Below are 144,179 nucleotides of genomic sequence, written 5' to 3'. Positions count from 1 at the left end.
AAAGGATTTTGATTGTTGTTTTAACCATTAAGAAGTGCTTGTGTAGCTATCCTAATATCTAACAAATTAGACTTCAAACTAAAATCAACCAAAAGAGGTGAAAAAGGTCATTTCATATTCACCACAGGAAAAAATCCATTAGGATGAATTCTCAGTTCTGAACATCTATGACCCAAATACAAATGCACCCATGTTTGTAAAAAGACATTACTAAAACTGAAATCTCACAGAAAACCTCATACACTTACAGTGGGAGACTTCAACAGCCCACTCTCACCACTGGGCAGGACCATCAGACAGAAACTTAACAAAGAAACAAAAGAACTAACAGAAGTTATGACCCAGTTGGGTTAACAGACATCTACAGAACATTTCATACAAACACAAAAGAATATACCTTCTTCAACTCCACAGGGAACCTTCTCTAAAATCGACCATATACTCAGCAACATATCAAACCTCAACAGATTAAAAAGAAAAGAAAAGAAAAGAAAGAAAAAAGAAAAAATATTTGGAATAACCTCCTGTGTCTTTTCAGGTCACCATGCTTTAAAGATAAAATTCAACAACATAAATTGCAGAAACCCTACAAACTCATGAAAACTAAACAAAGTGCAACTGTATCATTCCTGGGTCAAGGAAGAAATAAAGAAAGAAATTAAAGACTTCCTAGAATTCAATGAGAATAAAGATACAACATACCCAAACTTATGGGACACTTTGAAGTGATGCTGAGAGGAAAGTTCGTAGCACTAAGTGCACACATGAAGGAACTGGAGAATAATCACACTAGAGAATTAACAGCACAACTCAAAGCTCTAGAACAAAAAGAAGCAAACTCACCCTGGAAGAGAAGATGCCAGGAAATAATCAAATTGAGTGCTGAAATCAATAAAGTAGAAAAAAAAGAATACAAACAATCAATGTAATGAAGAGTTGGTTCTTCAAAAAACTCAACAAGCTAGACAAAACTTTATCCAAACTAATCGAAAAGCAGAGAGAGAGCATGCAAATAAGCAACATCAGAAATGAAAAGGGGGACATAGCAACAAATACTGAGGAAATCCAGAGACTCTTTAGGTCATACTTTTAAAACCTGTACTCGACAAAATTTGAAAAGTCAAAGGAAATGAACAACTTTCTGGATAGATATCACTTACCAAAATTAAATCAAGCACAGATAAGCAATTTAAACAGACCCAATAACTCCCAGTTATCAAAAGTCTGCCACCCAGAAAAAGCCCAGGGCCAGATGCTTTCAGTGAAGAATTCTACCAGAAATCAAAGAGCAGCTAATACCAATACTCCTCAGATTGTTCCACACAATAGAAGCATCAGGTTCATTGCCAAACTCTTTCTACAAGGCTATAATTACCTTGGAATGTAAGCCACATAAAGACTAAGAAAGAGAAATACAGACCAATATTTGATTTGTGCTTGTGATCATTTCAGAGTGTGTCACCCTTTTCTTATTTGATTCAGAGTCTTCCTTACGCCAAACTGCCTCCATTCACTGACAGGAGAATACAAGAATTATCAGATCATCTGCACTTATTCACCAATGGACATTAAGCTACACTGGTGCAGAAACCTGCATGGTGTCATTTTCTCACTTTGCTTTTAATAAATGCTACACATGATAGCCTGGCAGCTGATAATCTTGGGGTCCAAGGACAAATACTAGATGCTGTCATGGACTCACCCAATAAGAAACCTTGACCATATGAACCTCTGGATTGTTCTTGCTTTGGGAATCAATTAAAGTAAGCTCTAAGTAGACCCCAAAGCATGTAGCAAATGGATTTTGATCATAAAAACTTTGGGAGGAAGCACTTACTATATTTAGAAATAATCTAGATAATGTGATGCTGGGGGCAACTTTTAAAAGGAAGGGCTAATTGATGTTCCTACTAGAACACACCTTGTCAGCTAATTCTATTCACCATTTTAGTTTAAATATAGGGGCACATGGCTATATCCACTTTCAGTGATCTCCTTTTAATTTCTTCCATGTGTATGTGGTTACATGTGCATATGTGTGTTTGTGTGGATTTGGGTAGCTGCGCATGCACATACGTGTGTACATCCATAATAGTTTTCCACTGCTCTACTACATTATTCCTTGAGGGGAGATCTCTCAGTCCAAACCAGAGCTCATTGATATAGCTAGTGAATGTGGCCAGTTTTCTCTGGAGAGATCTTGTATGCAGTTTCTGAGGCTCACATTACATAGAAGCCAATGCAGCAACCAGGTTCATGGGTTCTGGGATCCAACTACTCCTTGTCCTGGTGTTGCAAGAGCTTTGACTACAGAACTGCCTTCCAGGACTCTCCAATGAATTCTTGGGCAGACTTTGGTTTCACATAATTTGACAAGGGATGAGTTAAAAATAAACATCAATTAGCCAATATACTAAGTAAAACTTTCAACCAGAAAGAACATAATTTTTCTATTGAAGAGATGATTCAGCAGCTATGAATGCTCATTGCTCCTCCAAAGGTCCTGAATTCTGTCCCTAGCTTTCCGGCAAGGTGGATCACAAGCCTCTGTAATGCTAGCCCCTGTGATTGGACACCTGCTTCTGTCTCCCTGGAGGGCTTGCATGCATGTGCTGGGTCATGAGCACAACAGCAACAACCGTAACAACACACACAATGCTGAGAGAGGAATGAAAATAAATCTTTAAAATGGAGTCTGTTCAAATATTCTGTAAACGAAAAACCATTATTTGACATTTAACTCCTACGGGGTAACAAGTTACACCAGCAACTGACCTTCTGGTTCTGGCGCACAGCCCCCCAGACTCTTACCTCAGGAAAAGAAATACTCTTGGGGGTGGTATTGTCATCAATGTACTGTCCCGGAATTATTAGAAAAACATTTCTCTGCGTTAGCACTCCTGGAAAAAAGTAATAAAATGTAAAGGTCTGTGCGGAAGGAAGTCATAACATCATGATCTTTCTGCTTTTGCTCCCAGGCCTTCACTCAGAAGGTCTCAGGGAAGAACACAGAGTAGAACAAAAAACAAACAAACAAAAAAACCCCAAAAAACAATTACAGGAGCATCCCAAGGAAGAGCAGCAAGCAGACCCCTATTATTCGGTATGTGTGGATCAGGACGAGGTAAACACATCCATTCTATTCAGTTAATTCACATTAGACCCTGGCACAGATGGACATGCATAAATAAACAACCAAGGGAGCACCTTTCCCTCTCTTAAAGCAAGAATACAGCATGGGAATGAAGGAAGAACACGAGGCCAGTGTGAAGAGAAGTGTGAAGGTGTGTGATGGTGTTTCTGCTACCTACCCTCCCCCCTCCCCCGCTAACACTGTCCTCACATCCTTACTCACCTCTCTCTAAGGGGAAAGGTCAGTTTAGTCATTGCTTCATCACACTTCACAGGGTTTGAACTTTACCACTAACGAATGAACTAATGTAGTGAGAATAAGAAACAGATCACAGTGAAAAGGTCAAGCCTACAAAGTGTCTGGCATTGCCTAGGAACGAAAGCGGTGTCCATGGTGACACATTTCCATTCTGTTGTGCAAGCCCAGTTAAAAGAACATTTCAAATCACATACTATCCTGACTGCTACATGGACATGAAGCTGGAGGAGTGATTGGGGGTGAGAGTAAGTGCGAAATTTGTGATCACTATGTCACATATGAATCCCTGCAGAATTATCATAGGTGTAGGTAAGTGCCAGTGCTTAATTTGATAATGACAAGTGACGCTGAAGACATCGATCACCCAAAAACTAATTCTCTTCCAGCATCAGCACATTGAATAATAGTATAAATGAAATCTGTCAATTTTGTTTAGTCACAATAGGTTTGTGCACTCATATATAAATATAGATGAATAACTATTCCCACAGAAATAAATTTAGAAAATGTGTCAGTGATTATATTCACTATGTAACATGTGCATATAGTAAATATGCAAAACATGAAAAGCAAAATGTAAGAACATGAATCCATGTATACTTAGTGGAATGGAAAAGACCATTCCAGTGTATTTGTTTCTAAATAATAAGTGTTTTAACTACATCTACAAAATATCCTAAACAGAGGGGTGACCCACTAATAATGAACCATTCATTTTGAACAGAACACTAAATGTCATTCACATAGAAAAGAATCAAGGATATGTTGAACTATACATAATATTAGTTCTGGATTAAGAGTGTTGCAAAGCAAGGTTTCTTATCATAATAAAGAATGTCAGTGATTACTATAGTTATATCTAAAGATATAAGAACCAACTTGAGTGGGCCTTCACTGTCCAAATCTGAGACTATATTATAAACTATAAAGATAAGAACTTGAACTAAACCAAATCAAATATACTTCAACCTATAATTTCATGATTCTACTCAAAAAGGAAAAGAAAATAAAAACTTTGACCACCATCAGTTTCATTATCTTAAACATGAGAGGTCAATAAAATAAATACTTACATGCAATTTATATCTCAAGGGGATGAAATAGCTTGAACTTTTATTTATAATTCAAGATGAAATATGATCACTTTGTATCCCATATTTAATTAATGGACTTCAAAATAATGGTTAGTGTCTGCTAATATTAAAAATGAAAGACAAATAGCTATTATGAAGCTGCTAATAGAAATGGTCATCACCATTTCTAAATAAGTTTTTAAACAATATTAACTTGTAACTGGAATCAACTCAGGGAAAACCATTTCATAAGAAAAGGCAGATCCACTAATAGTACATGATAATAAAAATCCATGATGTAGGAAACGCTACCTGTTTCCCTCAACAACTATCTAAAATAATCAAATAAAGAAATTTCTAGGACAAAAATACAAAGTGTTAGCTTAGAACAAAAGTCTCCAGGGATAATGATTTGATGATTCAAAATGAGGAATTACTTGGGATTTGACTCTTTAAAATTGTTAACAGTGTTTATGGAACTGATGTTTGAAGCTTGGCTACTCATTGGTAGTATTAAAACAATCACTATTGTTTTTTGTATAGCTCAAGGTTGCATGTAATAATGCCCCTATAGTTATATTGTAAACAAGTTCCTGCCATTTAAAGCTCAACACTGTGATACCAACATCTGTAATCACATCATTTCATTTTGCTTTTCATGTTTAGAATTTACTTTTAAAATTACCTTTTGTTTTATAATTATAAACATGTACATAATTCTCGAGTCAAATGAACAAATCACCTGCTATTCATAGACATTTTGTTTTTGTTTTCTCATCATTATACTATTTCTTCCAACATTAAGTGTGTTTTATTATTATAAATGTTTTGGGATTCAGTACACAATGTATATGGGCCAAGTTCACAGGCAGCATCCTATATACCTTTTTATTTGTGTTGTTTTTTTTTATATGAATACACATAGATTTCTGTTACATTGATATGTTGCAGCTTATCAAATTGTATAAACACACATAAAGGATGCATTCAAGTCTTGGTCCCTATTTGGAAACAGGATATTTGCTGGTGTAATTTGCAGATGTAAAATGAGGCCGTATTCTTACATGAGGCAGGGCCAAATCCAGTATTGCTGGTGGTGTTAGAAGAAATATGCAGAGGAAGAAGAGGATGATGTGAAACAGAAATGGAGACTATAGTTAGTAATGAAGGGACAAGCTAGACGGAGAACACGCTGAGGGTGACCGGCATGTGCAGTTCTGCCAGGGGGTAGGGTAGAGTGTGATTTCTTGGTGGAGTGTTGGGAAGGCCGCCCACATTTCCACACAGTTAGGAGCCTTTTGTACTTGCTTTGTCTTGAAGAATTCTCTGTTCATATTCTTAGCCCATTTTGCTTTGAAATTAAATCCTTTATTCTTTCTATTCACAAATTATTTTTATATTAGAGCTTTTAATCATTTGAGGTACCTGGCATATTTTCCTAATTTGTTCTCCTGTGTGCTTATAGCAGGATACTTATTTATTGCCAGTCTTATGTATGGTTTTGAGCTCTTTATTGGATTACGGAATTATGATATGTAGTCAGTTTATGGATAATACACCTTCTGTTATAGATAAAAAGCTAGTATAGAGCATTATATAGACAGACATCTACATGGCTCATTATCTTACTGTATGTTATTGATTCATGTTTAAGGCTGATTTTGCAGAAATCTGACATAGGACTAATTTCTCTGGCCTATAGCACTTAGATTAGATAAGTAAATTGACCTTTGCTTGAATTTAGATTTTTCTCATCTTTAAATTAACCATGAATGACTTTTAACAAATGTGCTTCATTTTCAAGATTAAATTGGCATTTAATGATACCATACAGACACTGTAACAATTCAACCATTATCAAAATTAAGCTTTTATTTAATTTGCAGTATATAAATGTATATATTCTTCCAAACAAATATGTCATCTAAAGCAGATCCAGATCCCTTTTACCTAGACCCTGCAAGTAATTACTTCTATAACTTTGAGCAAATGTACTTCATTTTTACCAGAATAAAATATTTTAGGCTCTAAAATGCATCAATTGCCTTTTGTGAGCAGGGTCTCATATTTATTTCTTAGACAGTCAATCCTACTTCTTTCTGTTTGCACAGACATAGATTTACACACCTCTCAGCCGATAGGCTGCTAACAGAACTGCACACTCCTCCATGAGCTTCCTGTGCTGCCTAAGGAACTGTAGGGTTAGCGGCCCCTGTGCATGTGTATAACCACAGAGCAGTACAGGGACAGAAGACAAGGACAGGGGGAGCACAGGCTAGCTCATGGGGCTTTCTGGAGGCTTGTGTGTTCTTTCTGAAAGAGCTGAGGGGTGTTTCTATCCTTCCTCCAGGCACTAAAGGAGGAGAAGCAGGGACAGGATAGAAATGTCCAATGTTCTTGGCTTGCCATTATCTTGCTGATTTTCTCACTCCTGTTTTGAGCTGAAACTCCAAACAATTTCACATCATGTTGCCCCACACTCTTAGTATTTGTTTATGTTTACATTGTTTACACTGGGAGCTGCAGTATAGGATCCCTAAAACAGGACCAGATTTTGTTTTGCTCTCATTTTAAACGAGTAAATATGTAATGAATTTGTACTTTTGACTTGACTCTACTGATGGCCGAACCTGATTATTTTGTGGATTCTTCTAGATCAACAATAAAGGTGTGTTAGTGGACACTTCTGGAAACACACAGGTTCACTTGCAATTAATTTGGTGCAACTTCTTCCCATTTTCTCTGTTGGTTCTATGGCTTTGTTGTTGATTATGTATGCCACTTTGTGTCAAAACACTACACAGTGTATCTCGTGTTTTTAGAAACAAAATAAAAACATATGGTGAGTCTTAAGATGAAAATACCTGTGTTGTATACAATTCCTTCTAGTATATATTATATACTGTCGGCCATGAGTTCAAGTTTAATGGCACATAATGTATGTTAACTGCAGCACGTTAAAACAGAAACACATAAAACCAGGCTATGCATTGGGAGTTTGGTGAAAATGACTAGAAGTTTATAGGAATGTTATGCTGTATTTCTCCAGAGAGCAGTGATTTACTATTTGCTGATGCTGAAATTACAGAAACTCTATAGAATATAAATACTTTCAATAATGAGCCTCAACTGTATTTAATTTTACTTTCATTTCCTTTAAACTGATGAGATCTAAACTAACGAATATTTGTACTTGGCAAATAAATGGACAGTAACAATTACAGGATGAATGATCACTTATGATCAGAACTATGATAAAAAAAATTGTATATTTACTTGTATGTACATGTGTTTAAGATTGATAACTTGGGATTTTGATAACCTATTAGGGAGCTCCCCAAGTAGACTCTGTAGAAAAATATACCACAATATGAAATTCATATATATGTGAAATTTTAACATATACAATTATTAAAACAATAACTATTAAACAGGAAGAGGTCATGAATTTCAGAAGGAGAAGGGACATGTGTAGAGTTAGAGGTAGGACAGAGACAGGAAGAAATGATGTAAATATAGTCCTCATGTATAAAATATTCAAAACAATAAAAGGTTGTAATTAAACATAGTCACATTTATTTATTAAGTGTATGGAAACCAAAGGACAACTTGCAGGAGCTTATTCTCTCCTTCTACCATGTGGGTCCCAGGGACTGAACTCATGAGGCTGAGCTTGCAGCAAGCACATTTGTCAGCTGAGCCATCTCAGGGTCTCAGAATGAAGAATTTTAATAACAGAACTTGGTTAAGCTAATGTTATTATGGCCAACAGTAATCAGTTGGTAAGTTACCTATGTCATATGGTAAGAACACTTGCCATAGCTTTTACCTTTTCTTAGATGACACACTTCAGTTAAATCTTTTAAGAGTCAAGCCTCTGTTATTTTCCCATAAGAAATAATGACAGACTTTGCACGATCATCACAGAGTCAGAATAACGTTCTTCATACGAAAACAAACATGAGATCTGAAGGGAAATGCCAGGGGTTGATGAACCTGCCACATCTGCTTGAGTTCTTTCACCCTTCAAGATAAGCAAGCTTTTTAATACCAATAACCTTGTACAGGATATGTTAGAGGTTTAAGCCCTGGTTGTATTTCCAAGGCACTATGGGTAAATAATGGATTAATCAATATGCACAGGACAAGGAGACACCACCATCATGGGTGCAGCTTCAACAATAATCTTATGTCTTTTCAGACCGTTGCAAATGGTTGTCTCTGAGAAAGCCTTCTGCTGAAACAGTGTGATGGTAACATCTCCTCCCCTAGAAGCCAAAGGCAGAGTGCTAAGACTTGAGGTCATCCCTGGAGGTTTATGATGACCTTGAGGCTTCAGAGATGAGTCTGATGCTTAGGAAGGTCACACAATTCAGTGACTCAAAAGAAAAACCCAGAATGGAACTGGCACTGACTTGACTTATTGGGTTTGTGTTAATAGAGTAACACAGATGAAGACCAGAGTTTCCACGGATGTAAGTCACAGTGGTGCTGTGTGTGAATGCTTAGCGAAAACTGAGAAACTGCCACATAAAAACCCAGTGCATCCAGTGTCAAAGGGAAAGCACTTGAAGTTTCATTTCAATTTTTGATTAAATGTGCTCCAGAGAAGCAACAGTTTTAAAAACACATTGTATGAGGGGACAATAAATTAGCAGCTACCCTCCTTTGCATGATAGTAAAGCATTGTGTCCCTTTCAACACCCCAGGGATGCTGGTGGAACAAAGAACATCTAATGTGTATGGATTTGAACACAGATATTCCTAACAAAACAACAAAGCAAGTTATTCAACGATGTAATGGCTAAAAAAACAACTATTACCCATGAACATCCATGCCTGAAGTGTACTTTTAGTCTGGAATACTAAATGCATGTCAATCGCTATAGATGTTTGTATTTAAATATGACATCTGCCTCATTAAGGTTGCAGATGTCCAAATAGCTGAGACACTGGTGGCTACAGGGATGCTCACATTATTTTTGAAAAGTCTATTATCTTTAGGAACCAAATACTATCAAGAAACAATTGTATAATCAAGATAAGCAGGTTCATTTTCCAATGGCCTGGCTCATTTCTTTGGATTCAAGGCTATTTTGTCTGATTTCATAACTGTCACAAAGAGAAACCAGGCTCCAATTTCCGTATGGCTTATTCTCGAAGTTATTTTCCAGCAGCAGCATGATGAGTCATCTGTATGCAATGACCTTGTAAAGTCATCTCAAGAGAGCTGGAGGACTTCCACTGACATTGATAAAAGCATTGAGAAGCCTATGCATCACCCAATGCAAAATTGGCTTTTCTGTTTGTTCCCACAATTACTTGAGCTTTCAGAATTTTTTTTTGAGAACAATACTGGCTAAAATTAAAAACTAATATAAACAGAAGGTATCATCAAATGTCCATTCAAAGAAAACCACCATTTTCTATGAACAGCTAGAGCTCCAAATGACACAAACTGTATTTCTTTGTTTATTCTTTAGTGAAGGGTCATTCATGCAAGGCCATTTTTACCAGAGGCTTAATAAAGAAAAATAATCTCTAGCATATTCTTGGCCTTTTGTTCACCAAGTGTTATATTTTTAAGTTGATATATGACACTGGCTGAGGTATAGTGGCCAAGTACTATTACCCCAGCATTACAGAGGGGATGACTACAGAGGATCAGAAGTTCAATGTCGTCTTCAGCCAAATAGTAAGTGTTTGACTATCCTAGGCCCTGTGCGAACTTGTCTCAAAATAAAGGAAGAAGTTAAAGAAAGACAGGAGAGGAAGGAAGGGGAGGGAGAGACAGGCAGAGTGGGGGAGGAAGGGAGGGAGAGAGACAGAGCATCCAATCCAGTGTTCACACTTCTAAAGCCCTTTCTAGTTTTAAATACATAATTCCTGAAGCACCTAACCTTTATAGTCACGTGCAATTCCAGATGTTAAGGAGTTTGGGGGAGTGTAGGAAAGCACTTAACGAGAAACTGTCAAAAGGTTTTAAGAGTGTAAGTTTGTTCCCTAAACACTCAGGTTAGTGGTGAGATTTTAGTGACAAGCCTGCACTGTGCCAGTGTTTTAGTGATTGCTTGTGTGCTCCCCAGTGTTCTGCATCACAATTCCCTCTGCCTCTGGTGCAGATAAGCAAATACTTCAGCCCCGGGACATCTTGGTGATCTTGGTGATGTGCAGAACATCTGGATTCTTGCCTAGTGTCTCTGTGTGACTACCGTATTCTACTATCATATAGTCACATTCTGTGACTGTCAGCTCAAGGTGGTCAGAGCTTAACAAGCCATGACTACACCCTCATGGCATTCAACTGCATATTAACCTCAGAAAGTTAACTTTGTTCTGGGTATAGGGAATGGCACTGCTAAAAAGAAGCTGTAGGGCTGGAAATGTGGCTCAGTGGCGGAGCATTTGCCTAGTACATGCTAAGTTGTGGGTTCAAACCCCCACTACCATACACACAAATCAAAACACAAACACAAAACAAAGAAGCTGCCTGCATGTGCTCTATGCATAGGCTCACCTCTCTTACAGCTGCTTTTGAATTCTGGCCACTCTGAAGAGAAAGGCTGGCTGACAGTGCCATCATCTGTGTCCTCATAACTGTGACTGCCCCTGGAGCTCCGGGACCCAGATTTCACTTGACCCAGTTCCAGAGCTTGTATTACTTTCTGCTGATTTGAGATCCAGATGGTGCCCATAATTCCACAGCAAGAGTGAAATTTGACTTTGCAAATTAATTGCCATGAGATAATATATGGTCTGTTGGAGACTAGACATAGTACATTTTCTTTCCTTTCTGTCGTTGTTGCGTTATTAGAAGATCCATTGCCACGATACCACTTTACTGGTCAGAGTCTACAGAGTCTTTGGACCAAGCACAACATGTAGTCTGTTTTTATACTCCACTTCATTTATCTCCACGCTCAATACACAACAAGAAATATTTGTTAGCTACGCGATCAAAGAATGTGATGATTTCCTTTCCTTATTTAGAATATGATAGTGTGATTGGATCAAAGGTGTGCATATAATGAGATTGTGATGTAATCCTTTTATCCTCCCAAATTCATGACATGTGATTCGCTGGAACACAAAATGGACTCAAAGCAAGTGAGACATGAGGAATCCAACCTACTGTCCTTCTTTCCTGACTGTGGCAGACTCTGTTTTAAGGGAAGTAAAATGCACTCCAAATGAAGACATTCTAAATGACTAAAAGCCATTCCATCCCCCCACTCCATTTACTTCTTACTCTTGGATTAAACAAAATGTATCCTTTACCACCGACTCCACCAGCCCCTGGCCCTTTTACTTTTGGCATGAAGATGTCGGTCCCTCCGTGTGTCATCTTAGAATGATGGCTATGCATTTTCCAGTCGGCCACACCCACCGAGAGTGCTCAGAATCAGGCGTCAACGCTCACCACCTCTCCTGGTCATCATCATCGTCTCCTCCAAGACTTGGTGGCCACCCCCCTCTTTCTCAACAATGTTGTCACTAGTTTGGTGGGGGAGTTGAGAAGCAAATATTCCTCAGTCCTTTGGCATTGAGGCCGAACCATGTCACGTGTGCTGTACATTTCCATTCCATGCCAGCACCCCACACTCACGTCTCAGTCCTTATTTTACTAATAATGGAGCCTCTGATCAATACCCTTTGCTACTCACTGAAAGATCCTTTATCTTCCCAACTTATACTCTGCCAAAGGAAAGAATTCATCCTAGCATTGACCACTCAACACGTACGTTCGCTATTAGTTCCTGTTCTGAGATCAAATCCCTTTCTTTCTTATGTAACTTAAGTCCCATAGACTCTGATCGAGTCCTTACTATCTTTACTATATTTTCCTACAAATGTTTCAACTCTTCTCATATTTAATCCTTCACTTACTCTCCTATTTATACTGCGTGGACGATCATGGCTACAAAATCATGCACAAACATAGTCACAAATTTGACATTTTTTTAAAATTGCAACTAAATGTGGGGTGTGATAGTACATCTCTATAATATAAGTTTCTTGGAGGTGGAGGTATAGGATCAGAAGTTCAAAGATATCCTTGGCTACATAGAAAAAAGGGCTAGCCTGAGATACATGAGTCTCTATGTCAGAAAGAGAAAAGCAAACAAGACAAAACCCACCACAAAACACAATAAAACAAACAACAGCAAAAACAAAACAAAACAAACAAAGTCCCCAACTTTTGGAGTAAGCCTCAACAAGGCCAAGCTATCTTACTTTGGCACTGCGTTCCATTTCACACCGTCTGCCTCAACTTAAGTTTTTCAGAAGAAAAGTTGACTCTTTTCAAAATCCCAAAATGTTAGTTATTACTTTTTCTCAAGGCAAATTTACAGTTTCAAAGAAAAAAATTATTAGAGTATTTCAAGATTGTGGCAGGAGGATATTATACTGTGTGTCAGTTTGTTCCAAACAGAGGGTCCTGTGTATCTGAATTGGCTCCAGGGTATGAACTTGGCCCTGCTGAGTGGCTCCACACGGGAGAGAGGCAGGGAAATCCAGCTGCATTGCAGGGCTGGCACCACCGAAGGGGGAATCTACTCCTTTGTTTTACCTAGTGGAACACAGTACAGGTAACTGGAGCCCAGGCCCATGTGTTACATGTAACATTACCTAGCTGTGACTGGATCAATCGTTAAAAGCAGACCACTGGGAAGACATGGTGTAAGCCTAGGAGAAGAGAGAGCGGAAAACAGTAGGCCTGACAAAGAAAGAGTTGGGAATTAATGAAATCCCAGAGCAGTTGCCAACACTGCAGAAATAGTAGGAACAGTAAAACACGTATTTACAACATGTTTACTATATAAATTATTTGCTTTAGAATGTGTCTCACTACACATTCTCCTGAGTGGCCTGGGGTTTGTGATGCAGACCAGGCTGACCTTTGACCAAAGCAGGATGAAAACCAGCTGGTCAAACTCCAAACATTGCATCTCCATGTTTGATGCTCGACATGCTCTTCAGAACTCCAACCGCTTTCATCTCTCTTGACCACAGCGCGCTTCTCTCTTTCTCTTGGGCTGGCTCTACTCTCTGTTAGCAGCTCTCCTCAGCATGTATCCCATGGCTCCGGCATCTCCAACATCTGGGTTTCTCTCAGGCAATGTAGGCTTCAAATACACAGCTTCATGCAATGGCCTTTCTACTAGGCCCCCATTAAGGGACACCCATGACTCATGCCTGGTCTCAGTGGCTTTATTTCTTCTTATCTCTAAACTCACTATTGTGTGACCAAAGCTGCCATGTTGTGATGCTTACTGATGCTGGGACATGGCCTCCTTGTTCAATTACATCTGTACGACCTTTCTGTCTTTCACTGCTGAAGTTTGGCAGTCTTGAAAGTTGCTCTGTAGAGCACGTTGGCCTAAAACTCAGAGATCTAACAGCCTCTGCCTACCCGTGCCAGGTTAAAGTTGCACTCCACCACCTTAGGTTCTAAGATTTTCTTTAGTTTCTTCCCACAAGTTGGAAACTTAGCTGGGTGGGATCTTACCCTGAGGTCACCATTCCCTCTATTCCATTTCTTAATCCATGTATCTCCTTGAACACAGGACTTAGCTCATTTCTACTTCCTGGTATTCTTTTTCTCCTCACAATTTTCTTTTGTAAGTTTCCCTGCTCAGACTGCTCCTTTTCACCACAAATCTTCATTAGTGTTTCCACTAATAACCATATGACAGAGTCTATACTAGGTTGTTCTGAGATTTCTTCTCCCAACAGAACTAATTAAAAAATCTTCACTTTAACCTCAAGCAGTCTCTTTGGACAATGGCAAAAGACAGCCACTTATCACAAGAGTGATCTTAGGTAACTACAAAATTTTTCTCCTCTGGAGCCTCTTGAGAGAGCCCCCAACAATTCAAATATCTCTTAGCTCTTCTGCCTTCCATATTCCCATTAAGATGGTCCATTACATGGTGATTAAAGCATTTTCTCTGCCTTCATAGTGCCAAGTACCAAAGTTCCAAGTCTTTCAAGCAAACACATGGGCTGCCCTATCACAACAGTACCCTAGTCCCTTCGGTCTTGTTAGATTTGGGTTGCTGTGAAAAGGTTTGTATGACTATGGACATGTTTCCTTGTAAAGGGACATTTAATTGGGCTGGCTTGCTTACAGTTTGAGAAATTCAGTCCATTATCATCATGATAGAAGCATGATGGCATGCCAACAGACACAGGCTGGAGCAGACAGAGTCCTACATCTTGGAGGCCACAAGAAATTGATTGCAATCATTTTGTAATATCTGGGAGATATTACTTTGTAACAATGTTTGTTTTTAGATTTGCTTTCCTTTCCAAGAGCAAGGGATTAAATTTAGTTATCACAGAGATTCAAATCCAGGTAGTGATTTATTTTCTTTATCTCTTTTCCATTCCTGGAAGGTGGGATACTTTTCCTACATCCTATATGTTTCCTTCATGTTTCTTTCCAAGAGTAAAAAAATACAAGTCTTTTCACGTCTGTGAGGAAAGGTCTTAGAAGAGGCAATGAATGAATACAAAAGCAACAGTTGGTGACTTCTAGAAGGAACAGAGCTCTTAGCACAGCCCTACCTGAAGGCAGTGTCTTTCACATAAACTCTCCTCGGTATACCTCCTTTCACCATCAAACTGTGAGAACTAAGGAGTTGAGATTTAGTGAAAGATGACAGTGGAGTTTTCACAAGGCACCTGGCAAATACATCTTGGCTCCAAGATGTTTTTCAAAGCATAGAACTCCTTGATGCCTAAAAAGTACTTTCGAATTCAAGTAGTGGTTGATTGATTTCCTCACAGGATTTTCCTGACAATTGTGTGAGTTGATTCACATGAAGTAGTCAGTCAATGAGGGAACAATTGCATCTCTAAGCCATGGAACAGATTCACAGATGTGGCAATGGTTGAATCGTCTGAATGGTATTTCAAATACTAGTATTTCAAGTCTTCACAGTAGGAATGAAACTCATCCATCCCTTTCCCAATAACCTTCAGGTGAAAGGCAACTTCTGCCTAGGGTATAAACAAAACCTTTCACCTGTGTATTAACCTGCACTTTGTCATGGGGAAGCTTTGAGTAGACAAAATGGGATGTTCAGACAAATGGAAAATCACAGTGTTTGCAACTATTGGACATCACATGTCCCAGGGATACTGATGCAGCCATCTAGAAGACAGTGTGAACTTCAAAGCAATTCCCGAGTTTAAACCTTGTCTTTCCCATTTCCTAACTCTGTTCATCTGAGCCTTAGCTTCTGTTTCTTCAGAGCAAAGTATAATTCTGCTCTGTATTAAATGTTTATGCCACTCCTGAGTTCCAGTGTAAAATCCCATTCTAGTGGGAGGGGATTAAGTATGGATCTTTGAGAGTTTCATTAGGTCATGAAAATGGGATTCTCAGGATTGGGATGAATGCCTTTAAAACAAGGCACAAGTCCAGGTGTGATATTCTTACCTTTAATCCCAGTATTTAGGAGGCTGAGGTAGGATGACCTCCATAAAGTCCAAGCTGGCCACAGTTATTCAGTGAGACCCTTCATAAACAAACAAACAGACAGACAGACAAATGAGGTACAAATTAGCCTTCCTTTTCTCTGATAAGAGAATCTACAATCAAAAGATATAAGAATCAGGAAACATGTCTTTGTCAAACACGAGTTCTGCCAGTGCCTTGCCCACGAATTTTCAAGCTTGTAAAAGAGATGTAAATTCCTGCTCCTTGGTGGTGGCACGCTCCTTTAATCCCAGCATTCAGGAAGCAGAGGCAGGTGGATCTCTTCGAGTTTGAGGCCAGCAGACTTGTTCTGAGAACAGAACAAGTGCCAGGACACACTCCAAAGCTACACAGAGAAACCTTGTCTCAAAAAAAGAAAGAAAGAAAGAAAGAAATAAAGAAAGAAAGAAAGAAAAAGAAAACCAAAACCAAAAGAGTGATGCAACCTCATAGTTGTTGTTCAACCAATAGGCGATGGTACTTTTGTTATTACACATTAAGATGGGATCACAAGGTTTAATTTACAGAATTTTATTAATTCCCCCATTAATAATTCAGTTTCTCACCAGTTTATCTCCCCAGTGCCCAAAGGCTTCCCTCTGTCATCAGGGTATGAAAATGTTGGTACATAAGTTGTAGTAGCTTTTGGTCATAGCTCTTACAACCTCAGGAAATTACCCAAGCTGCACTGCTGCCTAGAGGCTGGTTGAAAACTCGTGGTTTGTTGAAATTATTCATAATTTAGTATGTTTTATTCCCATTTGAATTTTTCCTTTATTATTATTATTTTTCTTATTTTACATATTGATTCCAGTTCTCTCTCCTCCCATCCCATTTCCCCCCCACAAGTCCCCACCCCATTTGAATTTTTCAGTCTATCTCTACACACACAAAAAAAAGAAGAGAAAAAGCCCTTATAGCAAATGCACTGTGTTTGCATTTATAGCTGCTGCTAAAGTACTTGCCATTTATTTTTTATAAGTTAATTATTTTTATCCCAGTGACTAGGTAAATGTCTTTCAAACAGTGTTCAAGGAATACCGCTCAGCTTCCTACAGACTTCCTGTAATCATGAGGCTTTGGACTCATTAAGTCTTATCTGTGACAAAAGATGACTCCCTGACATTTCCTCTCCAGCTGGGGCTTGGGCCCAAGACTGCCCAAAGAAATAACACGTTTGTGTTGGGGCCAAGCTAAAGGATCCACTGCAATCACAGCCATAGCAAGGACAGAGAGTTGATGAGCAGGCAGGTCACAGGGGCTTTCTCTGGCAGGAAGCTGTGGCTTCTGCAATGACAAGGAGGGAGGATTTATAAGGAGGAGACTGAGCCAGAACTGACTGAGAGATACAGACAGGCCCGCAAGCTCCTATAGAGCTGGGTTCACCGCCGGCAGCCTGTGCTTAGATACATGTGTCTTGGAAATTGTCAGCCTTCAAGACATCAGTAAATTGAAATGAGAGAATGCTTGCCAGCGCTCTAACCCATTCATCTCTCTTCATTCACATTGCTGCACTTCCTTTCCAATTTGTTCCCGACACACGCTGGAAATGAGTGAATAGATAAAATGGACTCATGTGTTAAGGACCGGTGTTGTCCTACTTAGGAAGATTTAGTGTTTTCTTTGACCTTGTATCCACCCTGTACTCCTCATGCCTCTGGGACCTGCTCTATGCTGTGTGGAACGTGACTGCCACGTAGCTGCAGTGGCTGAAGACATCTTTGTTCAATAAAGGTCCTGTTTGTTCGGGGCCACACCATGTGTGATGTGTGAAGGCAGGACAGCGATTGTCTAGTATTTGGCTCCAGTGACCACCATCTGTCCTGGATGGTAACTAAATTCTGGGAGATTTGCGATGACACTGGCAGAATTTACTATGTAGCTCTTTGAGGAAGAGAGAAAAATACACAGGGATGAAGCAAAAGAGTCCCCTCTGCTGCTTTGTAGAAGGGTTTCATATGAAGATATATGATGACAGTTCTGAACCCTCTTACAGTCTTCCCTCTGAACCACTGCACAAAGCCGTGTCTTCCTGCTGGAGAAAGCTCTAGTGACCCGCGAACTCACCTGCATGGGAGCAGCTCCTGGAAATAATTCTCTAGAATGATCTATACCTTAGGAAATTATAAAAATCCAACTGAGAAGCACACACTATTAGGTTATTTGATACCATTTGCTTTCAGTATAGGCCATTAAGCAGCCCCACGTTTAGAATGATGGTAAAGATACTTGTTATGGTCTGAACACTCTGGCTCAATGAATTCATGTGGAAATCTAGTTCCCAAGGTGATGATATTGAAGGTGAGGTTTCAGGGAGGCATTTGGCCCCCAAAAATGAAACCAGATGCCTTCTCAAAGAGGCTCCAGAAGACTTTTCTCCTCTCCCTCATGAAGACACTGGGCAGGCCAAGAAGCCAGGCCCTTCTGCAGACACTGTGTGTACCAACAGCTTCATCTTTATGGCACTAACTACCCCAACATTCTATGAAATAAAGATGGTTGTTTATAAGCACTAGATTCTACATAGCATTTTGCTGTGTAACAAGCTGAATGAACGTAACTAAGCATTATTTTCTCTCAAACAAAGAAATATTACAAATAAAACAAATATGCCATTTAATAGTCCATAAATCTTAGATAGATATGTATTTGCCAATTAAAATTTTCGGGTCAGAACCAAGTGTTCAAGGTAATAAGTGGTAGAGACATGCTGCTTCTTGATGGAAACCTCTTACTGGAGAACATGGGGGGTCAGGGAAGAAATGTGTGTCATTGCTGATAGCTTCTTCAGTGGAATCAAATAGGGGTCTTCCCACTAAAGGTGGAGTGTCAGAAACGAAATGGCGAGCAGGTGCTGTTGGACGCCACAGTTGCCAGGACTTTGCCAGTGTTGTTTGCGCACAGTGGATCTTGGCAGCACCTTCCTCTTTCCCTTGGCCCCTGAAATATGAGTCTCTCCAGTGTCTGAGGGAAGTAGTCTGTATATCTGTTCCAGAAAATACCTTCCAACTCAGGAAGCCTGAATATTCTTTCCTGTAGTTCAGTGTGACTGGGTCAATACTCCTCAGATGTTGTCAATGACCTCAGAAGTTTTCTTTTGATTCAAAGATGGTATTTTTTTTTTCAAAATCTTCTAGAAACAGATGATGGAGATGTAGCTCAAGGAACTGCTGGCAGCTTTCTCAGGAACATAAGATGATGTTCTCAAAGTCAGGCAAGATGGAAGAATTGATGGGTGTAGGACAGAGTGAAGAATGCTGATCCCTTATTTCAAGTGTTTATATTATGTATCACTTGAAAATTAACTGCCTTTTAAATTTTGGGGGTCATTACTCAATTATGCCCTTTGCTTATTCCAGTTTTAATCAACTTTCCCAATTTGATTTTCTTTTTGATTGAAAGTATACTAGAAAAATTGATTGGCTATGTGTAATAGCCATGAACTCTGCCCCACATCTCTGATCCTGGCTTTTCTCTTCATTCCCATATTGAACTCACACAGCTGCCAGCTGGCAGAACTCAGCAAAATCTCCCAGAAGTCAACCGTTCTTAGAAAACATTGTGCCTATTTAGAGATCATATTGACTCTGTTCAGAATCTGTTACAAGACAAACAGAAGAAAACCTACAAAATTGAAGTCAAGTTCAGGGGGTTGGGCAGTGCAAAAACATCCAGGAAAGGAATTCAAATAGAAACTCATGAACAGTCGGAGGAGTACCAGGGAACAGAATACTTAAAAATGGAACTGCTTTGAAAAAGCAGATGAGGTCTAATCACTCGATAGGAAAGTTTAATGTACTTGAGACTTGGTGAAGAGTAGCCAAGCTTCGGAAACAAAATGTCAAGCCAGCTGTTGCACCTGTCAACATGGACTCTTCCTCATGAACTGTTCGTACAGCTGTTTTGTTTTGTTGGGCTGTCTTGGAACTAACTCTGTAGACTAGGCTGGCCTCAAACTCACAGAGCTCTGTCTGCTTCTGCCTTCTGAGGATTAAAGGAGTGTGCCACCACTGCCCAGCTCATAAGGCTTTAAATGCATGGGTTTTTATATGGTCAGTGTATGGAGTTACTCATGCCTAATTTGTTTTCATCTTAGCACGAGATGAGCAGACAATACAACAGAAGTGATATGTGTGGTAATAATTGATCTTAAGAGACCCTCTTAATGTATTTGCTAAAGCAATGTACCTGGTACATTCCTCCCTCCTGAGAAGCCCCTATAACCGTGGTTATCAAGCTGTGGGGTCAGACTACCCCTAGGGCAGCATATCAGATATCCTGCCTATCAGATATTTACATTATATTTCACAATAGTAGCAAACTTACAGTTATGAAGTAGCAATGAAATAATTTTTTTGGTTGGGGGTCACCACAAACGAGAAATTGTATTAGAAGGCCTCAGCATTAAGAAGGGCCGAGAACTACTAAACTAGATTTTCCTTTTTCTCTTCTCCATTCCTGCAAAATGAAGATGCATGATCCATTCATTCCAAGTTACTGATGTCTATTGTGTGAGAATAAGCCATGCCCAATGCAGCTCCATCCCTAATGCAGTAGCTTTCATAGTAGCCAGATTATGAAATTAGCCCAGGTGCCCATCAGGAGATGAATGGATAAGGAAAATGTAGGATAGATGCATAATGGAATTTTATTCAGTCATAAAGAACACAGAAATCATGTCATTTGCTGAAATTGAGCCAGACACAGAAAGATTGTTTTTTTTTTCACAAAATTTAGAAAATAGGAGAAAGAGCATGAGATAGAGATAGATAGATAGATAGATAGAGAGAGAGAGAGAGAGAGAGAGAGAGAGAGAGAGAGAGAGAGCTGCATGATGAAGGTAAAGGGGAAACTACATGAAGATGATTGGAACAGCCAAAACACAACTCTCTGTAACGATGAGAGATTTTAGACTCAATTGTCAGCAGTGATAGATTCAACCAACAAGAAGTTACTAAAGTTATAGAGGACTGAAAAAAATCCAATCAACAAAATTGTCTTACGGATTGTCCTAGTTAGTGTTGCTATTGCTGTGACAAAACACCATGCCCAAAGAAAGTTGGGGAGGAAAGGGTTTATTTGGCTTACACTTTCACATTGCTGTTCATCAGTAAAGGGAGTCAGGACAGGAACTCAAACAGGGCAGGAACCTGGCAGCAGGAGCTGATGCAGAGGCTGTGGAGGGGAGGGGCTTCTCACTGGCTTGTTTATCATGCTCCACTCAGCCTGCTTTCTTATAGAACCCAGGGCCACCGGCCCAGGGGTGGCAGCACCCACAATGGGCTGAGCCTTCCTTCATTAACCACCAATTAAGAAAAGGCCCTACAGACCTCTACAGCCAGATCTTATGGAGGCTCCCTCAACTGAGGCCCCCTCCTCCCTGGTGACTCCAGCTTGTGTCAAGTTGACATAAAACTAACACATGGGTGTATGCATCTGACAATCAGCATATTTAAGAATGTTCAAGCTTCCATTGCACATTGTGGCTGAAGTCTTCCCCATTTCACAACTATTACTACCCTGCCATGGTGGGCGAATCTGAAGGAAAATGGTAGAATACAGGAATCGACACCAATGTCATTTCAAGCATGAAACGCTGGGTATGAGAGCTGAAGGGTGGAGCTGTGGGCAGGCAATAAGTTCTGCAAGGTATTGTTTTTGCACAAGGAACTCTTGCTTAGGATGCAGGCTTTCGTGGATTAGTGGAAATTATTAGGGATTGTGTAACTTCCTTACCCAAGGAAGACCCTTCTCGGTACTATTAGTTGAGACGTTCTCTCTACTCTACCTTTCTTATCTGCTGTCTTCCTAAAGCCATCGATCCCTGGCATGTAAGTGACACAGTGTACTGTCATAAGGTTCATGAGCAGAACATGGTAAACTTTGCCTACTGAATTCTGAAATCTATGGTCAGAAGCATTAAAAAAAAATATCTCTAAACACCAGAGTGTTCTCTTAGGGTTAGCTATAATGACTTGAATATTACAGGCTTCTTAACATCTGATTTTGACACAGAGGCTTGGCTAACTATGGTGTAACAATTTGTTTAGTCTTCCAGTATGTTTCCTAACCTGTGGTACATTATCTAAATTTGGAAATGGGAGTATAATTATACCTGTAGGTCACCTACCTTCCCGACTGAAGCTTTTGATGATGAGTGGGTTAACCACAAAACCAAAGTAAACCACAAAAATATTTTTCCAAGAAAAAAAAAATCTTGTCTCCTTCCCAAACCATTTTGGTTATTTTGGAATTGTGAAATATAGTAATAAGCAATCCACAGTTGGTTTTAGATCAAGGCTTAACCCCCCACTGTCTATTTAAAGAAGAAATTACGAGGCTCCTAGAATAAAATGTTTGTTACAGAAGACAAAAAGTATCTACATACTAAAATTATATTCATCCACTATATAGAATATTTATGTCTTAAATACATACATTCAGAGAATAAATATGTATCTTGAAAGCTTGTTGGCAGGTGCTGGTTATAACATGTCTGCTATGTAGAAAAAGAAATCTCAGGTTTAGTCGTTTGCATAAAGATTTGACAACATGATAAAATTAGATGTGTCTTTTATGTAAGATGTCACTTGGAGCAATCTCTTTTCAAACCTTAACCTTTCAGGCAGAAAAACGGTACAATTCTTGAGATAGACTAGCATGATCTCTCACTTGTTAGTGTTAGCCTCATTTAACTTTCCTCATAGTTATGCTTGGGAAAGAGTAGACTGAGAAAATAAAATACAGAACACAAAGGAAAACATAGGTGTGAGGTACTATGAAACAAATCTGAGGACAGCCCAATATCAAGGAGGAAACGGGTTGTGCTGATCTGAGGTGCTATGCAGGTAACTGCCAGTATAAATACAATAGCTACTAGAGAATGATTTGGTCCAAACAACAAAGGGTTGTGGGGTTTTAGCTTAGAGTCCTTAGACATGTCAGCAGACAGCAGAATGTTTCAGAGTGACAGTCGTTACAAAGGTGATAGTCGGGTGCACTGAGAGAGCCCAGGTGTAAAGGTCAGAACGAAAAGTAGATGATGGAGTGCAGAGAGAGCCCAGATGAGGAGCCCAGATGGAGCTCCGAGCACAAGCATACAGCTTTGCCATTTATAAACGGAGCCGTCAGATGTGAATAAGTTCTAAATGTTGCTTTCTTTCCAAGTAAAGCTCAAGACTTGAGAACTTGCTCTGCCGTCTTTGCTTTGAAAACGAAAAACTACAGATTGCAAAGGCTGCCTGGTGGCTTCTCTGTACTTCCTTCTTCATATTCTTATATAACAGCAAGCTTTTTCCAAAAATAGATAATACAATTTTCACATCAAAGGGACACAGTGAAATTCCTACAGATTTAAAGACTTTTCTTCTTTTGAGGAGAAACAACATTGCCAGTGGGCATTCTCCAACAATAAAATTTGCCCAGGAGTCCTGGGTGATAAAGCAGATGAAATGAGTAAAGGAGTGTGTTTAGAGGCATCAGATGCTCAAGAAAAGCCTGGTTCAGGACTGTCCTGCAAAGGCGCAGTCCAGTTTCTTAGAAAAGTAAGAGAAGTAGTCATCTATTCAGGCATTAATTTGTTTCGCCAGTTTTTGTTGCAGGGAAGACCGTGTCAAGCAAATGCTAAGACTTGAGAGTGTAAACATAGATCAAACCCCCTACTTCCAAAATGCTCACCTCTAGTTGCTGCATGAGAAGATATGTATTGCTACTATACTGGAATACAACAAATGCTCTATTGGACATATATAGGATTCTACTAGAGAGGAAGCACAGTGGGGGACCTGAGCTACAAAGGCAAGGGCAACTGGCAGGCCTAAAACCCTTAAGGCTGCCTAATGGCAATACAACTTTTTTGTGAGCTCATACTATGCATATGTCTTAAACTCACAGGGCAGAAAATGCAGAGCGTCATTGCCATTCTCCTTACAGCTTAACCAGCCTGCTCAGCGTCTTCTAAAACCCACCAGTAGGCAGAACATCGAAAAATATGGAGTAAGATGTTGGTCTATTTCCCACTTTAATTTACTTCTCATATGACTGGACTTCAGTTTTACTAATTTTTTTTTATTATTGCATTCATGTGTGTGTGTGTGTGTGTGTGTGTGTGTGTGTGTGTGTGTGTGTGTAGGATGTGGACCTGTTGACCTCTGTGTACTTCAAGCTTCATGGCAAACATCTATATCCATTAGCCCACCTGTTTGGCTCTGTAACACATTGTGTTGAAAAGATTTTAATGTGTTGAAAAGATTTTAAAAGAAAATTTTCATACTTACTTAGCTCAGATTTGAAAGAGGAGTATATTACAAGGGAGGGTCTAAAGGGAGGAAAGGGAAGGGAGAATAACGTAATTATATTAATATCTCAAAAATGAAATAAAATTTTAACCAAGAAAAAAATACCCCTACACACACACACACACACACACACACACAAAAAAAAAAAAAAAAAAAAGCAACAATAGAGGAGGCTGACAGTTATCCTAACTTACAGTGCCCTTCCTGAGGCTTTAAAACATTATGCTTTATATATATATATATATATATTTGGTTGTTCTTTTATGTGCATTGGTGTTTTGCCTACATGTATGTATGTGTGAGGGTGTCAAATCCCCTGGAACCTAAGTTATAGACAGTTATGAGCTACCATGTGAGTGCTGGGAATTGAACCTGGGTCCTTTGGAAGATCAGTCAGTGCTCTTAACCACTGAACCATCTCTCCAGTCCCTACACTTTGTTTTGAAGAAATATATAAAACTGCTCTCATCACTACAGCTTATAAGGGAAAGAAGAAATTAGGAAAATGCTTGAATTATTCACATGTCAGAGGAGTTAAAGGAACTTTGGTAAAATAGAAATGAGATTATTTCATTCAGGCTTCCTAAAACATACTGGAAGCTTCACTTGAGTAGTATTCTTATCTCATCATAATGTCATGTTTTCAAATATTATTGGGGTTGAAAACAGCTGGAAGATAACCACATGTCAACTTAGAAGTTGCTGAGTTAAGGTTTCCCTAAAATAAGTTGAAAATAAACTCTGCAGTCAACTGTTATTATTATTTAATAACACATAATAAAAAGTGGCAAATATATGCACTAACCTGAGAACAGCTCCACAGAGTAAGTCAGAGTGATATAAGTAGTTTAGTCTCTGCGTTTCTTGTTTTACTACTTTTGTGTGTTTTCTGTTTTGCTTGGCTATTTTACACACTAGATAGTGACTTGTTGGAATTCACATTTAATATACCCACCCCCCCCATAGGCACAGATCTTATGTTAGCAACATTTATTCACCAAGGATCATCATTTTGAGTAGAAAGAGTTCTGGACTCTATGTGTCTAAGACCAAGACAGTTTCTGCTTTCAGAACACCAGACATTTGTGCTCTTCAGTGCTGAATGGATGAGTCTCTCCCTGGATGAGTCTCCTTCTCTCCCCGCTTTACATTCTCTTTTAAAAGTGGAAACTTCAGTAACACAAACAACAGTGTTTGCTACAAGGCTTCCCTAGAACAAAAGAAACAAATAGGTGCAGATGGCAAGAACAGCTCCTTGGTAGCTTACGAAAGAACAACAAAATGAACAGCAACAACAAACACAGCACCAAGACCGTCTTGAAACTTACTGCAGAATTTCTTAAGCTACTTTAAAACCATTAAGGCAACAAGGTACAAATCATTCCCAAGGAGTCAACCTCAAGGAAGGAAAGTGGGGGAACAGGACAAAGAGAAGCAGATATACGCTTAAGATTTGACTTAGTGGTCCATTCTCCCTGTTATGGCCATCGAAAGCACTTGATTCCTCTAGTGCATAAAAGCCCACCTGCTACAGTGCTGGATCGCAGTGAGTGTTGTTAACTGGCCAAGAGATGGCTTTATTTTTCCCCTGGAGATTCTTAGGCATAGGAGTGAGAGAAACATATTCCTTCTAGGCTTCCATTCAGGAATTTGAGCTAAACTAAAGTCAGAAGTAGAGGGGGTAGGGGTAGGCAATTTGTCTCTAATCTTTCCTAACTCTTGAATTTTGAAAACACAGTCAAACTCCATCCATTCAACAAATATCATCCCCACTAAAGAATGTTTTCCTACAGAGATTACAAAATCTTACTAGGATATTTAGAGGAATCTGGATAATGGAATCTATACAAATATCTTAAAGGAATTATTATTTTCTCAAATTAATTCAAATATGTATCATATTGGATTGAGAATATTTCTCTGATGTCCAATTTCTAAGAAGCAAATCAGGCAAAGTCCTGATTCATGGAGATATTTAATAATGTTGAGCAAATGGAAGTCTCTTAAGGTCTTGGAATCGGTATTATGATCGTGAATTATCATTGTTCTCAAAATATAAAGAAATGCTAGTGTATTAAACAATGTTATTTTATAAAATGAGAGAAAGCTGGCTTTTATTACGGCAGTTTATCAATGTGTAGGAACTATTCACAGAACTTTATATCATTTTCTTGTACTATCAGGCATCATGGTAGCCACCTCTAGAATTGAGAGTCTCTGATAAGAAAAGTAAATTAGAAGCAGTGTGGTTTGTTTGTTTGTTTGTTTTAGTTATTCTGAAATACTAGAGCGTTTCTGAAAAGTCCCCAGAAGACAGCATTAAGGGCCTGAGTACCGTATGGTTTAACTGAGGTTGGCTGTCTCCTCAGCAGAGTTTGATCCCTTGTACTGTTGCCATTGTAGATGAAGAGAACATGGATGTGGCTGGTGAGGACACATCATACAGAAAGTAGTGGATGTGGATTCTTGAACTACATTTTTGTTTCTGTTTTACTTTTGGAGGCTGTTGTAACATGTTTTCTTCTTTCTAAAGAAACCAGATACTTGGTTCTTAATTGCTTGAAGTTAAAAAAAAAAATGAATTTCCATTCCAAATGAATAAGAATAATAAACTGATGTTTCCTGTTGTCTCAGTTAGGGTTTCTATTGCTGTGAAGAGTCACAGTAATTGGAAGGGAGATGCCATTCTGTAAATATGTTTCTTGTATTGGTTAATGAATAAAGCGTTGTTGGCCCAATAGGAAAGCAAGATAGGCAGGACTAGGAGATAAGGAAGATTTGGGGATAGGTAGTAGGAGATTCAACATGTAAGGCCAAGAGAGCAGAGATCCGGGCCCTCTCTTTGGTAAGATAAGACCACGTAGAAATACTTAGATTGATAGAAATGGGTTAATATTTAAGACAGAGCTAGCCAATAAGAAACACTAGTAACAGGCCAACAACTTTATATCTAATACAGCTTCTCTGTGTGTTATTTGGGGCTGGTGCGGCTGTGGGACCAGGATGGCAGGAAAACCTGCTCGTAACAGTAATTCTTATAAAGGGAACCATCTAATTGGAGCTGGCTTGCAGTTTCAGAGTTTCAGTACATTATAATCACGGGACATGGTGGCATACAGACAGACATGTGCTAGAGAAGGAGCTGAGAGTCATATATCTTGATCTGCAGGCAATGGGAAACACTGTATCTCTGCATGTGGCTTGAGCATATATGAGACCCCAAGGCCCACCTCCACAGTGACACACTTTGCCCAACAAAGCCACAGGTACACCAGCAAGGCTACACTTCCTCATAGTGCCATTCCTTATGGCCAAGCATTCAAATGCATGACTCTATGACGCCATAACTATCCAAAGCACCACACCTGTCCATTGCAATTGAGGAAGGTTATTTAGGAGTCTAAGGAAGGAGGATCATAAGAGCAAGGCTTGGCTGAACTATACAGGCAGTTCAAGATCAGCCTGGAAAACATAGTGAAATTGTTGAGTGTTGGTGACACTCGGCTTTAATCCCAGCACTTGGGAGCACAGGCAGGCCGATCTCTGAGAATTCGAGGACAGCCTGGTCTACAGAGCGAGTGCCAGTACAGGCTCCAAAGCAATACAGAGAAACCCTATCTCAAAAACCAAAACCAACCAAACAAACTAAAAAGCAAAAACAAGAACATACTGAAACCCTGTCCCTAAAATGTAGTGAGATATTCACTTTGTTTGCACCTGTGGCACAGACCACACCCATTGGGGGTGGGGACAGGGGCGGATGTTACCTGGGGGAACTAAGTGTGAGGAGGGGGCTCCGGGGAGTCCTCTTGCTTATATCAAGGGGACAGGAGAACATCCGTTGCCATCCTTGGGACCAGGAACCTGCTGGTGTTCATCTGTCTATATTGTAAGTTATTTCTCCCTGAATAAACACCTATTCTGTCTATTTGTTTCTCCTGATCCTTATTAAACCACAATATCTGGTGTCAGAAGCGGGATCTGGATTTTTACTGGACCTGGGACCTGGGTTTCACCCAGGCAGCAGACGCTGCTCCTTTCCCCCACCATCCCGGAAAAGGCAGGGTCCCTGCCTCACCAGGGGGACATGCCACAGCTTGTGGGACATTTGCCTCTGCTCTACAACACCTTTATCTCCACAGCGGCTGCGGCACTCACCGCTGCTCACCTTCTGCCCATCCCCCCACTTTGCATTAGAGCAGAGCCCTACAGCGCCCACCCTGCTTGTGTGTTCCCATGGCCTGGTCCCAAGGAAGCCTCAGGATGCTCTTCTGTCCCCATGCTGTAAGCAAGAGAGCCCCTTCCTCAGACTTAGTTCCCCCAGGTAATGTCCGCCCCTGTCCCCATCCCCAGTGGGCGTGGTCTGTGCCACAGGTGCGGACAAAGTGAATATATTACTACCCTAAATAAGAAGTAAAAAGTTTATTCTCCCTCTGAGAAGGCTCAAGGATCCTTATAGAGAAGAGCACAGAAAGATTGTGGAGGCAGAGGTAGGTCTGCAGCAAAGCAGTATTTGCCAGCTGTGACTGGGCACTGCCAGATAACACTGAGGGCACGCGTGCCCACATGTGACCAAATGCAGTATAGCTGCACAAAGTCTATGCCTGAATAGGGGAGGGGACTCTGGAGTTCCTACCCCTAGCTGAGGAACTATTGTCAATTGATGGGTCCCAGGGAGAGGCATCAGTTTTCTTCGGTGATACAGCCCCTCATGAGGCTATCCATGTTCCAGTAAATGGGCCTATGCCTGTACATACACAGCAATAAATGGACCCAGTAGACTTAAACAAACAAACAAACAAAAGAGTGTGTAGATATAGTTGGAGTTTTCTTGTCTGGCCAGCCAGTTCCTAAATAACCACTCTAAGACTTAACATTATTTACAATTGTTTAGCCAATGGCTCAGGTATATTACTAACTAGCTCTCACAATTAAACTAATGCATTTCCATCATTTTATATTTTACCGTGAAGCTTGTTACTTCACATCTTGTTTTCCTGGCATTGCGTCTTCCTGACTCTGTATCCTTTCTTTCTCTACCTCTGTTTGGATTTCCCACCTAGATATATAATTCTTCCCTGTCATAGGCCAAAGCAGCTTTATTCATCAACCAATAAAAGCAACATTCACAGCATAGAGAATTACATCCCACATCACATGGAATTGGAAAGGAAATACGGAACAGAGGGAAAGGGTATGGACTTGATCAAAATTCATTGTATGTATGTACGGAATTCTCAAATAAAATATAGAAGACTCAGGCTATAGCTTAGCAGTACAGTACTTGCCTAGCATGCTCTGGGTTTTAATCTGTATTACTGAAATTAAAAAGTGAAATGCTAAGTGGTAGACTGAGAGAGAACATTTTCACATACATATGTAAGAAAAGTCTCTTGTTCAGGGTAAATGACTCCATGAAAGAGGAAGGCAGCCACAAGGGAACAAATTGAAAAGAGGCCTGAACAAATATTTCACAAAAGAAATTGCCGGACAGTCATATAGAAAAGTGTTTTCACATTATTGAATGCCAGGAAGACACTAATTCAACCCATGGTGAGCAAGCACAGCCAATTGCTTTTGTTAGACACAGAAAACATTTCAATGAAGAAAAAGGATAATCTTTTAACAACTGGTTCCTGAGCCTGTGAATCCCTGGGGCTACTTGACAATGGGAAATGGTGGTGCCAACAGAATTAGCATGGATACATAGCTGACATGATTAGGAAGGGTATGCATTGCATTTCGCAGATGTACCCAGTAAAATCCCATGGGTCAGGAAAAGCAGAAGAGAGAAACAGAGGGAGAGGCAGAGAGAACTGTGAAGACTTGATGGGATCAATATCCCTGGCCTTGAAGACAAGGAAGAAGGATACCAAATGTCCAGGAATACAGGTAAGCCCATGGCTGGAAAAGTTAAGCAAACAGATTACCCTGGCAACCATAGGTTCACATTCTTTTCATCTCTTGGAACCTCATTGGGATTTCTGATCTCAAGAACTATAAAAATAATGCATCTGTATCAATTTAAGCCATCTTGTTTATCCATTGAGCCATCTCCAAGCACTGACTTTAACAGTCCTGAGAAAAAAGAAAATCTTACTTTGGCTTCTAATTTTTACCCTGCTAAACTATACGAAATGCCATTCATTCTATTTGTAACAATGACTATCTTACCACCTTGAAGAAGGCATGTGTCTAGGAAGTAGAGAGAGAAATAGGTGGCAGAAATTGGTTCATGTTTCTGGGTAAAGTATACATTGGCAGTGGAAAGGAAGTCAAAGGAAGCAACACAGAGTCCTATAGGATGTGCTATGAATTCTACCATTGGCTTTCCTTTTCTAGCCAAAAAAACAAAAACCCAAAAAACAAACAAACAAACAAAAAACTTTGTCCTGTGTAGGTAAGACCTTTCAATATCCAAGTCCTCTGTGCCCTCATAAGTAAAACAGGAAAGGTTTCACTCAAGCATGTCTACCTTAAAGAAAAGGTGCAAAAGATATGGTTTCAGTATATTTTAAGTAGAAATTTAGAAAAAAGTCAGATCTCTAATTGATTTACAGATATATACAAGCACATATACATGTATATGCATATATAATACATATGCTTGTGTATACATCTTATATATGTCTCGTATAAATATATGTAATTATATCATCAAATATATGTATTTTTGTCATATATATGATACATCCTTTTACCTCTGATATATATGGGATATATCTATGTCCATGTCTACATCTACATATAGATGTGTGTGTGTGTGTGTGTGTGTGAGAGAGAGAGAGAGAGAGAGAGAGAGAGAGAGAGAGAGAGAGAGAGAGGACAGGGACAGGAGAGGGAGGGAGAGAGGGAGAGACCGGGAAGAAATCAGAAATCTTTGAGGCTTAGTCTTGGTCTCTCAGAGCGAAGGCTCCGCACATCTCTACGCTTTATCCGTCACTCACCATACACAGAGACACTCTATTACAGTCCCCACCTATTCTCATTCCCGAAAGCACCAAAGCACATCATCCTCATGCTTTGTTTGAAGATCACAGGCCAAAGGACTGAGAGTGGGAGAGCATGACAGCTGGTGAGGGAACATCATAGTGAATATCAGAAGCTGGCAAAGGTCTCTGTGCATTAATCTTACACTTGGAGACAGCACAGAGGTCCTTGCTGTGTCTGCATTAATTGGCATAATAAGAAATCAACATAAAACTAATGTTTGCCTCACTTTGTGTTCTCTCTGAGGGAACAATCAAGTCCAGACCATACAAATAACACTGAATGAGCGTGAACTCTTTTCTGGGAGCTCGAGGGGACCTAATTTGATGGCTTAGCTATTAAATCCTATGAAACCAAGTACAAAAGGGATGCACTGGTGTGGTAAAACAGCGAGAGGCTGAGTTTCCTGGTGACCCAGTTTCTCTCACTCTCCCAGATGACTCCAGGGTTCAGTTTCCTGTGCCTCTCAGGAGAAGGGGACCCACAGCGTGGTAGTGAATTCTTCAATCGGCCACCTGCTCTCCCTGGTTACTTGTGATATGGGCTTGAAACCTGTGAGGCTGATGGATTGTGCCAGCCCTCTGTGGTGCGTGGACAGTTTGCAGACAAGGAAGAGAAGGAAAGAGAACACCCATCCCTCTTCTTACTCCAGGAAAGTGCGAGCTGTCTGAAGAACAAGGCTCACCTTTGGAGGTGTTTGCTAGGGGGAGTGGGCATGGCAGAGAGAACAGGCTGCCAACCCCAGACAGGAAAATCGGGTGGGGATGGGTAAGATTCCCAGATGCCAAGTCATCAGGCCACACAACACCCATACGCCCCACTAGGCCATGCATTTTTATCTAGAAGCCTATTGCAGGCCTTTTAACACAACATATATTCCATGTAACCTGAAAGCAAAACCAAGCCAGGTTAGAATACTTCTAGAATCTTTTCTAGGCACACTTCCTGTAGATGAGGTAGGCAGTGGTGATGTAAGACACAGTTAGTTCCTTCTGAGACTCTTTTCACACAGATAGAAACAGAGAAAGAGTAGGCACAGACAAAAGCCACTCAACCTCTGGGAACCTTTGTCTACAAAAAAGAAGGAAGCCACACCTGAACCTTCCTGAAAGTTCTTGTGACATTGCCCTAAATACTGATCATTTTGTGAAACATTAAAATAGGAGATACATTAAAAATGAAGCCCAAGCCTTTGTCTCTCAGAACTCCGGGATTTGGTTGTTTTTGGTAGGGAATTTCATTTGCTTGCCTCACAGCATGGCCTTAGTGGACAGAATGTACACCCTAAAGCTTTCATCTTCATGTGGCCAGCATTTGGGAATAAGGAATTTTGTGAGTTGCAAAACCTGACTTTGTATTTCCAAGGCTTTTGGGATGCATACACCACACTTTAGAAGTTGATTTGTTCATCAGTAGCAGAGAGATGACAAATTATGCTAAAAAGAATACATTAAAGACAGTGTCCCCGGAAGTTCTCCCTAGTCTATGCACCCACCCAAGGTTTTGGAAAACTGAACTTTTCATAGTTTTGTCCTCCATCATTCAGTATTTTCCTAAAGCCGACATGATGAAACTTGGTGCACAGTGGGTGAGGAAGGAATGTAGACCCCTAGTACAGATTGCTAGCATAGTAGCTAGCATTGTAGTACTAGCTTCCGTTTGCTGGTTGAACAAGTTCAGACTTGTAATTTAACATTTCTATGCCTGCTTCGGGTCTGAAGAAAGGCAGCTTGTGGGTAATTACAACTCCATGGGATGCTTTAAAGATTGTGTGAATTAATGCTCATTAAATCCTTCAGAGAATGTGCAACACAGAGCAAGCACCCTCAAATGTGAGCTCAAGCTTCCAGTCATCTCCTTTGCAGCCCTTGCCAGCTGAGCCTTCAGCACTCTTACTCAGCCTGCCTCTCTCCGTGACGTGGGTTTTGCTCTAATTTTGATGTCACTACTCTGCTGTCCCTTCAACTACCACACTCCACAGATTTCAAGTGGAGTCTACCCAAGAGATGTGGAGTTCTGGGCACAAAGTAGTGCATGCTACTTTTGAGGCACGTGCTCTAAGAGGACTTGGATCTGGTAACCACTACTCCTGCCCGGTCAACAGGCTCATGTTTCAAATACTCTGTTGAGTTTGTGGCTCTAAAAAGAATATGTAAGACCTTTGTTGGAGGGGAAGGCGCTTGGCTGGTGGAAGTCTGTCACTAGGGAGGCCTCTGAAGAGTATGTCCATTGCTTGTTCCCGTCTGCTTTCTCTGCTCCGTGGTCAGCCATGTTGTGAATAAGTTGCAGCCATTGCATGTCCCCACTCCCGTGGACTGAGCCGTCCTTACTGCCCACAGTCCCTGCTGTTATGGACTAGTCTATAGGAAACCGTGAGACAAAATGAACCAGAAGGTATTCCTGTCCGGTGTCTGGTCACAGAGTTGCAAAAATAACCAATGCATTTCATTTACTGTCAAATGATTAATGATGATTTGTCTATTTATTCTTCAAACTTCTTTAATTTGGCGACCCGATATTCTCGAACAAGTTGCCATTAGGAGACAAGAGTTGGTCTGATAAGATGGCTTGGGAAGTAAAGGAGCTTGAGGCCAAACGTAAAGACCTGAGGTCAGGCCCTATAATCCACACAGTACAATGACAAAGCCAACTCGCCCAAGTTGTTCCTTGGTGTCCGAATGCATACTATGGCATGTACACACATGCACACACACATACACACAGTAAATAAATAAATTTATGCAAATTTTCAAAGAGAACTATGAGATGTTTGAAATTCATCCAACTGATTGGTAGCTGGAGGGATGAATTAAGAACAGAGGATAGATTAATCAGGCTAAGCATTATACAGCACTTGTTATCAGGCTCCCCTTTGCTTATCCAAGCCTTGGAGTTATTCTGAATTCCCTAAGTTTGGAATAAGAGAAAAAAAATCCTTTTTTTTTTTTCTAAAAAGCTTGTCACATTAGGGCTGCTGAATCTCTTTTGCATTGATTACAATGCAGAGAATAAGTTAGATGAGCAGTTAGATCCCTCAAAGTTGAAGTTGATTTATGTCTAGATCAGTTCAAGAATCTGGTCTCTACAACTTGGCTCTGATGCCTCATTTTAGTTTTCAAGTTTAAGTTTAGAAATCTTGCCACTGTGCAGGGAAGTCACAGGACTCAGTGAAACATATATCTCACATTATAAAAAAGCCACTGACATGCTAAACCAGCCTGGCAGAGAAGTTCTTCTTGATGTGCTCAAGAACAGCTCTGAGAGATGAGTGGCCCCAGCTCTCCAAGTGCACACCAAGTTTTTGAGTTTCAATTTCAAATTAAACTAGAACTTTCTCGGTATTCAAAGGGGAACAAAAAAAAAAAAAAAAAAAAAAAAAAAAAAAAAAAGAAAAAAAAAGAAAAAAAAAAAAAAGGAAAAATTAACATTCCCCCCATCAAAGCTTAAAGCCTTCTGGAACTTCTAATAATTCACATTAAACATCACAGCAACAAGATGTAAATGAATAAGAAACACATGCATCACTGAGCTCTGGACACACTTTGTGAATTTTAATTTTGGGAGTGCTTGGAGAGAAAGAGCTGGTGATATAATAAATTGATCGTGGCTGTATTACATTACCTTATAATCCAAACCATCTTTGCCACTTGAACATGAAAGTCTGTTTCCAATGAGTTCTAAAGTTTGCATTATTTCCAGTATCCTTAATGTTACCACACTGTTAACTTATTTATGAAATGAAACCTTTTGTACTATTTTCTAAGGAAGCATGTGTTTCTAGGACAATTTTCTTGTTTTTCTAATTGATTACACACCCAGTATTGTTCTCCTTTAATCCATCTAATTATTTACACATGATCACCTCAATGATGCATGGCACACAGCCACACCGGACATACATGCCTAATTTTCTTCCACTGAATCCGAAGGAATGGGGAGAGGAATGGCTCTCTTTGTTTTCATTTTGTTTTGTTTGTTTGTTTGTTTTCAAACTGGTTCCTTTTGTTATTGTTTTAACCTTTTTTGATAATTTTTTTTAATTTAAATTTGAAACAAGTTTGTTTTACCTGTCAATCCCAGTTCCCTTACCCACCCCCATGCTCCCCAGGCTCCCCTCACCAACCTCCACCCCATCCCCTTTCTGCTCCCCAGGAAGGGTGAGGCTTCCATGGGGATCTTCAAAGTCTGTCATATCATTTGGAGCAGGGCCCAGGCCCTCCCCCATGTGTCTAGGCTGAGAGAGTGTCCCTCTATGTGGAATGGGCTCCCAAAGTCCATTCATACACTGATCCACTACCAGAGGCCCCATAGACTGCCCAGTCCTCCTAACTAACACCCATGTTCAGGGGATCTGGGTGGGTCCTATGCTGGTTTCCAAGCTATCAGTCTGAGGTCCATGAGCTCCCCTTGTTCAGGTCAGCTGTCTCTGTGGGTTTCTCCAGCCTGGTCTTGACCCCTTTGCTCCTCACTCCTCCCTCTCTGCAACTGGATTCCAGGAATTCGGCTCAGCGTTTCAGCTCTCTTTGTTTATATCAACTATTTTATAATTGATTGATTTTTTTATGAAAAATATCTAAGATCAGAATCCGGTTATGTAGTTGTAAAGCTAAAGGGTTTAAGGGGATGCTTGTTGACTTTGCCACTGTCCAGACAGAAGTTGGGAGAGAGAATTGGACTTTCAGATTCCCCGTGCTTGCTCAGATCTGGATGAGCATAGGAAATAGAGACTGTGCTCCTGAGACTGAAGCTTCTATGCTGTAGTGATTCATGAGATCAACTGCTGCTCCGTCATGAATGTGTAGAACAAGGCGATATATTCAAGACACCAGAAATGCAGACATGCTTCGTGTCTTTTGAACACCAAAGGCAGGTTCAAATTTCAGAGCTTAACTCTCATTATAGTTAGTTGCATGGTCCTGCAAGGACCCCTTCTTTGGAACCCAGATGACACATCTGAATCAGCTAGAACTAAAGAAGACTATATGGGCATCAGGCATGGAAGAGCCAAAGCACTACAGTTTACAGAGACAACAGTTCTCTCGACAATAGCTCTCCATTTTAAAGTGTATTTTTCTAATTTTATGTGTAGGAGTGTTTTGTCTGCATGGATGTCTGTGCGCCACACATATGCAGTGCCCATGGAGGCCAGAGGAGGCATGGATTCCCATAGTTAGCCACCATGTAAGTGCTGGGGATTAAACTCGAGTCCTCTGGAAGTACAGCCGGTTCTCTCAACTGCTGAGATTTCTTTCCGGTTCCTAGTTAATGGTTCTTGATAATTTGTGTATATACTCTATCCATTTCTACTCCTTTGAAGGCCCACACCATACAGTCACCATATTTAGGTCTCTGAGCCTCACTCTCTAGTCGTAAGACATTCAACAAGGAACACAGTACTGCATTACGTTCCAAATCCTTCCTAACTTTTTATCCTTTGGCTCCAGATGCCTGGGCTTTGAAAACACTTCCCCAGTATTCAACCCATTATGAGACTAGCCACACTTCATTAGCTCTGCAAGGCACTAATGGATGGCAGAATATGTTCCTTCTGCCCTAAAAGTACGTGATAGCATAAAGACTATCTGAGCCAGGTGTTTTAGCACAACAGGGGCCTTGCTGAAACCCTGAGCTCCCCGAGCCTTCCAAAGCAAGAGGCTGAACCACCATATGACAAGTGTAGGAGGAAAATGGAATTCTTGTACCTAGACATGAAGAGTTAAAGCTGAGAAAATTACAACTAACTTTTATCTGCCTGGTGACTTTCCTACTATTAATCGCCTTACCCCTTTTTTTTAACTTACCGTGTTTGCATTATTGAATGCACGTTGTCCACTCAGTGTTTAAGTGTCTCACTTGAGCTGTTCCTTTGGGTTTTTATTTTCTCAGGGTGCCGCCCATGCCATTTAAACTTAGTATGTATACTTTTCTTTTATGAATTTGTACCAGGCCAGATTAATTCTTAGGTCCCACTAGTAACCCTTGAAGGGTACAGGCAAGTTGTTTCTTTCTCTATAGTTTTAAGAGGAGTTCTTTCTCTATAGTTTTAAGAAGAGTTCTTTCCCTTGTGTTATCTGGTCACTAGCCAGGGATCTGTCAAATCAAACTGACAAAAGAAAGATTAATATATAGTTTATTGACTTACATGGTGCACATCACTCAGGAAGAACACGATGATGATTAACTGAAGAGAGTACTTGTAATGTGATGTTCTTTGTCTGCTCCTCGCTTGTCTCTCCAAATAAGCACACAAAGATTTATATTAATTATAAAACTGTTGGCTGATGATTAGAGTTTCTTATTGGCTAGCTCTGTTTTAATTATTAACCCATTTCTATTAATCTAAATACTTCCACGTGGTCTTATCTTACCAGAGAAGGGTCTGGACCTCTACCTCCTTTGGTGGCTCACATAGAGACTATTCTGGCAGAGGCTCTCTCTGCCTACATTTCCCAGAATTCTCCTTGTCTCCTAGTCCTGCCTATCTTCCTGCCTCATTGGCCGAACAGTGCTTTGTTCACTAACCAATAAGAGAAACATATACACAGAAGGACTTCCCGCATTAAGAACTATTCTTTACTTCTACTTCCAAAGCGTCGTCACCAAATAATAACTTTTCAGAGACAGGACAAGACAATGGAAAAGAGTTTAGGCTTTTCAGAGCAGTAAGCTGTAGGAGAGTTTGATGGCTTGAGGTTTGAAGTGAAAGTTCTTCTCTGTGCTGACGCCATCCTTCTCATGGCTTCTGTAAAATTTCATCAATTGGGATTCTTGGAAGACCTAATTTTCCAAAAGATTTTGCTTTCAGTTAAATAAGGAGAGCTAATTGTGGGCCTCTTTGGCCATCTGTTGATTTCTATTTACATCCAGCTCAAAATGATCTTTATGTCAAGGTAACATATTTGGTGAACCATAGTTGAGGATAACATATGATGATCTACATAGTCAATTGTCTATTATTGTTCTATTGTAAATCTGTTGAGAGATGATCTATGATACAGTTTATATCTCTGTTTTGTCCATCCTTCATGCTTAGTTTTACTTTCAGACAACTTGCCAACTCCAAAAATTTAAATATAGTTATCTTACATTGCAAGGCATTTTTTAGTGTCAATATACTTGTAATACTTCACAAAAATCCTTCCTACTGAGTATGTCTGTAACTTAGCCACCATTTTGTTTTTTATTTCTGCCACGTTCAATCTAGTCTTCAGTTTGTGTTCTTATCAACAGAGTCAAACTACATGGGTTTAAAGTTATTATATTGAACAATATTTGAACCAAAAATCCCACTGGAAGAATTACAAAGAAAAATATTTCTGTTTTATTGAGGTGGTCTGGCCCCATTCAGAAGTGCGTCGTTAAGCGGGTATATGGTCACTGTGCCTTTGTTGAGAACTGTCACATAGCCTTCCAAGTATTCCCGCCTAGTCTGATTAGAATTGCATTGTAACAGTTTCTCCATCTGTTGTTTCCTTTTGGCAGATGGATTTTTTTTTAAGTGCTCTCAATCTTGCCTGTCAACATGTGTTTGTACATACAGCAGAACTTTTACTGTAATTTCACTTGGCAGCAACCTGTTTGCAAAGAAGACCTATGCTCAACTCAGCCTCCAATCATTGAAGAAACTGCTAGAAAGAAGCAAAATAACCTGGTCTGTCTGCATCAGACCTTTCACATCTGACATTCTATTTTTCCTTCTACCTACACTGTTAGTGAACTGGTTGGGCTACATATGTATCCACACTTCTAAGTCTTTTAAAATGCAAAGAAACGTAAGAAACTCTAGCTCTAGAAAATTTGAATATTTTTGCACACTTTACTGAATTTTTTATGCAGTTTCAGAATGATCAACATCACAAACACTTTCAAATACATGCACATGTGTGAGCACGTGAGTGAATTGTGTGAGTGTATGTGTGGTATGCATGGGGAGTGTGTGTATGTGTTTGTGAGTATGTGCAAGACAGTGCAAGATGTGCATGTGTGTGGTATGTATGGAGAGTGTGTGTGTGTGCGTGTGTGTGTGTGTATGCATGTGTGTGGTATGTATGGAGAGTGTGTGTGTGTGTGTGTGTGGTATGTATGGAGAGAGTGTGCATGTGTGTGTGTGTGCTTGCGTGTATGTGTGTGTGTGAAGATGGAATGATTATGAAGGACCACATTCTAATCAATACTGTAGCTCAGACCTCAGCAACACAAGGACCAGGCGGAAGGAAAGGGAGGGGTGGGGTGAGGGCAGTGAAGCTTGAGCAGTTAACTTCGGCTAGAAATTATGAATATTCTTTGCTTCTTCACCGCCTTCCCTTTAAAGAACTTAGTTGTTATAGTCTCATCTGAAGTCCTTGGTGGCATTTTGTCTCCTGGAAAAGATCAAAAGATGCCCCTGGAATTTCAGTATAAACAGCATTCCAGGCCCTCTGCTGACCAGATCAATAGATTCATAACCATGTGAGAAATGTGATCGCGCTTCTGAAGTGGCCTCAGCTGTGGGCCTGGATCCTGTCCAGTGTCAACAGCCAGAAAACAGGCGAGAGGGTGGATAAAGAAGGAAGACACTGGCTGGTGTTCACCATGTTTAGCAAATGCATCCCTTTCATTTTCAAGGGAAAGCTTGCCTTTATCTACAGTTCTTTATCTTTAGTTGTTCCTTTTGTAGGAGTTAAAGGGATGGATACTGACTTTTACCTAAGACCCTTTCATCTAAAAGACATACTTTTAAGTGAATTTTCTTCTGCATTAATTCCTAGAAATAGCAGCAATAACAGGATACCATTTTGTCCCTCAGTTTTCAGTAAACAGTCTATTTATTGCAGACCAATCTCTAAAGAAAATATTCTGGCTCTTTTCTTTTTCTCCTCTTCCTACTCCTCCTCTTCTTCTTTTCTGGGAGCTTTCAAGCTGATGAAGGAGACACTCACCATACTAGAAACTCAGAAACACACTACCCTAGCCCAACACAGGTGGATAGGTGGCTTGCAGCTCAACATAGGTGATTGACAAAAAATCGGTAGCTGTTACAAATTACCAGCAAATTCACAGAATGAAATACAACATGTGTTTCTGTCTCCAGTATTTTGCTGTAATATTTGAAATGCTGCTTTTAAAAAAATGCTTTCACTATTATTTAGTGAGATATTGACCTGGAAGGAAGTTTTGCTATTCCTTTTCAGACCTTTAATTTTTTTGTATGCTTCAGGAGAGAAGATATAATGAGAAGACATACAGAAGGGGCAGAATTTCCATAAAATTTAGGTTATGTTAGATCAAAAGGACTTAAGCACAAAAACAAGTTGTATAAGAATTCAGTATTTAGTGAAAACCAACAAAACTCATTTTAATTCTTGGGGTGAATACAACGTGAACTATTACTAAAATGCCTGATGAATTTTCTTCTAGACTTAATGGATTTGCTTTTCTATGACAAGGCCAGGTTCAAAATCCAACATTAAAGTCACTAACGTGCCCAATGTCTTCCTCAAGATCACTTTTAAAACTGGCTTGCATTTAGGAGTCCCCTCTCCCCCCACAAATGGAGTGATGTGTTTCTTTCAATCTCTCCATCTGAGTACAGATTAAAATTATAGACATTTAATTATCAGAAAGCAAGCAAAGACTCTCAAGTTTAGAGATGAAAAGGCAGCCTGGCTAGGGAACTTAAACCCTAGGGGGAGAAAGGCATGGCTTCTTGCCTCATGTGTCCCAGACTTGGAGCTGAGGAAACCAGCCGCCTGGAAACAGCAATGAATGCAGACAAATATAAAAACCAAAGTTAAACAGAAAGCGACACCAGCCAAAGCATGATTTCTTTTGAGAAAGTACTATGAAAGAGGGAACCGAGGAAGAGAGAAAGCTGTTAAACCATCACTTCCCCGAATTATACAAACACCACAGTGCAGGGGGATACTGAAACCAGAGCTTCCACTCTGAGGTGCATACCTACAGTCTCCTGAGCTTTCACATGACAACCTTCAGTGTTCACTAGGATAGGACCAGGGAAAGCCAACGGCGTGCTGTTGGCTGGATGACGGTGGCAGCCAAGTGAGAAAACCAAGCTCAGCGTTTGATTAGCAATAAGGAGTCCCTACACTTGCACCCGTCAGTGAGGACCAAGTGTATGTAGAATGTGTTCTTCAACACCGGCTTGGTAATAAGCCACCGTTTATCTCCTATGCACGACAAATCTGAAAGATTTACATATCATCATAGCATTGAGAGTCTCCTTAAACAATGTGAAAACACCCAGGTTTCATCAAGAAGTGGTACAATCTCATAGAAGAAGGAAGCACGGGATGACTAGAGGGCAAGGAGGTAATGACAGAGACCTTATCTGAAAAGGATTTGAGAGCAGCCGTGTAAAACACGCTTCACTGGGTAATCACTGTCATACAGCAAAGGAACACGCATTCAGGGCTCAGGATCACGCGTGCGCGCGCACACGCACGCGCGCACACACACACACACACACACACACACACACACACACACACACCACAATCCCAACAGTTCATTAGATGATGCAAAGAAGTTATACCCACAAAGTCTCACCGACATGACCGCCCAAATGTGAGCTGAGTAATGAGGGAAACAGTGAACAAACTGGATAGGAAAAATCCCTTGAGGCCTCAACCCCACACAAAAACCCCACACAAAGAGCTATAGACAAATAAGTAAAGCTGGGGGAGGAGCTGGGGAGGAGCTGGGGAGGAGCTGTGGGAGGAGCTGTGGGAGGAGCTGGGGAGGAGCTGGGGGAGGAGCTGGGGAGGAGCTGGGGGAGGAGCTGGGGAGGAGCTGGGGGAGCAGCTGGGGGAGGAGCTGGGGAGGAGCTGGGGGAGGAGCCGGGGGAGGGAGGTGGAGGAGGAGCTGGGGAGGGACTGGAGGAGGAGCTGGGGGGAGGAGCCGGGGGAGGGGAGGAGCTGGGGGAGGAGCCGGGGGAGGAGGAGCTGGGGGAGGAGCCGGGGGAGGAGGTGGCCCTCCCCAAGGAAGAACACATCAATTAGTTGTTCAGTGTCAACAGGTCAGCCCTGAAAATACACATACAAGTAACTATATGAACTCGACAGATTATGTTAAGGGATATATATATGCTTATAGAAATACATATATGCACGTAATAACAGGGAGAAAAAAGGGGGCCATGAACTTAAAGGAGAGAGGGAAGGGATGTATGTATGGGAAGGTTTGAAGGGACAAAACAGAAGGGAGAAATGACGTAAATAATTATCACCTCAAAGCCAAACAACAACAAAGAGAAGCAATCTCTGGAAATGAGAGATAAAAGGTCCAATGAATGGAACCAGAGCTGTGCCTGCATGTGGAATGTGTTCCTGGCTAAAACAGAATGGAAACGAAGGGCAAAAAGGTAACATGAAAATCTCCAGAAGCTTGAAAACAATAATAATAGACTCATAAATAATATATAAAGTGCAGAAGTGATAATGGCAAGTTTTAAGTGAATAAAACAGATTGAAAACAGCCATAACTGCAAAATTGCACACTGCCATAGAAACACTGAGAGGCAACTTCAGGGACTCGGCATTTGGTCTCAACATGCGCAGAGTAGATGAGAGGAGCTATGCAAGTCCATGAGTGCCTACATCTTCAGGCTACTGAAAGAAGAAAGTGAAGACAAGGCAGGGAAGAAAAGCAACACAGTAAGACGGGAAGTGATCACTCCTGTAACTAGAAAACAGCACTGGGGCAAAGTATTGGTTCTTTAAAGATTAATAAAGTGGATCAATTGTAAAACTAACGAAGAAAAAGGAAAAGTCGAATCATTATGCCCGGAATGGAAACAACATATATGGCTGCAAACTCTGCAGACACCGGAAGAATCATAAAGAAATGGCTGACCTGACTTATGTACACAAGTTTGAGAATATAGATGGAAGAGATTAATTGTAACATGCAAACTGCTACAACTTGCCCAATACAGAGTTAGCATTTAAGATAACCTGAATTATTAAGGAATTTGAATTTGTAATTTAAAACTTCCTTGAAAAATTTCCAGGCTCAGAAGATGACACTAGAGGACTCATACAAATATGTAAGAGAAATTCTATATGGTATTTCAAGAAAACATTAGAGACAACACTTGTTTTGTAAAACTAAAATTATCCTGATACTGAAACCAAACTGCAGGGAGTTAGTGGAGAACACGCGGGTCAATACTCTCAGTTAATTCAGAGACCCTCCTTCCCCCAAAATTCCTTAACAAACTACTTTGATTTGGCAATATATAAAAATGATCGTATACCTTGAACAAGTGGGATTTATTCCAGAAGTTTCAGGCTATTTCAGTTTCTCCAAACCAACCATTTATTGCTCATCATATTAATAATGGTTAAAAAAAGCAAGAAAGACCTATGTAACTACTGTAATTAAGAATGAATGATGCTGACCAGGAAAGGATACACAGAGCAGTGAGAAAGGCCAGACACTTCCAGAAATAGAGACATATTGATTGCATAACACTGGATGCATGTATACACATATAGAATCAATAATATTGTTTGAATAGACAAGAAAATAATACTGGTAGTTAAGATAGCGTCACCAAAAAAAAAAAGGAAGAAAGAGAGAAAAAAGAAAGAAAGAAAAAGAATTTCTGAGACCAGTTCTAGCAAAATCTGGATGTATAGTTAATTATGTTCAGCCTTCAGAGTCCTGAGAAGGGACAAAGTCTCAGACGGAATCTATTCCACACTGTCTACAACCATAATTCAGACAGTGTGCTATCAGTTTCATTCTTAAAAATGCAGATTGCCAGTGTTTTGTATCTACATTTAAAGATTTTAGGTTTGGAGTTGTTCAAATATTTATTACGGTTGAAGAATATTTATTCAATAGCATCACTCATCCAAATTACATTATGAGTTAAACGGGCGTTTTACAGAGCCTGGGAAGCCAGCCATTGTGTATGAGATTGTTTCTCAGATAATATGTGTTCCCAGATCCTAGTACCCAATACAATAAATCCCAGTTACAACAAAAGTCTGTGAACACAATGACTATTGTCAGCTTAGCTACTCAATGAACAATGCAAAATATTAATAATTCAGCCTATTCTTCAATTCTTCATTCTCCTTTCCCAAATTACAGATTTTCTTTGTTCAGTTTGTTGTATATTCCTTCTACAGGGGTGTTCGCTCTTTTCCCATTTGAGTGTTTTTGTTCTAGAGCCCCGTAAAAGCAGAAGGTCAGAAGCCAGGTCAATGGCACAAATGATGGTTGACAACCTTGAGTTACAAGTGTGCCAGTTAGAGGGCCATGAGGAGAGGCTGTCATCCTTGTGCCAGTCTGCTCTTTTCCCGGAGGAAATGTGTGTTCCAGAAGTAGAAAGCAATTCACTACACACATTTTGGAGTGACTAACCTGACAAGTCAATGTGGCGATGTATGCTTTCAAAGGGCTTAAAGGTAAGGCTGCCACATTCCCAGTGTCTCTCGACGTGAGAGCTCATCAGACTCTAAAGCTTAAGTCCCCTAGCTGAGGCAGGTACATCACCAGGATTGTGCAGCTTCTATCCAAACAGGTTCAGGAGCAGCCAATAAGAATGTATTTCCTAATGTGGGTTCAGACCACGAGTTGCTGACTATAAGGGAATTAATGGGTTGCTTACAGACTCTTTTTTTTTTTTCCTTTTTGTTTTCTTCTTCCAAATCTTATAAATCTCCTCTCAGGGTGTGCTCAAAGTAAAAAAGACACGATTCAAGCCACATAGTAAGCAATACCCATATGAAATGGAAACAGGAAACCAAGGCGATGCAAATTCTCCAGACAGAAAATGGGAATAATACAAAGGGCATCAGGGAATGCTGGTGTGTCAACCAAGGGCGAAGAGCTTGTTCTCAGTGAGCACAGCCCCAACTCTCACATCACAGGAGAGATGTTTCTCAGCGCCTACATTTCAAGCAATTGCAGAATTTGCTGGAAACCATTCCTCAAATCATTCTCTAATGCTTGCAAAATTGCACACCCTTCCCAAGACAAGACTCACAAGAAATCAAGGGCCCCGTCCAGGAAACAGTTGTAAAACTTTCTGGGTCACTTTTCTTTCTTCTTCCAACTGTGGAGCTGGAATGAATCAGCTTTTGGTTTCAGCTGAAGAACCTGAGCAGCCAGCTAGGCAAGGAGGTGGTGACGTCCTCTGTATAGCACATCTGAGACACTCTGGGACCCTCATACCTCTGCCAGTCTTCCCAGACGCTTCAATCTGTAGGATGAACATGATGCCTTTAGTAATGACATTCCGTAGACTACCCAGGAATGGCTTCCTGTAAAGGACTGGGGGTTGGGGACACCCTCACTGTCTGTCCCACTTTTAACCTGTGATGATGCAGCTTCTACTTAAGAATAGTGGTTTTTTTTTTCTTTTTTGCTTGTTGTCTGTTATTTTCGTGTTTTTGAAATAGGGTAGCATCATATAGCCAAGGCTGTCCTCAAATTTGCCATTCTTAGGCTACAGCTGACCAAATTCTGGTATTACTACTCACCATTGAGATGTAGATTAAGAAGACAGAGGTCGCTGATCCCTCCCTGTTTAGCAAGTGCCAGGACTATGTAGATGATGTAACAATTAAAATTAATGATTGAAGAGCTGATTAAAGGAGAAAGGCATGGTCCTTTCTGCAGACAGAAGAAACCCAAAGCAACTGGGCTTGCTCTTGGGCCTAAGCAGATCAAGTGAGAGTTCTGAGGAAACACTCATAAACTAGATTTGTAAGTTACATGCAAAGATAGGAGACTGAAAAACACAAGCCATGTTCAAAAATACTTGACAGAACAGAACAGCTAGGAGTTTGATGTAGTAATCAACATGAGAGATTATTTAAGTTCCAATGAGGGTGATTACATGAGGGTTAAGTTAATTAGATATACTTAAACGATACTTTCAGAATTTGCAGAATCTCATAATTTATTTATTTACATAGCTAATGAATATTCATACGAACCAAAGAAATGGCCACCTCCAGGAAGATTCTCAAGGTCCTTCTTGAGATGCCAGAGAGAAGAGCAATGACTTTCCACACCCTTGACGGCCAACATTTTCTACCTGGGGTCTGAGTTGGCTTTCTTAGAGACAGAATCACTTTGTTTCAACAAGAAAATGAGCTTTACTCTGGGGGTCACACCAATTCAGGTGTTTGTCACATGGAATTTAAGGAGCCTGGAGAGTAGTGACATTTATTTCTAATCCAAATTGAGCCTGTCCCTTTACTGTGATTTGTTTTTATTTGACTATTTTTTGGGACTTGGAGGATCATGCTAGGCATGCCATAGTGTTAGCTCCGGTTCTGGTAAACAACAGCTGGATTCTGAAGTGCTTTTGAAACTGGGGGACAAACGATCTTTTCACCAACACTGGAACCTGTTCTGGCTGCCTAATTCCAGTCTCCCTAAACCAGTCGTTTGTCCTCTGGACTGTTACACATATTTGCTAGTACAGTATCACTTCTCAATTTTCCATCCTGCTTCTGGGAGATCGCCATGGCCCATTGTTGGCTTTCCCGTCTGTGAAACACCTCTGCATTACTGCAGAACTTTGGACACTCTCCTAACACCATGCTACATGTCCCTCTGTTTCTCTGCCAGTGACTTGCTGATGGCATTTTCTTGAGCACATCACTACTGAAATGGAATCTCCTGGGTACTTTCAGCAAATGCTAGTAGCACTCAGGTTTTGTCATGAGGGATGCTGATAGGTACATTCTGAGCACTGGAATTTTTAAAAGCTCCCCTGACAGTTCTAATGTGGAACTAAGTATTTCCAAAATGGAGAATCCAGGTGGCACATTGGAAATCCCAACATTTGGGACAATGAGGTATATGGCAAGACCCTATCTGCGAACTATAAACCACAGAATTCAATTAGTGGTATTTGGCAGTATTTATGGAAAAAGTAAATGTTTTGTCTGTGTGTTTTTTAAGTCAAATAGAAATTTTCATGTAGCATTCATAAATAATCACTTAATTTTTTGGCTCATGAAATATTACACACGAGATGTCAATGCTAACTAAATATGTTATATTACATAAAAGTAATAGAGGAATTTACTTAGTTGTGAAGTTAGAAAAAACATTGAGGAAAATGTTTTTTGTTGTTTTTTGAGACAGAGATTCTCTGCGTTGCTTTGGAGCCTGTCCTGGAACTTGCTCTGTAGACTACCAGTCTGACTTCAAACTCACAGAGATTCCTCCTGCCTCTGCCTCCCGAGTGCTGGAATCAAAGGCGTGTGCCACCAATGCCCAGCTACATTGAGGAAAATTTAAATGGAAACTTAATTGTAAAGATACATTTGCCTATGTTGCTTGTTTGATTGCTTCTTCAGCCATGCAGAAAGAATTTCTCCTGTTTATGGAAAGGCATCCAGTGAGGTGGAGTCATTGAATGAAGTCTAGTAGGTGATAGAGCTGTCCTTCAGGTCAGTCAAGCAGCAGACATGCATGTCTAGTCCACCTCATTTTGTCACATCCGTCTAGGACTGGGAAGGCAGGATCATAACAGGGCAGAGTTAACAGTCTTCCAAGGGCCCAGAAGCTTGATGAGTTTCAGAGCAAATGACTTGTTCTAAATACACTAAGCTGGTACCGGCGTATAAAAAGTAAGCATGTAATTAAAATCAAGCTTATATCTCTGATATGAAAGTAGAAGTAAAATGTCTAGACAAACAAGGCTAACGGAATGGGGAGCAGAAAGAGATATAAACATAAGGAAGTATGGGGAGATGTGTTTCTAGTACAATGAATACTTAGGGGAAAATGTACTTAGAAAACCTGGTACCACTGACAATGAATATGCATCAATTTTAAAATATCGTTATTTATGTATGAAATAAAAATGCCTGTGCATGTTAGGAAAACTATCAAATCAGATCAATTACACTGACATTTTCTTCCTTGAAAAGGTGGTATAGCAGGCTGTCCATTTGTCATTTGCTTAGTGAACTAGATTATTTAGCAGGCATTTCCGATAAGCAGAGGAAAGTATTACGTTTACATTTTCACTGTCAGGAAATAACCACCAGGAAATCATACTGCCCATGCTGAGTACCAAGATATTCTCTAAAGAGTATGAGGTCACACATATTCTAACTTGGCTTGCCCTTCCTGAACCTCCATGCAAAGCTCCCGCCTTCCTGCATCCCACACGTTCTAGTCAGTGATGGTTTAGCTTATGGCTGTTTTCATGGCACATTTATGGCAGGCTGGCTTTGAACTTGTGGTATTGTTCAAGGTGGCAGTGAACTTCTGATTTTCCTTTCTCAAGGCCTCAAGTGCAGTCTTACACACAAGTGTCACTACACCCAATTTTATGCCACATGGAGGACTGGACTGAGGCCTTTATGTGTTTTTAGGAAAAATGCCCTATCAACTGAGCCACACTTCCAGTCTGCTCTGAAGTCTTGAATTGCCTGGCACTGTTCTCCCCCACCGTGTGTAATGGGATAACCTGTTCATTGATTCACTGTTTCTCAAAGTGTGTTGCAATATCAATGTAATATTTTTTTGAGGTTCTTGTTAAAAAAAAATATGTAGACTCATGGGCTCCTCCCCAGAAGTACCAAACAGGAGGCCCTGGTTTAAGGTCCACGAACATAGATTTTAAAAAATGATATGGGTGTGAACTACAAAGTAACAACTGTGGGAGGCTCCTCATCTATCACGTATGGCCTTAACACTGAAGAGGTTATCTTATATTTAAATGTGTAGGAGGGTGTAGTGGAAAGTTGTTCTACAAATGGCTTTGAGGTACTGGTCTTAGGGTGTGGCTTAGGTATGTGGACTTGATTCCTTACAAGGAAGAGCAGGAGTCTTGCTCTCTCTCTCTCTTGGGTGGTGGTCTGAGCATCCTGCAATGCAATATCCTGTGCCTCCAGAGGCAGAAGATGGTGGTGGCTATTTACCTTCATTGTGTGAGTGCTCCCCAAATAAATATCTGTTATTCTTTTATTTGGACATTTGTGTACTCCCTAAATTTGCCCTCAGGAGGGGACAGTTATAGCATAACACACTCATTCAAGGTAAAAGTACAAGGTAGTAAAACCTAGTAATTCAAGAGATGGATAAGATTAATCACATCCTCTAACTGACTTTTAAAAAATTATTGTAATAAAATAAAATATCATAACACCTAATTTAGAAAATAAAAGGACTTAGAAAAGAGAAGCAAAAATAAGGAGTCTTATGATACATCTTATGAAGCAATATTAGAAATTGTAGATTAAAGCATTTTTTGGCTATGCTAGTAGTTTGGCATCTGGTTTGTGTCATAGTATGGTTGATTTGATTATCTCTGATATTTAATACAGCTGCAAAAACACATAGGGTCAATAAATGATCATCTTTGATACCCTGAAAGATAGGAGAGGGCCAGCTCAATTCTAATGAGAACTAATTTATAAGTTTTTCTTTTCCTTAAGGGTATCACAATAAAGAAAAACAAGCACCTGACTTCTCTCTATCACATCAGTTTCTCTAGTTGCACTACCATTTAAATTATTTACAGTGCCTTAGCAGGGTTTCTTAACAAGAAATAGCTGGCCATAGCACCCTAGGCAAATTTTAGACATTGCACAGGAAGATTTTATGTGGTGATGCTGTAATTAGGCAGTATCTTCACGTCCCCAGGAATCAGTGATGTCTTTCAGAGATGTGAGACCCCCTTTCCCACTGACTGAGTTTGCAAAGTTGAATGCTGTTCAACGTTTCTTCCACCCTTTACATGTGACCAAGAAGGAGCCATATAAAATAAATGCAGAAGAAGAAAGCCTGAAGTTTGAGAGCTCTCACACTGACAGGTATATGACACCTGAATTTTAAAATAAATTCCCCTATTTTAGGCCATTTCATTTCTGAGCCATGTCAAGGCTGTGATTAAGGGACATGACAGGAATATTCTAGGAGTCGACACACTTCGGAGTTAATTGCACTGTCTGAAATAAAATCGCTCCCTTCAGAATGCCAAGTGACATGGCCCCACCTAGCTGAAATGTTTCTCCACTGGAATGAGCCCAAGAGGATACTCTCAGATTTTAGAATGTCTTTAACTAATGTCTGTTACCAAATTCTAAATGGAAGGACAGTTGTTATGCATTGTGTGAGAAGGAAAGATCTTTAAATTAGCATTGGAAATGTCTACCAAGATTTATTGGCTTACTTAGAAATGAATGATGAGTTTGCTACCTGAGGACCTATGCTAAATGCCTGCTTATCCCATGGGTGCTTTCCTTCTCCTCTAGCGTATCTACCTGAAGACCTGCACTGAGTACCTGGTTACCTCGTAGGTACTCTTTTTGTCTTTATTCTGGTACTCAAGAGTCCACCATATGATCCCCATGCATAAATCCCCAAGGGATTCTGAATCCTACTTCACAGAAACTTACTTAATGACGGTCATTGCTGCTGTATTCACAGTAATGAGGACTCTGCCTATATGTCCATCAACCAATGAACAGACAATGCAAATGTGGAACACGTGCATAATGGAATTTTATTCAGCTTTAAAGAAAAATTAAATAATGAAATTCATAGGTAAGTGAATATAGGGAACTATTATCCAAAGTAACCGGAGGAGAGGGAGATAGTTTAACACAGGTGATATAAAAGCAGGGAGATACCTTTAAGGGTAGAACTCTTAAGCTAGAACCCAGGAGGGGATGGAGAAGAGGATTAGGAAGGGAGAATTAACCAAGCCTAAGGATGAATGGGAAAAACCACATAAATCTTATTACTTTGTAAACTAATAAAATACATGTAATTTTAAGAAGAGAGAAATTTAAGAACGAGGTATTCTGCAATCTGCACAATGCTGTTCTCAAAATCTAAGAATTTCAAGGAAATAAAACAACAACAAACAAACAAACAACAACAAAAAACAGCAGTGAGATTCCCTCCCTACAGTTATTGGTCAGGGAGGCTGTTATGAGCAGTTTTCCTGCCAGCCTGGTCCCAGAGCCTTGTCAGCCCCAAATAACACACAGAGATGCTGTATTAGATATAAAGCTGTTGGCCTGTTACTGGGGTTTCTTACTGGCTAGCTCTGGCTTAAATATTAACCCATTTCTATAGATCTAAGTGTTTCCATGTAGTCTTTGCTTACCGTAAAGAGGATCCAAACCTTTGCTCTTTTGGTCCTACGTTTTGAATCTCCTCCTACCTCTCCCTGAAAACTCCTTGTCTCCTAGTCCCGCCAACCTTGCTTTCACATTGGCCAACAGGCCTTTATTCATTAACCAATAAGAGAAGCATATTTACAGAGTGACATCTCCCATCAGGAAGCCTCAGTGACCCCCAAAACCATACAGGTCTTTGCCTCTCTTTTTGCTTGCTCACTAGAAATAATTGATAAGATCCTACTGCTACAGAACATAGAGGACCCTAAAAAAAAAGACAAACATAGATCTGCCTAGGGAAGGGAAATAGATAAGACCTCCTGAGTAAATTGGGAAACAATAAAATGAAAAGCAAAAAGAAAAAAAAATCCTATTGCTAAAGACTTTGTATATGTTGGTTGCAAGGTAATGAAGAAATGGATCTGGAAGCTTTCATAATCCCTGAAGCTTCGATGCAGCCCACTGGGGAGTGAGCGGCATCAACAGTTTTACTCAGTTGTGAATCTTGCAAACTTTAACACCAGCCTGCCAGGTGATGTGGGCCCACAGAAGGAACAGTGGCATGACAGTTATGGGGTGACCAACCTCTTTCTGATTACATTTGAGGTTCATTTCACAGGAAGGAATACATACTAACTGCTATAAAATGGTCACAAACCCATGGGCAAAGGTTTTGGGCTGTACAGAAGAACTTAATACTGTTTTTCTTGGCTAAATTATCATGGCACCAAGCCGCTTCCTGAACGACTACTTCTATGTCCATAGACAAATGCTGTCCCCAGCCTTTGTTGGGGAGTCCTGTCTCCAATGAATGAGAGCAAATGAAGAGACAAATCCACATTTAAAGTGCTGAGAATAAATGATGCACAAGTGCTTAGGCCTAACCATGGCTCGTATTCCATACCATAAGGCCCCAGGGACATCATGGGCAAGGGGTTAGAAAAGATGCAAAAGTCAGACTATAGTGGGGAAGGCTTGGAACAGTGTCTTTTGGGTGCAGCGTAGTTGTGGCTGTCTACCATGGGCCTTACTAAGAGTCATGTATATAGGGAGGAGGGACCTATAGGGCACTAGTTCCACCTGCCCAACTGTCGTCTACTACTAGACCCTAGGGGAGAGGCAGTCACTGTCCTCTTCAGCTGTGTGTACCACTGGAGAGTCCACTGGTGTGCAAGGGAGAGTTCCAAATCCATGGTTACACAGAATCTGCTTAAACTCGAGGAGTCTCAGTAAAGAAAAGAACAATAGCATAAAGCAAACTGGTTAGTGTGGGAAAGGGACTTGCAGGGAACGGAGGACAGCTGGGTGGTGTTACATCCTGGGGGCGTTACAATAATCAGTGTGTACATCATATGTGCATGAAAGTGTCACAAGCAAACTCAATAAAAGTTGGTTTTGGAAGAAATAACGAGTTCAGGAATTTCATATTTATCTGTAAGTACTTTCTAAGCATAGAAGCTTTGTTGTTATAATTGTTTTGTTTTTGAAGACAGAGCTTCTCTGTGTAACAATACTGGCTGTTCTGGAACTCATTTTGTAGAATAGATTGGCCTTGAACTCATAGAGATCTGCCTGCCTCTGCCTCCTGAGTTCTGGGATAAAAAAAACGTGTGCTTCCATAGTCCAGTTAGCATTGATGCTTTTTCGTGTATCCTTTCCCATCACTCACTTGCCAATGAAATCAATCACAAATCAATTTAGTCAAATAGTCATACCATATTGATTTAAATTATTTGAATTATAGTTTTGAGGTCTTCAACATATTAAGTGTATACTGTGTGTGTGTGTGTGTGTGTGTGTTATAGTCCACAGAGAAAATGGAATAACTATAAAAGAATATGGTTTTGTGTGACTATAATAAAAACAATACACACATAGCAAGCTATGTACAATCCTGTGTAACTTTGTTTCTTCTTAATTTGAAATGCTAGTAGTCTTTCCATATGAAGAATGGTATTTAAATAATTGTATAGACACTTCAAATTTCCTCTTTGTATGTGACAAAATAGCTATTTGCAAGAATATTAAAAAAAACATTGTTAAGAGTTGAGTTGAATCTGGTGGCAATGCCGAGAATTCCAGCATTTGGGAGGTGGAGACAGAAGGTTCAAAAGTTAGGGCTTGCTGTGGCTCCATAGTAACCTCATTGTCAGACTGAACTCTGTCTCAAAACAAGCAAAATGGTATTATTTTGAATCACATCATGTTCTCAACCATTTTCTGTTTTTAACAAGGCAAGAAGTTCAAAGGTATCCATAACTAAGACACACTACCGTCTGCACCTTCTCCAGAAACCAACTAAAGATTTGTATACTTAAGACATTGCAATGCTAATTTAGAGGTCTGAACTCAAATATGTTTAAAGTAATGCAGAATGGCTCTTCTGCAGTCAGAGATGCAGAGGGGCATAATACTGTGGTCTGCCCTGGTCTGAATATGGGATCAGAACACTGAAATCACATTTTATGTTGAAATATTTAATGCCAATTATTTAAGTACTTCACAGCTTGCAGAGTCCACGTGTGCTCCCTCAAAGAGATGGACTCAAGGTAACTTTGAACTTACTTTAAGTTACACTTAAGTAACACTGAGAAGAAAGTGTAACTTTCTCATTTGATCTACGGTCTTTTACCTGTCTGTCCCAGCTCACAGAGTCCTTCCCCAAATCTTGTGGGTTACCATAAATCACAGGGACGGAGCCCTGGAGAAAAACAAGAAAATCGTCTGTTCTATTTCAGTGTTTATATTTTCTACTACCTTTGTAGAAATGGAGTAACAGGAAATTTGTGCCAGGAATTTGTATGCCTCGTATTTTAATTACAGTGGGTCCCTAAGAATAAAGGGAAAGTGTGCTGACTGACTGAAGACCTCTGCCACACCTCAGCTGCTTCTGTCCACTGTCTACTGTGAAGGGAAGTTCCTGGAAAGAAGCCACCCCCCATCCCCAACCCTTCTGCACAGCGGCTTGACTGGTTGGAACATCAAAGATTGTGGACAGGTTGGAATGTTGCAGGTCTAGTGCCTAATTAAAACTTACCTTGAGCTATTTCTGTCCCACTTATTAGCCATTCCTTTCCCACCTTTGCGGGTTCTACCTCCTTTGTAACTATAAGGTGAAGCCTTTGAAAATGTAGGAAGTCAGCAGATCACTAGCCTCCACCAGCACAGAAGCTGAGAATCACCAGACGGCAACCGAGGGGCCTACTGCTCGGCTGTAATTCCTCTAGCAGCTATTTCTACCAAAGTATTTGAGATGTCTGTTTACAACCTTCTTTGGCCTGTTTCTACCTCACGGGGATGTGAAAATTGGGCTAGCATGAATCTTTGTTCCTAGACCATAGTTGACTCCAGAATAAACGACTTCATGTCCCCTCTGAGGTGAAAGTTGTGGATTTGTGTTGTTGACACTACCCATATCTACATGACAATGTAATGTATTCTTGTCAACAGATGATCACATTCCTTTTAAAAGGATTTATTTCCATGCATGTATGCATGTCGTGTGTATATATGCAGAGGAGTGTGTCAGAGTCTCTGAAACTGGAGGTACAAGTGATTCGGAACCCCCTCAGTCGGAAGCTTAGAATCCAAGTCTGGCCTCTGTCAGCAAAACCAGAGGGAGTGCCTAACCCCCGAGTGACCTCTGCAGTCTCCGTGATCACGTTTTTAATGTGCATCCTACCTTCTCACACCTCCTGCTACAACTGCCAAGCTACACCCGGGTTTTATTGGCCTGCTCTATATGTCTATAAAATATACACCTCATATTGAATAACACTGGCTCCGTGCCCCGTTTTCCTACCTCTGGCTGGGTAGGATAAGTCCTTTGGGGTGTGAAGGAAGCAGGAGGGAAGCTTACGGTGCTTTATTTTGCAGCCCGTTATCATGGGGGATTATTTATTAAACGTTTATCTCATTCCAAATATGAACTTGCTTTTTCTATGGGCATCCTGAGACCAAGATAATATCAGTATCAAAGTTGGACCTATCCTTCCAGGAGAAACCTCCAACTTTCTGAAGTCACAGCCCCCAAGAACAATGACCAAGGTCACCGGCACACAGCCTCATGCTTTGTTTCATAAGAGATAGCCCTTCAATGCTGAGAAACCTAGCTTCCAGGAACTACAGGCCTCAGCCGGCCACTGTCTTTCACGTAGTCCCTCGGAGAACAATTGTGTGAAGCGCGGTGATGTCAGAAGCCCATTGCCTTGAGGGCTATTTATGAAAACAGTGTTCTCAAAGAACCTTTCAGGATGAGGAAGCCCTATCGGAGCCGGATTTAGCTCCTGCACTGCCCGTGAGAGCATCCTATGAGAAAACAAGGGTAAATATAGCAAAGGCAAGTTCAAAGGTAGAAGGCCAGTGGCATGCTGTATTTCTGGGAGTAAAATGAGATTTCCAAAGATACTTCAGCTCAACAAGTACAATTCTGGGGAATGTTGCTGAGCTTGACATATCAAGCTGTTTTTTGTTTGTTTTTTGTTTTGTTTTGTTTTCTTGTATCAGTTTGATGGCAGAAACGGGGAAAACAAAATTGCACTATATATTAGAAAGTATGTTATAATAAATATGAGAAGGGCTGCTCCTGTTGCTCTTCAAAATATCATGCACCACCAACATCTCCAGAGCTGTCTGATATGACATGGGTTTGTCTCCCAGCAGTTCAGTCAATTTAGGCCAATGCTTCTCAGCCTGCCTAATGCTGTGACTTTCATACAGGTCCGCATACCCTGGTGATCCAACTATGAATTATTTTGCTACTTCATAACTTTGCTGCTGTTATGAATTGCAATATAAATATCTGATAGGCAGGGTGTCTGATGTGTGACCCCCACAGGCGTCAGGACGCACAGGTTGAAAATGGCTCCTTTAGACTAAGGCAGATGATCATCTGCAGGAATTCCACCTGCCCCTGCAGGCTTCGGTGTGATCTGCCTGAAGTGACTGGCATACCCATGTTAGTAATAGCAACAGGGGCCACTGCTCAGAGCTCTCAGTCACCTGGTGTAAAGAGACTCAAAACTTCTTTGAAGGAATGCAACAGCTACTTCTGAAATGGTGTAAGGCCATCCCCATTTACGAGATAGAGTATTTGGTTTGGGTTGGTTTATGATTTTTATTTTCTGTCTTCCTCTCATATTTCTTACTGGAAATGGCTACCAGTCATTTTACTACCAGTCAAATACTTAGGTTGAGGCAGATGCTAACTTAATGGATATGTCAGGAAACATACATTATCCGCCACCACTGGCTTTGGGGTGGGGCGAAAACAGCATTTAGTGACAGTTGATGGTAAACAGTAGAGTGAAGGTATCAAGAAAGCAAGGACATGGCAAACTTACTGAGAGGAAGTACAGCAATGCAAGGAAGATGTGATACGGCGGAATTTTCCATCAATAAGCAATAAAACTGCAAAACTACTTCTTGGTATAAGAGCTCAAATATATATTTTAAACTGTCTTATAAACACATACATATATATTCATATGCATTTGAAATATGAGTCTTGTACTCACTGCTCAAAGGGTCTTGTTATAGTCTTGGTATAATTCTGCAATATAACCTCGAATGATTTTTTTCCATATTAAAATAAAACAATTTTATTTTCCCTTCATGTCCTATGAAGAGGACATAAGATCAGTTTTTGGTGTTTCTTCTATTAAGAAATATGTCTGTGTACTCATCACAAGGTAGAAAATCAGTTGCTTAACCCTAACTAACCATATTCTGGTGACTACTAGCCTCAAAAGTCACAGGCCTGTAATGAAAATAAATGAGCTCGGGCCTTTCCCTTCTCCTCAGCAGGATTTTCTAAGAGACACGGATTTCCCACCCAGGACAACGAAACCACACGCGAAACAATATAAATCACAGTAGCACAATGACTCTGTTAGGCACAAAGTTTGTAAGTAATTTTAATGAAGTGATATTACTTCTGGGTCGAACCTTGGTACTTCATTGAGCTTTCCCATATGCTTCCTATTCTCATAGAACCCACCCTACCCGGAAGTAAAGTTCAGCGCAGGATGAGTTTAAAACCATGGGGAAAATGAGTCGCAATGTTTTTATTATTCTGCATGTTACTCTGCATATTTTATGAAGTGATTCGTGGAAATCACTCACTGATAATTTCATGTGCTTGTGACTTTAAAGAACTGGGAAAACAAATGTGACAGTTTTGAAAGTCAAGGGGAGAACTCAGAACTGTGGAACTGAAAATAATAAAGCGCACTTCCACAAAAATTATTTTTCACCTCAGGAGATGTACTTCAAGTCATTTCAGGATTCTGAGTGATGAGATGATTGATGAGTCTGAACCCCACAAAGGAACATCAATTCAAGTAAAAACTGCACTGGGGGAGGGAGGAGAGAACTCTCAATGGCATAGGAATAGATGTTCAAAGAACTGTGCTTCTGGGGAACAAGAGGGCAAATTCTCCGATGGGAGCTCAGGCTGGATGTGGAACCCAGAGCAAAAGCAGACACAAAGAGAGGTTAACCGACACCACACACAGACAGTCTGTGTCTGCAGCTTGAAACACAAAAGGCCATTTTCCAAATTTTGATTGATATGAATTCCATTCGATTGTGCATCAGCCTCTCTTAAGTAATTAGGAGTTTGATTCCACAGCTCAGCGCATCCCTGCAAAGAAGAAATTGTCAACATCACCTGTCTAGCTCTGTCAAGAGTTTGATTATAGAGTCTCCTCATCCAGCAGTTTAATTATGAGCTAGGTCTTCGCAGCAAATGTCAATATTGCCTGCATCTGGCCTGTGATTCCTGAGTACATTCCAGAAACTGCAATAAAGCAAAATCAGCCACAAGACAAAGCAAGTCTAAAGGAATTTATGAAATAAAGTGTATTTCAAGTAAACAAGTAGGGCTGTCAACTTAGTATGTCTCAGCACACAAGCACGGGGACCCGAGTTCAGATACTGAATACATGTTGGGTACAATGGCAAGATCTAATCCGAGCAGTGGTGACGGGAAATAGCTACATCCTGTAGCTCATTGGCTAGCCAATGTGGCCAATACATAATCCCCTGATTAAATGAGAGACCCCATATCAAACAATAAGTTACAAAACAATGGGGAAAAACACACAGTGTGAACTTCTGGCATCTACATGGATGAACATACATCTGCATGAATGACCATTCGGGTGGCCACATGTCTATAATCATATTTATATATATATATTTACATATATATATTATATATATTTATTATATATATTATATTATATATATTATATATATTTATTTATATAATTATATTTATATTGTAGAGACGTACAAAGAAAGAAAAGACCCAACATAACTCCTTTGCCATTGTATATGCTCTTTTATCTTTTTAGCTGCCTAAGCCTCTGAGAAATGCAGGGCAATAGCTGCATTTATGCTATTCAAATAGCTTAAAAGTAGGTTGTCAAATATTTCACTGAGGAATTTTTGTTCTTGCTTCTAGTACAATGACATGGCTCTAGTAAATAAATTGAACAATTAAATCAGATATAACATAAGTTGCTTCCCAAGAGCTTACTTAATTACCATGACAAAACATTATTTTTAATTTAGGACGTTTCCACATATTTGTACTGACAACTTGCCCATCACACGGCGGTAAGTGATGGACTTTGACTCAGGAAGAGCTTAGCTCAAAATTCTTCATAGTATCTAGATAGGCTCCTGAGAGGTTATGGCCACTCAATTAAAGTCGAGCTCAACTAGAAGACAAGGAAGGAAAACTCACTTGGTTCATTCCATAAGGTAGCTATTCTAGGTAGTTTTTGTCAATTTGACACAGCTAAATGGAAGAGTACACATCGATTCAGAAATTGCTTCCATCAAATTGGCCAGTGGAGGTGTCTGTGAAGGCATTATCTTGGCTAATGATTGGTGGGGGGAGGGCCCAGCCCACGGTGTGTGGTGCTACTCCTGGGCAGGTGGTATGGCATTGTGTAAGAAAGCCAGCTGAGTAAGCCAGTAAGCAGTGCACTTTTGTGGTCTCTACTTAGTTGTTGCTTCCAGAGTCCTGTTTGAGTTCCTGCCATGACTTCCATCAATGATAGACTATGACATTGAAGTGTGAGTCAAATTAAGCCTTTCCTTCCCTAATTTGCCTTGAGTCATGGTGTTTGTCACAGCATTAGGAAAGAAACTAACACAGAGGGCATGCTGTTAAGCATAAAACTGGTCTCAGTCATGTTTTGATGGACCCTAGCAATCATTATGTTGTGCTTGCCACCAGACTATGCTGCCCAAAACATGAACTTGGTCCTTGTCATTTTACTATTATTTATATTTGTAAGGCATCTTCCTATTTCTGTCAGGAACAAACACCATGATATAGTTGGTATAGAAACTGTTCATTGTGGCTTTTCAAAGAACAAACAGTGCAGCTTTGGAAATAGAATACTTTCATTCTATTGAAAACGTTACTTTAAAAAAAAAAGTAACTCACATTTTACCAACCAAAGAAACACAGTCTGTTTATTGTGTGCAAACAATAACCATGGGCAAACAATGCAAACAATAAAAGATTATTGTACGCAAGTCTTTGGGTCCCCAACTCCAGAACTGCCAAGGCAACTAAAGAAGAAAATGCAGCATAGGTAGCTACCCCAAGCCCAAGCTCCACCGTAACACACCCACTTCACAATCACTGAAGTTTGAAGTCAGTTTCTAAATTCAGAACACAGTTTCCGAGAGGTCCTACATTTGGGAGAAGGAGATTTCTTGTCTAGAAATACACCCTTTCCTGTGCACTCCTCAGATACCCACATGGAAGTTTTCCTAAAACCAAGTAAACAATCTCAACTCCCTTTCTGTTATCTGCATGAACTGAGGTCAGTAGCTTTGGAAAGATGGCAGGCAATTTGACAAGTGTGGTGATGTTGTCCAGTGCTGGGTCTAGAGAGACTCTTTGCCATTGCTCAGTTCTCATGATCTTTTAGCATTGCACATGCTGCAATATAAATGCCGTTTGCTTTGTCTTCCTGTTAAACTTACTGAGACAAGAGGCTCTAGGTTTTAACTCATAGGTTCACGTGCTTAGTAAGAGTTTTATACAGGTGAGCAACGGATCAGTATCTGTTGGAAGGGATGAACAAGTTAACTGAATTTGTGCGTGTATATTGTAACGTAGAGCGAAATGAATTTGTAAGTTCAAACGCATCTGTTTCTGACATTATCAAATAGCCTGAGTCCAGTGGTGGTGGTATGAGAGGAAGGATAAAAACAGTTTTAGAGTGAGGCAGACTTGAGCTCATTATCCCATTTACCCCTTTTAAGCACTTCTCATCTTGGACAAGCCATTGTGTCTTTAATTATTAGTTAACACATCTCCCGGGCCCTGGTACCCCTTCTGTGGTATCAGATTGACAGGATACAGACAATGTGTAGATTACTTAGCAAGCAATCAGCAGGGTAGCTGTGAGTCCTTGGTGAATGGCAGCTCTCGCACTGAGTTCTGGTCATGATCAGAAAAGAAGAGTTCTAATAAGGCTCACAAATGTTCACCCACTAGCCACAACACTATGCTCTTGTGATTTCAGCAGCATCAGCTTTCACCTCACTTTATAGTCAGTCTTCATGTGTTAGGGTTTCCCTCTTGTTAGGGTGCTCAGTTACTAGTTTTCCCTAAGGGAGGAATTCTTCTCTCCTTATGATAAACAATCAGGGTCAACTGACAGCCACAAATCACTGACTTCCTTTGGAAACTGCTCTATTGATTTCTGAAATGATAAAGGACTTATAATGTGCCTATAAATATACTCATTAAGTCATAAATTGCTCATGGCAGCACAGGAAACCTCTATATGCTGTCCAGGCATCTCCCTTCCCAAAATACACGTTTTCCCAAGGGGGAACTAGCCCGGATCCATTATCCTAAGTACAGCTGGAGCAGAGTCATGAATCAGAGGGCAACTTTCCAGTTCCTCATCCTCTCAGAATTCATTATCGTGGGCAGGCTTCCACAGGAATGTGATGGGTTATTGTCTTGCAGCATAAGATCATCATTTCTCAGGGAATTCTTCTGTTATATGAGTAGAGTCTAAACTCTTCAAAGAGCCTCCTGTGAAACATTTCAGACCTGAAATGAAGGTGACATCCACAGATTCAGAAAGAAAAAAAATGACTGTAATATATTATGTGGTTCCTTATATCTACCAGGTCTCACGTGCTCTGATACTTGGATGTGTTTTTGCTTTGTCTTCACAATCTGAGAGAACAGAAACTCCAAGTTACCAAATGGTAGGTTTATTTTATTGCATATAAAAGTATACCACAGATATCCAATCCAAAGTTGAATCAGTTTTGAGAGTCTTACCTGGAATGATATCACAACATCATTATAGAGCAAAGTGGTGGGTGTAACCCTCTGTGGAGTGAAAATTTAAGCTGAATCACACTCTGGATTTACTGGGGATGCTAATGGTAAAATTCAGTTTTACCTTACAAATCACCAGTGTGTAATCCTTACCTAACCCTGACCATATTTCCTCTTTGCATTTTATTTTGTTGTTTATGATTTGTTAATGACAAGATAGTTTCATCACTTTCCCATTTTTTTGTCCTCCCTCCAATCTTTCCTGTGCCGCCCAAGTCCATCTCAAATTAATCTTTCCTGTGCCGCCCAAGTCCATCTCAAATTTATGGCTTCTTTTTCTTTGATAGATAGATGATGGATAGATAAATAGAGACACACATACATAGACAGACATAGATGTGTAAATATATAAATACAATCCACTGAGTTCATTTTTGTCACTTGTGTATTATGATTCCAGTGAAGACTGCTTTGTATTAGATAACCAATCAGGGGCTCGTCCCACAGAGAGGCTACTTCTCCCTTTTGGCAGAAATCTGTTGTCTGTAGTTCTTTGTCTGGGGCGGGGCCCGTGAAACATTCTCCATTCCATGTTAGCATGGCCATTGATGTTGTCATTGTTCAGGTCTTATTTAGTCAGCCATGTCTAGGAGACACAGTCTCCTAGGAGACTTGCAGTTCTATGGCTCTTTTGAGCCTTCTGCCTTCTCTTCTGCAAGCCTTTGCCATTTTTATTTGTTCAATTGAAAACTCTGTTCAGGCTCAGATCATATTTTAATTGGATAATTTGATTTCCTGACTGCTTCTTTTAAGGATTTTTTTTTGTATTTTTTTTTTGTTGTTGTTGTTGTTGTTCTTTCTTTATATATCTTTTTTGTTGTTGTTGTGTCTGGATGTTAATCTCCTGCCAGGAATATAACTAACAAAGGTTCTCTCTTCCTCTGTGGGTTTATTCTTCATTAGAGTGAATGTTTCTTTAGGTGCATGGATGCTTTTTAGTTTTATGGGGTCTCAGTTGTCAATTGTTGGCCTCAATTCCTGAGCAAATCGAGTCCTATTCCGAAGCTCCTTCCCTATGTCTACATCTTGTAGGCAACTTCCTGTGTCTTCTTCTATCAGTTGCAGCTTTTACACTGAGGTATTTGATCCAGTAGGAGCTCATTTTTCTGTACAGTGGAAAATACAAGACTAATTTCAATCATCTATGTGGGGATATCCAGTTTTCACAGCATTGTTTGGTGAAGACACAGTTTTCTCTGGTGTAGTTTTTGACCATTTTGTAAAATATCAGATGGTTGTAAAGCTAATGTTTTGGTCTTCTGTCTTATTACATTGGGCTGTGTGTCTGCCTGCTTTTGTTCCAGTGCCTTGTTCTTTTTACTCTATAAACTATAATCTATCTCGAGATCAGGAATGGTAATCCCTCCAGCCCTGGTCTTTAATGTCGGGAGAGCCTTGACCATTTGGGATCTTATCTGGTTTCACTAGAATTATAGGATTTTCTTTTCTGTTTCTGCGAAGAATATATTGAATGTATTTTTTAAATTTCACTAATTTTGTTGAGATTTTTGCAACTTGTTTCTTTCTAGACCTTCGGTGTCATAGGTCGTTAAGTAATATTCCTCAAGGCTACATGGAGAAGCATGCAAGCAGTGGGATCAAGTCAGGCAGTAGGCCCATACCTGAAAGAGACATCTCATTAATACTTTGCGCTCCTTTCTGAACCGTCCAGTACCTCACTATCAACCTCACTAAGAGGGCTGTGCTTATAGCCACAGCTCCCTGCTGTAGCCAAAATGAACTTCACAAGAAAACAATCCAAGTGCCAAAGGGAAGTAATTCAACCCAAGTACAGAGTAATCTCACTCTGGTGCTTTGTATGAATTTTTCATGTGGCCTGCTTGAACTTTTAAGCTCTACCTGCGTGGGGATTACTCCTGGAGTGGTTGTGGGCATTGGATTTGGGAGGGAACCTTGCTGGGTGTGTATTCAAACATTGTTCACTTTCTCAAAAGTGTCAGTGTCCCTTACCACTGTTCTATCTTTGCAAAAGGAAATGAGGCAGCGTAAACAGAACTCTGTTTAGATAGATAAGAGGTCTCTGTTGAAGAAGAGGAAGACTCCTGGGCTAGGGTTCATTAAATATTTCTAATGGCACAGCACCCTATTAGACATGTCCCTCATGGTAGCTCTGGTGTACCTTTCTTTTTTTTTTTTTTTTTAAATAACAAAAAAACTACCCCTGGTGTTTATGCTTTTTCTCTCTGAGAAAAACTTCCAAGTGTCTGGGATGACTCTAAGTCTACTCTCCTTGAGCCTGCAGAAGCTTAGCCAGACTTTGTCATTAATACAGATGGTTACTGAACAATTAGAACAAGCCAGGGCTTTCAATGATGCTTCTAAGACACCGATCACTGTTTTGCCAGCAAGGCTCCAGAGATCCATTTTCCTCTGTTTGGTACTTGCTGCAATCTACTCCCCTGTGGGTTAGGTCCAGGGCTTCCTCGGTTGTCATGTAATACAAAATTTCAGGGTTTTCTCTGACGACTCCTATTCTATGTAGATAAAATGTTTTGTAGCTTTTAGTTAGTTGGTTTTGTGTGTGTGTGTGTGTGTGTGTGTGTGTGTGTGTGTGTGTGTGAGGCCTCTCTGTAGCTGCTTACTCTTTCTTCCACAGTAAGAGCCTGAAGAAGTTTGGAAGGGCACTGCTTAATTATCTTGTACCCTTTGCAAACTCTTTGTGGTCAGGGACAACCATAATTTCCCACTTTTCAAAAACATAAAATGCGAGAATGGAGCATTCCTTCTTGAGAAACAAACAATAAATTATTTAATACTGGCAAAGCTTGAAAAATTCTCTAAAGTATAGTGTGCAACTGATTTTCCTAAGAAAATGCTCTATGCACATGCTCAGTTTTCTAATAGGTTAGTAGTTACAAGCACATTGATATTTTCTTTTGCCATAAAGAATGGCCAATGGAAACAACTCACCTATCTGTAGCAACTTGCCCTGTAACAAACAGCTTCACTGGCGAGATTTCCAATCCTTTGCCTGCCTTTTGTAAATATTCATTTTCTTCATTGCTTTTTCTCTGATTGCTTTCAATTCCTATTGTGCCTTGGATATTCCTCAAGACTCAACAAATAAAGTCCATAGAACCTGGTGCACAAAAGTGAAGGCATACATTTTGGCCATTTGCTCTCTTGAGTACTCTGGATTCAGGTAATTTCTCTGTCTCACATATAGCTATGATATATACTACTTGGATATTGAAAGGAATCCTTCAGATGAGTTGTGCAAAGTGGTAGCACACAAAGGATATGTTTATTCTGGAAATTTAAATGAGCAGAACACAAAGTGCCTAAAGAGACAGAGACAGAGAGAGAGAGAGAGAGAGAGAGAGAGAGAGAGAGAGAGAGAGAGAGAGAGAGAAGGAAAAAAAGCAAATAGATAGTCTCTGTAAGGACTAAGGTTTTTTTCTCCCGCCGCCTAGTTTTGTCCCGCCGCCGGGCCAGCCCCAAATAATACACAGAGACTCTGTATTTGATATTACTCTGTTGGCCAGTTACTTGTTTCTTATAGGCTAGCTCTGTCTTAAGTATTAACCCATTTTTATGTATTTCCACGTGGTCTTACCAGCGAGAGGCGGCTGGTGGTTCTATTCTCTCCAGACTCTCCATGTTGACTCCTCCTACTTCCTCTTTCCTCCTCGTCTCCTAGTCCCTCCTATCTCCCTTTCCTATTGGTCAACAGTGCTTTATTCATTAACCAGTATGAGAAACATATACAGAGTGACATCTCCCATCATCTCCTCTTTTCTGTCTAAATAAAAAGAAGGGTTTTAACCTTAACATAGCAAAGTATATCACACAACAGTTATCAAATAAGAATCACAGTTAACATCTATCCTATCTTTGTGTGTTTAAAGTAACTTATCTTTAATCCTAACTAAGGAAAACTATAACCATAACTATCCGTCTTTAACTTCTTTAAAGACCACAGAAGGATAATATATAAACTCTAGAAATGACAGAGATAACTTGCCTTGCAGTCACCTGAAGTTCTTTTGTAATCTTTTTTCTTTAGTCCATAGGCCAAGGTGTGTCTGGCAGACTCTTTGGCAAAGCTGGAAACTTTAAACTGTCTTTTTGTATTGGCAGTTTGTCAGTCATTTTTCTCTGTGTCCTGTAGACTGTCTCGCAGACTCTTTCATGAAGCAGGAACTCTGTAGCAATGTCCATCTTGAATCACCAGTCACTATTCTGTGGGTCCTGCATGTCCAGTTTATACAGCATAAAGTCAAACAGTCCAGACAAGAGCAGTATCTTATCCAAATGGCTAGTCTTGCCATATTGAAAGCAAACTCCATAACACGTTTCTTCAATGTCCATCTTCCTTTTTGAGGCAGGTTGCTTTGCCAGGAACAGTTATGTCTCACTGTCAAGAAAAACCCTAAAACATTTTAAATGCCATATTCTGTAGGTCTTTGGAAGGTTTGAAGAATTCCTGTCTATCTCAAATACATCTCTATATATTTAGAAAACCTAACTCACCTAGCTATAAGTTTTTACTATTATAGGTAACTATCTAAAATCTGTACTAAATTATACATTACATTTTTAAATGAGCTATATAAACACAATACCTAAACAGAAGGAGAATATACACATCACAAAATTGGCCTTAAATTGTATCAATAAATGAAAATCCATTTCAAAACAAAGTATTCATTTCTATACCATAATTCCCTTTTACCTTTAAAAAGAATATTGGTTGTGATCATTAACCATTTATAACCAAGTCCATTTAAATGAAAACAAACATTTATAAACAATATTTGGGATGGTGTACTCGTTACAAGTCTCCAGTAATGAATCTAGTCTAGAAATGATTTTTAAAATTTTACATGAGAATAAGGTGTGATTATGGTTTTTAAGATGTGTATTATTAGACTTTTCCTACATCTGCTGGCTTGAGTTCTGGAAACTGATTTCTTGGTTTTTAGTGGGCAACCAAGATAATTCTGTTAGGAAAAATAATGGTGTCATGTTGGCAAAATAGTTAATTTAGAATTATTATTAATATGGGAAATCAGAGATCCTGGTTAAGAAATATTTCAACTAACCATCTATTTCAGAAAAAAAGCTTTTGAAATAAAATATTTACCTCATTGTGACAATAAAAAGTAGGTAGATATTTTATTCACTAGAACACTCTAAATGAACTTCAGGTTATCTGTGAAATCCATGAAAACAAATCCACACAGTATTTAGGTACATGCATCGTCCCCAAAGACAGCTACTTCTGTTGAAGTACTTTTTCTTTAGTTTACATGTGATGGGACATGGCAGCTACAGTAGATATCTGAGAGAAACTGCCCTGTGGGAGTGGTCCCTAATGATGATAAAGATAAAAGTTAACAATGAAAATGTGTGCTTTCCAATTAGGGGCCTCTCTAAACCCCATGCTTTCTTTCCTTTACACACGTGTGTGTGTGTGTGTGTGTGTGTGTGTGTGTGTGTGTGTGTGTGTGTGTTTCTCTTATCTATGGGTCAGATTATCCAGGACCTTACTCAGAATAAGAACAAAGAATGTCCTTTACATATATGTGAAAATAACATGATAAAGCCCATTTCTTTGTATGCTAGCCTATAAGTACTTTATGTATTTATTTTTGTTAAAGGAAAAAACGAACTCAGAGTCTACATAGGTGGATTGTCATAGAGGATGAGAAAGTACCATAGAGACGCAGCTGAGTTGAAACTCTTTATCCTCGGTCATGGTCATACATCTCTGGGGACGAGGCCCATCTGCTACCCAGAAAAGAAGGATGTTGGAGTAAGGGGTGATGATGTCACTTACCTTCCCCTAAAGTTCTGTCAGGTCTAGGATTTCCCTGTGTGAGATTGCAGGAAAGGGCAATGTGGCTAAATCTGAAGCCAGCCAAGGCTGAGGCGATCAGGTAAGTGCTGTGAGGGACAGAACCCACATAGAGACAGCACAGGATCTGGGCAGGCCTCAACATTCTAAAAAGAGGAACCTGGATCCAGCACAGGTAGTTCTCAAAGGTTAACGGTTGAGTAAATTGAATTTCCTATGTTCCCACGTTCTCCTGAGAGTTAAAGAGTTGTTTTCCCTTTAATATTACCAGAAATAAGGTATTTGAGGGCCCATGTGTCTCATTAATTTAGGTCTAGTCCTGGAAAGGAAAAAATTGTCTTTCAACAATTGAGGCTCTTAGCCATACTCAGGATTCAGAACTTATTCTGTGTGGGTCTTGGGCTCTCTCACGCTGGGGCTGGAGATGAGCATGGCGAGCTCTGCAGTTTTAAGGCCAGCACAGACTGGAGATGGGGAGATGCAGTTAGGACAGTGTGGGCTTGAGTAGTGACAACTGAGTTCATGTGGTAGAGAGGGAAGTCTAATTGGCTTATTAGGTGGTAAACAACTCTGAAATATTTCAGGAAAAGAGTACATGTTTAAAATTAACATATTATTATACAAAGACGATAATGACTGTAATTAGTGTAATAAACAAATGCAGAGGAAATGAAAGAACATAATTTTAATAATCTGATATTAACATAACAAACCATACAAAAGAAGGAAGCTAAAATAGCTTTCGTACCTGCTCTTTATAAATGAGAGTTACTTCCCCATTTATGTTTAAGCCTTTGCAGGATATCTAAAAGCCTCCCTATGAGACAGGGGAATGTTTTAGATGTATAAAAGTTTGCTTCCTGCATTCCTTCAGCACATTGAGTCTAAGTTTGGCTCGTGCTGAAAGGAAACAGCCACTTGGCTATGTGCACTGTCTAAAAGTTTATACTGTCAGCCAGGAGGTGGTGGCATGGGGCTTTAATCCCAGTACCCAGGAGACAGAGCCAGGTGGTTCTCTGTGAGTTCAAGGCTATCGTGGTCTACAGAGCAAGTTCTCAGACAGCCAGGGCTACACAGAGAAACCCTGTCTCAAAAAAGTCAAAACCACATAAGTTTATATTGTCAATTTTAAAGAAAATTCCAAAACAACAACAACAAAAACGTGTGTTTCCTGTCTTCCAGCCCAGTCTTCCCTATCATAAGAAGAAGAAGCTATTTTGGGATGGATTTCATGACACATGCTTGCATCTAATCATCTTCCTCCCTTACAGGTGATGTGAGTCGAGTCAGCCTTGGGAGATAATAGATTGTCTTTGGAGATAGCCAGTTGGGAAGCTGTAAACAGAACTGTTAAATCCAGAGGAAGGTCTAGTAGGTACAGTAGCTACCTATGTGTTTACAGTCTCAGGCAGAAACTGCCCTATGGGAATATCCTTGCATGATGGTAAAGATAAAAGTTAATAATAACTGCCCATGTGTTCTATAAATTAAGGAGCCTTCCTAAACCCCAAGTTTCCTTCCGCTGACCTGTGTGTGTGTGTGTGTGTGTGTGTGTGTGTGTGTATGTGTGCGTGCAGATACTATCAACAGGAAATGCAAGATGTAAGTTCTGGAGGTGGCAGTGTGGCATCAGACATTGCACACCTTTAAGAAGCAGGAAGCTCTTCCAGGAAAGGCGGGGCGGGGGGGGGGGCTGGGATTGCCTTCCCCCCAACTTCTTTGCTATTGTTTGTAAAGAGTTACTGTAAAACATCTAGGGAATAGGATTCTTGTTTGAGGGGAAGAACTTGAGATAAACCAAAGCTTAATTCGGAAAGGAATTAGCAATGTGTTCCTCACAGAGATGAGTGGCTTGGCTCACACTTAATACATGCTGTGGGTGAGGTGATACGATGTTTCTTCTGGTTTACTGTAGTGTAAAATTCCCTCTTCATTAGATCAGACCTGTCTGTGAGGAGATCAGTGTATGCCACATTTACCAATGCACTTGTAATCATTAATTCATACATTATTCAACATTAAAGTAGGCCTATTACTTTGAAATTTTATCTGGGTTTGGATAAGTCCAAATTGCCCTCTATTTGAAACTTGCCATGATTAAGATATTCCTAACTTTACAATGAAAAAGGGTTAGATTCTAGGAAGAAAGTCACAATTGGTTGATATTCTAAAGTGGTCCATGTGCTTGTACTGTCTACCAAACAGTCTGTCTACCAAACAGTTTATCAGACTGTCTCATTCAGCCCTCATCTTGTAGTAGTTACTTTCATTGTCCTTACTTTAGAAATATGGCTTTGAGAGATGCGTCAGTTTACTGGTATTCTGAAAGGGTATCATAAGCTGGGTGGCTCAAAAACCAGATTTGGGCCACAGAGGAGGCTCAGCTAGCAAAAGTGCTCGTCCTGCAAGCCTGGCAACCTGACCCCCTCACGCAAAGGTAGAAGAGGGAAAACAACTCTTGAGAATTGTTCTCTAGCTTTCATCCACACAGGCACCATGGCGCATGCATGCACACATATAAGCATACAAGTATGTGCAACCCCTACACAAATTAATAATAATAATGAAATAAAATGCTTTAAAACCCATAGGTACACACACACACACACACACACACACACACACACACATATAATATTGAAGGCGTTAAGTCCAACCCAACTTTGGTTGCATATATTCTGATATAGTCTTTAACTCACGGGCGTCTTCATCCTATGTGTACACATGCTCTTCTCTGTGTGTTTCTGTGACCAGTTTTCCACTTTAGTTTTTAAACACCTGTGTGATCTGCAATGCCCTCCCCACAAAGGTCCATGTTGTAAAGGCTTGGTGACCTGGCTGTTAGTGCTGAGAGAAGGTAGAACCTTTAAGAGATGCGATCTGGTGACAGGAGCTGGGTCATCAGGGATATGCCTTAGAAAGCAATGAATTAACCCTCATGTGGCCTTTTTAACAGATTGCTCTGTCTTAAACACCCTGCCAGAATGCTGCCATAGGTCCTGAGGTAGCAAGGCCTCCTGACTGTGGACTGCAACTTTTGAAGAGAACCTTCTCTTCAAATTTATTACCCTGGGCCTTTTGTTGCAGTAGCAAAAAGCACAGCAGTGAACTATATAAACACAATAGGATGGCACAATGAAGCATTGCTGGCAGTAGGTGGAATGGAAGGCCACTTTTGAAAATGCTGATTCCTAACGTGCCCTTGTAGAAGGTAACCTCAGGCTCCGTCCAAGAGATGGGGGAGGTGTCAGTTTCAAGACAAGACTGGAGAAAATACTCCTACAGAGAAGACGAGCAGGAGGGACAGGGCCTCTTTGAAGAGAACTGTGTCTCTGTGGGTCAGTGCTGTGCTGTTCAGAAGGACCACGACTGACAGCAAACTTGACTTTGTCAGGGTGTGTATTGCAGATTAAGAAAGAAGATGTATGCTAACTAGAAAACTTGGCAAGACCACTCATCATCCGGTCTTCAACAACTTCCTTAAGAGAGGGGAGAAGATATCACTGGGGTCACTGTGCCAGCATGTAATCTTCCCCCAACTATCATTTAAATCCATCTTTCTTTCTTTCTTCCTTTCTCTTTCTTTCTTTCTTTCTTTCTTTCTTTCTTTCTTTATTTCTTTCTTTCTTTCTTCCTCCCTTCCTTCCTTCCTTTCTTTCTCTTTCTTCCTTCCTTCCTTTCTTTCATTCTATCATCTATGTACCATCCATCTATCTATCATCTATCTATCTACCCATCCATCCATCTATCTATCTATCATCTCCCTATCATCTCAGCAGTTTTCAGCCAGTTGGATAAAAACCCTTTGAGGAATAAGTGACCCTTTCACAAGGGTTGCATAAAAGCATAATGTTTACATTATGATTTGTAATAGTAGCAAAATTTCAGTTATGAAGTAGAAACCAAAATAATTTTATAGTTGAGGGTGCCCACAGCACGTACTAAAGGGCCACAGCGTTGGGAAGGTTGAGAACCACTGTCGGGAAATATTATTTTAAGATGTGTTACATTTGTTTATGCTGTGGAACATTGGTTTGATGATGCAAAGGTGCTTTGCGTTCCTCTATGTTGCATTTGTTTTACTCTATGATGCTGTGTTACTTTGCCTGTCTAAAACACCCACCTGATTAATCTAATAAAGAGCTGAGCAGCCAGTAGCAAGGCAGGGGAAAGGACATGCAGGTCTGGAAGCCAAAGAGAATAACTAGGAGGAGAAATCTGGAAAGAAGAGATCAAGGAGTGAGCAAAGGAGGGGACTACACCAGGGGCAAGCCATGGGATAAGAGGTAAAGAAAGGTATATAGGATAGAGAAAGATAAAACCCCAGGGGCTAAAGGGAGGTGGGATAATTTAAGAAAAGGTGGCTAGAAATAAGCCAAGCTAAGGCCAAGCATCCATAAGAAAATAGTAAGTCTCCTTTGTACTTATTTGGGAGCTCCATTGTAGGCCCCAGAAAGAGCAAAAGAGAAGAAACTCAACTACAAACTGTTGATTATATCTACCATCTACCGTGTGTTTTCCCCTGGCTTTTACTTAAATATAATTCTTATCCAAAAGTTCCCCTCTTCCCAAATCCCTTCCTATCATTACCCATTGTTTTGCCTTGCCCGTGTTTACCTCTGTGAATGTCTCGTATATTGTCTGCTTCCATCCTCCGAACAAATAAATCCTCCATCCCACTGCCCGAGACTAAGCAGAGCATCATCAAACACCCGATGTCCTAATGAAGAGATTATTGAAGAGGGTGAACTCTTAGATCAAACTTGGAAAATGGTTGATTCTGTGAACAGCAGAATGTGACTTAAATTCTGTTTGAAACTTGGCTACTAGGGTGTCTTCGTGTTTTTATTGCTATGAAGAGACACCATGACCACTGCAATTCTTATAAAGAAAACATTTAATTGAGGTAGCTCACTTAGAGATTCAGAGGTTCAGGCCATTATGATCATGATGGGCAGCATGACAGTGTACAGGTAGACGTGGTGCTAGCTACATCTTGACCAGAAGGAAGCAGGAAGTTGACTGACATACTGCATGGTATCCTAAGATTAGGAAACCTCAAAGCCTACTCCCACTGTGACACACTTCCTCCAGTAAGGCCACACCCACTCCAACAAAGCCTCACTTCCCAATGGTGCCATACCCTGTGAGATTATGGGTCCAGTTACATTCACTACCACACAGGGACTTACTTTCTTGGAGACAAGAGATGTGAAATTATAGAGAAATGCAATTATAAAAGAAACTTACAAAGGAAAGCCAGATAAGTGTGGTCTCACAGCCTGCTCTCATTAATTGGGTTCATTGGCTTGAGGCAAACACTCAGTTGTTAATCTTCTCAGAGTTAACCCACATGACTTGGAATTATGATATTGCCTTTCAGTATTATGGGAAATATTTAATAAATTATGTTTCCAAAGAAAATAGCAGAAAAGAAGTTCAATAAATACTAACCAGCTATTATAAAAAAGGGCAGTTACTCATTTCTTAACCTAAATAAAGCAGCTTATTGAATGTGGGAAAAGCTTGCTGGGCAGTAGTGGTGCACACCTTTAATCCCAGCACTCAGGAGGCAGAGAGAGGCAGGAAGATCTCTGTGAGTTCGAGGCCAACCTGGTCTACTCATTTCCATTGGTTACCACAAGGTACAGGTACAATGGATTCTATGTGGAGGGCCACAGTGATCCTTCTCTGAGAAAGCATATTTTCACCTGACGAAATACTTCCAGGTTCTCAGAAAGTCACTGAAAGAGTTTAGTACTCAAACACCAACAGTACTATTCTGTCAGAGTTTCAAGGTCCCATAGGATGCCTTCAGCAGATGGCCCAGCTGTGGTGTGGAAACATGTCTCAGCTGTAAGTTAAGGGAGGCTACAGACCCATGGGGCATCCTGAGTTGGTATATGTTGATTTCAGGAGGCTCACCCAAAGCAGCACACACAGAAAGGATGTGAACCGGATGCGGGCAGGTGTACCTCATGCTCTACTCTTATGACATGCTTACTGAGTGAGGACAAGTCATTGTTTTCCCACCAGTGGCAGTCTGGTCCTTTCCCAAACTTCTGAGTCATGAAAAGCTTGGGGCTATTTTCCCAGCATGAGCAATGACCAAGGATAGAGTGCATGAGCATCCTTTCCCACCTCCAGTCTCCTCTTCCCCTGAGCAGTCCAAGAGAAACATCATGGCCAAGAACAGACGTAGAAACACCAGAGAGGATAAGGATGCTCCTTAGACCTAGGTGCAGGCCAGAAGGTTGACAACACTTTCTGAGTTGACTTTGTGTGACACCTCAGTCTTCACCTTGACTTTGTGCTGTCTAATCACATGCTGTTTTCCTTCTTTGCAAACTTTCCAGTCAATTCCCCAAGCAGGGGTTTTATGGAGAATGATGAACGACACATTTCTTTACTATAGTGGACATGCATAAGTGTATGGAGGTGAGACTTTTTTCTCCCAACCTTCTTCTGGAAAAGACTGAAGCCAGAATTACTTGAGTTCCATGGGTCTCACTGGAAGCTTCTATCTTTCTGCTCATAGGTTAATTCTACCCAGACCTCCTCAACCCCTTCTATATCGAGAAATGCACAGATGCTTGAGAGGAAGATTTATTTATTAAGGGATGAAATGGGAGACACACTCACTCAAGCATTCAGTGGGAAGCAATGCCATTGCCTTTTCATCCACCAGGGAAGGATGGAGAAAGCTCTGGACCAGGATCACCGAGTGGAAGCATTCAGTCAGGAAGCCTTCCACATCTAAGCCAGAGAGAGGTGTGACTCTTCTGACCTCAGTTCTTAACCGGCCTGTAACAGACGATGTGGCTAGTCACCCAAATGCCATTAGCAGATTGGATCGAGCTCCCACAATAATCTTCTATCTTACATTCTGTTTTTTGACAGAAAACACATTGTCAGTCTGTGTCTTAAGCCCTTGACTCATCATGACTTTGCATCAAGTGAAGATCAAACACCATCATTTGGACAACAAATCCCCTTCTAAACAAATCTCCCTTTCCTTTGTTGCCTGCTTTTGGCCCCAGCACAGAGAAATGGATGATTCTCCTGTGTTTCTCGTCTTGCATGTACCACTCTTAACAGCCAGGCAGTGATTTGCAATTCCAGAGTCTGGTGATATCACCATCCCAAACTGCTTGCAAATTTAAGGGGAGAGTTGAAGGCTTGAACCCAACCAATACTGAGAGCTAATCAACCTTGACTCCTAGGGCTGACCATGAAAATTCCTAGAGGAACTTTTAAATCTCTAGTGTGCAACACACCCTTACCTCCACATCACCAGAATCTCTGTGCATGAGGATCAGTCACATGTACATTTTACAGCTCCCTGTCTGCTTCATATCTTACAAAGCATTGCTTCCAAGGGCTTTATCCAATAATTTCTAGATAACCTGTTTCCAATTCTGCAACTCTTCACCTGGAGGTAACACTCTTAGCCTAGATGAGATGTTCTCAGGCATCTCCCTAGAAACAGGTGCTCCTCCTGCCTGTTCACATAATGCCCTTCGGCAAGGATGACTCTCTGGCACAGCCCCCTGTTTGTTCATCTCTATTCTGAGTCTTTGCAGGAGAGAATTCATAGTGCCCTCAGAGGCTAGGGCAGGGCCTGTTAGACAGGAAATGTGTAGCCATGATTATACTTTGTGTTCAGCACCGTGCTTGAAGTGCCAAAGGGTTTCTGTCCCCATCCTGTCCCCAAATCTCCCACCCTTGCTTCCTTTCTAAGACAAAATTCAGCATCGGCCTTCCAACCTATTCTCCTGCCCCAGAGACAGAAACACGGGTAGCCAGGAGAGTAGGGAAGACACTATACTGCTTGCTGCTTTATAGGGGAGCCCTTAAACAGAAGTAGAGCCGTTTTCATCCTATTGGGTCTCCAAACTAGAAAGCCAGATTTTTCTGGAAGTTCTGAATGTAATCTGTGAAGAGTTGACTTAAAAACCTTGGATGGTGTTGTATACACTGATACTGTGCTGTATTTATCAATAATAAAATATTTCTTTCTTAGAACAAGATCATATGATTAACCCAGACTCCTGTTCTAGCTTTTCCAGGAGCTGTGGGAATTTGGGCAAATCATTCACCTTCTCTGAACCTTCAGTCCACTGACTGTGGACTGTAAAACTTAAGTGAGACAATGAGTACTCACTTAGCACTACAAAGTATAGTGCTACGCACTATGGTGATTTAATAGCAAATATTTGCTGTTATTATGTTCAGCAGCTAAGAGTATGGACCCCAGGGAAGAAGTGGTTCTGGTGGTAAGCTGGCCAACACAATTTGTTAGAGAGAAATGTCATGGAATCCACTCCTTGGTCCTGGGTGTTAAAATCATGAAGTCAACTTTAAAATTTGGTCCTGGGTAATAGTTACTCCCATCCATGAATATCTAACCATGGTTTTTATTTCTTATACAGTTCCTTGTTTTTCCTCCCCCCTTATGTATGAACAGGCGTGGCATAAAATTCTGAAAATGTCTTACCCAACTTAAAAGTAGATGTAGGGAGTTTCTGATTCCTTCAACTTTTTATTAATGAATTGTTACCTTGCTATGACCACCATCACTGGGTTTGTCTATGATTTATAGTCACGTGACTGTTCTTTAAATCACTGGAAACAGATGTCTAATAAGATTATTAAGAGATGAACAAAGTTATAGAGTGTGGTAGGGATATTAAAGTCTATTTACTGTGGTTTTTAAAAATCACTCATTGTCATAGGAAATGATCTTATATCTCTGCAGACTTCAGCTATAGAATTTGAGATATTTGTTGAAGTTATCTGGGAGGAAACATTGGGTCAAATATTTTTTGGTGGGGAGGGATGATTAAGAAGGACAGTGTGTGTGTATGTGTGTGTGTGTGTATGAGAGAGAGAGAGAGAGAGAGAGAGAGAGAGAGAGAGTGTATGCGCGCGCGCGCGTGTGTGTGTGTGTGTATGTGTGTGTGCAATTGATAAGTTTATATATCAGAAAATACACATAAAACTCAGCACACTGAGTAAAATTCTGGATCAATAATACCTTTGTGTGCATGTGTGTTATATGCATGTGTACCTGTGCATGTGTGTGTGGGGGCATGCATGCACTTGCATACACATGCATGTCTAGGCTAGAGGTAAATATGTGGTGTTGTCTTCTATCACTTCTGCTGCTTAGTTTTGAAGACATGGACTTTACTGAACTTGGAACCCACTGGTTTGATGAGACTAAGTGGCCAGCAGGACCCAGGAATCTGCCTTTGTTAAGCACTAAGGAGTGTATCCCCTATATTTTATATGGATTCTGAGAGTCAGATCCTCATGCTTATGTGCTGAAAATTTTGTGGGCACTTTAGCTATCTCCCAGTTCTGAAAAGTCTATTTACTCCCCACCTTTTAAAGCATCTTTATTCTGTTTTTTTTTTTTTTTTTTGAGATATTTTTGTTAAATTTTGTTTTCCTTTCTCTGGACGATTTTCTTCCAAATAGTCCCTATATTAAAATAGTGTTGTATCCACATCAACTCAGTTGACAAATAAAAGAGGACTCTGCTGTCAGGACTAATGTTATGCAGCCTCATCCCAGGTCTTAGGTATAATTTCAGAGGGAGCAGGCTCAAATGATCGATGACTGCTTGACCAAGACTGCAATTGGCTTCCGGATACAGAAGGAAGCAAGGGGTAATGTGTACCATGGTGCCCACCCGCAGCCCTTTAGCTGGACAGCTCGTTCCTGACACTTGAGATGTTGCAATACCAGTTCCTGTGATGGTATGTAGCAGGAAGGGAAGCATTGGCCTGACTCCAGGACACACTCAAATGTTCTTTAACCATTGGGCAGAAATTTAAGCCCTTCATCCTATGCCCTACAATTAAAAGTTTAACTAATGCCTCTATATGTCTCTCACATTATCCAACTTTCATTCAATTAACTCCAGTTTGGAAACAAATACTCGATTCTCACATTGAACCTGGCTGAAATAAAATGAATTGCATGTGTTTCTTTACTAAAGGCTAAGTTATACTGCATTTCAAACTTAGATTACTAAATACCAAGAAGGATTTAGCTGACAACAATAAGATGATCGGGTAAGAGCCAAGAGCAGTCTGGGGTAAGTGAACACATGCCTTTTCCTGTATTGTGGACCAAATTGCTTTCACACAAGTTTTAGATGTTGAGTTCCTACCATTAATAGACTCAATTAATTTGAAGAGAGGGTCTTCAGAGAAGTAAGTGAGCTAAAATGGGATCATGTGAGTAGCCCTAATCTATCATGACCAGTGTCTTCATAAGGAGGAAGTGATACAAGGGATGCACGTGCACAAAGAAAGGCCAGATGAGGGTACAGAGCGAAGACACCATTAATGCTGGAAGCTTTAGGAGAAACCACACCTGCCAACCTACAGACTATGGGAAAACAAATTTCTGTTACTTAAATGACCCAGACTCTGTTATTCTATTATGAAAATCTTGATAAATTAGTTCACTTCAAGAAACAAACAAACACGCACACACACACACACACACACACACACACACACACGATGAAGTTAGAACAAATTGCTGAAAGAGATGGAGATGGCCATATTACTTTACTTTTTATCGCTTTGGCTTTTCTTATTCATGTTCTGTAAAATTGACATGGTTCTTACATATAATAATTGCGTTGCTGTTGTCTTTAAATTTTACCTTTACGGGTGTTCCCATTTGTACAGGCTTTCTCTTTCACATGGACCCCTTCAGATAATGTTTATGTCTTTGTCATGATACGATATTAGATTCGGTAGAGAATGGGCTCCATAGGAAACATCTCTGGTCATTCATATCCATACTTATTAGTGCCTGAAAGCCTAAGCAGTCTCTTTTCATAGATCCTTATTCCCTATAAGGGGAAACTCATTTTTTTTTAATTTTTATTTTTATTGTCCCCTTTTATGTTTTCTGCCCACCGTACTTGGTCAAGACTCCATCTCTACTTGAAGGGTGCTATAAAAGACAGTTTATAATCATGCATGATTCCTTATGAAAACAACAAATTATTTTATGCACCAAGGTATGTAGTTCAACTGTCTATGTGCAGTTCAATGTGCTGTGGAAGATTACAACAACAACAACAAAAAAACACAATTTCTAAGTGTAAGTTAAGGCTTAAAATTCTGGTTTGAGAATAGCATCATCTGGGATACTCAGCTGAAACCATCCGTCAAGGCACCAGACCTTCCCCACAAAGGAATAAGATCCTCGAATAAGACTTTCCAGAAGGTAGCAGCCTTGGGGACCCTTCTACTTCAGGCTCCCATCTGGCACATTTCTCCTTTCAGCTTAGATAGCTTCCAGTTTCTTGAAACTGTTCAGAAATGTCATATCAACTCTCAGTCACCTTCTGAAGTCCAAAGACACGGGCTTCAGGCTTTCTTCATTTTGTACTTCAGTTGCATTTTATGGCATGAATGAGTAAGGCTGGGGTGGGGGGTAAAAGGACCATGTACTCTTTAAAAACGATTTCTCTTCCTTTCTACCCTTTTTCTTGATCCATTATTTTTCTTCATTTACCTGGGCATGTGTCAGCAACAACTACAGTAGCAAAAACCGTAATTTGGACTTTTGTATTCTAACTCAACAGAGGCCTTGACTCTTCTAAGATAGGGTTTTATGTCCTGTAACACAGGGTTAAGAGCACTTTGAAATCCGGTGGAGGGGGTTGTTGAATGTGATGGGGCAGACTCTGGCTCCTGCACAAGGACTGGGCATATAATCATAGCCACAGATGTTAACCCAGTTCCAATTAGGTTTCAGAGTTCTATATACATGGTCATATTTTATTCTTTTGTGAGGTAGGGCAACAGAACTACTAATATCTTCAGATCTACGGCTTCTATTGTTTGCTTTCTAACCACAAATTCATAAATTTATTCTCTGCATCTTAAACACTATGAGAGCTTGCCTTGGAGCATTCAGTCTCTCCACAGACTTTGATATATGCCTTAAAACACACAGTGACTCTTCACCTTTGACCACAATGTTCTCTTGATGAGAATCTTTTCATGAGTGACATGACTCATTGTGCAAGTCTGGTTGCCATTATTATGCCTGCCTGATTTTGTTTAGCTCTTAAGGTTACATGAGGTAACCTTAAGGCTTAGCTACCAATAGATTATGTTTTGCCATCACAGACAAAGGTGTCATCTGTAGGACACATTTTTAAATGTGGCTAGAGTTCTTTCAACTTCATGACTTTGTGAAGGACAACTTATGGTTTCTCTGTCTTAGTGAGCTTCTCTGTTTAAAGTTCTGAACAATATTGACAGCATCTCAAGTATCTCTAAAAAGATAGTGGAGATTGCTTCAGAAAAGCCTTGCATTTCTTGAAACTTAACTCCCTACTCCTCTGCCTCCCTTGATTCCCAAGTCACATCTTTGTTTTCATTGTTAGTATGATTTTGTATATGAGTGTTTGGCTCAAATGTATGTGTACTATATGAGCTGAGGTCAGAAGATGACATCGGATACCCTGAAACTAGAGTTTCGAATGTTATTATCTGCCACACGGGTGCTGAGAGTCAAAGCTGAGCCCTCTGAAAGAGCAGCCAGCACTCTTAACTGCTGAGCCTTTTCTCTTTAGCCCAGGTCACATTGTTTGTTTATTACAAAATCTACTATAGTCAATTGTGTACTGGTACTAGAAGTCTCGGTGGCAATAGAAACACATGCAAATTCATAGAGACATAAACATATTCACAATATATTTACATATATGCATGCACACTGTTCTTTGTGGAATCCATTGGTCCATGTTATTGGAAGTGTAGCTAGTGAAATTAAATTTCATCATGTGTCTGATGGTTGGTTATTAGACAACAGAGCTCTAATACATTTGAGATGCAGGAGACGAGTGCATACTGTTAAAGAATCTTAGTGAGTGGCATGCGATGTGGAATCCTTCAGGTAGACCTGACTACATTGTCCTTTGGAGATGAGAGCTAAATGTATAAGCTAGCTGCCTTTTCTTCTTTAATTGTCTCTCCTTTTAATTCCTCGGTAGGCCAATCAATAGCTGTTACTCATGGTATTGTGCTAGGGACTTAGATGTATGTGTTAACTAAAATACTACCAGCAGCTCACAAAAAAGAGTTACAGCTGGGGCTCAGAAGAACATACTTACCCACACTGCACAGTTCTTCAGTCCCCAACTTGAGGGTTAAACCACACTGAGCCTTCAGGAGTTCATCTCCCCAAGCCCTCTACTCTCCGGGCAGTGACACTCACCTGTCTTCTAGATTGTTTGCCACTGCTTCTCCAAACAGACACTTACTACTCAACAATTTCATTTCAGGGCCTTTCCCCTGCTCCATGCTGTTCTTTTCCAGACTTGGTCTCTTTCATACTTTTGCCCAAAGGCCACCCTCTCCTCCTTCTCCTAGCTGTTCTACCCTTCACTGTATCCAGATGGCATTGTATGTGCCTGCACTGTTCCAGGTCAGCTGGTACTTCTTACCATGTTTCTACGTGACTAACAGAAGCACAGCTGAGTTTTCAATGCCCGTGTATGGAACCCTTTCTTATTGTACTGAGTGGTATCTTCCAGGAATCCACTACTGCCCTTTTAGGAAAGCAGTAGACTCAAAGAGACACCCACCCTCTGCTGCTGTCAATTTGGAGGAGGCTTATAGAAATACAACTGATTTATCTGTTCAGCTCCGACTCACAACTCCAAGAGGTTTATCTTGCCATTTTCCTTACAGAAAAACAGAAGCCCAGAATAGTTATTCAGTATTCAAGAAATAGAAAATCAGATGGGACCCCACAAATGGAAGCTACGTTCACATGCACCCTAAGGGTAAAGCATGGCTCCTCAAGTTATAAGAGTACCCCCCCCACACACATGCACGCATGCATGCACACGTATGCACACACACACAAACAAACACACACACACACACACACACACACACACGTACACATTTTCTCAATAAAGGAATGTATTTCCAAGCAGTTCTTAGACATGAATAAAGGCAGAACTGTCAATTCTATATCAAGTCACATATCCAAATGGCTTCTCATATTAGCATGCATGGCATTGGACCTTTCTCCGTGCCAAAATCCATCACCTCCAGCTCAGAATTTATCAAGAACAATGAATTATGGCAAACTACACCGGTATTCTAGATTATTGCTAAAACAATTTGATAGCAGCTCCAAGTAGCGTCTCCATGAACAGGTTAATCTAGGGTCCCAATAACATCGACAGCTGGCATGTGTGTTCTGAAAATGGGATTAGGACAATTAAGTCAAGCTAGTTTGTTTATCTCAAGCAATTGTTGTGAATCTCCAAGGCAGTTCTTTCCAGAGAGATCATTGCCCAGTAAAGCCAGTTATCTCCCCGAAGCACTTCAGAGTGTAGGAAGTCAACAACATTATCTCCAAGGTTTCTTCATTGTGTGAATAAACCAAACTCCCATTTTACTAGAAACTTTAAATGGAACTTCCTTTTAAGTTTCATTGGATTTTTTTTTTCCTACCAGGCAAGATCAATAGCAGCTACTCCAGCGTGGGAAACACACACCGCTTGAAAATTAATCTGAGCACTGTTTTGGTCTGAGAACATTCCTCAGCATAACTCATTACAGGGCTTAAAGAACATCCGAGGAAAAGGAAAGGCACTGTCATGCCCAGCACCAATTCTTATCAATTCCTTTACAAGTAAAATGGAAACACATCAATAAGGCCAGTGGTGGGATCAGGGTTGGAACTCTTAACTACAATGGTTAGAAAATATAAACTAATCGCAATAAACTACACTGCTTATTTCTCTGGGCTCCAATAAGCCATTACTACTCAACTAGGGTTCTTAGAACAATAGAAAGTCTGGTCAGAAAACTGTAGGGAGCCTGTAGGATCTGGTGCCTTTGGAGGTTCAAGAGGAATCCACGCTAAGCCTCTGCCCTGGATTTGCCATCAACCCACAATGTTCCTTGTCTTGAAGAACTGTCACCTCAATCTCTGCTGCTTCACTATAACAACACCTATATAATACCTAAATAGCAGGGTCATGACAGCGGCAGTCATCAGTTTGCTTTTTCCTGGTGCATAATTGTCTTTACCTATAGGGTTTTTTTTTTCTGCTTATGTGTTTATTTATTTAGGTTTTTTGTTTTTGTTTTTGTTTTCCCCCTTTTTTAACTTAAATTGAAAACAATTTTATTTTACATGTAAATCCCAGTTCCCTCTCCCTCCCATTCTCCCATGCCCTCCAACCCCCATCCCATCCATATTTTCTTTAAAATTGTGTGTGTGATATTGTCTATGTGAATGTGTGTTAGTGTGTGTGTGTGTGTGTGTGTGTGTGCGCGCGCACACGCGCGAATGTTATAACTAAGGGGTTGTAACAGTGTGTAAATGGAGGTCAGAGGATAACTTCTGCCCTTGCCCCTTACCATCCACCTTGTTCAAGATGGGTCTTTTGTTGCTTGTTGTGTGTGTGCAAGGGCAGCTAGCAGGTGAGCTTCTGGAGAATCTGCTATTTCCACTGTGGCACTGACTAGAGACAGTATGACAAACTTTATGTTGACTGTGCTTGTGTGTGAGCTTTACCCAGTGTGACACCCCCCTCTCCCCACCAGTTCTTCCTTTAAGGACACTCATCAGTAAACGTAGGGCTCACCCTAACCCAATTTGACACCGTTGTCGCTGATTACCAATGTGAAGGCTCCTTTTGAGGTTTCCAGCATGACTTGGATGACTGCTGCTGCTTTTGGACGAGAATGCTCTGCAGAGGTGACATGGGGCCATCAATACATAATGCTGATTCTATTACAAGTTTGCACTGTTCTTGCACTTGCTGGCATCATTCATACAAATGCTAGAGGACTGGAAGAATTCAGAAATCCTCATCAAGGATCTTAATGGGCTCTCAGGCCTCTATTAATTTTCTGAAATTATATGTCTATTGCTGTGGCAGACACACTTATGCTTTCTTCAAAGAACTCTCAGGATATTTTTTTTCCTCCCTAAATGCCTCCAAAAAAGTATTTGAGCCAAAATACTAAACCCAACTACATCAAATTATCTGAGAACTCCACCAAAGTGTCCTACTATCTGAATGTATACTTGATCTGTGCTGTGAACTCCCGATGATAGCATTGGTCCAGAGCTTCTGGGTAACATGTTGAAAATCTAGCCTCTAAGATCATTCTATTTTGAAATGTTTCTGGCCCATTGATTTTCAATCTGTCTCAGTCTCCAGGAGCCACAGGTGGCTTGGATTTCACTCAGCTCCTGGTTTGTGCAATAGAGAATGCAAATGAAACATTAGCCTGGCAAAAACAAGCTAATGCCAATATAGGGAGAGGAAAGAGAGCATTTGCGAAGAATTACAGAGATACGCAGGGTCTGGTGTCAAAGCCCTTGGAAGAGCTGGTAGAAGGGGAGAGGTAAAGAGAAGGTGGCGTGCTCAAGTCACAGGTGGGTTTACAGCTGGGTGTTAGGGTTCTTGTTACCTCCTAGCCAGGACTTCCAGTCACCTGGTGCTGTGGTTCCGTCCCAACAAGAAACAATGTAGTAGTTGTTGAGAGTAGTTTGGTTTGATGATGAACACCATCAGGTCATCCAGCCTCAGCTGTGTGTTTTAAGGGCACACACAGCCTCTGTTGTTACCTCCATGGGTACTCACGTGTTAGCGGGCGGCGCCCCAGGAACCCTGTGTTCTTAGTTTAAGCAATAGGCCATCTGGCCTCCTGTTTATTTCATTTGCCCAGGTTTTATTTCTTCATCTGTTGGGAGCTGCTGTACGCAGGGCGAGTGGAGGGAAAGCAAATCACACTCTGTTCATCCACATCATTCCCTTTCTGTCAGGCAAGAAAGGTGTGTTCCAGAGGAGTCATCTTAACTTAACCATGTAGCTATTGTCTCATCCTAGACACACACACACACACACACACACACACACACACACACAGAGAGAGAGAGAGAGAGAGAGAGAGAGAGAGAAATCAAAAGGTCACTTTAATTTCGAATACAGTTTCTTCAGTGAAGGCTGAATTTAAAAGCACACACACACACACACACACACACACACACGCAAATAAAATTTCTTTTTTATAGTCACTTCTCCTAGTTGCTTTAACCCAGTTTCTAACTCTGAAAATAGAATGTGTGAAAACATAACAAGAAATAAAGCAGCCTTGTATTAGATTTCCCTACCCTTAAGGGACGTCCCAGAGGCTCATTTATATTTGACAAAGAGTCAATAATTTCGCTCATGCATTCTTAAGCTGATAATACTGAATGTTCTTTTTAGGCCATTACAAAAAAAGCTCAAGAAAGTAAATAAAGAAAGAAAGAAAGAGAGCAGACTTTCTGCCCAGCAATGTTAAACAATCTAGTAAACAGTAATACAGTAGGAGCCCACAGCACATGCTGAGTTCATAGTTATTTTATACTTTGTCAGGGCAAAGGATGAGAAGCCCTGAGCAGAGTTGGGAATCATATCTCAATTATACCGGCCAGCAAATGAATCCCTTAAAATCCCCCCTTTCCCCAAAAATGCCTCCAATCTTCTTAGTTTGGGATAGAAATAATGGATAGGATGGGGAAATGTGAGGAATGATCAAGCTGCTGATCACCCAGAGGATGCAAATAGACTCTATCAGCTGTCAACATGGCCAGCAGGGAAATGTGTTGTCCTTTGCAAGAGTTAGAGTCAGTTGAGCATAGAAGGAGGCTAACAGCCTGCTCAATACTAGGCAAGCAGTGTCATAACTTCCTCTGAGCATGCGCATTTGCAAGTTTCTCTTGAGCCAACCTGAAGTCAGCCTCCAGGCCTTTGAGGCTTGGGGATCACTAATGTCATGATGACCTGAGCCAATGAGAGAGGGGGGATATAGAGAGAGGGGGAGGGAGGGAGGCAGGGAGGGAGGCAGGGAGGGAGGCAGGGAGGGAGGCAGGGAGGGAGGGAGGCAGGGAGGGAGGGAGGACAAGGCTCCTAGCATCCCAGCTTTGCCTCTCTGGAAAGGATGTAAGAGGCCTGCTGGCTCCCTCAATAAATGAGTGTGCTTTTTGCTTTCCATGTGGCTCATGTAGCCTGAGCTGCTGATTCTGCCCCTTCCTGCCCCCTACCCCAAGAGGCTACCCTCCTGCACTTGTCCCCTGCAACAACTGAGGACAGCAAAAAGCTCAATGACATTGTGAATGTACTCACTTTTGACTTGTCATCTTAAGTTTATAATCAATTTATTTCCTAGAGAGCCGAAACATAGCCAAGCATTTAATATGTTTCTATTAAGAAAACTCTATATGGGAATAGAGAATATGGTACCTCGAGGCTTTCAAGAAGACATCTAAACCAAATGAATTCAAAATGAGTCCTCTGAATCCAAATTGGTAAGATTGTTCAGCAGGTGAAAGTTCTTGTTCCTAAATTCCTAAACTTCATGGCCTGAGTTCAAATCCTGGGACCCATATTGTCCTTTGACCTCCATAATCATATTGTATTGTGGCACTCAAGTGCCAACACACACACACACACACACACACACACACACACACACACACACACACACACACACACACACACACACAAAGTAGTAAAACCATTTTAAAAATATGAAGATAATTTAGGGTTCATCTTCCAATATAGGTTTCCATAATACTATATGAGATTAATCTGTTGATTGATAACAAAGCACTAACATCTATTTTTTTTTTACTCTGTCTCCCCCCCACCATCCAATGTGATTGAGAGGTTATTACCCCACATCAGAATTAAGGCCAAAGAATAGCCAATTCTATTCAACTTTACCAATCCAACTTCTGACAAATATAAGCTTTAGTCTCTTCCTGTGCTCTTCTTTTTCTAGCTATAACATTTCCAATAAAGGATAGAACTCATATGAAAAGCACACAATAATATCAAAATCAGGCTTGAGAAATGGTTCAGTGGTTAAAAGCACTGGCTACTCTTCTAGAGGACCCAGGTTCAATTCCCAGCACTCACAACTGTCCGTCAGTTCAATTCCTGAGGATCCAAAACCCTCACACAGATGTACATGCAGGCATAACACTATAAAAAGAAAAGAATGTAAAAATATTATCGAAACACAGGAAGGTTTTCCACAATCTGAGCATGCAAGTGTGGGTGCAATGGCTGTGTTAAAATGCACATTGTCACTATACCACGAGGAAGAGGGTGTAGCTAAGGTATATTCTGATCAAGTCCATAAATCATGTTTCCTAAAGTGAGAAGTTTCCTGAGAGGCTCTAGACAAAACCCTTGACAGATTGCTTTGAAGGCAACGACCAAAGCCTGTCTTATCTTCACAGAGAATTGGCAATGCAGTTGTCCCTAGGAACTCCAGCTTATTTGTGTGATGGAAAACACAGCAGAAGGTGATTAAACATTTATTTGGGTCCTTTAAAGGCCTTTTCTTGGTGCTTAAAATAGATCTTTTTTACGTAAAACACTGTGTGTGATACAAAATTACCCCAACTTTCTTTTTCACTTCTCCTGTACATGTTCATGCTCTAGAACCTTCTCCTTGCGTGTAGTATTGAACAGTACCCCTGCTTTACAGTTTAGTCATTGTTAGTGACATTTCTCCAGTTTGCTGTTTTTGAAGTCTTTCTGCCCTCATAATGGACTTGGTCATCAGATATCAAGTGTTCCCCAAGGCAATTTAGTCATAGGTAAATAATGACTTAAGTCTTAACACCGACTGGCACAAGAATGTCATAAAACACCCCTTAGGGCAGCCTGTGGCTTGTGACCCTTTTGGGGTCACATATCAGACGTCCCGCATAACAGGTATTTACATTATTATTCATAGTAGTAGCAAAATTACAGGTATGAAGTAGCAACAAAAGTTTTATAGTTGTGGGGGGAAGGTAGCCTGGCTGGCTCCGACAGAAATGATACCTTTGTCTCAGTGTCTCAAGTAACCAAGGCTATGCATGTGTGGTAGCCGCCATATCTGGCTATTCACTGTCTATCCTGAGCATCCCAATCATTTCCGTTTATCTTTGAAAACGGGATCACTCTAGAAGCTGGGCCTCCTCCTGTCCGGGGATGAGGCCCCAGAACGCACCACTGTTCAGTCATCCTCTGCCTTCCTAAAGGTCTGCTGTGTCTTCCTTGAGTTCTTCACTTCAAGTCTTGTACCTCTTGCCTTACATATGCATTTTACACGACGTTTGGAAGTTAAGGAAATATTATGTCTCCACATTTTTTTTATAAAGATTCAGGAATCTTTGTCTCTGAAATCCATCACATGGGTCTGGAGAATGGGCTGTGATGGATGTCACCTTCTTGGCAGTCTGATTTTCATTGTTGTGTTGGAATAGCTGGCAGGAACTTTTGCCGGGAGGAGAGATTCATTTGGTTCCAGGGTTCTCAGCCCATGGCCGCTTGGCTTTTCATCTCGCAGAGCATCACAACAGCGAGCGCATGGCAGAATAAAAATTCTCACCTCATGGCTTCCAGGAAGAAAAAGAGACAGACATAGCCTTCAAAACTGCACCCCAGTGAACCTCCTTCTTTCAACTAGGCCCTGTGTCCTCATAGTATCAAAGGATTAACCCATTAAGAAAGCCAGCTCCATCATGGTCCAATGGTATCTTAACAGTGTCATTAGCTGAGAGCTAAGCCTTCCCCGTATGAGCTCCGAACACTGCCTATCCAAGTCATCACATTTTACTTTACTTCATATCTCATGGGGCAGGTGCAGAAGAAAAACTATTTTTTGAGCAAGCAAGAGAAACTAATATTTAAAAAAAATTAGTAATAGTCTATACCAAAATCCCACAAACTTCTTTTGAGAAAGTCACACATTACTAAAAATTTTAGAGGGTTTCAGAAGGCAGAGAGAACAACGAACCTGTTAAGATGGAGTTTCTGTGGCTGTGTGAACTTCCAGTTGACTCCAATCCAACTTCTCGCATCTATATGCTCTTTATATCCATGCAGATATAAAACTATAGCAAATATTAGATGTTTATAAAATATATTTCATAATTATATTTCTCTTGTGGTTTTCCCTGCTACACAGTGTTTAATACTTTTAGGTTTACAGAGGCCACTTCACTCTGAGACTAAAGCTAAGAAAATTATTGATTTTTTTTTTTTTTTAACACAGACCAAAACTGTTAGTATGCAGGCATCTGCATCTGTACTGGCCTGTCCTTGGGGCCCTGCCCACTTCCCATCCTCTTCTTCCTCTTTCTCTCCTTTGTCTGTTCTGTCCTCCCCTCCCCCTTTCTCTCCTTCCTCTCCCCCTCTTACCTCTTTTCCTCTTCCCAGTTGCTCCTGTCTCCAGAGGTTGGTCTCCTCTTCCCCTTCCCCCTTTTTATGATCCATTTCCAAAAAAAAAAAAAAAAACCCTCTGCTTGAACCCTGTCTCATGGTCTCATGGCATCTTTCTCCCGAGCACCGCTTTTCTTAAATTATCACAAAAATCTTCCTGGAAAAAAAATGCCTATTTCTAGATTCCTAAATGACATTTTCTTTTACCTGAAATGAAAGACTAAAAGTTATCACCGAGGCTGCTACATCTTTAAGTATTTGAAGACAGCCTGTCTCACCTGTGACTGTGTGTTCAGATTATGTGTGATACTAAAGTCTGATCCATAAAGCTTCAACAATGTACTCAACTAAACATGCTCTATGCATCTATCCCCATAGAGTGGAACCTTACTGAGTTGTTTCTCCAGATATCCACAGGTCTTCCTCCTCTAGGACCCCGCATCTCTGTCAGCACCAGGATCCTTCCCTTAACATGTAGTCCCTCCCACAGCTAAATATTACAAGGGACCAAAACTTGGAGATAGTACCTTCTAGAGTAATTTGGAATGCATCCAGAAAGAATATTTATCTATTATCCCTGTAACAGATCATCTTTGTGATTTTATCAGTTACATTTCGGTTGTTACGTTAAAATACCATGACCAAAAGCAACTTGAGGAAGAGTTTATTCTGGCTTACAGTTCCAGGACACTTGATGTTCATAATGGTGGGAAAGCATGGTGGAACAAAACAGGAAGCTGAGAAATCACATCTCAGTGGCACACGGGAAGCAAAGAAAGTAATCCGGAAGTAGGGTGTGGCTATCAATGCAAAGCCCTTCCCTAGTAATGTAGGTTTTCTTGCAAGGTTCCATGCCTGAAATTTCCATAACCTCCCTACATTACCGACTGAGATAGAGTGTTCAAGTTCATAAGCCAGTGGAAGACTTTTTCATTTAAACTACTACAGCAATCATGCTTTATGCCACCTACATTTGAGAATTAACATGGCAAAAACAAGAGTAATTTTTTCCCATGTGGCATTGCAGAGATCACAGCTATGAGTAGAGTTTGCCAATGTGGTACTTTCTTATTAAAAAAAACAAAAAACATAATCATGCCACTCTGTGACATAAGTCTTCAATAGCCTTCACATGTGAGATAAAAATTCAAATCCAAAATATTATTTACATACATCATGTTTCTATGAACTCATCTCACACCATTAAAGAGCGTATTCTACTAACCCTCGTCATACCTTCACTGGCTCCTCTAAATCACCCATAGACACCTCTTTACTACCAGGTGACCTTAGCTGTTTTATTTCGTGTATCCTCTCTTCCTTATGTATCCACTCTTAAGGAGTAGACTGGAAAATTCAGCATTCCTGTCCTAGCTTGAATATCACCTCTGACAGAAACGTTGTCCTATTTTCAGTTCTTAGCAGTGATCTGGCCCCTTTGGGTCTCCCCATGCCAACTCCCGGAGAGAAGCTAATGGCTTTCACTGTATCCCAGCACTGTATCCCAGCTCTGTATCCCATCACAGCATCATTAGGTTCTTAGTGTAATCTTCTAAGTCATGCTTGTCTTCCCCTGAGACTGATTTCTGGGAAGACAATGCATTTATCCAAAGTCCAAAGTCAGGGTAGAAGCTAGTGCTGATCTTGTCATTTTTAAGTAGCTTGATACTACATATGTCAGAATACACTTTCCCCTTCCTGCATCTACCACTCAATTCTACTAACAGGCTGGTTTATTTAAAAATCATTTAAAAATTATTTAAGAATTAAGAAGTTACTGGTCATCAAAGACTTAATTTGCCATCGGGCATTCATAAAATAGATGCTTGAACTGAAACAACTCCTTTTCATAGGGATCTTTGTTGTTATAAATGTATGAGAATAGCTTGTTTTTTAGTAGTATTTTTTTTAATCAATTAGCTTCAAAGCAGAAACTATGAGAGGACACTATGCCAAAAAGATAGATGTTAAATATAGGGAACTATATAATCAGATCCCCCTCTTCTTTGGTTAGAAAGCAAAAAACAAAACAAAAACAAAAACAAAAAACAAAACAACAACAACAACAAAAAACACTAAAACTTGCTCCTAATATTTCCTAGGAAAATAGGAATAAAAGGGAATGAAGACCATTTCTAGGGTCTATAAAAATCTAAGTCTGATAAGTAAGTTTTAGTGTTGACTTATCTGGAATCATCTTTCCATCTCATACAGAATCTGTGCAGCATCTTTGACCTAAAAACACAGGAAATGAGCTCATGTTTTTTCATTCTCCTTCTTATTATTCTTTGCCCTAGCAAAGTCTCCGTGTATTTAATACTTGTGTTTTGTAACTGATTTGCAATTTTAACATATTTTACTTCGATAAGACATTTCAGATTTTTCTCCAGAACTCCACAATTTAACATTATAAAGGACCAATGATGTGCTGGTAAGTTAAATTATGGATTCTTAAAAGACATTATTTCCACTCAGAAATCATGTGGGGACTTGCCATATCCCTGGTTCTATTAAACCAAATAGTATGTACTTGAAGGTCTGAAATTCAAGGTAAAACCTAGGCCACACATTCCTCATTACTTAAATGATTTATCTGCTTCTTTAGGAGGTCTCCCTATGACAAGGAAAGACCCACTTAAAGTCATCATTTAAAAAGCATCATCGATGATATTTCCATTTAAATATTTATTGAAAATCGTAAGAGGAGTTACTGCCTTTAAATAAATATATATCATCCCTTTCTTTAATATGTGACCCCATAAAAGCCTAAGCAATGGCTCTTGAGTTTAATGCAAAAGATTTCAGGAATTTGGGCAGATTTCACACTGTTAATTAAACTCACACACTTCCAGGAATCTAATCAAGTTGACCTTTGGGTCACAAATAAACCCATCTTCCCACAAGCAGCACAGATCAAGGCTGATCAAGTGGCCCATTACCAGAAAATGGCTTCAAATACCTATACACCACTGAAACTCCTTGACAGTGATAAGCCATTAATACCCAGTAATATCTCATTAATGGTGAATTTAAGTGGTAGCTTCCTCTTGAAAGCATTATAAGCTCTTTGTAAATGCTTCAGAATATTAATGCATTCCCCTTACATGTTCTCTATATTCCATAATTAAACCCTAATGCTAATGAACCCCTTATGCTCTTGGACTAATACGAAATATGCTGTATTATACATTGCTGTATGACAAATCATCTCAGAAAGTAGTGGATTAAAACATTAAGCATTAATAATCTCCCCTTTCCATGGCCTAAGGGTTGGTGACAGCTTAGTTAGTGCTGAGGAATTAGAGTTATTGGCGAGCTTATAGTCAATATGCCAATTATAATATCATATAGCTGAAGGCTTACCTTGGGTCCCAATCAGTTCCAAGATTGCTCACTGGCATGACTGTTGGCCAGCAGCCTCAATCCTGGGCTACATTGACCTTCCCACAAAGCAAAGGACATAGAAAAGCTGCCAAGTGTTTTGAGAGATTTTTCCTTACAAAGTCAAATGTCTGAAAGAAAGTCCAAGGACAAAATAAAAATACTTGAAAAAGATACCATTTTAGAAGTGATCTACAGTCATTTCTGCCTTGTGCTATCCATAGAAATGAGGAGTTGTTGGTGCAACCCACAGTCCAAAGGAGCTGAAATGGAATATGAAGTATTCAAAAATTGTGGGTAGTTTCTGACACCACTACATATGCAAATTCATCATTAACTACCAGATATGGAGTCCATCTAGAGATATGTTAAAACCAGAAAAGGGAATGTGTGCATTGCATAGTGTGTGAATTGTAGCTCCATAAAAGTATTACCTCTTTGAATAGAAAAGGTGAAAAGACAAAAACGGAACATCTTTGGGGATAGCTTTTTATCCAGCAATTTTCTTCAAACTTCACAACAAGCTTTGGAAATGCGTGGCAGAGTTTTGAAGCTGGTTTGTGAACAGTGATCACTAGGGTCTCTACATAGTTCCGGACAGCAAGCTTTAGCCAGCCGTGGAAGGAACATTAGTGTGGTAAAAACTGATAAACATTAATCAGTTGGCTCTGAAAACTGAGCATAATGGGTTTCTTAATTTTTATTTAATTTTGCTAATACATTTTTCTCTTCCCCTAGTGGTCATAAAACTAGTGCAAGAAAAGGCCAAACTTTAAACCTCATATTGACAGATGAAGCTGGATTTCTTTAAATGTGGATGCTGGTCTCGAAAGGGAATCATTATTCATCATCTGAATCATTTTACTTGCCTCTAGCCAAAAAACTACTAGGTAGTTGCTTCTGGTTAATGCATTCAATGCTAAAGAAAAGATTAGTGAAAATTAAAAATGTTAAAAGCAAAGTAGAGTTTAATAAATAGAAAAATGAGGAAAGATAATTAAAAATAGTGAGGGCTTGCTTTTTGATAAAGAAGTTGCTAAACATTGAATACTTGACGTATCTCTACATTATCCAAACACTGTGTGAGAATACTCTTTCAAAATGGAAAATGTCTCATTTCTCTAATTTGACATTTATTCCTCAAATGTATTTATTACCTCTACTTTCAGAAAAAGAGCCTTGAGAAACCATTCCCATTTTTATATGTAAACACTCAGATCATAAACACACACACACACACACACAGAGAGAGAAAGAGAGAAAGAGAGAGAGAGAGACAGAGAGAGAGAGAGAGGGAGAGAGAGAGAGAGACAGAGAGAGAGAGAGAGGGAGAGAGAGAGGGAGAGAGAGAGAGACAAAGAGAGAGAGAGAGGGGGAGAGAGAGAATTAGCTCCGTGTAGACAACCAATAAACATAAATGTATACATCTTCCAAAATGAACACTGCATTCTTTCCACAAGTGAAATAGATTTTCCTGGAGCAACCACTTTTCAACAGCAGCCCTAACATCCCCCAAATGATTACATTCACAGATAATAAGGAGACATTGTGCCAGAGACTACAGACATGTGCTTTAAGACACATGCATCTGAAATCTTACCATGGTGTTAGGGACAAAAACGTGACAGCTAGGTTACCATGGAGACAGAGCACAGACACCAGCTACTAACTCTGAATACCAATTAACAGCTAGCACTTCTTTATGTTACCAAAATTGGTTTCCAGGGCAACACAGAGGGTTGGCTCAGGTTGTCACATTAATTACACATCAAATCCTAAAATGTCACATTCCTCAGAATTTTATGGAACTTAAAGAAATTATTTATGAAATTCACACTACCTTCAGGGTGGTATTTATAACTAGTGTGTGATTTCTCCTTTGTTGTTGCCTTTACCACCTCTTATTGTTTTTTTTTTTTTTTAATTTACCTTAGGCAGCAAACAATATTTTCATTTGTGTTTCTAGCAAAAGAAAACTTAAATAAAACCATGATTCAAGTCCTTCATGAATGTGGTAGTTGTATACAAGTTACTTGTTATTTTTTATCTATCATATATCTGTAACCTACCTTATATCTGTCTGTCTGTCTGTCTACACACACACACACACACACACACACACACACACACACACACACACACCAACATTGGCTCCTGGATAGTTATATTACACCAAGCTACTACACTACCTAGTGATGTCTCACATGCTTTACAATATCTCATTAGGTCTCAGCTTCTGATAGGTATAAACCACATCTTTCTAAGAATCAGGTTGTTAAACTAACAGTTTGCTATGGGCCAGAGTCACTCGGAAGCCTTACTGGTTCTTTTAGAGTCTGCAGTGTAGGTACAGTTACGCCCAGAACTTAAGAATGAACCTGCATCATCTAAACCCTGGCCCTGCAACTCAGGAGCCAGCAAGCTTGTTCAGGCTTCTAACTCCTTCTAAGTCTAGCTCACTGTTTGCATTTTGTTAAGGGTTTTTGCTTAACATTTGAGTACTTCTCATCACCCCTCCACAGTTACTCTGCTCTATGATGCCAACTTATTTGCCAGTGACTTATTGCTGCCACTCAGAACAATCCTATCAAAACATAAATGAGTTCTTAGAATTGTAGTAAAATTAAATAGAATAGCCCCTCTAGTTGACTCAGCACATTCCCAAACATAGAATGAGCATTCATTCATGAGACAGAGATTTGTGGAGTTCTTAATACATGCCTGGTACTAGGGATATCACAGTGAACAGAACTGAGAAATGCCCCTCACCTTTGTGGAGGTATCTTGGACATATAAATACACTGACACTGAATTAATGGGAAATAGATAAGAAGGAGAGCAACTGGAATGATTAAACACTGATAGGATGGGAAAGACCTCATTGCAAAGGTTACTTTGGACTCAAGATACAACAAAGGAAAGAGCAAAGTATGCGAGCGTGTGAGGAAGATCACCCAGCTGTAGTTCTCAAAGGCCAAAGCCTGTCCTTTTTTATACATTTCAATTAGAAACAATCTTATTTTACATATCAATCCCAGTTCCCTCTCCCTTCCATACCCCCCACCAGTCCCCCCATCCCATCCCCTATCCACTCCCCAGGGAGGGTGAGGCCTTCCATGAGGGATCATCAAAATCTGTCAAGTCATTTGGGGTAGGGCCTAGGCTAAGGGAGTTTCCTTTCCTGAGGAATGTGCTCCCAAAGTCTGTCCATGCACTAGGGATACATCCTGGTTCCATAGACTGCCCAGTTCTCCTGGCTGACACACACATTCAGGGGGTCCAGTTTGGTCCTATGTTGGTTCCCCAGCTGACAGACTGGGGCCCATGAGCTTCCACTTGCTCAGGTCACCTGTGTCTTTGAGTTCTCCCAGAGTAGCCTTTACCACTTTGTTCCTCACTCCTCCCTCAATACAACTGGATTTCAGGCATTTGGCTTAGTGCATAGCTACTAAATTAAAGCTCTAGGATGGCATTTAAGGTAGTTATCATTCTCATTACAGGGGGAAAGCATTTAAGGTAGCCTCCCCACTATTGGTTAGATTCCTAGTTGGGGTCATCCTTGTCCACAAGGATGTGGACAATTCCCTAGTGCCAGATTTCTCTTTAAGCCTATAATGGCTCCTTCTACTGATGTGTCTCTTTTCTTGCTCTCCTCTATTCATCTCCCCATTCAATCGTCTGATCCCTCATGTTCTCCTCCCCCTCCTCTTCTCCCCTCCTCTTTCAAACTCTTTTTTTAAGAGCAGGGACTGATGTCAAGGAAAAGGATGAGCCCAATGAGTAACAGGTCAGACAGAGGCTCAGATCATGTGTGGCTTTGTGAGTTAGAAATAACATGCACTATTTGCGTTTTGTTTGAATCCTTCTGGCTGCTGATAATAAGTTTGGAGGTTGTTATAATTGCCTGTGGTGGATGGGCTGCCTGTGTGCATCAAGGGGCCATGGTGGTGGCATTAGATGTCATCAGAGACTAAAGAAGAAGTTTGGGGGAGCAGCTGTTTTACGGTCTTCTCACCTAAAGCCAATTAATAACGAGTTTTAATAAACTAGTTACTGTTTGTGACTAGCCAGTTCATGTAATCAAACCATGCTTTTTTATGGTAGTGATTTACAACATTCTGATTGGTAATAAATCATTTCCTACTCTTATGCATTTCTTTTACCATGACCATTATTTCCCCATAATGCTATAAAAATTAAATGGGTAACATGAAAGCTATATAAATATTTGATTGAAAGTTATAAATCAAAATCACCCTTCTAATGGAGGATTGTCTTTCCTATAATGCTTATTGCTTGAAAATTATAAAGTGGCAATATTTGAATTAGTACTGCAGAACGTAAATGAACACAATGTGTTGCTTTTGGCCAGCCCTTCAACAAAACGCAATGTGTTTATGCCAATGTCCCTTCAAATAAATTTTTGAATATGCCTATACTTGTAAAGTTATTATATAGTATTTTTTAAAGAATTTCTCATAGAATTGCTTTCAGTATACTGTATGTCCTCATGACAAATAATAAGAATGTTCTCTGCTTCATTTACTAGGAGATAATTAAAGCATTTTCCAATTTAATAGAGTTGGGCTTTTAAGTGAGAGCCTTGGCTATTTCCTGAAACTTATATAAATCCTTCTTGAGTCTGAGAACACATCACATTCCACTTGCACAATGATTTTAAAATGGTGAAAAGAAGTAAGACAAATCTGGCTAATGATTAAAGCTAAGCTGAGATTTTCCTCTGTCTTTGCTATTAAGAATAAATGAAAAAAAAATGAGAGCACCAATTAATTGAAACATTTAATTTATTTGTGTCAGAAGTCTAAAAATAAATATATGATGGTTGAAAGACTCCCATGATCTTCTCGTTACCAACTGTGTTTTACAACGAGAGAATCGGACACAGAAGTATACCCGATGTGACTTGGTCTGTCCACTGCTATGGCCTGACTTCAGAGTCTGCCTACACCATATAAAACGGGAGGAATAAGTGAAGTACTGTTCCACTATTTATTTTCCTCAAACTTCTCCGATCCAATCCTAGATACTCCCTCATTCTTGCTGCTAAAGCTAGAAATGACTTTAGCAGTCCAAAAGTCCAAGCCTTTACAGACACTTACAATGCATTGCTAAGAGGGTATAATGAGCGTTCTGTTGAGCACGTCAACCAGAGGTGCTGCCTTAGTGGCCGGGACTCAAAAACAGTGGCGGCTACTGATAGAGAACTAGATGGACTAGCCCCAGAAAAGACACCCCGGGATAGAGAAAAGAAGGCAGAACAGTCAGATGTATCTATTTCTCCTAGAACCTCAGAACATTGCTTTTCAAGGTCACGGCCACGGTCAAGAGAAAGAAAGCGAAAATCACATAATGAAGGAAGAAAGCGTAGGAGCCGGAGCAGAAGCAAAGAGGCAAGAAGACATGAATCCAAAGATAAGTCCTCTAAGAGACATAAGTCTGAGGAGCACAGTGACAAAGGACATTCTTCTGAGAGAGGAGGAGAGCGATTAACTTCATCTGAAAATGGCGAGGACAGACACGAATGCAAGGAAAGGAAGTCATCGCGAGGCAGAAGTCACTCAAGATCCAGATCTCCTGAAAGGCACCATCAAAGTAGAAGCAGGGAGCGGAAGAAGTCTGGTTCCAGGAGTAGGGATAGAAAAACATCTCGATCCAGAAGCTGAGATAGGAAGAAGTCAAGATCTAGAAGCAGGGATAGAAAACGAAGGATTAGAACACGTTCCCGATCAAGGTCCAGACACAGGCATGGAACTAGAAGCAGGAGCAGATCAAGGAGTCGAAGCCGAGGTAGAAAGAAGAGAATTGAAAAACCAAGAGGGTTTAGCAGAAGTCTAAGCCGGACACCGAGTCCACCTCCCTTCAGAGGAAGAAACACAGCAATGGACGCCCAGGAAGCTTTAGCTAGAAGATTGGAAAGGGCAAAGAAATTACAAGAACAGCGAGAAAAGGAAATGGTTGAAAAACAAAAATACAAGAAGAAAGGGCTGCAGCAGCTGCCGCCACTGGAGGTCCTGTTCTCAATTTTGCTGCACTGTTAGCATCAGGAACACAAGGGACTCCTCAGATAGCTATGGCAGCTCAAACAGCAGCTCAAACGGCAGCCCTGCAAGCGAAAGCCTTGGCAGAGGCTGGCATAGCTGTACCCAGCTACTATAACCCAGCCGCTGTGAATCGTATGAAGTTTGCCGAGCGAGAGAAAAAGAGGAAAATGCTCTGGCAAGGCAAGAAAGACGGAGACAAATCTCAGTCTGCTGAAATATGGGAAAAATTAAATTTTGGAAACAAGGACCAAAATGTCAAATTTAGGAAGTTGATGGGCATTAAGAGTGAAGATGAAGCTGACTGTAGCTCAGTTGATGAAGAAAGTTACACGACTTTGAAGCAACAAGAAGTTTTTCGGAATCTTGATGCTCAGTATGAAATGGCAAGATCACAAACCCACACACAGGGAGGAATGGGTTTGGGTTTCACATCTTCAGTGCGTGGAATGGATACAGTTTGGAAAATATCAGTTTGGGACTTTATAGACTTGTTCTGATGTTGGGTCCTTGTTCACCAAGCATCTAGTATTCTAGCTAGCTTGCATGGGTGTTGCATTGACTTTAATTTATTGAAAAATACGATTTTTTTTTTTTTGTAAATAGCTCAGTGATACAGGTGTTAGTGTTGTAATCAGGTAAAACTCACTTCCATTAAACTTGACAGGACTATAGAAGGACAATATTTTTTAGTTCATGAATTCTACTTTTCAAATATATTAAAGTTTCGGGTGGAATGAAATCTCACGCATAGATGGCCTCGTGTCTGCTGTCTTATGCAATTTTGTACTTAACCTTGTACAGTTATTTTCATCTCTTGAAACATGAAAGCAATGTTATGTAGATGTTCTTTAGAAGATCTGGCCATTTGGTATATCATCTGCACATACGAGCTGGGCAGTGATAATAAAAATTGTTGTCTCAAAAAAAAAAAAAAAAGAGGTTAAAATGAATAGAAAAGATTGGAAAGTGGGTTCCTAGTGGGGGTAAGAATGGCCTGCTTTAAAGAAATTATTATAGTACTAGTCTCCACAGGTAGAAAAATACTTCTTTTTTATTTTACTTATTATTTTTTTATTTTATATATCAATCCCTGTTCCTTCTCTCTCCCATCTTCCCAGTCCCCCACCCTCCTCCCATCCCATTCCCCACACACTCCACAGGGAGGGTGGGGCCTTCCAGGAGGGGTCATCAAAATCTGTCTCTAGGCTAAGGGAGCATCCCTCTATGGGGAATGTGTCCCCAAGTCCAAAAAAAGATGCTTCTTGTCTGTATCTTTTGGGGAACTCAATAAGATGGCTTGGTTCTCTGTTGTGTCTACCATCAAGGAAGACCCCAATAAGAAAGATAGTCCCCTGTGTCAAAGTTGACTAGAAGAGAATAGAAATGAAGGATGAATTATTTCTTGAAGGGAGTGTAGTCTAAAAGTCCTGCTAGTTTGGTTAGATTATGTCTCAAAAACCAACAAACAAACAAGAACATAACTCAAGCTCTTAAAGTAAAGGAGTTACACTTCTGACAAACCTGAGCTGAGGCCTCAGACACTGTAAATTATTAGACATGCGGACTAGACATGTGGACTGAATGTGTACCCGATATTAAAAAGGGCAGTCACTACCCCTGAAATGATCCTTTCCCATGTTGCAGATAGCATGTCACTACTCTTGTTGGAAGGCTTGAATTCATCACTATCATAATCATAATTCAGAATAAGTACATAAGACAGAAACTTCTATTGTTAAACTGAGATCGTGTTTCTGTTGAAAACCTGGATAGAGGGAGTTTTGGTTACATACTCTGTCAAAAAGAAACTGAGACCCAGTGTGGTAGACAAATGAGAGTGTTAGCAGTCACAGCCACCAGAGCACCAGAAATTTAGAAATACAAAAACATAATAAAGCACTTGGGAGGCAGAGGCAGGTGCCAGAGTTCGAGGCCAGCCTGGTCTACAGAGCAAGTTCCAGAACAACCTCCAAAGCAATACAGAGAAACCCTGTCTGAAACAAACAAACAAACAAACAAAAAAGACGAAAAACCAAAAACAAAAGCAACCAACCAACCAACTAAACAAACAAACAAACAAAAAAAAAAAACTGAGTAAAAAGTACTCTTTTACACTGTCCTTAGGCTTTGTCCTTCCCACTCCTCAATCTTCCCTTACTCTCGTCTCCTACGATTCAAGCCAGAAAGGGCTTCAATGGGAAGGCTTGAGAGATGTCACAATGCTGTGTACATTGTTTAAAAAATAAACTTGTAGTATTGCCCAGGTTAGTAGGATTCCTTGTGAAGAGAATAAGTACATTGCTATTCTTTTGAAAGGGGGGGGAGGGTAGGGGAAAAGAGGGAGAGGGAGACAGAGAGGGAGATGGGCAGAGAAAGAGAGAGGGAGAGGGAGGGAGGGAGAGAGAGAGAAAGAGAGAGAGAAAGGAGCCTGGCAGTCAGGGAGGCCAGTCAGGGAGGCCAGGAGAGAGCATCAAATTCCTTAGACTAGAGTTACAGAAGTTTGTGAGATGCCACGTGTATACTGGGACCGAACTCAGGTCCTTTGCAAGGACAGCAAATGCTCTGAACGACTGTGCCCCTCTCCAGTCCTCCCTTCCAGCTCTGATATTCTCACTAAGCTAAAAGTGATCATCCTAAAAGCAAGCTTCCAAACTCCTTCGTATTTCTTTGATGTGGCACGTTGAAGCAGGGAGCTCAAGTTAACAGCACATTTTAACGGCCAATTTTACCCCGTTCACTGTAACCCTCTCAACTATGAAGACTGCATTAAGAATCATGGAGTCACTAATGCTCAAACAGCACCCAGAATTTATTTTCCTGTGAGTTCACTGTAATGGACATCAATCATAATTGTGTGCAGCACCAGTCAACAAGAAGCATGCTCAGCGGGGTGGTAAAGGCGAGACTTGAAAGGGTACGGCTTCATTCTGATGCAGGGATAGACTTCCTCTTTTGACTGCCAGGTTAGCAAAGTAGCCAAGTGCGACGATTCTCTATGAAGACACTCAAGGCTCTAACTCCAGCTCTGCCACTTAGTAGATGTGAGATCTGGCCAATTATTAAATCCTCTGGGTTTCTGGGCTTCCGTCAAGTAAAGTAGATCTCCGAAACACATCCATGTATTACACTAGCCTTCACCCCTCCCAGTGCTGTGACCCTTTAACACGGTTCCTGATGTGTGCTGACTCCCGACTAGAACATTATTTCCGTTGCTATTTCAAAGCTGTACTTTTGATGCTTTAGGAATCATAATGTAAACATCTATGTTGAGATCCACCGACCCATTAAGTTTGCCTAAGAGTTAAACGGGTCAGTATGTGGTACGTGCTAAGGGACACTAGTACATAACAGGTGTGGTATGAGCATGATGAGCCTTCTCCATGAAACAAATAGACGACATGGTCTAGACTCTCCATTTCAAAAGCTGCTAAAAATAATCACCCTTGCACAATCTTGAGTATCTTTAGTGTGTGTGTGCGTGTGTGCACATACACCAGTCCTTACTGTTATAAAGTTAAAATATTTTAAGTCATGAAATATGGAAACAATATACCTAATAAAAGTTTCTTTTTAAAGCTCAGATGGAGAAAAATAAATACCTCTATTCATTTTTTTGCCTATTTTTAAAAATATACTTGCTTTAGCACTTAGTATAACTGCTCCAATGCGTTCTCATATTAACACAGAATACAGAGTCATTTTAATGCAGCTCAAAATGATATTGAATTAGTTATACAGTACTTAGGTTGACATTCTTAGTATTCAGGACTAAAAATAGCAGTTTCCTTAACTGGTAGGAAGCTATTTCAAACAGATCAACTAAAGACCAGACTGGATCAAAGCTAATGTAGGGTCGGAGATCAAGCTAATTTAAACCCATGTACCCCACACTCAAAAGTTATGCCTATAACCCTTCTGCTCACACGGCATCGCCCAAACCTTTTCTCACATCAGTGTAAATAGTAACTTATATCACCCTGGCTTTGAAATAAACATTAATCACAGAATTTTTTTTTTTGTGTGCCACAAATGCTCACCTCTCAAACCAGTACTTTGAAATGTCATATCCTGAGTTACCATGGAGAATGAGCTCTGTGCAGTGGCCCCTGCGACCTGCTGGGGTAAATATTTGCCCCTACCCTAGTGGATGCTTTGCCTGCACACAAACCACTTTGCAAATATAGCTCACAATTGTCAATATGCAGCATGGTGAGGCAAGTCTCTCTGGAGAAAACAGGACTGTTTGCTTATTCCCACAGACCCGGCAGTTCTGTGCCCACCACTTGTTGGCACGCAGTGACAGCTGGTCATTTCAGCATGGACAAAAACATTTCCCCCTGGCATGTTCTCTTCGCTGGCCTGGGTTGGATAGAGGCCAAGTTCATTTATAACTATTTCAAGGGCAAGATTTAAGATGATTCAAGGGCTTTCACAGTATTTGCTTTTTCCAAGGCAGCCTGGCAGGCTACCCAATCTTAGTAGGCTACGGGACTGAAACCTACAACATCTGCACCAGCTGAGCCAAGTTTCACGATTAGAAAACGCACACCCTTGCCATCCAGGAGCCTGAACAAAACAACTCAAAAACAATGCCCACTTTCTCCGTTTCCTTCAGTGTAAACTTCCTCGGAGCTCTCTCAGGGTTCTTGATAGCAGAGGAGGTTAAATAAATGTTGAAAACAAGCCATCAGACTTGTGCGGCTGGATTTCTGACCGCCTTCGCCTTCCAAGGTCCAGCCCAGCCTCTCCTTTGAGTTCGGCCCTTTTTAATCCTAAGGTATTAAAGCAGCTGGTGAACATTAACTACAGAGCCTCCTAAGGATCTTCCTGGGTGGTGGATGACTTAGTGCAGAGGTGGGAAGCGTGTTCTAGCTCCTCTCTCCGCAGATCATGGAGAGCCGTGCCCTGCTCTAGAGACACTTCCGCCACCTGTGAGGACTCCAAGCCTCTGTTAGATGCATGGCCTCTATGTGGCTTTTACACTTTTCATTTTATTAGCATGCTGAAGGCAAGAGCATTGGTTTGTTCCAATTTAATTAGAAAAAAAAATTGTGTAAAATGTTTTCTCTGAACATGAAATTCTCTTGTCCATAGACTGAGATGGTGATCGTATCTCTTTAAAGCCAAGTGTGTAATTCCTCGCCAGTGTCTCCTCCATTCCCTAAATGCTTCCCTTTCTGGTTTTCATTCAGTTTCTTTTGGTCATATTTGCTTTGCATGGACATCCAATGCATGCTACTGTGCATGTTCTGGCTGCTTCTGACCCAAGAAAGCCTATCTCAGTGATAACAGAGTTGAGCAAAGCTGAAGACCTCACAGAGAGGCTTTTTCTGATGTTAAATGTCAGGACAAGGTAGCCTTGGGTTCTAATATCTTTCAAAATTTTAGAGTCTTTTCTATGAGACAGATGAGAGTAAAGGGCTTTGAAAACCCTAAGTAAGAAAGCCAACAAATACATTTTTTTTTCCTTTTTCAGAACGCCCAGCCAAACTTTTCCCCCACTCAGTGCTGTCCTGTCTTGCTTCTTCCTTCTGCTTTTGCTGCAGGATCATTCCAAGTCAACACCGCCTACAGCCTGTGGCCCCAAATCCACAAACTATTGTTTTCTTGTCTCCACAGATAGATCACCCCTGAACCAGCCCTTGAAAAGTGAAACCAGAACTAGTAAAATAGGAGATTGAAAATAAACCTTTTTTTTCTTGTTAGAAGACCCAGGGGGAGTGACAAGGGTCAGGAAGACAGGGGGCAGGACACACTCAAAATGGCCCTGACCTGCTTCCAGAGACTTAGGGGAGTCTAAGCGCAAGCCTCTCACACCACGCGCCACTTACCACTACATAGCATTCCCCACCCCAAGTGTGTTTCAGCCACTCAACGTTTATTTCAAGATAATTACTTTTTTTGTATCAAATAAAAAGATCCCATGCATGCTATTTTTTGTGCCTCATGCTTTTGCCTTTGGGACTTATTACTATTAGTATAGTAGTAGTATTGCTATTATTGTTATTATTATTTTGTTAAGGACATGCAACAGCTTGCCAGGAGTGAAAAATCTTAGACATTGTAGTGTATTTAAACAAGACAGTTAGAACCAGAGCGCGTGTAAGGAATCCTGTGACTCAATCTTAACAAGGACAATTTTTTTAAAAATGCATTATTAAGAAACATTTTATAAGAATGTATTGTAGCAAAAGAGGCTAAAATTATTGTACCACCATTGATTCAATAATTGCTATTTTTGAAATTTTCAAAGGAAGTTTAATTTACATTGAGTTAGGCAATTTTCTTTACTTCCCAGTGGTATGTGTTCTGCATACATGAATAATACATAAAAATCCAGAGAGATAATCCAAAATTGTATTTGCAATTCATAAAATTTAAACTACCTCTGTGAAGATATTTTAGGACAATAATGCCCAGGTCATCTTTATACTCTGTATTTCTGTATCATTTTAGATTTGTGGGTTAATGATTATTTTTATAATGACTTCCATTTGTATTACACGTATGCATTATTTTGCAATTTCATGAAAATGACCTTTAAAATTATTTTGGTTGTTTGTCCTTTGAGACAGGATCTTGATATGTATATATAGATCAGGCTAGTTCAAGTTTGCTCTGTAGCTCAGGTTACCTCTTAACTTCCTATTGCCCGCCTTAACCTATGTACCACCATGCCTACAGAGAATAAGTTGGTAAACAGTTTTGTCAATAAAGTACCCTGCAAAACAAGATGAGGAACTAAGTTTGGATGTTTGGGAACCACATGAAAATCTGGTCAGGATGACACATCTGTAACCCCCGAGCTTTTGAGGAGGAGACAGAAGATGGACATGTCTATTTTAGCTAACCTGGTGACTTCCAAGTCCAGTGAGAGTCTGTCTTCAAAATAAGGTGGAGGGTGATGGAGCAAGACACCTCACTTCAACCTCTGGCCTCAACATGCTTGTATACATGCGCACACACATGTATACTCCCAGGTGAGCATATATAGATATGTACTCACACACATTTTATAATTTTACATTCTGCAGTTGACCTTGAAGGCAAAGTTGTTTAGTCAGACCTATGATTCTTAGACAATACATGACACATTTCTAACTCACTTTCTGAAAATAACATGAATAATGATTGAAAATGTTTGAACATTTCAGTTTCTAGCCTGTTCTAATAGAAGAATGGGTCGATTCTTAGGATCTTTGGTCAAATAATCAGAAAATATGTTAATACTCATGTTTTCATGAACATGTTACTAGCAATAATATGTTAACTATGTACATCAAAATACAATTATTTTGCATTTATAGGAGATATTATAGAAGATTAATTTCATTATAACCTATCATTTGAACCGTGTCTGAAAATCAGTATAATTCAATTTTTGGGTGCAGAAATGAATAAGCTTACAGAGCTCTGTGCTAGAAGGCAACACTCCCTTTGGCAAAGAATGGAATGGAGAAGCCACAAGGGTCTCTCAAGATGCCTGTGCCCAGTAGAATTTCAAGGATATGAGGGAGAAAATGGAGGTATCCATACATCTATTTTTAGAAGAGACCCCTTCTCCATTTCCTTGCCCTAAGACAAAAAAGCTCAAAGTGATGGAAACAATGATAGTGAAAAAAATTTTACTTCATATCGCATCATCAGATCTGATTAGCCAGCCTACTCTGAGTGTGGACCTGATGTCACAAACACAAATACCTCATATGAAATGGGCCCATTAATATTCAGTGACTGTATATGTATCCACCTTTATTTTCTCACTTAACTCTTTGAAAAATAGTCACCTGATTTATTTATCTGTGTGGGAGAGGGGGTGTGGAGAGAAGAAGTCTACGTGCACCAAGTGTAAGAAGAAACTCTGGAGGGAAGGGGTAGGTGCTGGATACACTGGAACTCAGATTATCGCCATCGTGAGCCACCAGATGTGGGTGCTTTAAAGTGGGCCCAGGTCCTCTGTAAGAGCAATAAGTAAGTGCTCTTGAGGACTGAGCCACCTCTCTAGCTACCTCACTTAACTCTGGGTGGAGGCTGCAAAACAGTTGCCAGCAGGCCTTCTATATCTGAGGATGGGGTACCTCTGCCACATAGGGACAACTACAGGCTGGCAATGTCTCCCAGAAAGGGCAGGCATTTCTGCAAGGCCTATGGAACAGTTGTCAAAGGGTAGCTGCTTATTAAAGATCAACTCTCCAATTTCAAATAGTGGAGAGTGACTAGCAAAGGCCTGCTCTCTCTCTCTCTCTCTCTCTCTGGAAAAATTCTCCATTTTAGGAGGCCTAAAGGAATCCAAGCCTATGCTTCCCTTTGATCTAACACCATGCCTTGAACAAGAAGAAGAAAGATCCAGGCATGGTGGCACATGGCTTTAAACCTAGCACTCGGGATACAGACGCATGTGTATCTCTGTGAGTTCAAAGACAGCATGGTCTACATAGCATGTGCTAGCCTAGGCAGACCTACATTATGACACCCAATCTCAGAAGAAGAAGAGGGGCAGTTGTTGATGGAAGACTCACGCGGGTCTTTGACCTTCTCTTTCCAAGTGAAAGCTTACACTTAAGATGGGATGGCCACTGCAGGCGATGAAAGCAAAGATTAGAAGCGCACCTCGACTTGTTTTGGTAAAGAGATAAAACACACAAACTTTGTTGTTTTTATTGATACAACTTACAGCACTAAAACGGAAAACAGCTCTAGGCTTATGAAGTACATAAACTCATGAGGTCATGCTTCCTCTTGTGATGTTGTTGTTGTGTGAGGATGGGACTGGTGAGAGCAGAAGAAGAGGAAGGGGTGGACCGGAAGGAAATAGTAAGGAACACTAAAATGATTGATGTGAGCCAGAGTGACATCAGAGCCTGTCCTTACTTAGGGCTAAGGTTTTCGTTATCTCCTGATAGTCTGGACCCAGGTGGCTTCAGTGCTCAGAGAGCAATTCCAAGCTCCAAATAAAGTAGTATAGGGCTCCAACACTGAGCACCACAGAGTGTGACCCTCTTCGTTGGAAACCAGTTAAAATGACTCCTGCAGTTGATGGAAACACAGAGACTCGGGATTGGACAGATACAGGGAGCGCCAGACTTTGAAACACTGTGTCCTAAGTGGATGTCTCCATCCAATCCTTCCCTCGGGTCTCAGAAGAGGAGGCAGAGAGAAAGATTTTAAGAGTCAATGAGGGTGGAAGGCACCTGGGAAACTAGGTCTTCTGGGCACCACAGGACTGGCACACATATGAACTCAGAGACTGTGACAGCATGCAGAGACTGCTCAGGTCTAAACCTGATGGGGTCCCAGTGCTGAGGCGGGAGAGTAGAGACAAGAGTAGAGAGAGACCACATCCCTAAGCCGGAAGCTATCTGCAATCTCCAATGGATGATTGCTCCTTAAGGAAAAACAAAACTAAACAAACCAGTTTTCTCCGAGGGAGTCTCAATGGGTATACCAATAGCATTCTAGGACAAGCCACAAGTCCAGGACCTTCTTCCTTTCCTTTTTTAAATTTTGTTTTCTTTTTGATCTCATAATGCTTTATCTGGGTTTTTTTCTCCCTACAGGTCTCTTGATTATATATTATTGTTTCTGTCTTTATGGGACTTCTGTGTGCAAATTTGTGCGTGTCTTTGTATGTATATGTGTTTCTTGTGATTTTTTTTCCCCTCTCGTTGGCTCTTTGATTTTCTGTTCCTTTGCTTGTTTTGTCCAATTTAGCTTTATTTGTTTTTATTTTATCTTACTCTTTTTCTCTTTCGCTTTTTAAAATGCATGTGGATTCGAGTGGGTGAGGAGGTGAGGATGGTTTGCGAGGTGTTGGAGGAGGGGAAACTAAACAGAATATATTGTGGGAGCAATCCCCTTTCAGTAAAAGAAATAAATCATTAGTGTGAGCCTTAACGTTTGTGTGACCGGTTCCTTTGAAAAGGGATACAGCTGGGCCGTGGTAGCACACGTCTTCCGTCCCAGCATTTGAAAGGCAGAGGCAGGCAGATCTCTGTGAATTTAAGGTCAGCTTGGGATACAGAGTGGGCTCTAGGACAATTAGGGCTCCGCAGAGGAACTCTGTTGGAAAAAATGTACGAAAGAAAAAGAAATGGAAAGAGGAAAAAGAAAAGGGACACAAAGACATTCACAGAGGGACAGTGCCAAGAAAGGCCACTAGGGGCGCCAACTCTTCATAAAGGGCAAATGCCTGGCCTGGATTCTTCCTTCAGGGGAACAATGCAGTCAGTACCTAGACTTAGGACTGCACTCTTCAGAGTTTTGAGACACCATGCTTCAGGTATTTAAAACACACAGGCAAGCAAGTCTGTTGCAACTGCTGCAGGAAATATATGCACAAATTAATTCTGGGCTCTGTCAGGATATTTTATAAACTTCACCATTATGACTTGGAGCAACGATTTATGGTTTACCTCAGGAATTACTGTCACACGCCCCAGTGTTGGGGTGCTTTAGTTGAGAATTCCCATCTTTGGAATATCTTGAAAGCCAGTCTTTTCATATATAGATAACATAAGACTCCCTGAACTAAAATCCTACACTTTTACCTATTTAAACTCCCGTATCCTCTGTGGAATATCACGGGAATCGAGAGGATGGATGTGCTCAGGATTGCGGTCCACCCTGGATCTGGGGGTGGAGCGAGCGGTGTACCTGATGGCTATCCTGCCTCTGGGTTTAGGCAAAAAGCCTACAGCCACTGTTTGTAGGACCAATCCTCAAACTGTAAATCCGGTTCATTATGCGTAGAAGCTGCCTCAATGCAGTGATCTGTTTTCTGAATGACGGCTGTGGCCTGTTGTTTTCAAACATAGCATTTCTCTCCCATACTATTATTACAGAGTTTGAAAGAATTAAAGCTATACCTGCTGATGTTACAAGGGAATAGCAATCAATAGGGAAACAAATGACCTCAACCTATATCCTGTAACTACACTGGGTCTGCTCCACGGGAAAGTTGGTGGTCACAGAGCACTCAATATAACAACCTATGAATTTGTTAAATATAACTTAAGTCAAAATATTCTATGAATTATATATTTTTCTTGTCTGCATTGAATCACTAATAATTATTATTTTATCTTGGGCTTCCAGCCTGCTTTGATGTCTCATAGTGACTGATTTTTAAAGCTACTTGCCAGTAGCATTAATTTAAATGTCACAAGTTAAGCCAAAACACCACAAATACACCCCCTTCCCATATGTCTTTCTCCAGGGTAACTCCATCCTCCCCCATCAGTACCTAGGGTGCTTTGTAGTTATTTGAGTCATCATTTTCTTACCACCTTTAATTTATTAATTGCATTCCTAGTCTATGCTTAGTATTTTAAAGATCCTTTTATCATTTTTGCAGAGTCTTGAGTAAGAAACGGTTTCAATAAAAACAATTATTCTGGATATAAGATGAAAAGCAATTTGTTGTAAGGCTGAATTTCATTTCAGCAATCTTTATTAATATCCATATTGTCCAGAAAGCAAGTCACATCTTTCCATATTGAAGAAGGAAAATCATATAATTTGATCTGTTTAAATTATTTCATAAAAGAATAAATTTTATAGAAGTTGAAAATGAAATACAGTATTGGTTTAGTGATGAAAATGTAGTTGGAAGTTAGCACGATTTCAGCAATGAAAAAATAGCCTAAATATGTTTTCTTAAGTGTTAAAACATCAGATATATATACATATGTATATATATATTAATTTTGTATTTTTCTGTTTATGTTGTATATCAGATGAAAGAGAAAGCTGAAAATAATTATTGGATGTGTTTGATTACAAGTACTAACCCACTGTGGCTCTACCCCAATGAAAGAAAATCCAAACTGAAAATAATAGTAACTTATTTTGCCTGATTTTCTGAAAAACCGTAAAGCCAGCTAGTTCTACAGTTTGCTAAGTATAGTTTATTCTATGGACATAACTTTTAGATGAAGCTAAAATGACTGAAGCAAGTTTGTAGAACTGTTACGTGATCACAGATGTCCTTAACTTTTACGTTCAAAGTTGATGACCCCTGTGGGCTCTCCTCATGGGTCAGCTGTGGGTGTAAATTAGGCAATCAGTGCCCCAGAGAGCATAAGGCCACAGGGTGCAAAGTGGGCCAGGGACACTTGGGTGAATGCTGCTTCCTATCAAGAGTTTCCCACGTCAGCCTGTCCGCTTAACAAACTTCTGGGGTCTCTTGAGCCTTCATGTTTTAAAGGAGACATACTAAAACAATAATATTCAGGTGAATTAAGAGTCTCTCTTTAAAAGGTGTGCACGTGCCTAATCCTGCTTTTTCTCTAAATTTCTTGAAATGAGAAAGGATATATTTATTTTTACAGTGAAAATCCAATGTGAAGGTAGCCACTATTGTACATTTAGACTGTAGCCTGTATGCCAATCTAATGTTCTCTTTTTAGTATATATTCATTCTATAGGTTATGTTCCTGTAGAGAGCCATGACTAATACAGAGAGAGAGATAGACCAGGCTGGTGTCATGGCTTCCCAAATGTTTGCTGCACAAGCATGAGCAATCGACTTCAATTCCAGGAGTCCGTATCTTCAAAAGCACCTGGCTGTGGTAGCATATGCTTGTAAACCCAGCACTGGAAAGCTGTAGACTCCCCAAAGTGGAGCCAGGCTGGCATAATCCACAAGTGATGCGTCCCAGTGAGATAATCTGTCTCACAAAACAAGGGAAACGTGTCTCTGAAAGAACAACACTTGATGCTGCCCTCTGACCAGCAAACACATGAGTATGTCCAGACGGCCAGAGTCAAGGGACATAGATGCAAGGCATGGTTTCTGAAGGTCGTGTTTCTTTGGTACAACATGGCTTAATCTGATCAAAATTATTGTTTTGCTGAAACTCCAATTTGTTTGTGTTTGTGCATCTCTCTCTCTCTCTCTCTCTCTCTCTCTCTCTGTGTGTGTGTGTGTGTTTCTATTAATTTCCAGATTTCTAGTGAAGAATCCACCCAAACCCAAACTCCCTGGTTTCCTTTGATAATGTCCTAAGTTATTCTAAAATGTATTTCCTTGTCAGAGTAGATACTAATTATATGCATCCTAGTTTTCTAGTAGCTAAACATTTTCAACTTGAAGCCATGACACAGGTATTGCTCTACCATGCATTGAGCTCTGGAGTGGGTCAACAACACTGCATGTCAAACTCTTAGCTGTGCTTGAAACATAGTATATGAGATTACAATAATTGTCGAGTTATTCAGCTTTCCAGTCGTGCTGGTATTGTTAACATGACACCTCGGAGACAGGCCTTTGTGCAGTGTGTATCTACTGTGTGAATTAAGGTGAGCCTTACAGAATGTCGTTGAGGGATTGTCTTTAGTTGATGGGAAAGACCCATCCTTATTTTAGGCAGGACCATTTTTCTGAGCAAAGGATCAAGACCCTATAAAATGGAGAGGACAGACTGAACACCACCATCCATGCACTAACGTGTTAAACTCTGATGCTTTCTGTGGATGTGATATGACCAGGTCTCCGCAGTTCTCACCTCTGTGAGTTCCCTACTATGAAGGACATTAATCTGGATTTGTGAGCCAAATAAACTGTTTCTCCTTTAAGTTGCTTTTGTCAAATCAGCTAAGCATGACAACAGAAAAGAAGCCGAGGCATTAGTACTGAAACCACAACATAGTCATCACTTTTTGTAGGCTCAGGCTTCAGATTTGATGGATATGAGGAAATAAATGGGAGAGAATTGACTGGAGTCAGTTGTAATGGAATATCATTTAAAGTGCTTTAAAATCTCCAGTCTTCGGCTGAATGTGATAGCATGATCCCGTAGCCTGAGTCTCTAGGAAGCCTAAGACAGGAACACATCCTGAGGCCAGGAATCTGAGGTTAGCTTAGATAACACTGCAAGACTCTGTCTAAAAGAAAATCACCATCTACTTCTGTGAATGCAGTGTGGCCCGTGAACTTCTATTTGGGCTCTGATTTGGTCTCATCCGTTGGTTGCATTTGCTTTTGGTTTCAGTGCTTGAAGCCATTGGTCTCACTTATTTCTTCAGCTTGATTTCCTTCTGCTCATTTGGGTGCTGAACGGCTATCTGAAAGCCACTCTCAGAGGCTGTCTCCCCCATGCCAAGGTAAGGCTCTGGTCACACAAGGCTTTCAGTGGTTCAGATTACATGTGTTCACAACACCCAGAAAATGCTGGAGAGGCAATGTAATGATCGTGTGACACTCCTATGGTGATTATACTGAAACCACAGTGAGTGGTTTCGACTACAACTGCAAGATAATATTTTACTTAGAGTTTACAGAATGTGCCAGATGAGAGTAGAAAACCTAAGCAGGTTGCAGATAAAGCTGCTGCACATGTTAAGCTTCAGGACCTTTCCTCTGGCCTGTATTTATTGAATCTTAGACATGCAAACAAAAAGGACCTTGAAGTGTCTATTAACCTTTTATTCTTGCCCTAAGCAGTAGTCTCTTGTGAAATGATCCCAGAACCTGTCTTGTTGATCTTCATAGTTACTGCAGGGCCTGTTTCTACTTTTCTTTTAGAACTCCAGTCCTGTTTCAGATGCAAATTCTTGAACTTATAAACACCACATTTCTTTTCTGCCATCCCGGCCTATAAAGGACCAGTACCCAGTGTGTCCCTCTGTGACTGAGGGTTCATCACAAGTTGATACAACATGAAGAGAAGTTAAATAGCGCAGTGTCTGTATAGTCCTGCACCAATTGGCAGCACTTTGGGTACAGTATAAAAGGGATGCTCAGTTTCTTCTTTATTGATAAACAAATCCTGACCCTTATATAACTGGAACAGCTTTAATGACTCTATCTCCCCAACTTTGGTTCCCGAGGTCTGTTCTTGGCAGATGATATTGTTCCTATTAAACAGAGGGAAAACGTCTACTTGCAAATGTCTCTGTAGATCATTCTTCAGTGCGTGTTTCATAAGTGGCATATTTGAAGGGTGCCCCTTTTTGTCCCTTGGATTTTATATCTTACTCGGTTGGATATATTGTCCCTGGCAATGTGTGTAGAGCTAATTGTGCTGTACGCGTCATGGCCCTTGTGTCTGCATTGGCACCGTGAGAGGCTGGCCGCAAAGCTGTCTAAATCTATCACATCAATAAAGGATTGAATCAGAGACATGAATTCCTCCGAACTCGGAATATAAATGAGTGTCCTGCATATCTATTAATCTGCCTACAGCCACATAAATCATCATGGAAGCTTTTTGCATCCATCATATTGGCAGTGTGGCAAGGCAGCAAAGCAAGACACACACGTACGCGTTATTGCTCTTGACCAGATAAATAACCTTCATCACTCAAAGCGATGAAACAAACTAGAAACCGAAGTAAAGTATCCCTATACCCACTTGTTAGCAGTGCTCAAAACCCATGGGAGGAATAGAAACAATGAATATGGGAAGACGGCATGTCAGTATTTGGTCATTTTTGTTGCCAGTGTTAGGTTGCTACCCCCCAGGTCAACTTGACTAAGTTATTACATGTCTATTTAATGTGAGAGTAAACTTTACTGGAAGATACTAAATAGTCCCCAATTACAGGCCAGAAAATGTGCTTGAATATTTACAATGACAGATCGTCTCTGATTTTCCAAGCGATAGAATGTTAAAGCTTTTATTGTAATTCTTATATGAGTGAGAAAATTGAGGGTTGATCCAGTTATGTAATTTTTTAAATAATTCTCCAACTCTCCTGAGTTAGTAAGTGATAAGGCAGGAATTCACATTCCCATCTGTCTAACGTACAGGCTTTAAAATTCTCTGTGTAAGAAGATGCAACCTTGGATAAAGAGAGAGCACAAAATCGGTCAGAGAACAGGAGAGGTGAGCACGCTTATTATTCTCTCTGCTCGACGAAAGCAAAGCAAGAAGGGTGCTCAAGGTCCAGAATACATGCATGTCTTTCTTTTGAATATGTAATTAAAATTTGAACAATGTATGTTAGGTACCAGATTTGTTCAGAGAACAAAATTAAATTTATCTTGCTATTCAGATTTTATAACTATGGGGTGCAGCCACAAACCTTGACTATGTTTTTCTAAAACATAAAACAGAGAGAAAGAGTTCTTAAGATACAGCAGTCTGAGATGCAAGAAGCTAAAACATGCTTTAATATGAAAATCCTGTATGCTGCGTTCCAATTACCTTTGTATTCTGAAGAAGCGTTGAATCTTTCCCCTAAATTATATCTATAAATGCATAAAGCAATAGACACATAATTGCAAAATAAATGGATTCTATTGACATTTAGTTATCATGGTTTTGAAGTGTGGAACCTTGATATATGGACAGATCCATTAGTAAGTTAAGTCACAAGATCTTGCAACAAATCTAATAACTGTCAGCATTAGATCTGGGGTGAATTCAAAAGTGTTCAACAGTTTAAATTTTTTTCAACAACTGCAAGGTGATATGTAGCATCCTCACTCACACTGGAGGGTGAAGCTAGTTTTTCTTAGATTTTAATGGCTATAATGATGCATTTTTTTTTCTTCCCAAGTTCCCTCAGAGGTCACAAAGCAGTGAGACTATGAAGCATCCTTTTACACAGCTGTTCTCAACTTATGGGTCGGGCCCTATGGATGTTTCATATCAGATATTTACACTACTATTCCTAACAGTAGCAGAATTACAGTTACGGAGTAGCAACAAAACTAATTTTATGGTTGGAGTCACCACAACATGGGGAACTATCTGTGTTAAAGGGTCCCAGCATTAGGAAGGTTGAGAACCACTAATGAATGTGAACCACGCTTGGGACTGATGATAGGGACAAGGCACCAGAGAAGTTGAAGACATGCTCAGGACCAGAGGGTTGCTGGGACACAGACTTTCCTTGTCCAAGTGACTATTTGAAACTCAACTGTTGACTTCCTTTGCAACAACAGTGAGGACAACAAACAAGCAAAGAAATGTGAGTCAGAAAGCAAAAGGAAATGTTACACATGCCCAAGAAAAGCTCGGCAATGCTGTCTATTCTGAGGAAGAAACTTCAGATTATGAAAGCGAAATTCCTTTCAGAAAAGGCAAGAAAGATTGAGGAGAAGATATGGCTTCCCACTTCAACAACAAGCAGGAAAATAAGCATGCTACTAGTACTCTTAGAAGATTTGGCCAGCGAAATAAGATGGCAACATTTTAAAGTCAGTGTGCAAGACAGGAACAAATAACCATAAATTAGAGATAAATAACTCAGTACAAAAATGGAGAGAAGCATTATACAGATCCCAGTTAACAACACAAAGAGAAAGGCAGTTACAACCAGTATCGTTGAGTCAAAAGCCAACAAGAGATGAGTAGTAACCCGGACATTAACCATCAGCAGTGTAGTTACATGGAATCAACTGCCATCCTGTTAGTTACTAAAAGAGTGAAAACAGAGCATCCAGGGCCATGTGTCAAGTCCCTGTCTCAAACTTCTCCTCTAAAAGAAGTGATTCATAGAAATGGTGGGAAACTCTTTAAGACACATTAATACCATCTCCAACCATTTAGCGCATGGAAACAACATATCTCAGGATGTGATGCCATTAGAACTAGGATTGTTTACATGGTATGCAATAAAGCAAACAGCAAAACATGATAGATGGAGTCCAATCATGGTAAACAGTCACAACAGCTCAGACCGAGGCATTTACACAAAGCACTGGTCCATATTCCATTGCCTTTCCTTTCTCTGCCTCCTTTCATCTTCATAGCTACGAAGTCCTTCACCTATGAGAACTCTCGGGTGAGAGTACCTTTCTTTGTAGGTAGTTAAAGGTCATTGTCATTTGACTTTTATTGTACTACTTAAAAAAAAAAAACAAAAACAAATGCTTCACAGTATGAGAATGCTGTTGATGTTGAAATATAAGAGCTAAAGTTTAAACACAGAACCGAAACCAATACTTCCCAGGTTGAGAACACTCTTGTCCTTAAAATATGAGGGCAAAGGTTTAAACACAGAACATAAGTGTAGACTGTCTGTATCAATAAAAGGCTTTTGTATGAATATCTACCACCGCTATGTGCAATCAGCAAACGTGGATGTGTTAAAAGCAACTTAAATATGTCATTTTACAGTCCTAGAATTCATTTGTTCAGTATACTCACATTGGGTGGAAACCAAGATGCTATAGGCCTCCTCTGGGATGGAAGCAATTTCTTTGTCCTTTTAGTTCTGCAGGCTGCCTGCATTCATTGACTCAAGAACCCTTTCTTCTCTTTCAAGGTCAGCCATCTTAATTTGCCATCTCTCCCATTCTCCCGCCTACATCCCTTTTCCATACTTCAGGACACTGTGATTGTGTGGAGTCTCACCAGATAATCCAGTGTAGACTCCTTATTTCAGGTCAATGGATTAGCAATGTTAATTCTATCTCCTAACCTTCAGGTTTCAATTGTATCATTGGTAGTATCCAAGGGTGTTACCTCTGAAGGATAACAGAACCAAACAATTAGGAGAGGTTGCTGAGAAACTAAACCTGGATACCTGTCCAATAGCTGTCTCTCCAAAGGAGCTCTGGGGATTTCATTAATCACTCGGTGAAGTAATATATTTATGTAATATATTTAAATACTACGATAGGTCACAGTGCAGACTGAATATTTCTACTAGGCATGGCTACAATGGCCACTTGAAATGTCTATATACTAACCTTCCTTAACTGAATCTTACACTTAATTTTAAAATTAGTTTAGGTCCTTTTATACTCTAAAAGACTTTTTTTTTTTTTTATATTATTTTAGCCCCAAAGGGGTTCTCTTTTTTTCAAATGTCTATCAGATACATATGGCATGCCTTATAATTTTGCTTGTAACTACTCTATCCCAACCACTGTTTGATCATCTTTGCCATGGTCTTTGGTAATATTTTCTGTGCTCAGTGAGTCTATTTTTCCTCCCCAGTCATGATAATTCTCAAATGAGTTAGTCAGCATTTTTAGTTTGCAGATGATGAAATGTCAGATCAAGAGATGGAATTTGGGATTCTGATTCAAACAGTCTGAAAGTGGGAGAGAAAGACTTGAAACCCAAGTCAGTCTGACATAAGCCTGGTGTTTGGGAACTACTTGTCATATCTCTCTGGAGGACACCCTATATTCGGATTACAAACACCTCAGAAAAGGAGGCAGCCTCATAATGTTCTCATAATGTTTCTGAAAACCCCTCAGCAACCACCACAGATGGCAGGGGCCCTGGACACTCATACCATTGTCACAAAGGTAGGCTGGATGCAGAAGGATGCTATTAGTGATGTCAGTTGCTTAGACTCTGCTTTACTTTGCTAGTGAGGAGATTATGCAACAAGTTAAAGCTTCCACTTCAGAGGGTTTCTATTTTGTGCCTGTGAACATAAATGATGCTCGTTGGTAGCTTAGGAGAATTTTGGGAATCCCCTTTGCAACTTTTGGAAAGGTGACTATGTGACCTCAGCTAGGAAGTCATCTAGCACAAGCACTGTAACCAGGAGACTATCAGTGCTTCTAACCACAGAATTTACACAGTTTTGCTGTCCAACCAGTTGTTACTAAAACAATCCCAAATAACTCCTCTCAAAGGGGAGGGGTGGGGATATGCTGATCTCCGGGAGTAGGCTTCTCAGAGATCCCTGTGGGGGAAGTTAAGAGCAGTTCACAGGGCCCCACCCCAGCATGAAATTCCAGAGTACTTACACTTGTGCATAATGATAATAATTAAGGATTCAAAAGGGCTCTTCAATGCTGACAGATGATGCATTTTATTAGCCATGCAGCAAGGTATCATTTCTTTTACCAGAACATCTCCTAGCACACATTATCTGGAATCTGTTTCTGACCCACACAGACATAGATGAAGTTTATATAGATTTTTTTAGATAGTCGTGTGTTTTTGTGTTTTCTAAGAGCGCAAGAAGCCGTCCTTGGATTAGTGTGGACTGAAGAAGAAGAGTTCATTGGGGCTTTCGCATAGGCATTAAAACCCAAGGTGACCCATCCCAGCTCGGGCTCGAAGCACATGACACGGCATAAAGGACCTAGGGAAAGGGCTGGTGCTCTCAACAGGCCTAATAGCAAGATAAAGCTGTGGAAACTGGCATGGACGAGCGAGGTGCCTGGGAAGGATTGCTGGTCCTCCCTACCCATCCTGCTTTCTCTCTGCTCACAGTTCCCGGCACAGAGCGGGTGTTTGTGGGATGTGCAAAGATGTCTTTCAGCTCACTGGCCCTGGGTCCTTGTTTAGAACAAACACACTGTTCAAGCCAGAACTAAGCAGAGCTTTGAAGCTGACACAGACTTTAGAGTTGCTACTAAGAAGTTTTCGTCTTTACCCAGCTCACTGCGGGCACGGCTTCCATAGTCCAGCTCTCTGCATCTGGTCTGTAGGTCACTGTCTTGGGGTGACCTATAGGAGAGTTGGTCTTCTCATGCCCAATGCCCTCAGTGTTCTGCTCTGCTTAGATTGCTAGTTACATTCTCAAGCTTCCCGTCTGACATACCTTCACTGACATACTGTGACAAACAACGAAAGGAAAGGATGACTGAAATGGTCATCACCCGGCACTGGGATCTGCCATTTCCAGACAGCTCCTAGGCACAAGCGGTGCTTCCCATTGTCTCCATCTACACATAACAGATATTTTCTGGGGAAGCCAAAGGCATTGGAGCTCTGATTCACGGCTCTTCACAGTGAGCTAGATTGCTAATGTGCATCAGATTCTTCATACTGGCTGTGCTGTTGACACATGCAATACTGTACCTTAACGCCCACAACTCTGACCCTGCCAGCATGAGCTCTCAGAAGTCGGTTTGAACAAACGATGGAGTTTTTATGAGGATTTTTAAAATCAAGATGGACTGGATATCTGTAGCAAACAACACCCTGACTGTGATGGTTTATTTCTTGCTTGTAGTTTGAGTGCTTTGAAACTGATTGGCGTTATGTGTACTAGATACGGGAGAAGGTGATCACCCAAGGCTCACAGGCAGGCAGGGACTTATAATCTGATGACACTTCCGTCTCTGCTAGTTTTTGGACTTGGAAAAACAAAGGGAATAGAACACTGCCACATTGCTTGTGAATTTCTCATTGCTAGAACTCCTCACATGGTGGCAGTGAGCGGTAGGGGATAGGTTCAGCTAGGACTGGAACTTACAAAAATAGCTCTGCAAGGATACTCCTCCAGCAAGAGACTCTCAAGGTGCATTTGGAGACACAGTGACAATCTGAAATGCTGCTGTGCTGGGGAGCATTCAGAAGGGGAGGTCTTTAGGGTTTGTCCTAGCGAGTAATAAGGGAGCTACGGGACCATGTCTTTGGAAGCCACTTAGTTTACATTGGGGACCTATCTCTGGCTCAGGGAAAAAAAATGAGACAAGTGTGAAATATTAGTTGCATTTTAGCAGGCAGATATTTATAGCACCAGTTTCTTACATTTTTTTAAATTGAGCTGCTTCTTCCTTTGGAAGATCTACTTATACTTATTTTGTATGTATTGAATATCTACATGTGTGAATGTGCACCCCTTGTTTTTCCACACTTATGGAAAAAGAGAGAATTGATGCCATGATGCTGGTGTAACAGATAGTTGTGAAACCCATGTTGGTTCTGGAAAGGGATCCTGGGTCCATTCTAAACAATAACAAGTACTCTAGACCAAGGAGCCATCTCCCAACATCAAAGGGTTGTTTTATATAACTATTCCTAATAAAGCCCGCCAAATTTATAAATAAATATGCTAATTAAATGCATATAAATTAATTAAATAAAAACCCCACAATTAGTATTTGATGAGAGTGATGTATACCCTGATTTGAACATTACAGGGTATTCGGTGCATGTGAATATTACATTGTAATCCCACAGATGTATAATACATATGTATTTAATTGAATAGATAAAAATAAACTAAGAATGGAATTAAAATGTTATTCAAATGTTAAGGAGTTAATATTCAATAAACAAACTGAGTTCTAAGGTGTGAAGCTGGCACACATTTTCTATAATAAGTCCAAAAATAAATTCTCTAGACATCAGCCCAAAAGGTGTCACACATCATACACAACTAATTATGTGTGGATCCCCCAGAAAGTATGATCAATGGACAGCAAGGTGCCATTGTTATGTAAATTTAACATGTTATAAAATAATCACCTTTTTACTTTTCAACAATTTAGGAATGGAGCTATCTTTATTCACCTAACAGCATAATAGACAGCTGGATGGAATTTACTTTGAGCCTTGTTGAATCCTCATAAAATCAAATAAGTTTACTCATATAAGGACACTGAGGCTCACCATAAAACGTTAGACATGGGTTCAGGATCAAGAGATGGCTCAGCAGTCAGGAGCACTTTCTATCCTCACAAAGAACTTAGGTTCAGTTCCCAGCTCACGGCCACCTGAAATGCCAGTTCCAGGGGACCGGATGCCTTTTTCTGGACTCCATGGCAACCAGGCATACATGGGTACACCAATACACATGTAGCCAAACGAAACAAACAAAAAAAAATTAAAAAAAAAAACCAAATGACAAAAATCAAAACAAACAAAAATCCATACTATGCACAATAAAAAGTAATTTTTTTCTTCTTCAAATCTGACATACTCAATGGAGTATTAATCAGTTTCAAGAAAGAATAAAACCATGGCACTTTTCAGAAAAAAAGAAAGGAACTGATTATATATTAAGCAAAACAAACCGACCTTAGAAAGACAAAATGACATCTGCTCTCACAGGACATAACTAGCTTAAAAGAAAGTGTAAAGGAGGGGTCTGCTTCACAGCAGGAGGGAAGGGTTTGATGCAGCTGAAACTCACCGTGTACCTGTAGAAGCCATAAGGAAACTATTATTCTATGCAACAATTGGCATCATGATGGTGTTGACGGAGAGCCTCCCTTCTCTCCCTGCTACCTCCCCACTCTTCCAGATTGCTTTTCTTATATAAGCTGGAGAGATGAGCAGGCAGATGCTCCTTCTGTTGACCCAGGCATGAGAGAACACTTGGTGAGGAGGGAAGAGAGCAGGACCATGGTTAGGCTGGAGCCAGAAGCAGCCAGCAACACTGGGAAGTGTCTTATCACCTGAAGCACTTTACTAAAGCTTTTAGATTGTTTCCATTGATTTTAGAATCAATCTTCTATCCACCCTCATACAAGTAACTCTTTTTAAACTCAGCGGGCCATACACAAAGCAGGACATGGACATAAATGATTGACTTGAGAGGTGATGTGTGTGTGAGGGACTTGAAGTAGAGAAACAAGACTAAAATGTATTGTGTAAATATACACAACAATTAAATAAGATATAAAACTGTAACTTTTGCATTTGAAGAGACGTTAGAGAGCATCAAATCTAATCTGATTCCCCAGTGAGGATATTTGGTTCCCTGAATGGTCCTGATGATGAGAGAGACACCACCAATCCCCCTGGCCTTTCTGTTACATGACCTTTCGTTAGTTGTAACAGCTCTTCCTGGCATGGCGGACAGAATCTCTCAACTTGGAGAAGCAAAACTTTCCATTATTACCTGCTTGGCCCATATTGTTCCTCAGACCCTGTTTAGTACTCTTGTAGTCATAAATGGGACAAGAACTATTGGTATTTGTGTGCAACACCTAACACCCTGACATTAGTAGGCTCTCAATAAATGGTTGTTTATAAGAAGGGATCATAGAAAGGGAATTTTCATTTGTTTGGGAATCTATGAATATGTTCATGCATATTCACTAATCAGTGTGAGTTAGTCTTATGTAACAAAGAACCCTAAAATTTCTATGGTAATCTTCCATCTACCAGCAGCAATATGTTGGACTCCCCCACCCCCACCCTCAATTCGTTAGTCTGCTGCAATCTCTCCCAGGCACCAAGCTATGTTATTTCCCATCTGATCTAGAACCAGGGCCTTAATTTGTCCGTCCAAGGAGCATGGACGGAGGACTGTCTTCCCATCTGCATCTTCCTTACGGCCCACCGTTTCTTTTCCACGTTTGTTTCCACCAGTCCTTGGCAATCTGTTAGTAATACTGCAGGTGGCCTGGAGTCCCCAGACTCAGCAGTGTCTGCGTGCATACAAGGAGTATATTCAGGGTCACTAATGCACATGACAGTTCAGACAAAGGCCATGGAAGATGGGTCAGGGCAGCCGACTCTACTGAGTCTTTGTGATGTGTCTTTGCGGAGAAATGGTTTGGCTGGCATCACGCATGCTATGGCCTCTGATCGCATGTCCACCCCCACTTCTGCTCTCCTTCCCCCTCAGCAGCCTCCTCCTATGTCACTGATGGTGCCTACATGCGTCATTTGCAACCTCTCCCCGTGGCTGGAACATCACCGAATCTATGAATAGATTTAACAGCCTCCTTCAAGCTTCCTCTCAGGGCTGGACTGAGTCAGCTAACACTGAGAACAGGGAGCACTTTGACTGACATCTAGCTCTACCATCCTGTGTTTCCATAATGTGGATACATTATTTAAAAAAAAAAAAAAAAAGACTGTGGCTTACAAGAAACTCTCCTGAAATAATAAATCCAGCACGGCAATTGAACGGCGAAACATAAAGAAACTCCATCCCAGCTAGAAGGCTGGAGTAGGTGGTTGTAGATAAAATGACAATTTAGAATACGAAATTTCTGATTCAAAATAAAAGCTATCTTTCGGATTTGGCTTTGATCTAAAGATTAAAAACTGCTTCCCCAGAGAAGAGATGCTTAGAGGCCTAATTTGCAAGGAGCCAGGCCGAGGGAACCGGGATTTGCAGAAGGCAAATCCAGGTCATCTATGGGTAAGTGATGGCTGCTTATTGTCTCTCACACTGAATTCACAGCTACTACCTTTAATTAGTAACAAGAACACTGTGACAGTAGCATCAGGCAGCTGCATAACCTGCCTCTGGCTCTCAGAGGAACAGAGACCATTTTGGCTCAGACAGACACAGCTGCTCCGTGAACTCTAAATGTGTGGGAACAAACCTGGCCTGAGATTTCTGTAGTATAGAACCAGCCAGGGAGGTTTTTCCAGAGAGAGATAACTCCATGACTGTTTATTAATAGGACACTAGATTCACCCAATAGAAATGTTTGGTAGTGACTGCTTAATTGTTCTCAGGCAGTAATTACTGCAATTAAGAACCTGCAACATTGCAAAACCTCGTCTAGACTAGTATTAAAAAGAACCTGTTGGCGATTGCTTTTAGTTGGAGAGAACAGATCAACAGTGAACCTCCAAGTCTCACTCAGTGTCTACTTGGAATCCATCAATTCTCCTGTCTTCTCCTCGGCTTACAGAACAGCTTCTCCTTCCTTGAACTTGAGGTGTTCTGAGTGGCAGAAATGCCGTGCAAGTACACACCGATGCCTTCCCTCACCCATAGCTCCAGCAATACTTGTCATGCTCAAAACTGGGGTTGACATTCCCACTGCAATGACTCCTAAGGCTTTAGGGATTTGTTTCTTTCATTGGGAGACTAAACTAATGCGACAGCAGTGTTTTGGAAAGAGGCAGCCCAGGCTCAGAGTCATAGCTGGAAAGACTCTTTTTCCCAAAGACTCTGCAAAGCCCAGGAAGCTCCTGAGGACATGTTACCTCTTAAGAAAACTCATCTGCCCCTGTTTCTGAGAGTCTCCCCCACCATGTTCTCATTATTTTGCCATCTCTATTGTTACCTGCAAACTGGCAAGTCCTTAATCCCCTCCTGCCAAACTTGTTTAAGTGGAGAGTTGAATTCATCTTCTCCATTTGGTGATGCCCTCTTCTTGTGGAGGTGATGACACCTCATCTTGTTCCAGTCCCATGTGCTGGACTACGTGAGCATTCTCAGACTGTTGTTTAGCACGATGGCTGTGTCTTCTCGATTGTGGGCTAAGGCCTTAGGGACAATGACATAACCAGATGTCTCTGAACCTAGCATCAGATTCTGACAAAGAAAGCTTGAGGTATGAAGATGCTCTTTTTTAAAAATAAATTTTGAGAGCTTTATTTTCACATAAAAATTAAGTACAGAGACTGTACATATAGTGCGATACTCCTTCCCAGTTTCCTTGGTCGTGGAGATCTTGCATTAGCAAGGAGCATTTGATCTGATTAATGAACAGATATTGCTACCATTTTTTATTGCTTTGAGTACACCATTTCCATTGGGGTTCATTCTCCAGAATTTTGTCATGTATCTTGTCTTGAACCTACCACTGCAATGCCTTGCAGAATATTCTCAATGAACTGATTCCCCAAGACTCCACCTTCCAATGTGCTCCTCAAACTTCTGTGTGATGGTTCATCTTCAAGGTCAACTTGTTTAGATTAAGTAATGTTTAGGGTATGACTCGAGAATACCTTTGGGTGTGCCCCTAAGGGTGTTTCCAGAGAGGATTAGCTGAGGGAATATGAACCCCAATGAATGTGGGTGGCACCACTCCACAGATGGTGGTCCTGGACTGGGCAAAGCAGGGTGTGTAGGGGAAAGCCAGCTAGTGCAGAATTCCTTTCTCTGCTTCCCAGTCTGTCTAGATGTGAGCAAGAAGCCTGGCATTCCTGCTGTCACACCCAAGGGCTGCTTCTGCCCCAAGCTTCCTTGGCATACAATGTATTTGCAAACTGGGAGCCCAATGAAGTTTTCCTCTCTAATTGCTTCTTGTCTGTCATTGATCATAACAACAAACAGTAATTAATACACTGTAATCAATGGCCTTCTTGACATCCCTATAGCTGGGGAACCTTTTGAAATGCAATATTTATTAAAGAATCATCCAACTCAACTGTGCTGTGATAGATTACCTCTTTGTGACAAACAGTTAGGGTTATTACACTATCTACTCACCTATTGCATGGCAAATAGTCTAGTTGTTTCCACATGTTTGTAATGATGTCTAAAATAGCTATAGACCCACATGAAGTCTTTTGGTGGATACACATTTTTAAAATCATTTTGGATAAATAAAAAATGAGCAATTCCGGATAGTGGCATGAGTTTCACCTATATTTTTAAGAAACTGGCTGATGGTATTTGAAGTAGTTGTCCCAATTTTCAGTGTCACTAACAGTGAAGAGAATTTTCAGTTGCTTTGATTATTTTTTGAGAATGGGTTTTGGTCAGTAGAAAATATAAAAGAGATAAATTGTGGGGTTGGATTAGTTCAGAACCCTAGAGCTATTGTCTTGGCTGTAAACAATGAGGGTAGTAGTCAGTGAGTTAAACGGAACTATGAACTGGAAAGTGTCTTCACTTGGTACTTATGAGCATACAAGAAAAATCAAGTTACTTAGGAAAGCAAGCTTCATCTTGTCTTATTAAAGATTAGGGCAATGATGACAATCCCTCAGAGTCAAGCCGATGTTAAAGGCATAAAGTGTGTAGAAAGACTAGCTAGCAACATCATGAAATTACAGAAAGCACCCAATTAAGACATTAGGGTTCCTATTGCTATGATAAAACACCATGGCCAAAGCAACTTGGGACAAAATGGTTTATTCCATCTATATTTCCATATCACAGTCATCAAAGGAAGGCTTGTCAGGAACTCAAAACAGGATCCCAGGGTCAAGGACCGAGGCACAGGACATGGAGAAATGCTGTTTAGTGGCTTGCTTCTTATGACCTGTTCAGCTTGCTTTCTTGTACTATGCAGGACCACCTATCCAGAGTTAGAATCACTCTCTGTGCAGGCTAAACTTTTGTCAACTTGACACAAAATATAGTCCTTTAGTTCTTAGTTAAGAAAACGCCTCCCTAATATTGGGCTATGGGCCAGTCCATAGAGTGTTTCCTTAATTAGTGGTTGATAGGGGAAAGCCCAGATCATTATAGGCAGTACCATCCCTGGACTGGTGTTGCTGGGTTCTATAAGAAAGGAGATTTAGCAACCCACGTGGAACAAAAGCAGTAAACAGCATCCTCCACGGCTTCTGCATCAGCTCCTGCCTTTAGGTTCTTGCCCAGTTTGAGTTCCTGCCCTTCCTTCCTTCAGTGATGAACAGCAATATAGAAGAATAAGGCCAAAAAGCATTTTCTTCCCCAGCTTGTGTTTTGGTCAAGGTGTTGTCAAAGCAATAGAAACCCCAACTAAGACACCATCTCTGGAATGAACCCTTTTTTGTGGAATCATTAATCAAAGAAAGCGTCGCAGGCTTGCCTACAGGTCAATCTGGCATTTACTCATTCAAAGTTTTCTCTTTCCAAGAGGCTGTTGCTTGTGTCAAATTGATAACAAACTAACCATCATGCATATGCTCTACAGTTATATCTTTGCACTTGAACTGCACGATCATAGATTCCTAAGGAGCTTCTCCATGCACGCTTCCTTTTGGTGAAATCTCCCCTTGGCCCTTCATTTCCCTACCCGTCACTCCTCTACCTGCGTGACTCCTTCTCCCCTGGGCATTGGCACTCTCTGCTCTCACTTCACTTCTGTCTTCTCGCCTCTCCTGAAGTGAATCTCAGCCTGTGGCCCATTCTAAGCTCCTGCTGATATTAGTACTCCACGTCCAATACACAAGGCAAAACAAGTAAAGCTAGGACCCTCATATGAGACAGAACACGTGGCATTTGTCTTTCTGGGTCTGGGTAGCCTCATTCAGAATGTTTTTTTTCCCCAGTTACATCCATTTTCCTGTAAGTTTTCCTTTCCTTGCAGCTGCATAATACTCTGTTGTGTATACGTACTGCATCTGAATTATCCACTCACCAGGTGATCTTAGGCTGATTCCACTCCTAGCTATTGTGAATAGCACAGTGGAGGATATGGGTAGTCGAGAGTCTCTATTTTCTTTGGAGAGTGGCTTTCATTATGTAACCTGGGCTGACCTCCAACTCTCAATGTTCCTGCCTCAGTCTCCAGAATGCTGGGATGGGAGGTACCCATGCCCATGCCCAGCTGTCTTCCCGTGTCTTAAAACATAGGATTATACTACAGAACATAGATTAATATAGAATAAGGTTTTCTCTTTAGGATATACCTACTCATATAGGTGCTCTTGTTGAAACACCAAAATGCCTCCCCAACATCGTACAAGAAGCCGCCCTCAGCTTTCCTAGCGCTGTGTTAGAGCCTTGGCTGACCAGGGGCCTCTCTGACTCGCCCCTCACTAAATTCCCACGTATTACAGATATGCGTATTACAGATATGCACAGGAACTGTCGTGCTTATTTCCTCTTAATCTACAGCCCCTTTCTCCTTAAATTTGAGCTGATCTTGGGCCCTGATTTCACTGACAACAGCTTGAATTATGATATGCAAATGCTAAGAGCAGTCCCTTGTTCACAGCTGCTTTCTCTTCCTCAGAAACGCGGAGTCCAATGTGAACTCCAGTGGAGCCTGAGACGATTCCTCCTAACAGAAGACATGCCAGAGGAATTGAAGGGACAGCTGAGCGACTTCAGGTAAGGAGAACTACTCTGCTTAGCTGTGTCCAAAGCGCTGACCCTTGGATGTGTGAGCCAAAGAGATGCCCATGCTTTTATAGCTCTAGGTTTTGGATAGATAACCTGAATCCGTATTTTTACAACAGGATCTCATTGCATAGTTAAGGCTGGCTTTGAACTCATGTTCCTCCTGCCCCATCCTCGTGAGGGCTGGTATTGCAGACATGTACCACCTTGAGGGTGTACTGACTTAAGGTCCTTTCTTATGTGGAGACATTCACTACATAATCATGCTAGCATACATAATTTACAGGATTGTCTGTGCAGTGTCAGGTAAAAGCGATTCATTACCAACCTGGCTTAGGGGTAGCTGGCCCAAATGGGTCATCTATACACATGCAAAAGAATGCTCCGTCTCTATTCTGCATCATAATTTATTAGGATAAAAATGGTAGATTTTCCTCTTGGAAACTGAGAAGTCCATTGAGTAGAACTTCAACCTCTCCAGAATGAAATGGGTTCTAGGACTACACTGCATATACATTACACAGCTGTAACCATTAACTGATTAGATGTTGTCTGATACATTATAATAATATTGTAGAGCATTTTAATGCAGTTTAAATTATTCTTTCCAGTATTTTTTTTTAGAACTCAGTTTTCCTTACTAACATTAAACAGAATAAGAAAGCTTACATTCAAACTAAATTTCTCTCCAGGCAAAACTGAACAAAAAGAAAATAAGTACTTTTTTTTAAGTGAGTAAAAAAAAAAATACCCAAACCTTATGTTCAGACAAAAACTTGTCCATGGATGTTTGTAGAAGCTGTGTCCATAATCACCAAAACATGAGAGCAACCAAGATGAAATGAAAAACAAACTTTGATACATTCAGAAAATCGAAAATCATACATATATATGTGTGTGTATGTATGTATGTATATATAAAGAACAAGCAGTAAAGCCACAGAAGGCAAGATGGAAATGTAAAGGTAGGTGCCCCTAAGTGAGAGGAATTGTTCTGAAATGGAGACATACAGTATCATTACAGCTACTCGGCATTCTAAAGCCAAGGAAAAGGACGATGGTTCCCAGGAGGTTTGGGGGACATAAGATGAGTAGGTGCAGTCCCTGGGATTCTCGTGGCAGAGAAACTCTTCTGTCTGGTACTACAATAGTGGAATCAGGTTGTACATTTAGCAAAACCTCACAGAAGAGATCATGCCCTGCTGTGAACTATGGATTTGGTTGGAGGTCACATGAGAAAGGTGGCTTATCAGTCGAAACAGAGATACCAGAATGATCTTGACTATGGCGGGAAGACCACAGAAGGTCGGGACAGACATCTGAGGGAGCGTTCTGCTTCTGGGCTATTTTGCTCTGAATCAAGAGCTCCTAGAATAATAATGTCTACCTTATGCTTTTTGATTCTCATTTTCATGGTTGTGGATGTCTTACTGTATGTGTGTATGTGCACCGTGTGTGTGTGCCTGGTGCCTGTGGCAACAACCTGGAAATGGAGTTATGGGCGTTTGTGCGCTGCCGTGTAGGTGACCAACCCTGGGTCTCCTGCAAGAGCGCAAGCGCTCTGCAGCGCTGGAGCGGTCTCCACAGCCCCTGAAGCCCATGTTTAAAAATAGAGGGAAAACCCCTTTATAATGACTGAGCCTTCGTGACAATGAGTGAAATAATGAAAATATCCTCAGAGAGTGCAATTCTGACCCATCATGAGACAGTGTCTATCCATCCAACTAAAGGATAACGCGGAAAAGACTGCATTGTCAGGCATGTGGGCACATATACTCTCTGAACATCCTTAGTGGGGTAAAAACTGTGCAGCCATTGTACCTTACAAAGTTTAAGCACACACTTTGTTGTGTGGTTCCACTCTTTGATGTTTCCCCATGTAAAGTGTAATCCCAGGTTAATACACGTGTTTGTATGCAGAAATTGACAGCAGCTTTTTTTATCATAATATCCCCAAACTAGAAACAAAACCAAATGCATTCTGATAGTAAATGCATAAATCACTGTAGTATAATTATTACAACAAATTCTACTCCGCAATACAGCCAAGAGAACTTCTGACTGGGCCACAGTATAGATGGATCTCACAGTTACTAGGCTAAGAAGCAGTATTGGCCTCATAGGCCCAAGGCAGAGAGGCTCCCACAGCACCTCCTCTGTTTCCAATAGCCCTTTAAATTCCCAATATGTTTCTAATGCTATCCCTTAGCTTCAGGCTCTGCTGAGCCTTCCAGTTCCATAGTCTACTGCGTCACCAAACCTTTGCATCATAAACTTTTTGAAATCAGCTTAACTTAAGATTCTTAATCTCTATAAAGTCTTTATATCCTTAGATACGAAAAGAACATTGGTTCTACCCCGGCTCCTTTTGGTTTCCTCATTACCTGGCTCCCTTCTTTAGATCAAAGAACAGCAAATTGAGGGCTCTTTATTTATTACAATGCACATGCTTTCTCCTCAACATAAAGCCAACTTCCACTTTGAAAGAGCATTTTTCCATGTAGCTTTTCTAAATAAGCCAGCTGGATTAATGATTAGGACTTTAATGATAGGCTTGAGTATTTAGGTAAAGAGCTCGGTTCATGTTGTTTCTGTTTAAATACTGCTTCTTTCCTAACTCTAGCACTTGTTACAGTGTAAATAAAGTGAGTCCTGTACTACCTGTGTTACTGAAGTGTGCCTTCCAAAATGATGTTGAATACTAACTCCATGGGCCTATGAAAGGGAACTAATTTAGGAATGAAATCTTTTCAGTTGATCAGGTTAAGATGAGGTCATTGGATAGTTCCAATCCTATGTAATTAGTAGCACTCCTCTACAGAGGGGAAGAAATTAGGACAGACAGGCATCCAGATGCACCAAGACATGGAGATCCCGAAAGAATGCTCTTTGCGACCCAAGGAACGCCTGAGGCGGCCACAAAGTAGGAGAAAGGCTTGGAATCAATTTCCTCCATGACCCTAGAAGGCAACAGCCATACCTAAGCCTTACTCTGGCTTCTGCTCACCAGAAACGTGCAAAAATCAGCTTCTGCTATTTAACCCACTGAAATAAAGAACAGAAATGTATAACCAGTCTGTAAGGTGAACCCGGCACCCTCATTTCATCCTCCGTTTCCCTCTGATGGATGACTTTGCTTCCCATCTCACATGTAGGTGGATTATTCTTGGGTCATCATCACAGATGGGGCTCTCCTCCAGTGATCATTTGCAGTCACCCTCAGAGTGTAGTTGACAAATTACCTACACAGAAGATTTTAGATGTGTTTGTTTAAAATACGAGTTTCTGAATGCCAGAACAGAATAGCAGGTAGGGTTGGAATTAGATGAGAATTGCAGATGAGTGGGCTAGGAATCTGGTTTTTTTTAATGGTCTCCTCCCATCTCCCATACTCCTGTGAGTCTAAAGTGAAATAAACATTAAATCCCTGGAAGAACCTTGGGTAGTCAGTGTTAGAAAAAGAAAGAACTCACAGGCAGTGACAACCCATCTCTTTCCTGGGTTCATCTCAATTGCAGAATTAGAAAGTGTTCCCCTTTTCTCTCGGAAGATGAGGTATTCTTAGATCCAGACTCTTTCTCTGAGCTGCCCTTGGGTTTCTCAGAGGGGAGGGAAATGCTTGGGAAAGAGCTGCAGTGCTCACCGCAGTGAGTGAGGTGGCCTCACTCAGCACCGAATCCAGATCACACATTTAGAGTTTATTAGGAGTCTTAATTGCTTAAAGCTACTGAAGGTAGGAAAAGCAATTACTACAAAGCTGACTTCTTCGAAGCCCAGCAGGCTCTGTACCTGATGAGGTAGAAAAACCAAGGTCTAGAAGGTTCCCTCTTCCCCCCGCTTCTGGCATGTTGTCTTTGGTACACTCAGTTACCAAGTTAACTGCACCTTAAGAGGACAGGGTCAGGGGAGTGGCATACACAGGGAGGACAGGCTACGCGGTTGCCATCCCTTGGGAAGAATTTTGGAGTTCCCTTGGAGGTGTCTGCAGGGAAGTAGTCCAGAGGCCTCCATGCTCTCATCTGCAGTATAAAGGGTGACACTGGAACCATACACCAGGTCTCCCTGAGCACGACATTCCCTTCATGCAAATGTATTTATCATTTTGTCATCCTTTAACTACCCTTACCATTTTTGGAGATGGGTACATTGGTATATTTATTGTGAGGTTAAAAACATTGGAGTTTCTGTCAGAGGGATTTTATTAACCCATGACATTGGAATTTAGCTGAGTGGAAAGGTGAAAGTATCTTTTGTTGGAAACATGACCCCCTTTCCAGTGATAGCCTCTCTTCTACTCCTTTCCTCCTATCTATGTAGCAAGTCAGGCATAAGGTACAAATGAATCTACGTCAAATGAAGGTTTTACATCAGTGAAACACTGGTTTTCATGGTTTGAGCAAAATGAGCCACAGGGAACTCTTGACCAATGTGACTACTATACTCCAAATCCTGAAATGCTGTTTTGTGTCTGTGCCTTTCTTCTAGTGAAAATCCCCCGGCATCTTTCATTAGCAGAGTAAATTTCTAATAATCTTCCTAATGATCAAGTGCCCAAGGCAACTGTCTACAAATGGCATTGTTGTCTTATGGGAGGTTCCAGCACATTTACTTTCTTCATAGTTTTGCTGAAATGCTGTGTACAAGTATGTGTGTGCATGTGTGTGTGATGTGAGTAAGTCTTCCAGTGTGATGGGGCATGGACATGCCTCAGTGTGTGTCTACATGATGCACACAGAGAAATAAGTGCTTACTGGTTGTATACCTAAGCAACAAAAGCAAATCAGTGTAAAATTTGCTCTACTTTCTCAATTCTATTTCAATTTACTTGGACTTATAATTCAATACTGACTCAAAACACATGACTTTTTATCACTAACCATAATGACATATTTGCAAACTAGAGATAATTCCATGAGAAACTATGATAATAAAAACTACTAGATTTAAAGCACAAGTTTCAGGACAAATTCAGATAAACACCTTCTATTTTGTCTTATTTACTCTCCACAGTAGCTCTGAAATTTAGAAACCATTATCATCTGGTTTACTGCTGAAGAATGGTAACTTCAGGGTCACCTGAAGTAGTTTAATCTGAACTCTATTCTTCTAGAGAAATCCCCATGATTGCTAAAGATATAATTACTTTTAAACGGTATGGAGAGAGTATTTATTTTGCTTGAGTTCAGCACTGGAGAGAACACCTTCACTGTATCCTTATACTGGGGAAGACAAACAAACCACAAAAACATCATGACATGATGGGCAAAGTGCACCGTTGCATGTGTTTAAAGATTGTTTGTAAACTAAAAGCAGCATGTGCGCCAACTCAGAAACCAGAATGGAAATAAGGTGATATTGCCTTGCAAAGGTCATAAGAGAGGTGAGTCTGAGACAGCATGCTCAGGGCTCAAACTAGTGAGGCTAGACACAGAAACTGAACAAGCTGCATGATCAATAATTGTTGCAAATAGTTTGGTAGCCCAGGTGACAAGGTGGGGGAGTAAGTGTAATAGGCAACAGAGGTCTTTTAGGGAATATTAGTGAGTTAGCCGGTTATGATAGGTGGTAAGAAAACACTATTAGGTTCTCCCTTCAGGAACAGCACTGTGAAATACATAATTTTAGAAGAATCCTGTGGATGATATTAAAGATGAACTTGGGGGCATAAAGTCTGGAGAGACAGGAACCAATTCAGACCTGACTGCAGTAATCCAGCATTGAGGGTAAGCCTTTTGATCAAGTTGATGACCATTGTACCAGAAAGAGACAAATAGAATAAACGACTAATTAAAAAGTAAGATCCCTGTGTATGTTGCATTTGAAAATCAATGAAGAGGGCAGAGTAATAGGTGCATCCAAGTTTGTAGGCTACGTGTCCATGTAGCATTCACAAGAAGGGTCAAACAGGAAAGGCACAGGAGTAAATTCAAAGCTAGCGAGTCTGAGGTTCTAGAGGGAACGCCACCTGGCCCACCCTGTGCCATGCACACTTTTCTCCTGAATAGTTGAATAGTTGCTGTGAAAGTATCCACTTCTCTGCTTTCAAGGTTCAATTACAGCCTATAGCAAGGATGCAGTTTCCTTACAGCTCATCAACTTCCTTGTGCAGCAGAAGATGGGTTGGTGCAACTTTGGTACTTGGTTAATTGCTTGCACTCTGGGTAACACTGAGGGAGATTGTTTAAGTGACTCCTCCCATAAAGTGGCCAGAAAACAAGAAGTATTTTATCTGTGAGGATGGAGGGAATTACAAAAACAATAGCCCTGTGTCTTCTTTCCCTAAGTGAGGGGATCTTGCCTGTGTGTTACACCACATTGTACAGCCAAGGAACAAAGACAGTACTTTCTCTGCACTAAACAAATCACATCCAGAGCTCACCCTCAAAATGTCCAAGAGTGCTGTTAGGACAAAGCAGAACATACTTCAAAGACACGTGGCTCCTAGACAGATTCCAGAATGTCGTCTTTAGAGAAAATCCACAGCTGGTACAAAAGATACATACACAAGCAAACACCAAAATGAGTACTTAAATACATCCAGATCTGCTTTTCCCTATGCAATTACTACTCTACAAATCCAGAATTTTGTCTATTAAAATATAAACTTTAAGTAAAACATTTTCTGATATTTTTTTAGAGTATATATAGTTTTGTGTTAACCATAGTGCTTGAAAGCCAATCTACCCTATGCAAAGTTGTTTTTATACGTTAATACATTGAAATTTGGGGGATTACAAAATGTAAAAAGCAATTTCTAAACTTGAGAAAATATAGTCTATTTTATTTTAGCTGTATTTATTTATATTTATTGGTAATTTCACCTGAGCATACAATGTGTTTAGATCTTTTCCACTTCCCTACTCCAGCTCCTCCTAGACAACACCATTCCTAACACACCGCTCCTGACACAAGAATAAAATAAGATCAAATAATACAAAAGATACCCATCATTTGTAAGAATGAAAGTAATTGTTGCTCTATCTAAAACCAAGGAGATGAATTCAGATTTATTCCAGTCCACAGTGACCAGAACACGATAATAGGAAACCACTTCTTAAAGTAGTAAATCCAGCACCTATGTGTTTCTGAGAGCATCATTCAGCTGTGAGACATGTATAATAACTCTGGCCACTCTTACCTGTGGCTTTGGAGAGTAACTTCCTTTTGTTGGGCAGACGTCCGAGGAAGTCATACACTGTACTGTACACTGTGGAGGCCGCAGTCCCAGGACCATATACAGAGGCCCTTCTACTCTGGCTGTCCACAAACAAGTTCTCTGGAGATTACTACAGTAATTCTTGTTCTAACTAAACTCATATATATATATATATATATATATATATATATATATATATATACACATATATATATATATATACACACACACATATACACACATATACATACACACACACAAACACACATACATATATATATATATATATGTGTGTTGCTTGATTTTAGCTACCATTAGTATTTTATTTTCTCGTAGTAAGGAATTTCGGGGAGAAAACCCAACATATTGTTTGTACTTTTGTTGTTGCTGTTATATGCTTGTTTCTGTTTGTTTGTTTTTGGTTGGTTGGTTGGTATTTCTTTCTTTGTCGGCTTGTTTTTTTAGTTGTTTAGGCTTGAACTCCAATGCCTCTCCTACTTGCTGCACATGTAATCAATCTACCACATCCCCTAGACTTCGATGGTGGCTGCTGCTACTTCTGCTTCCTCTTCTTCCTTGTTCCCCCTACTCTTCCCCTCCCTCCCCTGTCATCCTCCTTGACCTTTTCATCCTTCAAAATGAAGAAGTAGTATTTCCCTGATACTTAATAAGCAATGGACGAGCTCCCTACCTTTCCCTTCACAGTAATAAGTGACTGAACTGATGAGTCCCTTCCAGCAGACAATTCTACCTGGACAGGATCTCTCCCAGGGATGAGCCCCTAATTACTTACCCATTGTAAAGTGAAATCCCATGTATGACAGAAGAAAAAGGACTCAGTGGGTTATATTTATATATTTGTGCATATATATGAATAATATAAAAAGAGGACTGTCAATTTGAGATGGGTGGACTTGGGAAGAACTGGAGGGAGAAAAAGGATGGGGGTGTTATGTAATTATATTTTAACTAAAATGTATAAAACATAAATTAATTCTGAAAATAAATGATACCTAGTAAAGAAAGCATGTGTTTTGTTTTTGTTTGTTTTTCATTTTTTTTATTAATTATGAAACTATTGGCCATTGGCTATGGTTTCTTATTGACTATCTCTGACTTAACTATTAACTCATTTCTATCAATCTAAGTGTTTCCTCGTGGTCTTAGCTTACCAGGATGCCAGACCTGCATCTCCTTTGCCTGCTACCTCTCTGCAGAGAAGAGAGCGATTTCCTGTTTGTCCCTGCTTATATTCTGATTCTGCCCAGCTAGTCACTTCCTGCCTGGGCAATCAGTGTTTTATTCATCAACCAATAAGACCAAAATGTGTACAGAGGAACACTCCCCATCATCTCCTCTTTTCTGTCTAAATAAAAAGAAGGGTTTTAACTTCAACATAGTAAAATTACATATAACAAAATAGCTGTTAAGCAGGAACTATAATTACAATATTACATTCACTAACATAAAGAATTAAAGAAAATATTCTATCATCTTTATAATTCTAAAGTCTTATATGTAACTTACTTTAATCTTAACTAAGGAAAACTATAACTATAATGATTTATCTTTGACTCCATCAAAGACCACAGAAGGATAGTATATAAACTCTAGAAATGACAGAGACAACTCGATGCCTGATCAGTCACCCAGTCTGTAGTGTTCCATCTTTGGTCCATGGGCCATAGTGTGTCTGGCAGACTCCTCAGCAAAGCAGGAAACTTTAAACTGTCTGCCTATTAAACTGTTAAACTGTCACTCTCCTCTGTGTCCTGCAGAATGTCTGGCAGACTCTTCCAAGAAGCAGGAACCCTGCAGCAATGTCTATCTTGTTTCAGCAGTCACTTTTCTGTGGGTCCTGCATGTCTACTTTGTAAAGCATAAACAGTCCAGACAGGAACACTATCTTGTCCAAATGGCTAGTCCTGCTGTGTTAGAAGCAAACTCCATGACGAGTTTCTTCAATGTCCATCTTCCTTTCTGACGAAGGTGGTGTTGCCAGGAGCCCTTATGTCTCACTGTTAAGAAAAACCCTAAAGCATTTTAAACACCATATTCTATAGGTCTTTGAAAGGTTTAAAGAATATCTATCCACCTCAGATACATCTCTCTGTATCTAGAAAACCTAACTATAAGTTTTGACTATTATAGGTAACTATCTATACTTAATTGTATATTAGATTTTTAAATGAGCTATACAAACACAATACCTGAACAAGAGGAGAAATATACCTATCATAAACTTGACCTTAAATTTGTGTCGATAAATGAAAATCCATACCAATGCAAAGTATTCATTTCTATATCCTATTACCTTCTTTTCTTTAAAAAGAGATTGACTGTGATCATTAACCATTTGTAAACAACCCCATTTAAATGAAAACAAACATTTATAGACAATATTGGGGAATGTGGGCATTGTTTTCTCCAAACTCCTTCCTGTTAGTTCGGCATGATATAATAACATGAGGATCTTAAGAAGACCTAGAAATCCTGGATGTTGCTGTCTGCAAGGCTGCCTTGTCTATCGCGGTTAAATAAGGATCAGGATAAACAAATAGGCCGAATAGATGTTTATTCAGGGAGAAATAACTTACAACCTAGATAGATGAACACCAGGAAATTCAACACGATGCTCTTCTGTCCGAGTCACGCCAGCAAGAGAGCTTTTCCTGGCTCTCTCTCCAACCTCCTTCCACAGGTCACTTCTGCCCATGGCTCCACCCCCCCCCCCCCAATGGGCATGGTCAGTGCCACAGAAGGGCTATCTCACTATACTTGTCCCAGCTGTTTTGAATGTTGGATCACCTAGGACATTGCTTCATGGGGTTTTGCTTCATCAAACCATATTAGTTTGGAAGGAATCCTCAGCTTTTCATTTTCTGTGGAAACATGAATAAACTATTGTAAGCAGTAAGGTTTTTCCTCCCGCCGCCTGGTCTTGTCCCGCCGCCGTGCCAGCCCCAATTAATACACTGAGGCTCTGCATTTGATATGATTCTGTTGGCCAGGTTCTAGTTTCTTATTGGCTAGCTCTGTCTTAATTATTAACCTATTTTTATGTATTTCCACATGGTCTCCTTACCGGAGTGAGGCAGGCGTCTGGTCTCCCCGGTCTCTCCATGCTGACTCCTCCTTACTACTTCCTCTTTCCTCCTTGTCTCCTAGTCCCTCCTATCTTCATTTCCTATTGGCCAACAGTGCTTTATTATTAACCAGTATGAGAAACATATATACATAATGGCATCTCCTATCAAACTATCTTTTTTCAAAGTAACGTATACTTCAATTTTGAAGTCAAGGCATTTTAAAACATATAAATTGGATCAATCCAGCAGCATTTCCTTTAGCAGTTGTTGCCATTTCCTCAGCAGTCAATTAAAAAATGACAACACAATAGCACACAGTATCGAGACTCTCTGTGTATTTTCCATCTTTGCGTGGCATTTTTACTACTGTATTTCTTTTACTTTTATTTATTTATTTATTTTTTCTTTTTGAGACAGGGTTTCTATGTGTAACTTTGGCTGCCCTTAAACCCACTCAGTACACCAGGCTGGCCTTGAAATCACAGAGATCTGCTTGCCTCTGCCTCCCTAGTGCTGGGATTAAAGGCATGTGTCACCACACCCAGCTACTCTCTTTCTTCTTTTTTTCCTTTCCTTCTTTTTAGGGACCACTTTATCCTGTTTCCTTTTATCTCCCAAGCCTATGTACATTTTTTTTTTTAAACACACTATGAACCTTTGGAGGCTTTTCTTTACCTGAATCTATCTTTACTGTAACTCTTTATCTTTTTCTCACCATGAGTCTTTCATCTGCTAAACAACAACATTGCTGAAATGAAAGCCACAGCTGTTTTATCCATCATCTTGCAGGGGTATGTTTACCACCAGCACTAAGAGCTGTGCTCACTGCCTTGGTCTATGCTGCCAGCATGCTACTGGCTTGAAGATGTGGTCACTGCCACCTCCCACTGTATACACACTATTGAGTTGTTGGCAGAGCCTCTTAAAAGAGCTCTGCATTTTTTTGTTTTTTGTTTTTCCTGCTTATGCTGAGTAAGGAAACCTCCCTTAAAGGAGCCAAAGGAGTCTCTGCTTGTCTCTAGCAAAACAGAGCCCACCTGAGAAAAATGCTGCTACCAAGAAGCCTTGCTTGTCTCTGTTCTTTTGTTTCTAAAAATCCCTTTTTAAGCTTTTGTCGTTTTAAGTGGATGTTCTTAGTACTCACATTGTAGGTGACATTTTGTTACGAGCACTCTCCCACCAGCCTGGTCCCAGAGTCTAATCAGTCCCAAAATAACACACAGAGACTCTATTAGTTTTAAAGCTGTTGGCCAATGACTAGAGCTTCTTATTGCCTAGCTGATTTCTATCAACCTAAGTATTTCCACATGGTCTTGGCTTACTGGGAATGCCAGACCTGTATCTCCTTTGCCTGCTAGCTACATATCTGCAGGGAAGAGCAAGCTTGGGATTTGTGACCATGCTTTTTCTCTAGCATTCATTTCCATCCTGTTTTTCCATTGTCTATACAAAGATTCACTTTCTTCCTTGCTTGTCTTAATTGAGTTGTAACTATGCCACTAAATGCTATGAATTCATCCATTTAAAACATATTTAACTTATGTTTGAAGAAATAAAAGATTGTTTTTTATGGTTGTGCAGTATTTCCTCATGCAATAAGAAGAAGTTGTGCTTTTAAAAACAAGGGAGAACTACTGAACTGTTTATGAAATGGCTCACGTTGTTGGAAACTTCCCTTTAAATCTGGAAACCATGTTGCTTGGCAAGATAAGTTTATTTTGCTAAAGAAACACAGCAGTGAAACAGCTCCTAATGACAAATGGTTGTATCCATAGATCAATGCTTTGCTCAGCCCTAATCAGAGAGGTTTCTTCTTGTAGTAGATGGGAACTAATCCTGGGACCCACAAGTGGACAGTATAACAAGCAGTGCCTGAGAGTGGATGTTTCCATTAAACCCTTCCCTCAATGTTCAGGATTTCACATGGAAGAGGAAGGAGAAAAGTTGTAAGAACCAGGGAGCATAGATGACTCCAAGGAAACATCATCATCCAGACACGTCAGGACGGACACACATACAAACTCACTGACGTTGAAATAGCATGTACATAAAACCTTCACAAGTTCAAACCAGATAAATTCCCAACACAGAGAAGGACAAGTGGACACAAGTCTCACCCCTAACCTAGCAGTTCTTTGCGATTAACACCTACTGGGAGAGGAAAGTTCAGTTTTCTCCAATAGAGAGTAACTAGGTACACCAGCTACACTGCAGAGCATGCCCTATGCCTAGAAGCAGTTAACCAGCATAAAATGAACTCTGTGTTTTCAATATGTGTATATTTTTGCTTTGATGGTTTTTTTTTTTAGTTTGGACCTCTACTTTTTTAAGAGAGAGAACATGATGGGTAGGGAGGTGAGCAGGAATTGGAAGGAGCTTGGGGAGAGGAAGGGATATGATTAAAATATATTAAATATAAAAATTTTTAATAAAAATTAAGTAAAGATGGTAAAGTTATATTAATGAGGGCTTGGGTAGGGAGCCCTTTTTTCCATGTTATTTTTTTATGCACTCCTAGCAAATGTTTATTTTTTTTTAATGTAGACTTTGGTCAACAAACTAAAAACGTCTCATACTAGTATTATTTCTGTTTGTTTTCATTGATCTTTCACTGACATTTTTTAATGAGTTTTCCCAGTAAATAAAAAAATATTTCCCTTCTAACAATAACAAAATCAGATATTTCACATTTATATGAATATTAATTAGCAATTTGCATACAGTTTACTTTCTTAAAGTAATGCCCTCTTGTAATATCTATGGTAAGTATTAAAAAAGTAAAGCAGTGTCATTGAATTTAGGAGCTGCTGGTTAAAACTATTAGTCTCAATTATATATAGGGACCACCTTGAGAATTTTGCTGGTATCTAGTCACATCACAAATTAATTTAACCTGTATAATGTTATTGCTCTATCAATTTAGAACTGTCCCAGTTCTACTGAAAGAAGTAGTTTCATTTGTAGCTTGTTTTTACATAAAGTTTACCAATTAGTTACCTAATACCTAATGGCCAGTCTGAAAACACACATACAGGTAGCATTATCCAGACTGAGCAGCTTATATTTAAGAATATATAGATATATGCACATATATGTACATACACGTGACAACAATTAATGAAAATAGAGGACAAGAACTTGAAAAAGAAGTATCACATGTGAGAGAGTCTGGAAGGAGGAAAAGAAAGGGAAATGACGTAATCACATTACAATCCAAAAAATAAGAAAATAATTTTTCAAAAGTAAAAAGTGCCTCTAGGTGAAGTATTGCAAATGTCTCAGGACTTCACACTATCATTTAAAAAGAAACTGGGTAAACATACTTTCAGTGCTCCATACCTTATTCCTATAAAATACGTGGCTGGAGCTCTTTTACCAAGTTGCATGTGTGACACTCTAGGACATGAGGAGGTTGGTTGAGCATTTCCTAAAAAGGCATGAACAAACATCTACTTACCTGGGATAGGGAATAAAGGACAGGGTCAAAGAAATTATTCTACTAAAGTGTGCCTTGGTGAACCAAAGAGTTAAATTGATGCCTGAAGGGTTATCACGGGAGCATAAGAAATTTTGGGGTGGCAACATCACTGGAGGAAAAAAACATACCGTTCTCCCAGCAACTGATAAACCCTCACAAAGGAGTCCCTCCATATTCCAGGATAAAACATTAATAGGTTTGGTCTTGCAGGCGCGTGCGCGCACGTGTGTGTGTGTGTGTGTGTGTGTGTGTGTGTGTGTGTGTGTGTTTGTATACATACCTACACACATGTATACACACATACATACATATAAATTCACACATGTGTATGGTTGAAACTATCTATATACCACATGCATACACACATATGTATGGCTTGGAACTTTTTGTGGTTCCACACATCAGTGGAAGGTCAGGCATGGCTAAAGTAACATCGTGGTCACTGACATCCAGCCCTAAACATCATGACCTTGTTTCATACTTTGCTGGGTACAAAGAACAAGCTGGCTATGAAGTTAATCCTCTTGTTTTGTGCTTTGTTTGAGACCCTAGTGGGCTTCCCATCCTTCCTTAACTTGGGAAGTGGTAGGTTCCCCTCCTGCTTTTCCTCAGGAAACCTCTGCAGAAGGCCAGGATGACAGTTCAATGGCAGCTCTACAATGGACACTTTCTCTGTTTCTCTGGAGGGCCCTGACTCCATGGAGCAAGACTTCCTTGAGATTAGCCAGAAACTTTGTCCTTTGAAACAGGACAAATAGTTCCTGGCCTCAAAATCAAACACAGTTTAAAAAACATAACTCATTACTCACCATGGGGAAGAGGAATAAAAATGGAGAAGTAGCCCTAAGCTGCCTCCTGCCTTGCTGGGAAGATGCTGTTCTGACTAGAGGGTGATGAGCAGCTGAGGAGTAAGCCACCTACAAAACAGGAGATGTGTTCCAGGGAAACTCAGATCTCTGCTTGAAAAGGTGATATCGTTTACATTTCCTTATCTGCAATCTCTAGGCAGGCATTCTGGGGACCAAATCTCTGCTGTAATTATCCCACCAGAAAGGTTTCCTTGCGGTGGTTGGAGGAGAAGGGCAGCTGGTCCATTAGACAGCATGTTTTGAGAAGTAAAGAAAGATAGGAGAATTTGAAAGATTTAAATTTAAAATTATACCTTGTAGGTATGTACATTTGTTATCTTAGATGCGAAATACATTTAAATTAAAACGAACATTAAGCATAAAATAAATAAACCTTCAGTGGATCTTTCCTAATATCGTCTAAAAAATAATTATTTCAACCTCTGAGGTTTGTTACTCTTTCTCTAATCCTTTGGGCTTCAAAAGACGAAATTCAAAGAAAAATCAGTCTTACATCACCCAAGCTAGGAAGGGTGAGTCTTGTATAATTTCAGTAGCCACAGGGAACAGACTGTATAGTTGATTCCATTCTTCAACTGGAAATGTTCTGTGTCTGTGGATGGATCTGCTTCTAATTTGAATAATTTTCTGTAAGATCAAGATCCTCTAAAAAGTAGACCAGGCCCAGCTGTTGGCTGTCTAACAGCTTCTGGTGGGTTCAGCATAACCCTTCAACTACTGACTTCTGCCCTCACATAACCATATGTTTCTCCAGACTTTGGTCTTATCACTTAGCCCAAGGCAAGGTCTGGCCCCTTCCCCCCCCCGTCCCCTTTGGCATGCAAACTCTATGTGGGTTAGAGTTTCTGGACTGTTGTGTCAGAACACAACTTTAGATAGATATTTCCTGTATTGTTTCTAGTCTCTAGTGTTGTTGGTCTGAACCCAATGAATGAGAGAAGAGGAGGAAAATCACTTAGGGCTGGCATTTCTCTCAAAGTATAGCTATGACTATTGAAACAAACTATTTGAGCAAAAAAACTAAAAGTTTAAACTCCCAGTTCAAGTCATTGAAATCCCTAATGCCACTGCACACGTTCCATGATATGCCTGAAAACTACTTAACTATTTTTATTATGACCCTTATAAAAGAATATAATTCTTTTTTCTGATGTAACACAGGTTAGTGGTATAGACAGTTGTTCCCATATGTGTACTTGCTAGTGTAAAACACAGCAGTAAATCAAGTTGGACTGAACACTGCTGAAGACCCAATGTAAGACACAGCAAGTGACTCGCCCACATTAGTGGTATTATCTATGGACTCTAGTCCTTTACCACTGAAACCACCAGAATAATGAGCACAAACTGTCTGCTATGAGTCAGAATTGGCCTAGGAAGCTAAGGATTCAACAGAGAGACCAGGACAATTTTCAGATGTGGGGCTTAGGATCAGAACTTTTCACTTGCTTCTCATTGAACACCTCTGTTAGGGTCTGATCCAGGCCTTGCCCCGAGAAAGTTGAAGAGAAAATACTTCTAGTCCTTAGGGGAGAACACACTTTTGAAGGAGATTTGTAGATGAATACTAATCATTTCATCACAAGATTTGTGTCGCTGAGAGGTTAGAGCTTGTACCTTAAGAGAAGTTACTTAAGGAGGCATGTAGGGAAGGACTTTGGAATAAAGCAACTCTGTAGAAAGATGAAGAAAGAGGGTACATTTGCTGAGGGAAGATTTGTCTAGAAGCACAGGAATGGTCTTAAAATAACTGAACAGTTGCAAGCATAAGACTAAGCAACAGAATGATTTGCAAAGGTGCTGGCAAAGGAAAGGACTCGACTGTTCCAAGGAGTGTAGGACTTAGTCTGAGGGCATCAGGCAGCCATTAGAGGATTCTAAGGAAGAGGAAATGTCACAATCAAATTGTCCATGTAGAAACTTTGTCGCGGGGGAAGATGAATTG

The 144,179-nt window shown here is 40.4% G+C and overlaps 1 protein-coding gene across 1 annotated transcript; it reads left to right on the top strand.

Annotated features, from left to right (window-relative positions):
* Positions 1–81,625: 81,625 nt before the first annotated feature.
* Positions 81,626–122,608, top strand: LOC127221027 (arginine/serine-rich coiled-coil protein 2-like). The gene is given in 6 exon segments (XM_051182923.1): positions 81,626–81,715; positions 83,795–83,988; positions 97,276–98,224; positions 98,227–98,748; positions 117,453–117,503; positions 122,156–122,608. Coding segments are annotated over 6 exon segments (2,259 nt in total).
* Positions 122,609–144,179: the final 21,571 nt, after the last annotated feature.

The sequence above is a fragment of the Phodopus roborovskii genome, unplaced genomic scaffold (genome assembly GCF_943737965.1).
Source record: "Phodopus roborovskii unplaced genomic scaffold, PHOROB, whole genome shotgun sequence".
In the NCBI taxonomy this organism is placed as follows: domain Eukaryota; kingdom Metazoa; phylum Chordata; class Mammalia; order Rodentia; family Cricetidae; genus Phodopus; species Phodopus roborovskii.
Note: the sequence above shows the minus strand (reverse complement) of the source record. Positions and strands in the feature narration are given on the sequence as shown.